The sequence below is a fragment of the Phoenix dactylifera genome, chromosome 16, assembly GCF_051530095.1.
Source record: "Phoenix dactylifera cultivar Ajwa chromosome 16, Ajwa_hap1_PhDact_Kaust_v1.1, whole genome shotgun sequence".
NCBI lineage: Eukaryota > Viridiplantae > Streptophyta > Magnoliopsida > Arecales > Arecaceae > Phoenix > Phoenix dactylifera.
In genome coordinates, this window is record NC_143205.1 from 2407588 (window position 1) to 2551766 (window position 144179).

General features: G+C 39.2%; 6 protein-coding genes and 1 non-coding gene across 16 annotated transcripts; 2 read left to right on the top strand and 5 right to left on the bottom strand.

Moving 5' to 3' along the window:
* Positions 1 to 19433: 19433 nt before the first annotated feature.
* Positions 19434 to 26985, bottom strand: LOC148699701 (uncharacterized). Its single transcript, XM_088712876.2, has 2 exons — positions 26947 to 26985; positions 19434 to 20308 (listed from the first exon to the last, which is right to left on the bottom strand). Exons 1-2 carry the CDS (start codon positions 26983 to 26985, stop codon positions 19448 to 19450), a joined length of 900 nt encoding a protein of 299 aa, XP_088569002.2. The 3' UTR covers positions 19434 to 19447.
* Positions 26986 to 29701: 2716 nt separating this feature from the next.
* Positions 29702 to 31525, top strand: LOC103716073 (protein STAY-GREEN 1, chloroplastic-like). Of its 2 annotated transcripts, none has more exons than XM_008803928.6 (4): positions 29702 to 30171; positions 30258 to 30431; positions 30530 to 30694; positions 30950 to 31525. In XM_008803928.6, exons 1-4 carry the CDS (start codon positions 30043 to 30045, stop codon positions 31277 to 31279), a joined length of 798 nt encoding a protein of 265 aa, XP_008802150.1. In that variant the 5' UTR covers positions 29702 to 30042; the 3' UTR covers positions 31280 to 31525. The 2 variants fall into 2 exon arrangements, with proteins under 2 accessions (XP_008802150.1, XP_008802149.1); XM_008803927.6 differs by having other exon boundaries at positions 29704 to 30171; positions 30530 to 30697.
* Positions 31526 to 33604: 2079 nt separating this feature from the next.
* Positions 33605 to 35055, bottom strand: LOC103716101 (plasma membrane ATPase 1). The gene is given in 1 exon segment (XM_017844948.3): positions 33605 to 35055. A coding segment is annotated over 1 exon segment (1410 nt). The 3' UTR covers positions 33605 to 33645.
* A 7245-nt stretch (positions 35056 to 42300) lies between these two features.
* LOC103710636 (calcineurin B subunit-like protein) lies at positions 42301 to 73023 on the top strand. 4 transcript variants are annotated; one of them, XR_015974058.2, is made up of 15 exons: positions 42301 to 43037; positions 46275 to 46455; positions 46617 to 46676; positions 49868 to 50031; positions 50112 to 50175; positions 54450 to 54515; positions 54845 to 54940; positions 59520 to 59570; positions 61369 to 61439; positions 63106 to 63172; positions 70365 to 70415; positions 71238 to 71555; positions 72061 to 72171; positions 72251 to 72295; positions 72476 to 73023. XR_015974058.2 is itself a non-coding variant. In XM_008796452.5 (14 exons), the coding sequence occupies exons 1-14, from the start codon at positions 42628 to 42630 to the stop codon at positions 72605 to 72607; spliced, it is 1569 nt and encodes a 522-aa protein (XP_008794674.2). In that variant the 5' UTR covers positions 42301 to 42627; the 3' UTR covers positions 72608 to 73023. The 4 variants fall into 4 exon arrangements, 2 of the variants coding, with proteins under 2 accessions (XP_008794674.2, XP_088568741.2); XR_005507100.3 differs by having other exon boundaries at positions 71396 to 71555; XM_008796452.5 differs by lacking the exon at positions 71238 to 71555.
* On the bottom strand, positions 72883 to 89655 carry LOC103710635 (FAM63A-like protein (DUF544)). Of its 4 annotated transcripts, none has more exons than XM_088712614.2 (13): positions 89328 to 89637; positions 89016 to 89134; positions 88813 to 88919; positions 88614 to 88701; positions 80543 to 81593; positions 80388 to 80442; positions 80207 to 80288; positions 79981 to 80061; positions 79667 to 79771; positions 79520 to 79569; positions 75186 to 75275; positions 73172 to 73218; positions 72883 to 73087 (listed from the first exon to the last, which is right to left on the bottom strand). In XM_088712614.2, the coding sequence occupies exons 1-12, from the start codon at positions 89458 to 89460 to the stop codon at positions 73215 to 73217; spliced, it is 1965 nt and encodes a 654-aa protein (XP_088568740.2). In that variant the 5' UTR covers positions 89461 to 89637; the 3' UTR covers positions 72883 to 73087; positions 73172 to 73214. The 4 variants fall into 4 exon arrangements, with proteins under 4 accessions (XP_088568740.2, XP_088568736.2, XP_008794673.2 ...); XM_088712610.2 differs by having other exon boundaries at positions 75186 to 75312; XM_008796451.6 differs by lacking the exon at positions 73172 to 73218 and having other exon boundaries at positions 72916 to 73087; positions 75186 to 75312; positions 89328 to 89655.
* A 19320-nt stretch (positions 89656 to 108975) lies between these two features.
* Positions 108976 to 123895, bottom strand: SAP18 (SIN3 associated polypeptide P18). 3 transcript variants are annotated; one of them, XM_008796454.6, is made up of 7 exons: positions 123673 to 123895; positions 121169 to 121282; positions 117972 to 118004; positions 112738 to 112848; positions 112562 to 112657; positions 109291 to 109365; positions 108976 to 109208 (listed from the first exon to the last, which is right to left on the bottom strand). In XM_008796454.6, exons 2-7 carry the CDS (start codon positions 121280 to 121282, stop codon positions 109176 to 109178), a joined length of 462 nt encoding a protein of 153 aa, XP_008794676.1. In that variant the 5' UTR covers positions 123673 to 123895; the 3' UTR covers positions 108976 to 109175. The 3 variants fall into 3 exon arrangements, with proteins under 3 accessions (XP_008794676.1, XP_026661851.1, XP_008794677.1); XM_026806050.4 differs by having other exon boundaries at positions 121169 to 121325; positions 123673 to 123869; XM_008796455.6 differs by having other exon boundaries at positions 121169 to 121289; positions 123673 to 123867.
* Positions 123896 to 125721: 1826 nt separating this feature from the next.
* Positions 125722 to 125793, bottom strand: TRNAC-GCA (transfer RNA cysteine (anticodon GCA)). The gene has a single exon. It is a non-coding gene; the product is annotated as a tRNA-Cys (tRNA).
* Positions 125794 to 144179: the final 18386 nt, after the last annotated feature.

Here is a 144179-nt window from a genome sequence, read left to right on the forward strand (position 1 = left end):
GGTAGTACACGCGGAGATTTTCAGAACTCCAGCTTCGTGAAATGGGAGTCCCATCGAGAGACTCCAGCTTGTAAGTTCCGGGCCGCCGGACGCGTGTGATTCGGTAAGGTCCCTTCCAGTTTGGAGCCAGTTTTCCTTGTTCGGTCGGTCGGGAGGCCTCGGCTCTTCTAAGGACGAGGTCCCCTGTTTTGAAGGATTTAACTTTGACTCTGGCGTTGTAGTACTGCGCTGTCTTTTGCTGGTACCTTGCCATGCGAACTTGGGCATCCTCCCTTGTCTCCTCGATTAGGTCCAGGTTGTTTCTGAGCTGTGAGGAGTTGGAGCTAGCATCATAGTGTTCTACCCTCGGAGAAGGGAGTCTGATCTCCAACGGGATGACAGCTTCCATTCCATATGTTAAATTGAAGGGAGTCTCGCCGGTGGGGACACGAAATGTGGTCCGGTAAGCCCACAGGACATTGTATAGGTCTTCGACCCACTGTCCTTTGGATTTGTCGAGCCTGGCTTTGAGTCCCTGCAAAATAGTACGATTTGTTACCTCGGCTTCTCCGTTTGTCTGAGGGTGCGCGACCGAGGTAAAGCGGTGGTCGATGCCAAGCTCGGAGCAGAATTCTCTAAAGCGGAGGTTGTCGAACTGGCGGCCGTTGTCCGATATGAAGATGCGGGGGAGCCCAAATCTGCAGATTATTGACTTTCAGACAAAATTCCGCATCTTCTGCTCGGTGATCCGGGCGAGTGGCTCGGCTTCCACCCACTTGGTAAAATAGTCGATGGAGACGACTAGGAATTTTCTTTGCCCGGTCGCCAGAGGGAATGGTCCCAGGATGTCGATTCCCCACTGGGCAAAAGGCCAAGGGGAGCTGATGGAGGTTAACGAAGCCGAGGGTCGGCGTTGGACATTGGCGTTTCTCTGGCATCGGTCGCATCTTCGGACGAGGTCCAAAGCATCCTTTTGGAGTGTCGGCCAGTAATACCCTTGGCGCAAAATCTTATGGGCCAATGCTCGTCCCCCCAGATGATTTCCACAAATTCCTTCATGGACCTCACGCATTGCATAATCAGCCTCTGTCGGACGGAGACATCTGAGGAGGAAAGAGGTGAAAGATCTTCGATAAAGCTTTCCCTCGTGCAATATGTACCAGGCGGCGGAACGCTTTACTCGGCGAGCCTCACGTTCATTGCTGGGGAGGACTTCGTTTTGCAAATAGCTGATGAGCTCGTCCATCCAGCTTGGCTCGAACTCAATGCAAAGGGCCTGCTCGAGCTCCTCCGTGCTGGATTTTTGGAGATACTCCAGTGCCGCCGTTCTGGGAAGCTCGCTCATGCGAGAGGACGCCAGCTTTGACAGCTGGTCGGCTCTAAGGTTCTCTGACCTGGCGACATGTTGGATGTGGAAAGAATTCAAGGTCGAGGTGAGGTCTCGTACCTTCCGAAGATACTCCTGCATTGTGGGGTCTCTGGCTTCGAAGTCACCCAGGATTTGGTTGACGACGAGCTGAGAATCGCTGAAGGCCCTCAGGTCCTTCACTCCTAGCTCTCTGGCTAGCTTGAGCCTGGCGATGAGTGCTTCGTATTCTGCCATGTTGTTGGAAGCAGAAAACTCGAGGCGTAAGGCTTGTTCGGCAACCACCCCATCTGGGCTGGTGAGGATGAGACCCGCTCCGCTACCCTCCGAGTTTGAAGAGCCATCGACGTGCAAAGTCCATGCCAAACTCGGGGTCTGCTCTATTGGCATAGGCTCAGGTTTGGGCTCGGCCTCGTCCGGTATGGTGCACTCGACTATAAAGTCGGCGAGTGCCTGCGCTTTGATCGCCGGTCTGGGTCGGTACTCGAGGTCAAATTCTCCGAGCTCGACGGCCCACCTGGTAATCCGGCCTGCGCGGTCTGATCTTTGCAGGATCTGCTTTACTGGCTGGTCGGTCAGCACGGCCATCGTGTGGGCTTGGAAATAAGGTCGGAGCCTCCGAGCTGAGATGACCAAGGCATAAACAGTCTTCTCCAGCTTGGAGTATCGGGTCTCAGCATCCCTCAAGACCCGGCTGGTGTAATATACTGGCTTTTGGAGCTTGCCCTCCTCCCGAACCAGGACCGAGCTCACTGCTACAGGGAAAACAGCTAAGTACAGGTAGAGGAGTTCACCCTGCCGGGGCTTTGTGAGCAGGGGAGGGGAAGCGAGAAGGTGCTTGAGCTCTTCAAAAGATTGCTGGCACTCGGCCGACCATAGGAAGTTCTTTGGCTTCTTAAGAGTCGCAAAAAATGGAAGGCAGCGCTCGGCCGATCGGGAGATGAATCTCCCGAGAGCTGCGACTCGGCCCGTAAGCCGTTGTACCTCCTTGACTGTCCTCAGAGGCGTCATCTCTTGGAGCGCTCGGATCTTTTCGGGATTGGCCTCGATTTCCCGCTGCGTAATGATGAAGCCAAGGAATTTGCCCGAGGTGACTCCGAACGCACATTTGGCTGGGTTGAGCTTCATTTGGTACCTTCAGAGTGTGGAGAATGCTTCATCAAGGTCAGTCACATGGTCTTGTGCCACCTTGCTTTTCACCAGCATGTCATCAACATAGACCTCCATGTTTCGGCCTATCTGGTCTTTGAAGATCCGGCTGACCAGCCTCTGATAAGTTGCTCCGGCATTCTTTAAGCCGAATGGCATTACTTTGTAGCAGTAGGTACCCCCGTCGGTGATGAAGGCCATCTTTTCTTCATCTTCTGGTGCCATACGGATCTGGTTGTATCCGGAGAAGGCGTCCATGAATGCCAACAGCTCATGCCCCGAAGTGGAGTCCACGAGCTGGTCGATGCTGGAGAGTGGGAAGCTGTCCTTTGGGCAGGCTTTATTCAAGTCGGTGTAGTCCACGCACATGCGCCATTTTCCGCTAGCCTTTTTGACGAGGACCACATTGGCGAGCCACTCTGGGTAGGATATCTCTCGAATGAAGCTAGCCTTAAGGAGTTTATCAACCTCCTCGGCTGCTGCTCGTTGTCGTTCAGGAGCGGTACCTCGCTTCTTTTGTCGCACAGGCTTGCAGGTTGGCTTTACTTGGAGCCGGTGGACCATGACCTCTGGATCTATCCCCGGCATATCCGCAGGCGACCATGCGAAGACATCCATGTTGTTCCGCAAGAAGTTGACGAGGCGATCCCTTTCGCGATCATTGAGGCCGGAGCCAACCTGCACGGTTAGCTCGAGAAGGTTTTCGTGTAAAGGAACTTGGATTAGTAGCTCACCGGGCTCTACCCGATTCTTCTGAGAGCCGACCCGTGCCTCCAGGGTTTTAGCTGAAGGCTAGTCTGTTGCTGGGATCGACACTTCGGCCGGTAGCTTCGCCTCATGGGTCGCCATGTAGCATCGTCTTGCTACCGCCTGGTCCCCATGAACTTCGCCAACTCCTTGGCTGGTGGGGAATCGCATGAGCAGGTGGCGAGTTGAGACCACGGCTCGAAGGGCGTTGAGACCTGGTCTTCCAAGGATGGCGTTATAAGCCGAGGGCAGGCGTATCACAAGGAAGGTCATTCTCACGGTACTTTCCCGGGGGGCGAGCCCGATCGTGACCAGGAGATCGACCTCGCCCTCTACTGGGACCGAATCCCCAGTAAATCCGACCAACAGAGCATTCATCCTCCGTAGTTGCTTTTCTGTCATCCCCATTTTACAATAGGCATCAAAATACAAAATGTTCGCCGAGCTTCCATTATCGATTAAGATGCGTTTTACATCGAATCTATTCACAACCATAGAGATGACCACAGCATTATCATGGGGAGTTTCGACTCCCTCCAAGTCATCATCTGAGAATGAGATGGCTTCCGAGACGCGTAGGCGCTTCGAAGAGGTCATCTCCCCTGAAGCTTCTCCGACCGAGGCTCCGCCTCGGATGGTGTTGATGGTGCCGGCGATGGGCCTGTTGGCGTTTGAATCTTCAGGTTGTGCAGCTCTCTCCGCCAGCCTCTTTTCTTCACGCCAGCCTCGCACAAATTGATCGAGCATCCCTCGGCGGATGAGCGCTTCGATCTCGTTCCGGAGCTGAAAACAGTCCTCCGTATCATGGCCATGATCCCGATGGAAACGGCAGTACTTTCGGGGATCACGCCGGGCTCCGGGATCTCGTCTTGGAGGCGGGGGCCGGAAATAATCCCGACCCTCAATCTCCATGAGGATTTCGGCCCGAGGAGCAGTAAGGGGAGTGTAGTTTTCATACCTCCCTTCGGGTGCACGAGCCCGTGGTGGAAACCTCGGGCGGAGTGGTGACCTCTGCTGAGGCGGTCCCCGTAATCGGGGTGGACTCTTCGGACAGGGCGGATTCTTGGCTCGGCGCGGGGACAGGCTTCTGGGCTGGCCACACTCCTCGCGGCGTCTTTTCTGTTTCTTGAAAGTCTGCTCGGCCCCGCTCCGCCTAACGGCCACGGCTTCCTCGGCCTTCGCGTACTTCTGCACCCGAACAAGCATTTCAGTGAGGTCCGCAGGAAAATTCTTCTCGATGGAGAAGAGGAACCTGTAAGACCGGGCTCCAGTCTTTAGTGCCGACATGGCAATTGACTGGTCAAGCTTCCGAACTTTCCATGTCGCGGCGGTAAACCGGTCCAAATATTCTTTGGGGGACTCTCCCTCCTTTTGTTTTATATCAAGGAGGGAGTCCGATGTCCGCCGCTGGGGCTGGCTGGCGGCAAAATTGCTATCGAGCTGTCTGCCGAGCTGTTCGAAGGAGGAGACAGTACTCGGCTTCAGCCCGGTAACCAAAGCCGGGCTGGTCCTCGGAGCGTTGCTGGAAAGGCTTTGCACAGCATGGCCTCCGAGGCTCCCTGTAGGGCCATTAAGGCCCGACAACTTTCCAGGTGGTCAAGGGGGTCGGTCCTGCCGTTGTAAGGCTCCACCTGGGGCATCTTGAACCGTGGCGGGACTGGCTCGTCTTCAATTTGCTGGGAGAAGGGGGACTTCGTGGTGAACTCGAAGTCACCGTCACGTCCCGATTTTCTTCCGTGGAGTGCCTGAATCTGGCGCTCCAGCTTCTCGACCTTCTTGTCGAGCTCATCATTCTGGGGGATCGCCGCAGCGGTCCGCTCCAGTGCAGGTTGCCCTGGAACTGACTCAGCCTCCGAGGGTTGTGGCCAGCCACCAGGGCCTCTAATTGGATGTTCTCTCCAGAGGGAGGCCTGAACTTGAGAGTCCTGACCTCGAAGGGGGAGTCCGCTTGTAGGAGGCACCGGCTGAACTGGGGCCGGAGGGAGCGGTGCCGTCGGGATGCCCCTGGGTTGCAAGCTTTGGACAGCGGTGGCCAAGGCCTGCACTTGTTGCACCAGGGCATCGAACTGCTCCGGCCGAACTTGAGTTGACTCGGCCGGAGGTGGCGAGTTCTGGACAGAGTGTCCAGGACTGGGTGGAGGACGTCAAGAGGCATTGGAAGCCCCCTTACTTCTCAGTTTCATGGCCGCAACTCGGACCCTTCCTCTAGCACCAACTGTTGCTGAAAATTGGACCCGGGGGCGACCGTGAGCCGAGAGGGGAGGAGCTCCGCTGCTGGAACAGTGGGTGACGGCGCGCCGGCTGGTGGCGTCCTTCTGGAAGATCCTGCAAGAAAGCCGGTGGCCGGGATCTCCGGCGCCGGCCCTCCGATGCTTAAGTTAGAGGGGGGCTAGTATATGAGTGGAATAAAAGAGGAGAATGTTTGTTCCTGTGTGTGTCCGTTTTTTCTTTTCCCCCCAGGTTTTCTTTTATAGAAGGATATTATGTTACCTGAGAGGTGACAGGGTAAATTGTCTTTTTTGTGATAATTGGGCACGATCATGCTCATTAATGGCGTTGTGGAGAATAAGACCGGATCAGACCGGAGTCAGCGAACTGTCATGGTTGATCGGACCTGTTGGAGTGGTTGAACCGCCGGCCGTGGTGGGCCTGGGGTTCGTAGATAGCAAGTGCATTGATTGCTGAGTGAACCAGTGATCAGAGAGAGCCATATGTTTTGATGGTCCAGTGATCCGGAGATCATCTTGAGCCGTGTTCATTTAATGGTTGAGTGCATCGGAGGTCCGCAGGGGTCACACGCATTAATGATAGGGCGTGCCGAAGGCCTGCGGAGGTCACGTGCCTTAATGGCTTGAGGACACTAACAGAGTACGGTGGAGTTGGGTATCTGGTTGTCAGATCCTCTAGAGGATTAGGCGAGAGTTGGATATTTGGGAAGGCATGGGCTCGGCACGGGTGCCGAGCCGAGCCAGTTGCTCAGCGGGGTGCCTTCAGCATGAGCGTTGTGAGGTCGGGCGCCATTCTGGTCGGCGCTCCCTGGCCGGGCGCCTCTCTGGTCGGCGCTCTCTGGTCGCGCGCCTTTCTGGTCGGCGCTCCCTGGTCGAGCGCCTTTCTGGTCGGCGCTCCCTGGTCGAGCGCCTTTCTGGCATGACTTGGGTTTTCCCCCCAACAGTCGGCGTCGACCAGCGCCCGACATGGACCGGCGGCCGGCAACGACTGGCGGCCGACAACATTAAAAGCAAAAATTAGGTTTTCCGGCCCCTTGAACTATGAAGCCAACGCATCCTGGTGGCCAGAACTCCAACCACATCTTCCAACCACCATGAGGATTCAAGGTAAGCCTCCGACGACAAGCAACGGCGATGGAGGCAGTTGGAATCAGAAGAAAACAAGGTCGGTTTTCGAAAATAGGAAAAGTAGAGCATCCCCTTTTTGCCCGAAATCTGGAGATCATCAGCCGACATCGAGGCTCCACATAATCTGAAAGAAAGAGAGGGTGGCTCAAGGCGGACTGGGTCTTTACCTAGTTCCTGGCGACGGTTGGCCATGGCAACGACATGGACACGGTCGACGGCCGCGAAAGAAATCAAAGAGGAATTCGATGACGGTTGGGTTCTCCGATGAAGTGGAAGAGGGATGAGGAGCTTGGCCGCGACCAGAATCCGAGCTTGGCCGTGACCGGAATCCGACTTGGAGGCGGATTCCGTCCGACCATCTTGGGAAGGAAGAAGACTCCTATCGGAAGTCTTCTTCTCTCCAGGCACATGCGTGTTATATGCCTTTTTTTTGGAGGGGGGCCAAAGTGACTGGCCGATCAAGTGGACCGGGTCCAATTTGCTGGGTTTTATATAGATTCATAACTTTTATCTAAAAAGATGTCAAAGAAAGATCAACTAATTGAAGAGGTATAAAGATAGGCATGTATAGAAAGGAAATTGGATAATTAGTCTTATTATTTATTATTATTCTGCTTAAATTTGTAAGATATGTTTCTTTTTGATTGTTGTTGATAAGAGAAGCCTAATAGAGGAAAAGTATCCAAAGAAATATACTGGATTTGTACTTACTACCAAAAGGTAGTATTCATTAGCTATGCAAAAATTAACTATTCTGTACAGTTTATGGATATGTTTTCTTTTTGTACATCCCAATTATATTGTCTGTAATCATATTCGTAAATAACTGCTATAATTAGCGCAGTCTCTTGATCCCCTTGTTCTGCCCCTCTAGAAAAATAATGTGGTTGCCCATTAACTCAATGTTTTCTTCTACATTTTCATGATTTACAGCAACTGTCTAATTGTCTAGCATAAAATAAATAAATATGTCAGCAATAGAATTTTCTTGATGTGATTACCCGGAAAATTTGTCTCATTCCATGTTTGCCACAACTTATAATTAAAATATAATGAAAACATGTAATGTAATATTCAAAGATTCTAAATATCATGGCGTCATCGGATTTGACGTTGTTCCAATACTATTTCTTTGCGTTGGACTTCCACTATATTTTTCGCAACCGTCATAGCTCAAAATTTAGCATCTATGCCCACAAATTTTTGTCATAAAGGTTTGCATTTTGAATTTAATATATAGACTTACTTCAAATCACAGATTTTCCGAAGAGAAGAATATCTTGAGTCAAGATATACAATTCGTAACCCAAATTTTACTATCACAAGATTGCAAAATAAGAGTCAATGGAACTCCATATGCTGATAAGGAAAAAATATTGGGAGCCGCTTGACATGCTTTTCACATGGATTTTCTGGTCTCTTCAAGAGTCACCCTAGGTGTTGCCCAAGATGACAACCCAAGAGGGGGGATGAATTGGGTTTGGATTAATTCTCGACCAATTAAAAACTATGATTAGTAATTAACTAAATCTGTTGCAAGTAAATTAGTTAAGTTACTAGATGAAGTGAATGAAGAGAGAGAGAGGACAGCAGCCAATACAAACACAAACCAGTTTATAGTGGTTCGGAGCTAATCCTTGCTCCTACGTCCACTCCCCAAGCTTCACTTGGGAGTTCACTATAATCTCTTGGATTACAGCCGGTTGTTTTACAAGTTCACAACCCAACTTGTTGTTTTCGCGAGATCACAACGAACTCGGGCGGTTTTCATAGGCTCACCGACTAGAACCACCCAATTGTTTTTCCAGGATCACAATCAAACCCTTACACCGTTGGTTTTAACTTCGGCTCACCAACTAACCTTACAACCCTTGATTCAATCTCCTGATTGAATCAAGTAAAAAAAAGTGTTTGGGATTTCACTTAGAAAGCTTCTAAACAAGCAGATGTGATAAACAATAAATGCAAAGTAAAGGTTAGAAGCCCTCAAACAGATTTTGGAATGGGAAGTTGGGGCTTCTCGATTTCTGGGTCTCCTCTGGAAAGTACTGGAGATTTGAGGACAGTAGGAGAGCCTTGAAAGCGAAGGAAGTGCTTGTCGGATGGAGTTGAATGCACCTCTTCCTTCTTTTGCTTGTATTTACTCTTGAGAACTTTTGATAGGTGGAAAATCCTTTTTACTTGAATGGAATAGCTCTCTTGATGTCTATTATTGTTTACTTTGGCTATTTAAATAGTCTCTTTTGAAAAATAGCCGTTAGACATGTTGGCAGCGACCTGCACCGGAACCCACTCACACCGGTACAGCCACCAACGTCGGACAAGTAAAGAGAGAAGCAAACGGATAAGCACTCTCTCGCTCCCTCGACACCGGACTCAAGGATCACCGCTTCGCTTCCACTACGAAGGGCAAAAGATTATCCCGTGGTATCAATAGGGTAAAACACTTGAGCACCGCAGCGGATTATCAAACCAAAGGAAGAAGAAATAGGAAGAAAATAGCAAAGTAAACACAAAGATGTAACGAGGTTCGGCTACAAGTAGCCTACGTCCTCCACCACTCCAAATCTCAATTAGGATGAACAGATTACAGAGATAGCACACACCCGAACGATCACACGCGATCGCTCTACAAGAGATTCACACAGAATCCCTTTGCACAAGAAGTAGGATCCCAATCCTCTTCTTCTCTATAACCCTAGCCGCACAAAAACAAGAGTCTCTCTCAAAATATCCTTGAATCTCACTACTCCTAGGGCTCTCATGAGTCCTATATATAGTCTCAAGACCTTCAGATGATCATAGCCGTCGAAACGCTACCAAAAAACACCAAAAGAAAATCGTCCGTACGATTTTCCGCGAGCCCGAGTCGACTCGGCTGTGGTTCGAGTCGACTCTGGCACGTCTGGACAAAACTGGCACGATCTAGGGTCGACTCGACTGTAGCTCGAGTCGACTCGACGATGCTTCGAGTCGACTCGACTGTAGCTCGAGTCGACTCTGACAGTCCAGACAGAAACATGGTTTTCTCGATCTTCTGGCCTTTCTCCTCCCGGGTCGACTCGACTGTTCCCGAGTCGACTCGACTGTTCCCGAGTCGACTCGACTATAGCTCGAGTCGACTCCGACAGTCCGCCAGACAGAATTATGCAGAATTGATTCTCCTTCAATTCTCTTGATCACCAATGGTCTCCACATACCCCAACAATCTCCCACTTGGAGACCTTGGGTATATCCTCTTGTTACTTGGCTCTCCTCTGTGCTCCCACTGAAACTGAATCATCCTAGTGAGATAGGTACGATGCCTCCTCAACGTCTTTAAGTATGAAGACCAGCAGAAGCTGAACAACTCCTCAGCTTCTCCACCGTGACGACCTTCGTCAACATATCTGCAGGATTCTAACTTGTATGAATCTTCTCCAACTTGACGAGTCCCTGCTCGAGCAATGACCTCACAAAGTGGTACCGTATGTCAATATGCTTCGTCCTTGAATGGAAAGCTGAATTCTTTGCCAGATGAATTGCACTTTGACTATCTGAATATAACATGCAATCCTTCTGCTCCTTCCCAAGCTCCTTCATCAAGCCCTGAAGCCATATTAGTTCTTTGCACGCCTCTGTGGCTGCCACATACTCCGACTCCGTAGTCGACAATGCAACAACTGGTTGCAACCTGGAAATCCAACTGACGGCTCTACTGCCCAAGGTGAACAAGTACCCTGTCGTGCTCCTCCTGCCGTCCAAGTCCCCTGCCATTTCTGAGTCCACAAAGCCCTGTAACCGGATCTCAGAACCTCCATAGCACAATGACATGTACTCCGTGCCTCTCAGATACCTCAGTATCCATTTGACCGCACGCCAATGCTCCAAGCCTGGGCAGCTCATAAAGCGACTCACAACTCCCACTGCTTGAGCAATGTCAGGTCTCGTACAGACCATAGCGTACATCAAGCTCCCCACCGCCGATGCATACGGGATTTTTGACATATTGAGCTCCTCCACCCGCGTCTTCGGACTTTGTCCTTTTGAAAGCTTTAAGTGGGCACCTAGTGGTGTGCCAACAGGTTTGGCACCCTCCATGCAGAATCTCTTGAGAACTCGGCTGATGTACTCCGCCTGAGATAGTCTGAGGATATGTTTAGACCTATCTCTGCTGATCCGCATCCCAAGGATCTGTTTCGCTGCTCCTAGATCCTTCATTGCAAATTTTCTTGACAGCTTCAGCTTCAATTTTGCAATCTCATGCATGCTAGCTCCTGCAACAAACATGTCATCAACATATAATAGCAAGATAATATAAGATGTACCGAAGTCCCGGAAGTAGCAACAGTGATCCTCCTGACATCTCCTGTATCCTATCTCAAGCATGTAACTATCGAACTTGAGATACCATTGCCTGGGTGCCTGTTTCAAACCATAGAGGCTTTTCTTCAATTTGCAAACCAAGTCACCCGTGCCAGCTGCAATGTATCCCTCCGGCTGCTGCATATATATCTCCTCATCGAGATCTCCGTGAAGAAAAGCTGTCTTCACATCAAGCTGCTCTAAGTGAAGATTCTCTACTGCCACCATGCTCAGCACCGCCCGAATAGAACTCATCTTGACTACAGGAGAAAAGATCTCCGTGAAGTCGATACCTGCTCTCTGCTGAAATTCTTTTACAACCAGCCTGGCCTTGTACCGTTTCTTCCCATTCTGCTCTTCCTTCAGCCTGTAAACCCATTTGTTTGACAGTGCTTTCTTCCCCTTGGGCAGATCCACCAAATCCCACGTTTGATTCTGCTCCAATGACTCCATCTCATCATCCATGGCCAACTCCCACTCCTTCCTGGTATCAACCTCCAATGCCTCCGTGAAGCATTCAGGTTCGCCATTATCTGTGAGCAGCAAATAACTAAGAGTCCTATCATACCTTTGAGGAGGCTTCCCATGAGTACTACGAGTGGACCTTCTTAGTTGTGGAGAGGGTGCCAATACTTTTGGTTCTTGCTCTGACTGAGTCTTCTGACCAGAATTTGTAGACTCCTCTTCAGGATCCACAAAACACGGCTCAATAGGTTTTGTTTCTGATTCAGTGCTCTGCTGCATTTTCTCATTAAATACCACATCATTACTACGAATGATCTTCCTGTGTTCGGGATCCCAAAACTGATACCCAAACTGTTGACCTCCGTATCCAACGAAAATGCACTTCTTTGATTTGGCGTCTAGTTTGCTTCTTTGATTGGAATCAACATGGACATAACTGGTACAATCGAATACTCGTAAGTGCGCCAAATCAATCTTCTTCGCTGTCCATGCTTCCTCAGGAATTCCAAATTCAAGTTTCTTTGATGGCCCTCTGTTGATCAAGTAGGCAGCAGTGTTAACTGCTTCCGCCCAAAACTGCTGTGGCAATCCAGCATGTATCCTCATACTCCTGGCACGCTCATTAATTGTTCTGTTCATCCTTTCAGCAACTCCATTTTGTTATGGTGTCCCTGGAACTATCCTCTGCCTGACGATCCCAGCCTCTGCACAGTAGTCCTCAAACTCCCTGCTACAATACTCACCACCGTTGTCTGATCTCAGGCATTTTAACCTCCTTCCTGTCTCGAGTTCTACCATTGCCTGCCATCTCCTAAAGACCCCAAATACATCTGACTTGTGCTTCAAGAAGAACACCCAAAGCTTCCTGGTAGCATCATCAATAAAAGTAACATAGTACTGAGATCCACCAATGGAAGAAACCGGTGCAGGCCCCCACACGTCCGTGTGCACGAGATCTAGCTTTTCTTGCTTCCGAGGTTTACCTTCTTTGTTGAATGAAACACGCTTCTGCCTTCCGAGAATACAATCCTCATAGAAGTCCACCTCAACACTCCTGAGACCCTGCAGCTTTCCCAACTGGTGCATCACCTCCAGTCCCTGATAACTCATGTGCCCAAGTCTGCAATGCCATAACTTGGCATCCACATCTGCTGCAGCAACTCCAATAGAGTTTTCCGTGCCGTTGGCGATATAAAGTGTCCCAACCTTCTTGCCACTAGCCACCATCAACGAACCTCTGGATATCTTCCACTGATCAACTGTGAAAATAGTCTTGTACCCCTGGCTCGCCAACTGTCCAACAGAAATCAGATTCCTCTGCAGTTGAGGCACGTGCCGTACGTCCTCAAGCTCAAGTGAAGATCCAGAAATCAACTTCACTTCCGCGCTTCCCCTTCCTTGTATGGTGCAAGGCTCTCCATCCCCTAAGTAGACTTTGTCGAAGTCTCCCTTCTCATATCCTCCAAGAAGCTTCCGTTGGGATGTAGCATGGAAAGATGCGCCCGAGTCTATCACCCAAGACTCGTCACCGGTAGATAAAGATAGAACGAGGGCATCCATGTCACCGTTTTCAGCAAGATTTGCCAGATCCTTGCTGACTCCTTCGGTGTGGTCGCCTTGCTTCCCTTTAGGAGATTTGCAGTCCCTCCTAAAGTGCCCCATCTTCCCGCAGTTCCAGCACTTCGCTCCCTTGTTCTGAGGTGCTCGAGACCTGCTGGATCTCGACTTCGAGTCGCTTCGAAATCGACCGTCCTTCTTTTGTCTTCCCCGGTTAGAGATGTTTAGTGCACTTCCAGACGACTCCGTAGCTCCAGAAGATTTTCTTCTTGCTTCTTCACTCAGAAGCACTCCCACAACGTCATCAAAGATCAACTTCCCCGTCGCCGAAGAGTTGCTCACCGCCATCACCAGGCCCTCCTAGCTATCAGGCAGTCCGGAGAGGATTAGCAATGCCCGAATCTCATCGTCAAAACTAATCTCCACTGACTCCAACTGGGCCGTGAGTCCATTGAACTCATTGAGGTATTCTGCTACGCTGCCGCCATTTTTCATACGAAGATTAAACAACCTCTTCATGAGAAATACCTTGTTTGATGCTGAGGGTTTCTCGTACATCCGCGACAATATTGCCATCAACTCCATCGTCATCTTCTCGTTTTTGATGTTGAATGCCACTTGGGATGCAAGTGACAATCTAATGGTGCCGAGCGTCTTCCGATCGAGGACCTTCCAGTCTTCATCGGACATCTTCTCTGGTTTCTTCGCTCTACCTCCAAGAGGTAAATAGAGATCCTTCTGGTATTACCTCTGGTAAAGATAATCCTCTATTTGCATCTTCCAAAATTCGAAGTTCGTGCCATTGAACTTCTCAATTCGCAACTTCCCTTCATCCGCCATTGTAGAATACCAATAGCTCTGATACCACTTGTTGGCGGCGACCTGCACCGGAACCCACTCACACCGGTACAACCACCAACGTCGGACAAGCAAAGAGAGAAGCAAACGGATAAGCACTCTCTCGCTCCCTCGACACCGGACTCAAGGATCACCGCTTCCCTTCCGCTACGAAGGGCAAAAGATTACCCCGTGGTATCAATAGGGTAAAACACTTGAGCACCGCAGCGGATTATCAAACCAAAGGAAGAAGAAATAGGAAGAAAATAGCAAAGCAAACACAAAGATGTAACGAGATTCGGCTACAAGTAGCCTACGTCCTCCACCGCTCCAAATCTCAATTAGGATGAACAGATTACAGAGATAGCACACACCCGAACGATCACACGCGATCGCTCTACAAGAGATTCACATAGAATCCCTTTGCACAAGAAGTAGGATCCCAATCCTCTTCTTCTTTATAACCCTAGCCGCACAAAAACAAGAGTCTCTCTCAAAATATCCTTGAATCTCACTACTCCTAGGGCTCTCATGAGTCCTATATATAGTCTCAAGACCTTCAGATGATCATAGCCGTCGAAATGCTACCAAAAAACACCAAAAAAAAATCGTCCGTACGATTTTCCGCGAGCCCGAGTCGACTCGGCTGTGGTTCGAGTCGACTCTGGCACGTCTGGACAAAACTGGCACGATCTAGGGTCGACTCGACTGTAGCTCGAGTCGACTCGACGATGCTTCGAGTCGACTCGACTGTAGCTCGAGTCGATTCTGACAGTCCAGACAGAAACATGGTTTTCTCGGTCTTCTGGCCTTTCTCCTCCCGGGTCGAGTCGACTGTTCCCGAGTCGACTCGACTGTTCCCGAGTCGACTCGACTGTAGCTCGAGTCGACTCCGACAGTCCGCCAGACAGAATTATGCAGAATTGATTCTCCTTCAATTCTCTTCATTACTAATGGTCTCCACATACCCCAACAAGATATTGATTTATGGCCGTTCTGCACAGTCTGCATCACCTGACAATGTATCCGTTGGGGTCGGAGTCGACTCGCTCGATCTGGAGTCGACTCGGCTATTGCTGGAGTCGACTCATGCTTTACTGGAGACGACTCGCCCACTATTCAGGATTTGAATTAAAGTATTGTCCCGACCCGGAGTCGACTCGGGCCAACCCTGGAGTCGACTCGCCAAGATCTGGAGATGACTCAACATTTTGGAGACGGCTCGTTCTCAGGATTCCAGAGATTTATTTTTCTGCATTTCTCTCTCGAGTCGACTCGGATCATCTTGGAGTTGACTCGGCTCTCAGAGACCGAAAAACTGATCCTCTGTCTTTCGAGTTGAACTGCCTCGGAGTCGACTTGCACTTTGTTGGGGTCGACTCGGCTGACTTGGGGTCGACTCTCGTATTGTCGGAGTCGACTCGTTCACAGGGTCACTATGTTTGGTTTTCTGCCTTTCAGTCTGCTTTCCTCTGAGAGTCGACTCTGGCATGTTTAGGAGTCGACTCACCAAACGTTGGAGTCCACTCGCATCCTTCTGGAGTCGACTCGGTAACAGGGTCTAGAAAACACTTCTCTATCTTTCTGTCTGTTATTCTCTGAAGTCGACTCGGAACCTTCGGGAGTTGACTCAGCAAGCATCGGAGTCGATTCAAAATCTTCGGAGTCGACTCGGTGACAGGATCTAAAATTCATCTTTCTGTCCTTCTGTCTGTTCTCAGTCGGAGTCGACTCGTAGTGTACCGAAACCTCTGAAACACTTAGAGTCGACTCGCAATCTTCTGGAGTCGACTCGAGCTTCAGACTTTGGCTTAATTGAGTTCAAAACTTAGCCAAATGACTTTGAACCAAAGCTCGATGCTCTTAAAGATAAATTCACATATATTTGCCTGAAACACTAGATTGAATTCATTAGTACAACATTAAATATATTCAAATATTTTGAGCTCATCAAAATCAAATAGGGGTATAATCAATCACTCCACAATCTCCCCCTTTTTGATGATGACAAAACATTGAGTATTTGTAAAGTGAATTGCTCAACCAACAGGTGATTTATTGTAAAGTTTTGAAATGAATTCAAATGTCTAGTCATTTAATTTATCCAAAATTGAAAGGTATGAAACAGTAAATCCTGAAATTAAAGCTTCCCCTTTCATTTGGAATTATATAAGCCTTCAAATCATGCAATCAATTGTTTGGCTTATATGTGACTAATGAATTTGCTTTCCTAAGATTTCAGATTCTCCCCCTCAACATGTGCATTCAATTTTGTTTAAGTTTTCGAGACTATTGAGCTTAAATTCTTACTTTCAGAGGAAAAATCTGATAATTTGTTCTTGAGTATGATTCAATTAATCTCTGAATATTCCTTGAATAGATTCTGGAGATTACTCCTTGAGGAGCCCCAATAGAGAGATAATGAGCCTCGAGGTATTGAATCCACTAAGAACAAATTATTTTTTGCTTTAAGGATTTTCTTTTTAGTGATTTCCTTTACATTTCAAATCATCATATTTTCTCTTCCTTTTTGTCATCATAGCAAAAAGGCACAAAACACAGAAAAAGATAAGAAGTCAATTTGCATAGTTTTGAAAGAAAATTTCTATTCATTGTATTAAAGTCAAATTGAGTACAAATGTAAATACATAACAGAAAAAGTCCTCAAGGGACTGTACATCATAAAATCAAAAAAAAATACACTAGGGTTTTTTAGTAGTGGAGGATGTGGCTCCCGTACTCAGTCTAGTATGTTTCATGACCAAGCTTATCCCCTCAGATACGTTCCCTAGTTGTTCGATGATCTCCGAGGTGGCCCTAGACTGTATCGCAGTGAGCTGGGTCACACTTTTCTGAGTAGCGTCAAGTTTGGATATTAAGGCATTTGCAAGCCTTTCCGTACCTTGACTTTGGCTACCCAGCTCTTTCCTGATGCTATTTCGCATATTCCTCGTGTCATCCTTTATATCACTAAGGCTCCAGTATTGACCTTGGACTAGACTCCTTATGTTGTACATTTCCTCCTTCAGGTCTGCTACCATCTTGGACACTGCTGCTATGGAGGGAACGACGTCAGTGGAGGGAGCACTCAGTGGACCTCGGAGCTCTCTCAATAAATCATCTCTCAGCTCCCTCACAATCTCCTGTCTTATCTCCCGGAACTGCTCAGTGCTGATCCGGACTTCTAAAGGTTGCTGAGGTGGTGGAGCTGTAGATGGTCCAGCTGAAGTAGATGGGAATGAAGGACCAGAAGTGGAAGGAAAGGTGGGAGGAGCTGTGTAGTGGTCCTGGTCATGGTCAGGACTAGGTGAGTGATGAGTGGTAGGGTCGGATGGTGTGGATGAAGATATTTTCCTAACCCAAACATTCTCGACTTTATGGAACCCCATTCTGTGGAGAGTCCCCTCACCTATGTGATCAGTGAACCTAAGGGAGCGTGTGGGTTCTTTTTTAGGGATAGGTACCTCTAACTCCCTAAAAATAAGTGTGAAAAGCATGCCATATGGGAGACTCAACCTAGGTTTATCTAGGGGTTCACAGATATATTTGTCGATGAGTTTGGGAAAGTTGATGGGAGTGTCTTGGAGAATGTGGAACATCAGTGCTAGGTCTCTCTCAGAGATGAAGTCAAACCTACCAGTTTTGGGGAAGAGAGTCCTAGAAATGATACTTAGGAGAAGCCGCATTTCAGCCGAAAGCTGATTTGCAAATACCTCCTCTATAGGGGATTGAGGTGGGCTCCCTAAGATGGTCGTAAGGGCCTCTGTCCTATCATGGAGATGAGTGGAAAAAATTCCCTCTCGGGAGAGATGGAGGATTCGAGCAATGAAGTCCTCTGAGATAAAAATAGGGACACCCGCTACGGTTCCCTGGATACCACCGCTACCTCGTGCGAGAATCCCATAAAATTTCCTAACTAACCCTGGGTAGGTAGGGAGGTCTAATGAATTGAAGAACTCTAAGCCCTGAGCCCTAAGGTGATGCCCTAAGGTGAACCCTTTCCGGGAGAGGAAGTCAAAGTTGACTTTCCTCCCGGTAGAGACTACCTTCCCGGCGCACGAACGCGAGGGAACCGGCCTAGGCAGGGAAGGAACCGGAGGTGGTGGCCTCACGGGTTCGTTTCGTGCCTTGGACCGTCGCTCGGCGCCGCTCGCGGAGAGAGGTCTCTTCCGGCTCGGGACAACGGCTTTTCTAGGCATTTTGACCTAAAAACCGAGGAATGGACAAGAAAAATGGAAGAAAACTCGAGGGAAAGGACCTAAAATGGGTCGGAGACGAGGTCGGAGACGACTCTAGGGTTTTGGAACAATGGCGGCCGAAAATAGAAGTGAAGAAAAAACATTTCGATTAGGGTTAAAATCAGATTTCCGACCTCGAGTCGACTCCAGTAAGACGCGAGTCGACTCGACCGCGAGTCGACTCCTGAAATGCGCGAGTCGACTCGAACTCTGGCACATAACCAAAAACTTAGTTAATTCCGTGCACTTGTGAGAGATAGGAAAATATTTAAGACTTAAGGACTGATTTGATGATCATAGACAAGAAATCCTATGTCCAACATAAGCTAATCATCAAAATCAATGAATTAGAGGGGAGTATCACAAGAATGGATCAATCACTCCTAACCCTCTTCTAAGAATATAAAATCGATCTTTACTTAAGGATTTTGTGAAGATATCAGCAAGTTGATCATCAGTGCAAACAAATTCAAGCATTACATAAAATTTGAGCACAACAACTTCCGGCAGCAACATATTCGGCTTCAGCCGTAGATAGTACAACCGAGTTTTGTTTCTTGCTAAACCATGAAATTAGGTTTTCTCCTAAAAATTGACAAGATCCGCTGGTGCTTTTTCTATCAAGTTTACAACCAGCGAAGTCTGAATCAGTGTACCCTATTAAGTTTATGCTTGATTCTTTAGAGTACCATAGACCTATGTTTTTTGTTCCTATGAGATATTTAAAAATTCTCTTAACTGCAATTAGGTGTGATTCCTTAGGATTAGATTGATATCTAGCACACATGCATACACTAAGCATGATATCAGGTCTACTTGATGTAAGATATAGTAAAGATCCTATCATACCTCTATACAGCTTTTGATCTACTGATTTACCTGATTCATCTTTGTCTAGTTTGCAAGATGAGCTTATGGAGGTGCCAATTGACTTGTTTCCATCCATATCAAACTTCTTTAGCATTTTCTTGATGTATTTAGCTTGATTGATGAAAATACCTTCTTTGGATTGTTTGATTTGAAGTCCAAGGAAGTAGTTCAATTCTCCCATCATGCTCATCTCAAATTCACTCTGCATTAATTCAGCAAACTCTTCGCAAAGGCGATTGTTACACTACAAGAAAAAGGAGCTTTGGTGACGCTTTTTGAGGCTTTTACCGACGCTTATAAGCGTGGGTAATTTTCTTCCCGACGCTTTTCAAAGCGTCACCAAAGCGTCGGCTATGTCGGAGTGGAAAAAAATTGCTGACGCGTTTGAAAAGCGTCGCTAAAGGTTATTTTTAGCGACGCTTTTAAGCGTTGCTAAAATTCCTCAAGCAGTTCAATTAGCGACGCTTTAAAGCGTCGACATAAATTTTTTTACAGAAAAAAAAATATAAAAATACCCAAGAAAACCGCCGCCGAAGCCATCACCGTGGCCGCCGTCGCCTCCTCATGATCCCCGCCATCTCCGCCTCTGCCGCTTCTGGATTGTCCGCCGCCGAAGCACTCTGCACACAGCCCTCGCAAATGCCCGGTGCGACATTGTTGTTCACAGCCACCACATCCCCCAGATCTCTCTCGATACACTCATCGTACTCCCTCGCCGCCGATGCAAAGTCCTTCGCCACCAAGAACCCCGGCGCCCGGTTCCTCCCCACCAAATTCTCGAACTCTACCCCCATTTCCTCACTCCTCAACCCCTCCACCTTCGCAAACGTAGCGTTGGCTCCATCGAGGTCCCCAATTTGGAGCTGGATGTAGGCCAGTCTCGAGAGGAGCACCGGATCGGAGGGCGATCGGAGCAGCAAATCGCAGATCAGCACCAGGGCGACGTCGAACTCGCGGTGGCAGAAGTGGTTGCAGATGAGAGAGCTCATCACCAGCACCTCCCTCCTCCGCCACCGATCGGCGGCGAAGGAGGAGTCTTTCTCCTCCGACGGCCATTGGTGGTCGCGGTTCTTGGAGCGGACGAAATCGAGGAGGAAATAGAGACGATCTAGGGTTTCGGGGCGATCACCGAGGGACTGGGGGAGGCTGGCGTAGAGGAGGCAGAGGGAGAATGGGAGCATGGAGCCCTGGCGGCCGGGGCAGAGATGGGGGTAGGACTCGAAGAGGAAGCGAGGGGAGCCGAAGGGGTCGGGGGAGGTGGGGAGGGGTTGGAGGGAGTCGAGCTCGGCGAGGGCGTCGGCAGGGCGGCGAAGCTTGAGGAGGGCAAGGGCGGAGAAGGTGAGGTAGACGAGGTGGTCATGGGGGCGAGAGAGGAGTGAGAGGGAGTGGGCGCGGGCGACCTTGTCGAGGGATCGGGAGAGGGGAGGGGATTTGTAGAGAGGAGGGGGGAGGGGGCGAGCGGCGGAGAGAGAAGGGGAGGGGGGCGGCTGGATGGGTTCGGGATCGAGAGGAATTTGCAGGGAGGAGGGGAGGAGGGGATAATGGCCTCCGACGACGCTTTCTAAAGCGTCGTTGGGAGGAAAAAAATAAAAAAAAAGGAATTTTTGCTTCCGCCGACGCTTAAAAGCGTCGGCCCAAGCTACCGATTGCGACGACGCTTATAAGCGTCGGCGGAAGCCAGACTTCCTAAAAAATTACCGACGCTTCTACTTAGCGTCGGCAGACAAAAGTCGGGAAAGATAGTTTTTCTTGTAGTGTTAGTAGCACCGAAAATAATATCATCTACATAAATCTGCACAACTAACATATTTTTGTTTTCCTTTTTCAAAAATAGAGTTGTATCAACATTTCCTCTAGAAAATTCATGGTCTAATAGAAATTTGCTAAGTCTTTCATACCATGCTCTAGGGGCTTGTTTTAGGCCATAAAGTGCTTTATTTAGTTTATAAACATGATTGGGGTATTGATGATTCTCAAAACCAAAAGGTTGTTCTACATAAACTTCCTCATTAATATACCTATTCAAGAAGGCACTTTTTACATCCATTTGGAATAATTTGAAATCTTTATTATATGCAAATGCTAGTAACAATCTAATTGCCTCAAGTCTAGCTACAGGAGCAAAAGTCTCATCAAAATCTATACCTTCTTCTTGATTATAGCCCTTTGCTACTAGTCTAGCCTTGTTCCTAACCACAACTCCATTTTCATCAAGTTTATTTTTGTATATCCATTTAGTTCCTATTATTGAGTATTCAGTGGGTCTTTCAACTAAGTTCCATACTTTATTTCTTATAAATTGGTTAAGTTTCTCTTGCATAGTATTTATCCAATTTACATCACTTTCAGCTTTTTCTATATTTTTAGGTTCTAAATGTGAAACAAATGCTAGATGATTATTTAAGTTCCTAAGAGAGGCTCTTGTTCTAACAGGTTGAGATGGATTATCTAAGATTAATTCTTTAGGATGATCGTGAGCATACCTCCAAGCCTTTGTAAGCCTATGTTCGGCAATTACATCCTGGCTTGTTGTAGTTTCTTCAACTTGCTTGGGTTCATCCTCTTGTAGAGTCATGTGATCCATCTTTTCTTCAATTATTCCTGCATCATCATCAAATACTACTCTCTTGTTGGAGGAAGCATCATTAGAATTATCAAAAACAACATGGATGGATTCTTCAATTACAAGGGTTCTTTTGTTGAAGACTCTATAAGCCTTACTTGATGTAGAATATCCCAAAAAGATACCTTCATCAGATTTGGAATCAAATTTACCCAAGTTATCTTTGCCATTATTATGAATGAAACACCTACATCCAAACACATGAAAGTAGTTTACTTTGGGCTTTCTATCTCTCCAAAGTTCGTAAGGTGTTTTCTTTATAATTGGTCTTAATAGAACTCTATTTAGTATATAACATGATGTGTTAATGGCTTCTCCCCAAAAATACTTTGGGAGGTTACTTTCACACAACATGGTTCTAGCCATTTTCTCTGGGATTCTATTCTTTGTTTCCACAACTCCATTTTGTTGTGGTATCCTAGGTGCAGAGAAATTATGAGTTATCCCCTTTTTACTACAGAATTCATCAAATAGATGATTTTCAAATTTCGTTCCATGATCACTACTAATAGCTATAACTGAAGCATTTCTTGAGTTAGTTACTTCCTTATGAAATTTCTTAAATACTGAAAATGCTTCATCTTTATGAGCTAAAAACATGATCCATGTGTATCTAAAAAAATCATCTACAATGACGAGGCCATACTTATTTCCACCAAGGCTTGTGGTTGTAGTTGGTCCAAAAAGATCCATGTGAAGTAGTTCAAGGGGTCTAGTAGTAGAGACACAATTTATGGATTTAAAGAAACTTCTAGATTGTTTGCCATATTGACATGCTTCACAAATTTTATTTTTCTCAAATTTTAGCTTTGGCAAACCAATCACAGAATCTCTTTTAACTAATTTTAATATTGTATCCATACTTGCATTACCTAATTTACGGTGCCATAACCAACTTGCATCATTGACTTTAGAATTACTAGCTACTAGGCAACGGGCTATTATTGGCGAGATCTTCAAGATCTACTACATAAACATTGCCACGTCTTATTCCTTTGAATACTAAGCTATTGTCAATTGAGTTGGTTATGATGGATAAAGATGGCTTAAACAGAACATCAAAACCTCTATCACATAATTGACTAACGCTAAGTAAGTTATACTTAAGACCATCTACAAACCGTACATTATCAACGAAGGTTGAAGGAGTGATTTGTATTTTACCTATACCAATGATGTGACCTTGGTTGTTGTCTCCAAAAGTCACCGCGCCTCCCTCTTTAGGTTCTAGGGTGAAGAATTGCTCCTTGTCACCCGTCATGTGTCTTGAGCAGCCACTATCCAAGTACCAACAGTGTTTGTTGATCTTGGCTGCAAGACACTCATACACAAGAAAATCATACAGTTTTAAGTACCCAAGTTTTCTTGGGTCCTTCAAGATTTGTAATGTTGGTTCCTTTTGGAATCCAAATCCTTTTAATCATTCTTTTAACTTCAGTTTTTTTGTAGTTACATACATTTGCTATATGTCTTACTTTACCACAACAAAAACAAGTTATATTTTTGGTTTTACTTTTTCCGATTTTTACAAAAAAGTTTTTAAGAAATTTTTGCTTGTTGTTAGGCTTATACCCTAAACCGGCTTTATTAAATACAGCTCTTTGATTATTAAGAATCATGTCTAGTTTTTCAGAACTAAAGCTAAACTTCTCAACTATAGGTTTATATTTTTCAAGTTCTTTTGTTAAGTTCAGTTTTTCTGTTTTTAGTAAATTTAGATCTTTTGTAAAGTTATCTTTCAGAGTTCGGTGACTGTTTTTAAGTTCTGAAACTTCTTTAGTTAGTCTTTCGTTATCTTTAATTAAAGTATTAGTTTTTTGAGTTAGCAATTGATTGCTTGTTTTAAGTTCTAAGTTTTCTTTGATGATAGAGTCCTTGTCCTTAATTAACTTATCGTACTTATGAGTGTAAGATTGATTAGTTAGTTTCAATTCTTTATTTTTAAGGTTTATTGTCTTATATTCATCCATTAGTTCATTAAAAGCATCATACAATTCATCAAAGGTAAAATCTAAATGTGTTTCAGATATTACCTTATTTTCGTTTGCCATAAAACAAAAATTTGCTTTTTCCTCTTGTTCCTCATCTGATGATGATGATGATTGATCGGAGTCTGTCAAAGTGGTGACAAGAGCTTTCTTCTTCTTGTATTTGCTGCCCTTCTTCAGCAAGGGATAGTCGATTCTGAAATGTTTCGGCTTCTTGCATTCATAGCAACCGATTCTCTTACTTTTTCTTTCCTTACCTTTGTCCTTGTTGTAGGAACTTGAGGAACCTCTCTTCTGATGAAAGGACTTCTTCCGGTTGATGAATCTTTTGAACTTTCGCACGAGAAGAGCCTCATCTTCATCTCCCTCATTGTCTTCTTCTTCACTGCTGCTACTGCAAGAGGGATCCTTGTTAGAAAAAGTAGACTTAAGGGCAATTACCTTTTTCTTGTGGGAGGACTCTTCTTCACTATGTTGCTTCATTGTGAGCTTATGTGTCATGAAAGATCCAAGAAGCTCCTCGAGTAACAGTTTGTTCAAGTCTTTAGCTTCTTGGATCGCCGTTACCTTGGCTTTCCATGACCTTGGTAAAGATCGAAGAATTTTCCTGACAAGGTCACTGTTAGTATAACTTTTGCCAAGGCTTTTTAAGCCGTTGACAATATCAATAAATCTAGTGAACATGCTAGTGATGGTTTCATTAGATTCCATTTTAAACAGTTCATACTTATGAACTAGCATGTTTATTTTAGATTCCTTGACTTGATTCATGCCCTCGTGGGTCACTTCAAGTCTATCCCATATCTCTTTTGCAGAATTGCAAGTAGAGATTCTATTGAATTCATTATGGTATAAGGCACAAAATAGTACATTCATTGCTTTAGGCTTGGATAAATATCCTTATCCTAGCCTTTCAATAGGTGTAGTTAGTTCCATTGAAGAATGGAGGCCTATTGGTGGATTGCCCCTCGCTAAGAGAAGATCCAAAAGGGGTTGTCATTTTGATCTTTTACTCTTTTAATATATGAGCTACAGCTCTGATACCACTTGTTGCCCAAGAAGACAACCCAAGAGGGGGGTGAATTGGGTTTGTATTAATTCTCGACCAATTAAAAACTATGATTAGTAATTAACTAAATCTATTGCAAGTAAATTAGTTAAGTTACTAGATGAAGTGAATGAAGAGAGAGAGAGAGGACAGCAGCCAATACAAACACAAACTAGTTTATAGTGGTTCGGAGCTAACCCTTGCTCCTACGTCCACTCCCCAAGCTTCACTTGGGAGTTCACTATAATCCCTTAGATTACAGCCGATTGTTTTACAAGTTCACAACCCAACTTGTTGTTTTCACGAGATCACAACGAACTCGGTCGGTTTTCACAGGCTTACCGACTAGAACCATTCGATTGTTTTTCCGGGATCACAATCAAACCCTTACACCGTTGGTTTTAACTTTGGCTCACCAACTAATCTTACAACCCTTAATTCAATCTCCTGATTGAATCAAGTAAGAAAAGTAGTGTTTGAGATTTCACTTAAAAAGCTTCTAAACAAGCAGATGTGATAAACAATAAATGCAAAGTAAAGGTTAGAAGCCCTCAAACAGATTTTGGAATGGAAAGTTGGGACTTTTCGATTTCTGAATCTCCTCTGAAAAGTACTGGAGATTTGAGGACAGTAGGAGAGCCTTGAAAGCGAAGAAAGTGCTTGTCGGATGGAGTTGAATGCACCTCTTCCTTCTTTTGCTTGTATTTACTCTTGAGAACTCTTGATAGGTGGAAAATCCTTTTTACTTGAATGGAATAGCTCTCTTGATGTCTACTACTGTTTACTCTGGCTATTTAAACAGTCTCTTTTGAAAAATAGCCGTTAGACATTGATTTGTGGCCGTTCTGCACAGTCTGCATCATCTGACAATGTATCCATTGGGGTCGGAGTCGACTCGCTCGATCTGGAGTCGACTCGGCTGTTGCTGAAGTCGACTCATGCTTTACTGGAGACGACTCATCCACTGTTTAGAATTTGAATTAAAGTACTGTTCCGACCCGAAGTCGACTCGGGCCAACCCTGGAGTCGACTCGCCAAGATCTGGAGATGACTCGTCATTTTGGAGACGGCTCGTTCTCAGGATTTCAGAGATCTATTTTTCTGCATTTCTCTCTCGAGTCGACTCGGATCATCTTGGAGTCGACTCGGCTCTTAGAGACCGAAAAACTGATCCTCTGTCTTTCGAGTTGAACTGCATCGGAGTCAACTCGCACTTTATTGGGGTCGACTCGGCTGACTTGGGGTCGACTCTCGTATTCTTGGAGTCGACTCGTTCACAGGGTCACTATGTTTGGTTTTCTGTCTTTCAGTCTGCTTTCCTCTGAGAGTCGACTCTGGCATGTTTAGGAGTCGACTCACCAAACGTTGGAGTCGATTCGCATCTTTCTAAAGTCGACTCGGTAACAGGATCTAAAAAACACTTCTCTGCTCGATGCTCTTAAAGATAAATTCACATATATTTGTCTGAAACACTAGATTGAATTCATTAGTACAACATTAAATATACTCAAATGCTTTGAGCTCATCAAAATCAAATAGGGGTATAATCAATCACTCCACACTAGGGTTCAACCCCTGAACCAAAAGTCGACCTGTAGGTCGATCCCTCTATTCTAGCAGACTATAATAGCTAGTTTTTTAGCACAAAAAAGGTACATGAAATAGATCCTTATCACTCTCCAATGGTATCCAACGGCTAGTATACACTCTCCAGCCTATTCTCTATAAGAAGACTTCCGAAAGGTGAAGAAACAAAAAAAAAATTAAGAGAGAAAGCATTCAAAGCACAAAAGTATTCATTGAGTGAGAAATATTCAATACAACTTCAACAACCACTTCAAGAGTATTCATTAAAGATTCTCAATTAAAGTGCACATCAAAAGGGTTTCTTTGGGCAATTCTAAAGAGCTTTAATTGGTTTTATTTTTGCTCATTAAGGAGATTTTATTATATTTATTGTATATTCAAAGTTTAATCATTGTATCACTTTGTATTTGTGGGGACAAGTTTCGATTGAGTTAAAACTTGGATCCATATCTTGAAATAGTGTATAAGGCTTGCTCGTGCCCAAAAAATGAGTGACTAGCTTGGAAAGAGTTAGGATTATTTTGTTGATGGTATCTGACATTGTAATTATTTGTGGAAAATTAGTGGATTGAAATTCTCAAGTAAGAAGCTTGGGGAGTAGATGTACGTGCTGGGTTTCGCACCGAACCACTATTAATATTTTGTATATGTGGTGTTTTGATTGTTTGTATTGTGTATTTCATTTATACTTTGTTTGCCATTTATTCTAGCCATTGCACATCACATATAGTTCGTAAATTTTAAAAAACCCAATTCATCATATTCTTAGGCTACATAACTGGGCAACAATACCACTCGAATTCTCATTTCAAATCTTTTCGAAAGTTCCATCAACGCCCAAGAAATTGCACCAAAATGATGACACTTTGAGAATCTCAGTCGATGCAAATATTGCTTCCAAAACTTCTTGCACGATCCCAAAAATATCCAAGTATAACTTCGGTCAGTTCAAAAGTGCTTCTTCACCCTAGCAGAAAATAATCTTAGGCTCGAAAGTAGGGGCAAGTGATATTGTGAATATTTACCTACTGACTTCAGGGTAAACTGAAGTTCCTAACCTTAGTATTATAAGTACTTAACTTTGGTGATAGCCAAAGTACCATTCTGGGATCAAGCAATAGGGAAACACTACGTATCTCATCAAAGACTATTTGACGACTATTGATGCCTATCCTGAATGTGGCTACGATCTTGGCAATAGTTACACCAACTCGATCATAATTGCACGATTAAAGCGGTTATTACCTCGTGCCTGATGTGGAAGCCTTTATTGTGCAATTATTGTACATCATGAAGAGCTATTGTTGGGCAGTTATTGCATGCCCCGTCAATTTCAGTAATAGACAGGACCCATCCTTTATATGGAGGGAACCAGAGGACTCTCAGGTAAGTTATTCTCACAACTCTACTCTCTCTAAAAACTCTCTTCTACTATTTCCATAGAATTCGACTAAGCTGAGCATCAGAGTCCCTCACCAAAAAAACTCCAACAAGAGGACTTGATTTTCAAGTTGGTTCAATATTCTGGAAGACCAATCAGCTGCATCACTAACATCTCCTTTATCCATCAACATAAGATGTTTTACCGCGGAGCATCGCCAACCTCACTTCCACCTTGGTTTTTTACAGACCTCGACCTATACTTCAAATTCTAATGGCAACAGTAATATGATAATAACATTCTCAAGTACATCTAGAGGAGTTGTTCTGTATTAGAACCAGAGCAATTCAGACCATAAGATTGGCAGCACATTTTTTTGAAATTTTTTGCGACATACCCTCCTAAATATTAGAATTTATGTAAATACCCTTCCAAAATCGATATTTGTATGTATATCCTCGTCAAACACTTATTTGATATGTATTTTTTTCTTTTTCTTTTTTTACGTATGCACCCATGCCATCTAACGTCGTTAAGAAGTTAGAGATTTAAAATTGAAATGACAAAAATACTATTAATGGGTAAACATACAAAAAAAATGTTTATAAGGGTATACATGCAAATAGCAATTTTGGAGAGTATTCATACAATTTCATATATTTATGAGGGTATACACACAAAAAAAAAATCTTTGAATATTTGCATAAATACTCTTTTGAATATTGAAATTTTCATGAATGCCCTTCAAATTGATATATAAATTGCATGAATTGAAAAAATAAAATTAGATTTTTTTATGTAAACCCTTCTAAATATGTGAAATTACATGATTACCCTCGCAAAGTATTATTTGTATATATATATATATATCCTTATAAATATTTTTTTTTGCATATCTATCCATTAAGAATATTTCAGTCATTTTTAATTTTAAACTACTAATTTTTTAACGGCGTTAGGTATGGATATATATGTAAGAAAAAAGAAAATAAAGGCTATATACATAAAACAAGTATTTTATGAAAGTATACATGTAAATATCAATTTTGAAAGGGTATTCATGCAAATTTTAATATTTAGAAAGATATGTATGAAAAAAGAAGAAGATTATTTAGAAAGATTTTATGAAAAAATCTGTGAATATTTGCATAAATACTCTTTTAAATATTGAAATTTTCATGAACGCCCTTCAAATTGATATAGAAATTGCATGAATTGAAAAAATAAAATTAGATTTTTTTATGTAAACCCTTCTAAATATGTGAAATTGCATGATTACCCTCGCAAAGTATTATTTACATATATATATATATCCTTATAAATGTTTTTTTTACATATCTATCAATTAAGGATATTTTAGTCATTTTTAATTTTAAACTACTAATTTTTTAACGGCGTTAGGTATGGGTATATATGTAAGAAAAAAGAAAATAAAGGCTATATACGTAAAACAAGTATTTTATGAAAGTATACATGTAAATATCAATTTTGAAAGGGTATTCATGCAAATTTTAATATTTAGAAAGATATGTGTGAAAAAAGAAGAAGATTATTTAGAAAGATTTTATGAAAAAATCTGTGAATATTTGCATAAATACTCTTTTAAATATTGAAATTTTCATGAATGCTCTTCAAATTGATATAGAAATTGCATGAATTGAAAAAATAAAATTAGATTTTTTTATGTAAACCCTTGTAAATATGTGAAATTGCATGATTACCCTCGCAAAGTATTATTTGCACATATATATATATATCCTTATAAATGTTTTTTTTACATATCTATCCATTAAGGATATTTCAGTCATTTTTAATTTTAAACTACTAATTTTTTAACGGCGTTAGGTATGGGTATATATGTAAGAAAAAAGAAAATAAAGGCTATATACGTAAAACAAGTATTTTATGAAAGTATACATGTAAATATCAATTTTGAAAGGGTATTCATGCAAATTTTAATATTTAGAAAGATATGTATGAAAAAAAGAAGAAGATTACTTTGTATATTTGCATTCAGAACCTCAAATCTCTTAGTTTTACTTTACGTGCTGGTTTTAACTCTCCAGGTTGCACCAAGACAAGGCCTCTTCGTCTTTTAGCTGAAAAAATGAAGACAGCGTGGAAGTTTTGCTTCAAAGCTAGAACAAAAAAGCAGCCGCCAAGTCTCGCGCGATCACCATTCCCACACGCATACTCCCACCGAGATGCCCGGAGCTGTCGTCTCCCCGTAAGCAACGAAGAAAGCAAAGGCTCTAGATCTCTCCCGCAGTTCCCATATATTTCGTCTACATCCTATAGCCTCAGCCCTCGGCACACGCGATAGTATCCCAGACAGAAACCTACTCCCATCAAATCTGTGGAAAATTAGAGAGAGCCTTGACTCTGTCCAACTTCTCTCCTAGCCTTGGAATCTCCAATTTCCACGCTATTTTTCTCTTCCTTCCTATTCTTCTTATAGTTTTCTTTGTGCTCTATTCCCAGTTTCCCCATTTTGAAGGCCATACAGGATGGGGTGCAGCACTACTCTGTTCCTGGTTCCTACCCAATTAAAGCAACACCCTTCTTCCTTGGATCTCAAGAGAACCCCCTTCCTCCTCCTTGGGAAGCGGCCTAGACGAAAACGAGCCATCGTTCCGGTGAGCTAGCTTTTCGAATTCCTCTCGTCTCCTCTTTCTACATAACTAACTCGAGGAGTTGATATGATTTGATTTGATTCTAATAGGCGGCGAGGTTATTTGGGCCGGCGATCTTCGAGGCGTCCAAGTTGAAGGTATCGTTCCTCGGAGTCGATGAGGAGAAGCACCCCGGGAAGCTCCCCCGGACCTACACCCTCACCCACAGCGACATCACCGCCAAGCTCACCCTCGCCATCTCCAACACCATCAACCGCGCCCAGGTTTTATTGCAACCACCACCCTTCTCCTCAACTCATAGAATCCAAAGAAAAAGAAAGAGACTTGTACTTACTCGGTTATTTGCATAATCCAACAACAGCTCAAGGGCTGGTACAACCGGCTTCAGAGGGATGAGGTGGTGGCAGAGTGGAAGAAGGTCCAGGGCAAGATGTCCCTCCACGTCCACTGCCATATCAGCGGCGGCCACTTCCTCCTCGACCTCATCGCCAACCTCCGTCACTACATCTTCTGCAAGGAACTCCCAGTAGTGCGTCCTCATTCAATTTGTTAGAATCATTGATTGATGGATTATACCAAATTTAGCCAGCTTTATCAAATTTTATCTCAATTGTTTTATAATTGATTGTGCCAAGCTTAATTGGTTTAATCCTATATAAATGCTACTTCTAAAAATACAATTCTCTTTGCCCTTTTTTTATTTTTATTTTTTTAACATCCTTGGACTATGTCCTTTCTCTTTCGGATTCTGTTGTTATTTGATGTGCGTTTTAATTTGTAGGTGTTGGAGGCGTTTGTTCATGGAGATAGGAATCTGCTCAACAATTACCCGGAACTGGAGGAGGCTCTGGTGTGGGTCTATTTCCACTCTAACCTGCCGGAGTTCAACCGGGTGGAGTGCTGGGGGCCGCTTCGTGACGCGGCTTCGGGGGGGCGGGGGGAGCCCGGGGAGTCGCCGCTGCCGCCGCCGCCGCCGGGGTCGTCGTGGGAGTGGCCGCAGCGGTGCCCGGTGGACTGCGACTGCTGCTTCCCGACCCGAAGCTTGATCCCCTGGCCGCATGACTTCGACTTCCACGAGAAGTACCGGGAATCCGCCGGGCAACCGCAGTAGCAGCGAGGTGATGAAATGCTCCAGCAATCTAAACTCTGGTGATCGAGTAGCCTTGGGTTAAAAAGGGGGAAAGAAAAGCAGAGTCCATTGCTGATTCTTTAAAATATTGAATTCTGCTCCATAAACCATGGTGTATACATTCGCATAAAATTGTGCTGTAAAAAGAACCGATTGTGTAAATAGTTGAAGGAAATCCTGTAGCTTAGAATTACTCAATCCAATTGGATCTCCTGCGTGATATGACAAGAGCTGTCCATGCAGGAAGATAAGATGGCACTCGCACAGCTACTAAATTGCCCGGGCCCAGACGAACGGTGCGCCTATGGAGGTTTTGAAGCGTAGTGAGATGAGAGTTTCGTGTTAATTTGAATGGTAGGAAGGTGAACTAATGTTTCCATTCACATGCGTTTTCTGGATGCTCTTGAGATTGTCTGTCCGCTTGCCATAAAGAAAGAAAGAAAGGAGAAATTCTCTAAGCTACAAATGAACAGAACAATGTTGCATAATGCTGAAATGGTAGCAGAAATAGGAGAAGATTTTGTCCATATTTATTTGTGTGGACTCAAGAAATTATTAGATAGGACGGTTGTACAAACTAGGAATATAGACTACCTAATAATAGCTTGCAACATCATCCAGTGGGAATAAAAAACTTTAGCAACTTTTAAACCCATCTCCCATTAGCCATGGTTAGATTCTCAGATGCCAATGCCTTATCGTTGAAAATAGTAATTCGTCGCAAAATATTATTTTGTAATGAAATAAATTTGTTGCTAACACATATATAATTCGTGATAAAATATTTTGTCACTAAAATTGAGCAAACAACATTGCCTAAACATCTATTTTATCTCAAAAAGTTAGCTTTGAGGGTCGCGTGCATTATTTTTTTTTGCTAGGAAAGTAATTTTTTTCATGACAAAAAATTTGTTATTTTGGCATTAACGATTTACTGCCATGATTTATTTTGAGGCTCAAATTTGACTTTGCCATGATAACTTTTGGCCCTTGATTATTTTTGGGGCACCTTTGCTTCATTTAATGACAAGGGTTTATTTCTTCATTAAACAAAGTGTGCTATAGACTTGCTTCGATGTAGTTGATGTTTGTGAGATGCTAAACTTGTGGCCACTCTTGTTAGCCCTAAAAATTGGTCTCTTACAATCAACAAGTGCTTCATTATCTACTGCCACCGCATAAAGTAGTATTGTTGAAGCTATTCATTATCTCGCCTTCATCGGGCATGATATTTCTTTTACTATTAATTAGGTTTATCGATAGATCACCGTATTACTGGAGCTTTTCAATACCTCATTTTCACCAAACTTGATTGCATTCACCATTAATTAGATTTCATAAATTTATGCTCCACGAAAAGATCATTTATAAGCTATTAAGAGAAATTTACATTACTGTTGAAATTAACATTACTTTTGGCATTTTGCATCCCATCTATGCCAACACCAAAAAACTCGGGGTTGCAGAAAACTTAGTTGACTGGTGGAGAAAGGCATTTAATCTTCCATAGTAATGAGGTTGGTGTGCATGGGCATGCCATTGACATCTAATCAATTAGAAAGATAATGAGGAGGATTGAATGAAGGATAGAGAGTAGCATGAATCTAGATGGTTTAACCTTCAAGAACTTTTACCACCATTTGAAGGTGGATAAGGGAGTATAGCACTGAGCGCGCTGGATTATAATAAAAAGTTAAGTTACGCGTGCTCCTAGGATAAAAACTAGATTAAAGATAAAAGATAAAATTTATTGGATTGATTATCAAATAATTCTGATACAGAGTGCAAATCCAATATTTATACTTGATGCGGGGAAGCGTGGAAGTTGGATTCACAAGCCCGGCTGAATTTAAGGAATAGAAACTCAGATCATGGGCTAAGCTTTGAATCCCAAAAGTGGTTGTTTGCTGGCTCGAAATAGAGCAGAAATAGTGGTGAAGATGATCAATCCTCCTGCAAGGAACCTGGTTCAAAAGATTCGAAAAACAAGGGATTCAAATGCTCCATGAAACAGAGCTTTTATTCCTTTCTTAATGGCGGCTGAAAACATCAAAATAAGAAGAAGAAGAGCACGACTCTTCTAGCAATCCTTTTATAGGATTATAGGCTCATCCTAAAGCTAAACAATGGGACTCAACACAAAGCAAATCCTAAATCAACAAGGACTCTTAATCCCAACTAAATTCAGAACCAAAACAAGACTAAACTTAACAACTAAACAAAGACTCTAAACTGGCTTGATTAAACCAAAATTCAGAAGCAAACTAATCTGATTCGACTCTTTTGGAGCGTGGGATTGATCTCTCCTTGAGTGAGATTGATCCAAACACCCCCACGAAGAAGAGGAATCAAATCTTCATAACTGCAATGTCCTCCCTCGATTCCTCTGTTCCACAGCTCTGTTCCGTGGAAGAAATCTGTCCTGCATTAGTCCCCTCCACTTGAAGATAACTCGCCCTCGAGTTAATGTTTGGATACAACGGCTTCTCAGTTTTTGAGGCTCTAGCAGCCATTAGAATTACAGTGTCTAAGGTTACACCTTTTGCAAAAACCTCAATAAAGTTGTTGTCCACTGTTAGCTTGTTCAGAGTAAGAGTTCCTCTTTCGTCACAGCAAAGCACATCCACATTGGCCATTTCTTCAATTGCAGTCCTTCTCTTTGTAATGGCTCCCTGGCCCCTGCTGAGCCAGGCATGAGAGCCAATAGCCATCGTCACAGCCAGAACTGTGGGCATGGCTATGAGGTTCCCTCCAATAAGCAGAACCAAGAGATTATCAATTTCAGGGAGATAGGCCCTGTCTTGGATTGGATGCATAACAATAATCTTGATACACATTCCCCTTGCAGTCAAGACCTTTTGGAAGTGACCAACTTGGTTCGTCGAGTCCACAAGATGGGCAACCTTGCCAAAGAAAGTTTAAACACCCATAGCAATAACGACAACCTCGATCTCACCTTGCTTGCATATGGAACCAGAGTATACACCATCACCTGAACCTTTGGCAACAGATAGCGATTCTTCAGTATGGGCAGACTGATCAATTTTCAGTAGATCTCCATCAAGGAGACGGGCATCCGCAGGGATGATATCCCCATGCTTGATGCTAATAATGTCCTCTAGGACAAGAATAGCCGGTTCCTCCTCTTTCCACCTGCCACCCCTGAGCATCTTGGCTTTTGGCGCGAGGCTAGCCATGAGGGTGGCTGCTGCGTTGCCGGTATTGTTCTCTTCAATGACACAGATGTTCAAAATCTGGTTCATCACACTAAAGTCTTTCGATACTTGTTGTGGGGTAGGGGTGTCCTCTCCTTTGTCGACCAACACCACGATCTCGTTAGTCTCCTTGAGATCTTCCACAAACTGCTCTTCTGGGACCATGAGGAAAGATTTTTCCTCCACTTTAGAAGCTTTGGGAGTAGGTCTTTCATTTATCGGCACTAGAAGAATTTTCTTACCGTGCCATCGAAATAGGTAAGTGTTATCTCGACCCCTATATGTCACGTCTGTGTCATATTGCCACGGATGTCCGAGTAGCATATGACATGCATTCATGTCGACCACATCGCACACTACCTCGTCCTTGTAGTACCGCCCAATGGACAATGGCACCCTACAAACCTTATCCACTCTTATTTCTGCACCTTTCTTGATCCGCCCGATCTTGTAAGGCGACAGGTGTTTGTCCGTCTTCAACTTCATGGCGTGGACCAGTGCTGAAGAGACAATATTCTCGCTGCTGCCACCATCGATGATCATGTGGCACACCATATTATTGATTGTACAATGGGTCTTGAAGATGCTATGGCATTGCGATATCTCCTCTCTTCTTGGACAGAATAATATATGCTGAACTACAAAGGTAGCTGGAGTCCCATGATCATGTGTCGTCACCATAATGTTGTCATCCTCGGACTACTCCTCATCTTCTTGCCCTTCATCCTTGTGGATTTTTCCTTCTTCTTCAGCTGTCTCATTCATATAGACTGATCGCCACTTTGGACACTCATTAGATCGATGCCGAACCTCCTGACACCTATAACATTTGACGGGCATAGACTTTTCGTAGGAGTTGCTGCTACCTTTCGGTGCCTCCAGCTATTTGCTAAAATTTTGAGCACTTCTGGTCGTGGATGTTGGTGGCGGTTGGCCCAAAGTGGCCACCACATCAATGGCCTTCTGCTTTACCATGGTGGAGTGTGAAGATGCCCGAATCGTGGGCTGAAACTGGCTCAATTTCCGTGCCGCATGTCCCTCGAGTTTTATGGCCAAACTTGTGGCTTCAGATAGGCTCCACACCGGATGTAGATCCACCTAATCTCGGATAGTTGGCTTCAATCCTCCGATGTACCTTGCCACCTCCTAATTTTCCATCTCCGTCAGATTGTTACGGGCGTTGAGATGGTTGAATTCATAGGTGTACTCGGTCACCGTCCGAGGACCCTGTCAGTAATTTTGATACTGGTTATATAGCGTTTGCTCGTAGTCGGACAAGAAAAATTGACCATGCAGATGCTGCTTCATCTTGCGCCAAGTGATGACCTGCATCTTTCTTGCCGCATACGATTGTGTTGTAATTACTCCTACCATGCAGATGCTCCACCTTTTAATTTGTATGCAACAAGCTTCATCTTCTCCTGATCTGGGATCTCCATGTAATCGAAGAACTTTTTGACCTCAGCCATCCAATCCAGAAAACCTTCGATGTGTAGATTGCCATTGAAAGTAGGAAGATCTAGCTTCAAACGATAATCGGAGGTGACACGGTTCCGTTCAATCCTTTTGGATCTATAACCTGCGGAATTTGTGTTGTGCCTTTGTTGCAGCCCGTTGAACTCGCCGAAGGCCAATCCTTTATCTTCTTCGTCGGACGACTCCGGGTAGACATGCTGCCTACGCCGATGGGGAAGGTCACACGCCGGCACTGGTGGACCATGAGGAAAGTTCTCGTTGGCCTGCACTCGATTCTGGTTGGGTTCCATTGTATTTTTGATCTGCAACTCGTTGAGCATCTACAAGATGTTCCGCACCGTGCTTTCAAGGTCGTGAACCGTTGCCCAAAGGGCTGGCATCCCATGATCACTGTCAATGGGATGGACGCTACCGACGCTGTCGTTCGCTATCGAAGCAGGAGAGACCCACTCTAATACCAAATGATGCGGAAAAGCATGGAAGTTGGACTCACAAGCCCGGCTGAATTTAAGGAATAGAAACTTAGATCATGGGCTAAGCTTTGAATCCCAAAAGTGGCTGTTTGCTGGCTCAAAACAGAGCAGAAACAATAGTGAAGATGATCAATCTTCCTGCAATGAACCTGGTTCAAAGGATTTGAAAAACAGGAGATTCAAATGCTCCAAGAAACAGAGCTTTCATTTCTTTCTTAATGGCGGCTGAAAACATCAAAATAACAAGAAGAAGAGCACAGCTCTTCTAGCAATCCTTTTATAGGATTACAGACTCACCCTAAACCTAAACAATGGGACGTAACACAAAGCAAATTCTAAATCAACAAAGACTCTTAATCCCAACTAAATTCAGAACCAAAATATGACTGAATTCAGCAAAACAAAAACTCTAAACCAGCTTGATTAAACTAAAATTCAAAAGCAAACTAATCTGATTCGACTCTCCTGGAGTGTGGGATTGATCTCTCCTTGAGTGAGATAGATACAAACACACCCACGGAGAAGAGGAATAAAGTCTTCATAATTGCAATGTCCTCGCTCGATTCTCATGTTCCACGATTTTGTTTCATGGAAGGAATTTGTCCTACATCAATACTAAAATAAGATAACTGCCCATTATAATTGTTGCCTACATCTACTTCCACTCCTAGCAGTTGCAGTAACTAACACCAGTTGTCTCCCACTACTCCACATCCTAACTTGATACCACCTGTCAAGCCGATTGGCTCTATACTACCTATCATGCATACTCTATCAATTGAACCTGTATCTCTATTCGGCCTGCTCCTATCAGCATAATGTCATTCCACATATTCAACCTCTAGTGGGATTTTTTTGATTTGGCCTCTCCCAAAATATCTTTGATCCGGCTCCTATATAGCGCCCATCCAGTCTCAACTCTTGGAATGCCCATTGTATTTGTTCCCACTTCACCATATTCCTAATCTAGACATGTGTCCCCGATATGTCAATTGAGCAAGGATGTGATGTAAAGGCACATTATGTTGTAGTCATCAATCTTATTAGGGATCTTCTGATAGAAGTACAAAATATTTAAATTCTAACTAGGCTAATTATTCAAACACTTGTTATTCCACAATGAGGTACTGTATTTTTCTTGGCTCCAATTTAATTTTGTGAAGATTATGTTACGCCGAAAGCTATTGGCTCCAAAATTTATTGCGTGATTTATATAATTTCATGTCTCCACCTATTCTGCTCTCTATGACAACACTAGTGCTACTTTATTGCAAATATGGTGCATTATGCGCGACTAAGCATATGGAAATTTATATCTACTTTGTTTGTGAATATGTTACCTCGGGTATTCTTGTGGTTAGGTATGTTTCTTGCTTGGAATAGCTGGCAAACATGTTCAGTAAAGAGCTCATTTCTGCTCAATTTCATGATATATGTTCAAATTTGTGCATGCTTTTCAACCCAGCTTAGATTTTGGGATGCTAACAATATGTATGTAATATATAGTTTCATATATAGGATATTTTTGTATTTTTTCATATTATGACCTATCTTTATATGTAATGCAACAAACTTCGCCCAACTTAAATGAGATTGCATAAGTCTCCATGTCTTCAAGATTATCCATCAAGGAGTTCTTGAGCCTTATAGATTAGCCCTTTAGACTATTGGCTTGTTTAGATTTGGAACTTGAATAATTAGATTTTAGATTGGGGAGCTACACGGTGAACACCAATTTAGTAGGTATTCACAGTGTATTCCAAATCTTAGAAGTACATGTATTGTATAAACTAGGGTAGTGCTGGGATACTTACATTCTCTGGGTGTATTCTTGGTCTTACCTTATGATGTAGGCTAAACATGCTTAACTCTATGGTTTCTTAACCTTGGACCTTCATACATCACACTCTATTAACAAATGTCTCAATAGATTAAAATAAAAGGTCCGAAACCTTAGGAAGGAAGTAGTCATGGATGCATTGAAAGTATGACCATGGGTCTAGGCCTCTAGTCAATCTGTGGACCTAACTAAGACTTGAGTAATGAAGTACACAAGATTACACTTGACTCACAAATGTTTAATAAATTTTCTAAACTTGGGCAATGATAGATCATGTCATAGTGCTAGAAATAGTTCTATGCATATCTTTCTGAAAGATGCATTTATCTTGATCAACACAGATTGAATTTAGATTTTACATCGAACATTGAGTAAGATTCTCAATCCACCTGAATCATTTTAGTCGAGGCTTGGATGAGAAGGTTATAAGCAAAATATTGAACTAGTGTTAGCATAGTTCGGGAGCAGAAGTCATATAGCAAGGATAGTACCATTAGATATTGGATGACAACTATTATGCCGTATGAGTCATTCTAACAGTGGCAAACCCAACTATCAAATCCAGATTGAGTCCCATAAGCCTTAAAGTTATCATAGTTCGAGTCTAGGTCAAAGAAGAAGGTATCTGAAGGTGTTTAATGCACCACTATATCAAATTGGATGACTGTAAATGCGCAGTTAGATCTATTTTACTTCTAGAAATGCCTTTATGGTGATGTTACTTAATCTAGTGCTCTAAGAACTTAGTTTTCTTGTTCTTTTCAAAACTATGAGAGTGCCCATTTATCTTTACCATTGTAAAGAACTTCAATACACTTCGGAATCTGACGAGGCAAACCAACCAATGAAAGTTTGCCCCCCAGCTGCAAGCTGACCAGTCAAAGCTTGCCATGTGGCTAACCCAAAAGGCATGCGAAGAGTTCTCCGCATTTCAAACTTTACCTTCATCTGGAAGCAACTCGACCGTGATCTCTAATTATTTTCTAACAAATGCGATACTCATTGGCTCAAACTAACATATAGCCCCAAACTATTCAGTGGCGCGCTTCAACCCTCACCTATTTACTACACTCCTGAGGGCCATCTATGTAAGTTCTCTTTTGACTCTCTTATGCTACCTCTGTCCCTCTCTAAGAGCTATGTTTGACCTAGGCATCAGAAGGTCCCCTATCGGACATGCTCCGGTAGGTGGACTTCTTTATTTTTGCTATTTTAGGTTGGAAATAGTGTTGGAGACCAGTCAAAGCTATTTCTCTACTATCCAATGCCAACTCATGGGTGCTCAGCATCGGGTCATCATTGATCGAGCACAGTGGCCACCAAACCATTGTCACGAAGGCATGCAGTGACCCCATCTAATCTCTCTACTCCGGATGGCAGACGAGCTGAGATATCTAGCGACCTTATTAACTTGGCACTTGGGTCAGGCCAGTTTCCAGCAGCAATAGATTGGTGCTAAAGGAAGGATCCTAATTCCATCTTTGGAAGTTTGATCAATCAAGCTGGCGACACATAGCTATGAGTCAAGAAGAAGATAGGTAGGGATTGCAACCGTTTAGCATGATGCAGCCTTGGAGTTTGATAGCTCTTTACAGAGCCCTCAGAGCCCCCCTTCGCAAGCGCCATAGCCTGACTTGTTGGTTACTGCTTAGCAATTCTGTTTACTCATGCAGCAAGTTCACACATTGACCATCACCATCCATAACCTATAATAGATGGATGCTAACCACCACCATCAGCAGCAACAGCAATCGCAGCTGTAACAGTCGCTGCAGCAAACTCGTGCATAGAGAGATCAGGAGGACCCGATGTAGCCAAGTTGTCATTCTCGTCCTTAGAGTCTATTATAGTCTCAACACAGTCATTATTCTCACTCACGGGGCACAGGGCAAGAAAGGAGAAGCCTATCCCTGAGCTCGCAATCTTGGAAGGGATCGATGCCAGGATTTTCGTCCCACCACCAATCAGAGAGATCTCTAGGAGAGAGGTTGACCTTAAGTTCAAGAAAATGGATCGCTACCTCAAGGCTCTGAGAGGCTGCAATGCCGAGCTCGAGGATGGTGTTGACTTCACAGCTGACTCTCCATTTTTGGTGAAGATCATGGAGGAACCCCTTCCTCCCCATTTCAAGATGGTCCAGCTGGAGACCTACGATGGGACGACTGACCCTCTAGACCATCTGGAGAGCTTCAGGGCCCTCATGATGCTCCAGGAGGCAATTGATGTAGTAATTTATCCAACTTTCCAGCCACTCTCCAAAAAATAACCCCAAACTACTGAGCTGCGGACATCATCTCTTGCTTATATATTACATTCCTTGAGGACTTCTAGGTAAGTTCTCTTTTGACTTTTTTATGCTACTTGTCTGCCCCTCCCAGGCCTCCTCTTATTTCTTGAGAGATGTGTTTGGCTTAAATATTGAAGGGTCCCCCCGTTAGACATGCTCCGGTGTATGGACTTCTATGTTTTACTATTTTAGATCGAAGCCAGCATTGGAGCACTTGTTGAAGCCATACCTCCACCATCCAATACCAACTTATGGGTGCTTGGCGTCGAGATCATTGCTGATCGAGTGCAGCAATCATCGAACTATCACGTGGAGGCATGCAACAACCCATCCATCTCTCTGATCCGGATGGCAGACGAGCCGAGATCTCCAGCAACCCCTTTAACTTAGCCCCTAGGTCGGGCCGGTTTCTAGTGGCAACAAACCTCAAATCCTATAAATGCCTCCTATGTACCCCCTGTTTTGGCACATTAATAAAGTTTGCTTTCTTTTGAGTGCATATTAACTCATGTTTGTTCTTAAGTTTTTTTGCATGTTGGATTTTGTGTAAGCCTTGATGGATTTTGGGGAATGACGAGAAGGCTAGATGGTTGAGTCCATGTTTGTAACATGCTATGATGGCATCAGTTGGTGGATTTCTTGGCAATGACGAAGCTCCCTTGGTAATGAGGTGGTAAGCTATAGTAATCTTTAGGGATATTTGTTCATTTAGCTTCCTTAGACCTTAGTTTCTAGAATTATTTTGCTTTCTTAATTCTAGGTTTAGCTTAAATTCTGCCTAATATTTTAAGATTAGTTAGTTTAGCCTTTTTGACGTTCATTTTTTTATATTTTTCTATTTTTATACCTTTTAAGAAATAGATGGTGATAACACACCCTTGATCCAATTACTTGCTGCCCCTAAAGATTTCCAAGGTTGTTATTCTTTTTGTTTGATGAAGGCAGCTGTATCAATTCTAAAAGTTGATAAAGTGGTAGATAACTTTTAATTTAAGGAAACAATAAGATTTAGGTTAAACTATCAATCATCAAGGTTGCTTTTTACCTAGGCAAGTAGAATGGTTATAATTTCATCAGAAAGAGGAAGAAAGAGAGGCATGAGGTCTAGGCGAACAAGTTTAAAAAGATTGTAAGAATTAAAAGGCAGAGGAGATTAGGATGGGGAATATGTATATAGACTTAAGATTTGTGAGCTAATTACTTTTTTTGTTTATAGAGTTTTAGTATATATATGTGGTCATGATATGGATTTCCTGTGCTTACAAAATTGAAGCCGAAATGCTACTTGAATTTGGATCACAACGGCCGAAGATTTGGTAATGTGAGTTCTCTAATTTAGATCAGATATTATTACCTTGAACTTAAAAAGGCATTTTTATGTCAAAAGTTGTGTTTAGAAGATAAAATATCCAAATTCACATGCAAGGAGCACATAAATGATATAGCTTGATTTGAAGATTATCCCCCCCTTCTTTTTCTTTTTTTTCTTCTTTAGAACAATATCCTTGATTTGAAGATTATGTTGGACCAATTTATTTGGGTGTGATCTATAGAAACCTAGTCCCTTCTCATTGTAGCATGCGGAAGAGGAAAAAACCTTCATAAATTTTAGTTTTTTTATTCAGAAATGGGATTTGGACAGGCTATCAGAAGGTGAGGGCTGGCGGGCCAACGGGCACAATTCCAAAAAAACAGGAGACTCAGATTAGGTCAATCCACTCGATTCTATCTTTGGTAAGTGTGAAAGAGAAACCATTGAACGATGACACGTTTTCGGAGCTTTCCATCCCCCCCGGCGCAAATCGTAGACGCCCACATGATCGGCATCATCATCGTCGTCGACGTCTTATTCGCATCCCGAGAAACACGACGATTGAAAGACACCAAATATGTATATATACCAAAAAAGAAAAAACCCAAATAAACCACTGTTACTATTTATTCTGTCCGAACTTTCCTCATCTCTTCTCTCCGTCTCTGATCGTCCTCATCTCGCCATCTCTTCTTTATCTCCCCCGAAATTCGCTCCTTGAGCTTCAATGGCGAACTCCAACGGCGACCTCCGCACCCCTCTCCTCCCCGGCGGTGGACGCGATTCCGATGTCATCCTCGACATCGACTGCGAGCGCCGCCCCGCCGGACCGCCGGAGAACCCCTTCGAGTTTCTGGGCGCGCCCCCGCTGGCCCTGCCCCGGCCGATCCCCGTCGATCCCTTCCGCAACCACACGCCGTCTATTGCCGGGGGCTATGAGTGGTTCAAGGTGGTCCTTTGCTTGCCCGTCGCCCTCGCGCGGCTGGTGCTCTTCGGGCTCGCCCTTGCGGTGGGATTCCTGGCAACCAAGCTGGCGCTGCAGGGGTGGAAGGACAAACAGAGCCCGATGCCCCGGTGGCGGAGCCGGATCATGTGGGTCACCAGGATCTCCGCTCGTTGCATCCTCTTCACCTTCGGGTAATTGAAACCCCTTTTCTCTTTGTCTCCATCTTCCTTTGTCTTTCTCTTTATCGTTCGTTGATGGTGGTGTTGTTCTGATCATACTTATAATGTAGATCATCTGTTTGAAATTTGGTTTGGTTTAGATCTCTGATAGCTATGATGAAGGATGTGAATTTGTGAGAATGATGTGGACACAAGGGGAATTATGGAATAATATGAGTTAGAAAAGATAATGGAAGCAGATGAGGGTGGTGGAGTTTGACCGCCCTAATAGATTGCATATGGCTTATTGGTTCTGGTTATGCTAATGTTGGTATAAGTTTATTAGTTTATTTTTGAGTGCTACAGCTTTGATAATTTAGCCATGCTTGGATTGACAAGCACAATTAGCTTGGAAAAAGACTGATTTCGTTTCAGTAAAAGTAATCTGATAGGAGAAAACTCTGACACTATAAATCCAATGATTTCACCAGTAGAAAAATACTTCAATATTTTGTAATTATCTTAGCTTCCTTTACATTTTCCTTATATTTTTTTACCAAAACCCTGAAACTTTGACTAGAATTCTACTAAAACTTATTAAACTACCAAAATCGCTTAAACTACTAAAATCGCTTAAACTACCAAAATCGCTGAAATTGTAGAGACCGAAACTTGGTTGACCTCACCAAAACCAAATTTTTACACCTTTGCCACACCAGTCTCAACCAATACTTGTGCAGCATATTAAATTCTAATAAGCCCATTCCATGAAGCATGATTGGATTTGATTCCAGGTCCTTTGAAAAAGATTATGTACAAGACTGTGTTAAGATGTAGGTCAATTCTTTCTACCTTGATTAAATGCAATAATTTGCTCTTTATAATTGATTTACTTAGGGGAAATAAAATCAAAGTTGATGAATTGTTTAAAGCTATACATAGGGGAAATAAATCAAATTAAAACTAGTACTTAAGTTTTGGACCTTTTTCTTTGCTAGGAGAAATGCTTTGAATATGAGGACATAGAAGCTTGTTAGCTTCCATATTTCTATGCCTAAGTAAAACATGTGCTATATTGTTGTGTTGTATATATGCATGCATGCAAACGCATATACACAGATGTGTATGTATATTCATGTTTGTTCATAGGTATAAATATATTCACATATGTACATGCTTTGTAGCACGTGCTATGGAAGTGAGAGCACATACATTGAAATCCTAAAAGTATAGATGGTTATGATTTGTTTACTATTTTTCTTCCAAACTCCTTATCTTTTAAAGTTTTAAAACTCTAAAATTATTAAGGGATAAAGATTAAGTTTATTGAGATTTCCGAAAAATGAAGATTTCTAAGATAGAGAGAAATTAGGACTGTAAAAGCCAAAACAGAAAAGGGGAGGAATATGATGAGATACACTGGTTGATTTTTGTCTTACATATTTAGAGCAATACCTTACATCCTTAGTTGCATCTGTTTGCAGAATAAATTTTGTGGAAATAAGGAAAAGTTATTTGGGTACCGTAGAGGGGATACATGCTTGTTGGCATTCGGTTGGATGAATAAGTGGGAAGGGATGAGGGTAGGGATTGAAGTGCATTTAGTATGCATTGGATTTCGTGATGATTTAGATTTTATCACAAGGATAGAATTGCTCTCCTACTTTTTTTTTGGTATTTGGAGAGTGAATGGGGGCAAAAGAGTAATTGGAGGCGTAATATGGTAATTAGGAGGAATAAGTTTCTTCTCAGTTCTGTGCAATGAGCCTATCAGATCTCCACCATCGAATGAGCTTATGATGTAAGTCGGAGGGATATCTCCTAGGACATCATGACAAGGGAATAAGCCTGCTTTGTCGGTGCCAAAATGTTGTTTGGTGGAATAAGTGGGGCAAGTGGGAGGATATCCCCCAACTTATTCCCCAAGCAAACACTACCTTAGTCAAGGTTTCATGCTTTGGAGTCAGTTTCACGTGTTTTGACTACAAAAGTTCTTATCTTTGCATAATAGATACATGTAGTTTTGTGTGTATATACATGCATATACATGTGTGTATATAGTGTATACAATAGCAAATCAACACATGAAATGCATGTTAAGAAAAAGACAAGACTTACCAAAAGAAATAGATATATATTCATGAAATACAGAATAGGAATACAAATAAAAGCTGAAACAAAAATAAAATAAAAATAATATGGAATAAAATATAAAACATCAACACAATGTGAAGCAAACAAAAAATATCAAAAATTTACAATCCAAGGTCTTGCCTCACATCGATCTTGGCTGAGGTCCTAGTTCTCAATTCAAAAAATCAATACCACTATACTTGCAGTGCTCCATGCTAGATGCCATGATTCCTAATTGTCACTTCCTATCAATGGTCCTTATATATATATTAACAAATTAGGTGGTCAATTTATGTCCACGATTGTTGTCATCTAACTTATTTGTCAGGGATACAAAGAGAAGGCTAGTTTGTTTGGAAAGAACTCATACAAGAGAAAAGCTGGTACGGAGAAATTGACTATTTATGAAATAAAGGCGGGGATGGGTTTGTTTCTAGATGAGAATATTTTTTGGAGTAACATTAGGGGTTCTTGTCTTATGCACATGAAAATTCTACCACATGGCAAGGGGATTAGTGTAACTGTAGGATTTGGTGCCGAACTAGTAGGATTTGGACTGGTACATGGGGGTGGTTGTTTAATAAGTTGCCAATCCAGCATCAATTGGCCTGAGGAACTTTTCATGTTTACATAATAGGCACCCCAAAGCAAATTCATTTTTTGGAGAGCTTAGAGACACTCTAGAATTGACTCAAGGGCGTTTTGATTAGAAAAGTTGATAAACAAAATCCTGTGAAAACATACAGATACAGGCACACTTTTAAAATATTAAATCAAGATGGGTTAGATTCCAAATTTTATGGTTTATGCTATATTTGTGCTCACTAGCTATCTATTACTATTCATTTTTTGTTAGCTTTTCATATTCTTATTTTGAGAGGTCTTTCATTATTTTTAACGAGGAAGCATTTGGAGCCAAATGCTCTCAAAAGCATCCCACCCTAACTGTATACACACACAGACATATATATATATATGCTAATGTAGATATGTATGTATATATATGTATGATTCGGTGCATTAAGTTTTAACTCTAGCGTTTACTAAAAATCATTTGATTATGGTAATTATTTCACTTTCCTTTCAACATAATTAATATTTTTTTGTATTTCCTTTTTTTTTTCTTTGTTGTGTCAGGTATCACTGGATTAAGAGAATAGGAAGGCCTGCATCGCGTGAGGTTGCACCGATAGTTGTTGCTAATCATATCTCATACATAGAGCCCATATTCTTTTTCTATGAACTATTTCCAACTATTGTTGCTTCCGAGTCACATGATGCCTTGCCTTTTGTTGGAACTATTATTAGAGCCATGCAGGTACATCTATGCTTTACTTGGCTAAATATGTTACTCGTCAAATATCTAGGTATCTAGTGTTAAATTTATATATACTTTAGTTTCCATGCATTGGCATTCTTGCGAAATCAAGTTATTAAAGGGTTGCCATTTCATTGAGTTTTATGTTATATGTTGTATAGGTTATTTATGTTGATAGGTTCTCAGCACCATCGAGAAAGCATGCTGTTAGTGAAATAAAGGTAAAAGGTTTCTAAGTTATGATATCTATATTTTGATCTAATTTCCACTTTTCTTGACATTGTTATTTTATTCAGTTGTATTATAAATCAAGAAAATTATACTGATGACCTTATCATTTGTCTTTGTTTTTCTATTATCTTGGTAAATTTTGTGTTCTCTTTTGATCAATTTGACCACTTTACTAGATAAGTCATGTTTCATTTATTTTTCGGGATATGTTCTTCTAAGCCTAAGCTTATTCTTGGTATTCTGTATTCTTTTCTTCTTTTAGTTGTAAAAGTTATATTACTCTATTGCTAGAATAAAGAGAATGAACATGGAATAGAATTTTATTGGCAAGGTTAATGGTAATCATTTTGTAGCCTATTAAGGTTGCATTTGGACATTCTAAATTCAAAATCATGATCTTATTCTATTTCTTTATTCAAAATTTTGAGATGTTGAAAGACAAGTTTTTTTCTAATCACATGATTTGAAAGATTTTGGAAAAAAATCATTGTACTAACACTTGTATTGAACCATAATTTGTAATTTCGAAAAACACAATGATTACGAAATATTATGATTCCTATGAGATATCCAAACACATTTGAGTGGTGGTATTCAAATGCTATGGGATTGTATTATGGTGATTTATTATTTCATGAATATTGGTCCTGAACATTTCAAAACATTTGGATATCGCTATAATGCGTATCCAACAAAATTAATGAGCTCATGGGAATAAAAAAGGGAAGGAAAATTATATCCACAATAATATTGTGGAGTTTAAGTTGATGATGAGATGTTGATCTAGCCTTCATCTTTTCCTAATTCATCACATCCAAGGTTTGCTGCGCTGGTACCAGAGCCCATACCAATCGGCCGGTGGCACATTTCTTATGCCCCCGTGCTGTTCCGTGCTGAGCCCGTACCAACACAGTAGAGAGAGCGAGGGAGAGGCAGAATGAGAGAGAGGAAAAGAGAGAGAGGGAGAGGAAGAGAGAGGGAAGAGGGGCTCCAGAGACCGCCAGAGTGCCCCGAGGGCTGGAGAAGGGGCTCCGCTCTCTAGACCTCTATTTATTCAAAATAGGAGTCTGTCAGGGCCTCTTTTTTTATTTTAAAAATTTTAAGTAAAATCAAAAGAAATGGGAGTCCGAAGGGCGAAGTCCATCCTTTGGCCCTTTGCGGCCCTTCGACAGCCTCCGGCAGCCCTCCATCTCTCTCCCTTTCTCTTCCTCCCCTCCTTTCTTTTTTTCTCTTTTTCCTTCTCCCTCTCCCCCTCCTGCCAATTTTTCATTTTGAATGTCGGGACCGTCTCTGCTCGTCGCCGGCACGGCTTGGTATGCCCCGAACCGGGTAGATCGGGATGGTTCCGTATTCCTTGATCGCATCATTTTGGAATGGTAATATAATGTTTTCTTTAGGTAGTTGAGATTCATATGTAATTCGGGCTTCATAATTAAGGATATGATTCGCCATATGCCCTTAAACCCTCTCAGTCCTAGTGAAGGGCAACATTTTTCCCAATACGTCTAAACTCGTCAAGCTAATGAGGGCCAAATCCTGTTTTTGAATTATCGTACAACCACCTAGAAATGTTATCAACATGCTAGATAGCTACTTTGACCAAATGATAATGGAGACTGGTTGATCACTAGATCCTATTTATTACATAGGATTCTATCAAAACTTTAATATGATTTGTTCATCTTTACATGAAAGATGAAGGAAGATTTTGATGAACGATGACTACAAAACACAATATTTATGGGTTTAGGTGTTGTTGAGCTTTTTGCATATGAAAAATGAGGTGAACATAGACCATCTGGGAGAACATATGCCCAACAGATTGTAGCCAAATAAAAGAAAGAAATTAATTCCCTTTGATGTCATTAAATGTCATTTCCAACTTTTGTTAAGGAGAAAATCCTTTTAGAACCAGGTTACCTCGTCAATTGTAACACCTACATTTTGAGGCTTGTGACCAATGGCAAATCCAAAAGGGGGCCAGCAAGGGCCGCAACCCCTAGGAAATTTAAAACTCCTTACACATAGACTTGGCCATGGGTTAGGCTGGGCTCCAGCCAGGCTTTGCTCAAAAGTCAACACAATTTACTTAGGTTTGGGCTTGGCCCAGCCCAGTCTGACCCGGCTAGGCTTTTAGGTCCTACCTTCTAGGCACAAGCTCAGCCCTTACTTGGGCTTTGGGCTTCGGGTCGGGCCTCAAGCTTCATGAATTTTTTAAATTTGAAAAAAATACCAGAAATACTTAAAAATAATTTTAAAATGTTAAATATGAACAAAATTAAATATTGCCAACTACCTCCAATATGTCTATCAAAAAATTAAGTACAAATACATCAAACATAAAGAAATAAAAGGAAAACAAAAATTTTTGGATTGGGCCACCTTACATTTTTTTGTTATATCTAGCAAATGTTATAGAAAAAATTTGCAACGATTTCTTTTAGTCTTTGATGACTTGTTTTGGATGAACATATTTTTTTAGCTTATGAATATGGGGGAAGTAAATTTGCATTTCTAGACCATCTTTAGGTTAGACTTTATTTCATGCCATCTTGAATAGCTGACGAGAAACAAAAAATGGAAGATTGGCATGCCTATGTTTTGGTTCTAACTAGTGTTCCTGTACTTGGTGTGCATACTTGTATAGCAAAGTTGAAATGTGACTATATGACGATCAGTTGATGTCATTGCTTTGTTTTATTCTGTGAATATTTAGTTATGTGAGTTACACAAGTATATCTTGTTACTTTAATTTTTGATCAATTGTGTTGTCCTCTTTCTTCCCTTTGCAGCTTAGATTTGTTAGTGTTAGTCATAACTAGGGTATAGTTGTAGTGTCAACAGTCCAAAATTTGCCGTACCGTCAGTACCGTACCATACTGGACATACCATACCATACTAGTATCGAACCGATATGCTATTCCATGCCGTACCGATACTTAGCATGCCGAGCTGTACCATTTCGATATTGTAGTAGGATGGTACTGGTACGGGGTCTGGTACTGAGACGGCGAACCTCGGTCAACACTATGTGAAATGCTATTTTTCAATTATTTCAATTGGGAGAGAGCAAAACTTGCTTTTCTAACTAAGTGTATAGAACAAGACTTCTTTTAATAAAATGTCTCCCTGTATATTAGCTATTTGATACAGAAACATGTTTTCTAGGACTTGAATTCAGAGAAAGGCTTCATGCAATGGTTTTCCACATGTTTTACTGTTTCCTGAGGGAACCACTACAAATGGGAGGTCTCTTATTTCATTTCAACTTGGTGCATTCATTCATGGCTTCCCACTTCAACCTGTGGTTGTGCGTTTTCCCCATGTACATTTTGACCAGTCATGGTAAGTGTTTTTTTTTTTACATGAGATATGTTTCTTATTGATGCCTTCTGTCATAATACATTTGATGGCATCTAATTCAGGGGGAATATTTCGTTGATGAAGCTCTTCTTCAGAATGTTCACTCAGTTTCACAATTTCATGGAGGTGCCTCTACAATTACTTTAAAGTTTAAATCCACTTTTTTTAGGTTTGGGTGAAAATGCCTACTTTATCTTAAAAAACTCATATATTTTATTATACCCAAAAATTGTCATGACACAAAGGCCTAGTAAGAAAATCTTAGATCTTAATATCCAAAATTTCTTCATCTGATATGATACTAATTAGCTCAGAATGCTTCAATACTCATACATGCTTTACTCTTTTCAAATCTTAAACTCCATGTTCTATTTATTTACAATATGAATGACTACTATATAGAATATACATTTATCAATGGTTGTAATTGAAGTAATGCTAATGCACTGTTAGGATGTCATATTAGCTTAAAATACACAATAACCAAATGCATACATATACCCACCTTTTTTTTATTATAGGAGACCATGTAGAGGTTTAACATATGTTTTAGTTAACGATGGAACTCCTAATTGGGTTAGAAAGAAGTTTAAATTATCAAATTGTTTCAGCATGTAATGGCATGCATCATGTGCTGTGCCAGCCCCTGGTCCGCACCAATGAAACTTAAATTCTTGATCACAGGTAGAATCATGACTGCGGAGAAAAGGGCTTTCTACTGCCATTGTAGTAGTCACAAAATTAAGGTAGAAGCAAATGTCTAGGTCTTCAGGTTTACTGGTATCCAAGGATTTCTTGCTAACTTTTAAATCTTTAGTTTACTTTCTTCAGGTTAGAAGCAATCTTGCCGTCTGAATGGCACAAGAAGGGAGAAAAAGAAGCTATCACAATATTCAAAGCAACAAAATAGTCAACTTAGGCTTCAGTCTATGCATAACCCTATTGATAGCACCGGATGCACAAATTTACTGGAAAGAATTACTTTAAGCTACTAATTTTCATGTCAAACCAGGCCCAACTCAAAGGCTTGCCCTAGTAGCAATGATGCTAAATTCTCTTGAAGATTCTCAAACGTCAATCACTCTTAGGATTTTCAAAACATTGCGGCGTATCATGTTTTCATAATACATACTAGTTGAGAGGCCATGGCCTACTATTATTTCATGTATAGGACTATCTCACCGAGTCTTGAAGTATTGCATTACCATGATCCATGCAACATGTGGTTCTCTTAACAGTTTTAGATATCTATGATCATCTTCTATAACTCACATTGAAGGCTTTGGAAACTTATAGTTTGTGATTGTCCTCATTTAATCTTTACCAATTGATTTGATTGTTATATTCTCCCCAAACTAAACTTTGACAATTTGATCATTGGTAATTTCCAAATAAATTGAAGCTTGATTCAAGGTTTCTTCACATTTTTGAGAGAAAGTTAATCCCAAACAGTAATTTGATCTTCTTTGCGAAGCCTATGAGGTCTTGTGTGGATGTGTGTTTAGTCCTACATTGGTTGTGTGCTAAGAAGATCTTGGGCCCTTATATAGGGCTAAGAAATCTAAAATAATACCTTGTGGCTAGCTTTTTTGGGGGAGGTCCCGAGTCATTTCAAGTGGTATCATAGTAGACCCAACCCATGGCCCAATGTAGACCAGGGGACATTGCAGTGGGACTCTTTTGTGCTGATCACGGGCTGATCGTAGTGTTTGTGATCAAATTTGATTAGATTTGGACCCTTATTATGGCAAAGATACTAGGGCTTAAGCATGGGAGTATATATAGGCCTGTGTAGGCATGCGTTTAATCCCATATTGGTTTTGTACTGGGGAGATTTTGGATACTTATACAGGGACAAGGGGGCCAAGGAACCCAAATAACGCCTTTAAGATACCCTTCTTGGGTGAGGTCCCAGGTTGTCATAAAGTTTTTTTTGTTTGATTTATACTTGAGAGCACTATTTGTATATCATTCTTTGTTATAGTAGCTTCAAAACCTGGTACTTTAAAGGTTGGGTGAAGGTTTTGCAACCCCACTATGTGTTTTGTGGTTTGGCACCTGTTGGTGTCTGATTTTCTTGACATGATCACAACTGTTCATATTTGATTTGACCTGGATTATCTCTAATTTTTCTAGAAAGTGAAACAAATACCCTTATCTTTTCTATTTTTTCTCAAATGCTTGAAATGGACAGGTTCTTTAAGGGCATGTGTAGGTGCCACATGCGTAAAAGCTGTACAGAAATTTTATTGTACAGCAAAAAGCATAGAACATTCTGTGAGACAAATTCTTAGGCTTTAAAAAGAGCAAACAAGCAATGCTTCAGCAGTCTCAGACTATTTAGTTTGTTTCATTAGGAATGCTGAGATCAAAACTATTGGTTAAGTGTTTTTTGTTTAGGGTAGTTTTAGGTGATTTTAACTTGTTTTCTAAACTTTTCAGCTTCAGTTGATACCCTTGTGTGTCGAACAAAATGGACAATCTAAAATGTTTTATTTGGGAGAAAAATGAAATCATGGCCTTAAATGTCTTAATGTGAACATCAAGCAGATCAAAATGCTGCTCGGGTAAGTGGTAAAACAGAAAGGATGGGTTTACGAATGAGTATTTTAAATGTGTGGGTTACCATTGTTTGAGACAAAGGTGGAGATTGGATAACTAACTGAGATGATATGGAAATGTGCAATGAAGATCCAATGAAGCTCTCATGGGGAGAGTGCCTTATTTGTATATATGTGTATGTTTGTATGTTGTTTATATGTTTAGTCTAGGATGCATTCCATTGCATTTTGCCCAGAATGCTTCCTAGTGGAAATGAATGATGCAGCTCTCAGAATGAAAATCAGCAATGTTGGTCATGATCTATTGTGTATAAAATGCCTAGACTAAACCTAGAGACTAAAAATCAATTTTCTTAGAGGTTTCTTGCCTATGCATCAAGCAAGCACAAAATGAACGCCAGCAACATAGCTATTAAACTAAGGTATGTTACATCCTATATAATTTGCATATCTAATGTTGATCTTGATCTAAATATTTCAGAACATTATACTAATCAAATTTTAGCTGATCTGGATGCTTCTAGATTATGATCAAATGATGATATGTACCATTAGAATGATTCAATTTTCATTGGTTTGATGCATGGCAAAAGATCTCAAAACTGCATGTTTTTTTTGTTTCTGTGCATTTTATACAACATAGATCATGTTCAATAATGTCGATTTTCATTTTGAAATGTTAATCATTGATTTCCACTACGAAACATTCGGAGCCAAATGCACTCAAGTGCATCCATTTATATACACATACACACATACATATTGCTTTGCTTGAACTTGGGTTATACTGAAGGGTCACGATATATGATAGAGACATAAAATGGTATGGGGTTCGAGTTTGTGAAAATATGAAGAAATCATGTTGCGATGACGCTTGTTGGTTATGATTGTGGTTTTGACATAACCAACATTAATTGTATATTTACGAAATCAAAATCTTTGGTAGATAAATGTTTGCACATTTGTTTGGAAGTTAAGGTGAAAATGCTAAATAAGTTCCTGAGCTAGATACAATCATCATTGTCTACAGATGTTTGCAAGGGCAGGGAATTAATAATACGTAGCATTTTCTACAAATAACACAACCTTCCTGCTTAGAAATAGATGTATTGGATGTGTTAGTTAAACTTGAAGCTAAGAACAGAGAGAACTTCATCCCCTAGTAGCCCTAATTGACACACATGTTGGGTAACTGAGGCAGGGGAGCTCTGTGGCCTATATTTCTGTGTCATGAAAAAGGTTACAAGAAAATTATTCTGTTCCAGATTAATTTAGAAAAGGGTAAACAAATGGTTAATATTTGCTGGTGTAAGTTGTCCCCTGTGTTAAATATGCATTAAAAATAGTATTCTGTGGTTATGATTTGATTATGCGTATTGATTCTTCTTGGTTCCATGGTTAGGTTTTTACTATCTAGAATTCTAGATGGTTTGATGCCAAATTATGATCAGCTTGGCTGTTATTCTGCTATCAGTGCTGCTCTGTCAGATTATTAATGTGTTTTATCTAGAAACTCTTCCTTCTAAAGTTGAAACTTTTCAGCGCTTCACATATAGGTGCTTCTATTCCTGCGATTTTAAATTTTAATTCAGCCACTACTCTGTAACTACCATTTGATATATATGAAAGAGCAATTGTAAATGCAATTGTCCTGAAAATAGTTTAATGTTATACACATCTAGATGCACACTTATATGTGAATATAGTCAACTATGTCATTCCAAATAAGTCTACATGTTGTCATGAATAGAGTTTAACGCTTTCAGATTCTTAAACTCAAGTGAGATGCTTAATTGGAAACTTTTGGTAGTTAAGAAATCTATTTCTCTGATTTGACAGGTGGAATACCTCCCCATCATTGCCCCACTTGAGAAACAACAAAATGCTGTTCATTTTGCTGAGCGGGTGAGTAGGTGTAGTGAACATTTGCTACTTTTGTTTTTTAATCGACTGGAAGTGTCGTGTTTTAAAACTTTTTGAATGCTAGGCTCTGACACAAAAATGATTACATATGTTAACCGATCTTTAGTTGGGAGAGTTCTCAATGTGTCATTTGATAAATAAACTGCCTTATGAGATCACTTCATTGTTGTGAGTCAATATTGCATAAGGCGTCACTATGGATAATTATTTCTCTGTTTATGGAGCTATGCTGTTTAGATAATGGTAATCAGCTTGACAAGCTGAAAGGAAAAGCTGACATACATCTTTGCGGTCATTATTTAAATTTGCAGACTGGCTATGCTATGGCGAGCGCACTTAATGTTGTACAAACATCTCATTCTTATGGTGATCTAATGCTTATGACAAAGGCATTGGAGCTAGCAAAGGTGAAAAACATTTGCTTATCTTGCAAGATAACTTCCAATTCGTTACTTCTATATCTTTATTCCGTACAAATTGTGGTTACTTTTAGGTTACCCTATAGTGTAAATATTTTTTTTTGTTGCTAAATTGAATTAATTTGGATTATAACATCAATAAAATTCTAAACGAGAGGCTGTTGTTATGTTAGTAACACACCATTTATTTCAATTGTTTGATATAGAGAATCCAGTTAGCTTTTTCTCTAGTTATCATCCAGTTGCTGCTTGTTTTGTGAATTGTGGCCTGTCATTTTATGCAGATATTAAAAGGTATTCATCAGTTACTCCTTCAATCACTGGATCTGTCATGCAATGCAGTGAACATGGTTTACACATTAAAAAAATATCAAAATAAAGAGCTATTATGACCTAAGGGTTCTGAGAAAAGTATGCTGTCTCAATACTAGGCTCTGTACCAGAGCCATCCTATTATTATATCGGTACGTTGAGTATGGAGGCTGGTTCGGCGTAACGAGTGTCAATACGCCTCCGTAGCGTGTATTGGTACCGAACCGGTATAGTACGTTATGCCTTGTACTGCTTGGTTCGGTAAAGTATGGCATATCTGAATTCTGGGAAATCCAAATGCATTGTGAACTTGCTTTTATTTAGTTTTTCATAATTCCTATCTTACAGCTGATTCAGAGCTAGTCAGTAACTTGTGCAGCAATTTTTGATCAATGTATAATACCATATTATCAATTCACATTAGCTTTACTAGTATGTTAAGGATCTCTAGTTGACTGCAAAGATGTTAAATGGTCTGTATTTACATAACTTCTTGACAGGGGCAAACCAATTTTTGTTTTGACTGGAGGACCACGGTTAACTGATTGATAAATCCTTGCTCCAGTCTTGAGAAGTCAGGTCTGAGTTTCAAAGAAGTTTTGAGTCAGGTTGTCTGCAACATCTCCGTTCAACTTTTAAACAACCATATTTCATGTGCCAGAAAAGGAACATTTTTTTATTATTAAAAAAGGAACATGGTTAAGAGGTGAAAATGGAACAAATTTTATACTTTTATTTATGTATACATTCTTTTAGTAGCATACCTAGGCCGAACTAAAACTAACCATGGATGCAATGTGCATGTGGTGGAAGAAGCAAATGTAGAGTACCGTTTCATGATTTAAAACTTGCAAATAAGGTGTCGTTTGGCGTCACTTTCATTTTTATTATTTTTAAAAATAAAAAAATATTTTAATTTTATTTCTGATTTTTTAAAAATATAAATATGTTGGTATAGTCAATTATTTTTAGAAACATAAATATGATGATGGTGGCCAAGGCAGTGGTGGTGGTGGAGATTGTAGATGTACTAGATGATGGTGGTGGTGTGATATAGACCATCATGTCAACGGCGGTGTGGCAGAGGTGGTGGGGGTGGCAGTAGTTATGGCAATGGTTGTGGTGGTGGTAGTAATGGTGATAGTGGAGATGACAGCAGCGGTTGCAATGGCGGTGATGGAAATGACAGTGGTGATGGTGGCTTCATTGGTGGTGGTGGACTATGGCAACGGTGGTGGTGGAAATCTTGATGGCGATGGTGGTGGTGACGGTGATGGTGGAGGTGGTGTCAGTTGTGGTGGTAAAAGAGTAGTTTCTTGTTTTTGAAAAAAGTGAAATTGAGAATTTTTTACTTTTATTTTTTTATTTTTTATAAATAATAAAATAATTTTTGAAAAATAAACAATAAAAGAAAAAAAATACCAAACATGTTTTTTGCTTTGGTTTTTGTCATTTTGTTTTCAAAAAATAAAAAAAGTGATGCCAAACTGGCTTGTGTGGTTTCCTATAAATGCCTCGAGGCATTTTTTGCTTGATACTTGCGAAAATGCGGGTGTTCTTATATCCTTCATGAAGTGACAACCACAATTCCTGACCAGGTTTTAGATTACCTGAGGGTGATTATCACAAATCTCAAAATGGGCATGCTTGGATGATTGAAAGATAGAGATAAGAATATTATTGCAGTGCAAAATGTAATGATTGTTCTTGTGAGAATGATGAATGACAAGTCACTTCCCAACAAAAAAGATTGACTTTTATGTGCTTTCCGGAAACTTTTGATCACTTAAATAAAACACATGTTGCTTATTAGGTAGGTATTTCAAACTTAGTTATAAATATTACTATTTTTCTGATTGTTTGTCACTAGAGTCTTGCACATGGGATGCAACTATACCTTAATTGCACTTTTATTAAAATACAGATAGATGAGAAAACTTTCTATTTTAAATTTAATATATATTTTTAATATCATTTATTCAAATGTTTAAGATGAGTCTTAATAAGAAAACGTTTAGATATATAACAGTTCTTAAAAAAAGAAACTTAGGAAAGTTGAAAAACTTTTTTCAATACAATTTTAACCTTTCTAAAAGCTTGAGCAAGAGACTATCTATGGAAAGATACCAGAGAAATAAGAAAATATATGTTCCATGCAATGTCCGCTGAACTGATACCGGGACTTGAACCAATCGGCGAACAGTTTGGTATCATGTGTACCGTACTGACACACGGTACATCTGGGTGATTGGTACCATACTGACACATGATATATCTGGGTGTGCCGGTTCACCGTACCGACACATGGTACATCTAGGCATGCCGGTTCCGAATTGGCACACCCATTTTTTTAAAAAACTTTTTATGTTTGATTTATTGGTAATCAATTTTTTTACACTTTTTCAATGATTTTAAGTATAATTTGATGTTTCTTAATATTTTTATGATCCCGGTATAACCTAAATGATGCATCTTATTTTTTTAAAGTGATACAAAATATAAAATGATTAGTGAGATGTTGCATACTAGAATAAGCAAATGTTGGCAGTATATGTATATCATACTAAACCATGCCAACACTTGGCACGTATCTTCATGAAAAGACAGGTTTGTCAAAATGATCACTATTGACATTCTAAGATGCACTGTTTGATTAAATCATTTTAAGCAAAATTGTCTTATATACTAGAATATAGCAAAAGTTTAATCAAGTGAATGTAGTTTTAAACTAATTTGCAGTAGTTTATAAGCATAATTTTTCCTAAATATCTATTTGGCTGTCTTAGTAAGTATATTACATGGTTTCAAGTAATTTGTCAGGAAAAATATTATAAAATTGTTTTGACGCATCAGCAATATGATTAAGCTCAAAATTTTTATAGAAATTATAAGAAATATGGAACCTTGCCTACAAGGTTACAACACGCTGTAGATGTTGTCCATGTTGTTGGTATTGTGAGATTCTTATATACTTCTAGTAATGCAAGAAATAGCGTTGAGTTAATTTCTAATCTTTGTTCTAGTGTAGAACATGATTTTTTCTTTCATCATCATGTTCCTTATCTGTATATCACTTCTTCAATTTGAAAAGAAAGGAAGAAAATAAAAGCCATAAAAAGGTGAAAAGAGAATATTTTCAAACTGTCTTAAATGGAAATAATAATGTTCAGCATGGGTTGGCATGATACAGACCCAAGCCAATACACTATATATTGTTTGTATTGATGCATATTATTTTAATCCATGCTTGTTTATAGGCTGGCACTACTAAATACAAAGGTAGAATACCTCTAGATTGGACTGATGGCTTGCTGGCATGGTATATTTCATCAACATGATCCAGTAGAAATGGAAATTATAAGACTTATTCGTAAGCTGCACCAGTATTTGATGTTTTCGACCAAAAACCATGTGGACATTGTGGTTGTGATGATTTGAACTGCAATCTACGCAGCATTTGCCCATTTTCTCACCCAGCAAATTCTATTTTATTCTCTACAATTACAATATATCATCAACCAAATTTTTGATTAGTGTGAACTTACATGTGGTTATGGTGGAAGGCCACCCAAGCGTATATGTCATTACTATCACCTCAAACACTGCTCACATATTTCTTCTCCCTCATACATGGATTTTATATAAGCATTCAGTCACATCTTTCTTTTTGGGTCTAGCATATCTCTATCCTATAGCTGAAGAAAGTTTTGCATTAATACATATCTAATATGCATGCAATTCTCTGTGAACCATCGGACTACTTTGGGCCCTTTGAAAAGTCCATTATGATGGTAACATAATTCTCAAGTCCATGCATGTCCGTTTTAATATATATTTTGTGTTGTGCAACCAGCATCTTTGCCAAGTGGTCTTCTTCCCAAGGGCACTTGGTTGTTGCACATAAACACTAGGAAAATTTTTGATTTATAGGTTTCATATCCTTCATAACTTGACCAATAAAGAAGAAATTATAACCTTTTTAAGACATTTGACATATATCTCCATACAAATGAGAATCTAATCATGATTTTGGCAAAGGTGTTTTTCATAAAACCTTTGAGGAACTTGAATATCTATATAAACCCTGCACTAGTAATTTTAATTTCAAATTTCTAAGGACTCCATCATATTATTCAAGATCAATGCTATTAATTAATCATGCTCCAGTCATTTTGAGCTTGATCAAATTGATAATTATAGATGCTATTTATTTGTTATCACTCTTTCCTTAATTTTTCTTGATCTTCCTGTGCAGGACAAATGCTCAACATCAAATTATATGGTAGAAATGGCATGGGTCGAGAGCGTGAGTGTTCAATCCCCGAAATTGATATCTATATGCTTCCATGTCATCAAGATTTAAGTGCCGATGCTAGTAGGAGTCCAGGCCACTAGCTGGCATGTGCTTTGCCATTTCCTAACAGCACACTTGTTGCACTAAGTGAAATAAGAGATTGGAAACTTAATATTTTTTTAAAATTAGAATATTTGAAAAAATAAATAGCTGTAAAATGTCAACTTGTGTGAAGCCTTGAAACTAGCTTAGTAAAGTATGTGCCTAGTGCCATAACTGGCTTGGCATTATACATGTAGGGCAGCAAAGATACCATGCTAAGCCACTTTTAGATGGCACTTGAAACCTTTCACATCATTTATTCATAATAAGTATCACCCTAGTCTAAATATTTTGTGGAATTATATATGGGATCATTTACCTTATAGAAAGCTATTTATTTTGACTATTGTCCTAATGACATCACCCAATTATGGTCCCAATAATTCAGGGTCTTGGGAGGGGCAAACTGGGGATAGATCTAAGCTTCGGTATTTTTTTTTGCACCCTGCACCTGTCAACACAAGCCCTTTTCCATCCCACCAGGCAATGGCCCCTGTTCTGACCTATTTACCTAATACTAAGAAAACTTTTGGTTATCAATTTTATTTTATATTTTTAGCTAGAGTATGGATTCGAATCATCACAGAGTGGATAACAAAGTTTTCATTGGACCCAATCACTATTCAGCTGGACTTCATGATCTGCGCCGGAAATGTTAGTGGTTCTGATAATTGGTGCACTGAAACACAAATCATACTCCACCAAGGAGCTTGATGTGTTTCATTTATCAATGCTGAATCTTAACTTTTCTTTCCATTTCCCAATGGAGCTAACCATATTCTTAAAATTGAATTGACTAATGCAGAAGCCTTGACTGACTTCTGAAAGATGTGTAAAAGAAACAGCTAACTATTTCCCCAGCTTCCCTCTAGCAGAAATGCAGACATGCGGCAAAGATCTTACCTAGAAACATTACTTTATCAATTAACAAACAAGCCTCAGGAGTCAGGATGACTTAAATCCTCTGGTGGAAGTTGACCATGGCATTTTTCTCTATGCTGTGTTAACACAATATTGATATTTATTTTCCACACCACAAATTCACATCATAGCTATCTGTAATTATTAGAGCACTGAAGACCTCATAGCTTAGGCTCATACATGCATTGAAGAATTTAAAGCTTCATGCTTTCTTTTGGACTTAATAGTATTTCTTTTGTTTATAGGATCTTTAATCAAGATGTAATTCTTACGTTATTGGTGATACAAAACTAGACGATACATGATACCCTAAGCAACAAGCCATTATCCCATCAATTTGGTCTTGCATGTACAAAGTACGAACTCTTCTAATTCACTTATTTTAAGGGTACAATGTATCTTGCTATGATCCTTAGATGCATAGTTGCAATCTCTAGAATCTAGATATTCTTTTATTCTCTGTTGACTCTTCCACAAAAACTAGTTATCAAGTGGATAAGTGTCCCTAGTTGTTCCTATGCACAATTATGTAGAGTGCTGGCACACATTGAGATGAAGGATATGTGACATTACCATGATACTTTCGAGAATATTTTCCCGTCCATGAACACTGAATTATCTAGATATGATCCCTTGGCTTAGAACTCAAGAGGGCGAGGGTATGACGCATTCTTTCTATTGATATGGTTGTACATTGAAAATTTGAAATAACATGGGATTAGGATTGTTCTTTTATGCTTACAGCCACTACTACATGAAATATGAATTTATATTTGTTCTTATGCAGTCATTCAGCATAAGCACATCAGAAGCCATGGAATTGTTAGATCGGTTTTTCTCCATGCACCCAGATTCCAAGTAAGTTCCATCATATCTCAGGTTAAAATCATGATTTCAGAAACTAATTTCCTTTGTGGTTTTAATGTTTGATAGCATCACCAGAATAGGACGAAACCAAGGGCTTTATTACTAGAATTTGTTACCATGTATCCTTTGTAAGGTCTTTTGAGCATGTGTTAAATCTGTAAAAGATTCTTTATCTTTGAGCATATAATCTTAAAACTATGTATATGTATTGTAGATCTCGTAAAGCATAAACCACCTGTCTAGTGTCTACATATCGTGCACTGATTACAAGTCTTTCATCCATGTCTATCTTTTTGCACATGTACAAGTAGAAATTTGCATGAGTAAAATGTAATGAGAACTGATTTTGAATATAAGGAGTTATATATTTGTGTCCTCAAAAAAGTAAAATCCTTTTTTGAAAAAAAAAAAACCTCTTGACCTGAAGCCTTGATATAAGTAAATTGATGTGAGAGAAGTTCTTGACCAGATGTTAGAGCAGCTCGAATATGCCTATATCCATCTATGATGTGGTAGAAAACTAAACTTCTATAGTGCTCAAATATATACCATACTGCAACTTTATATTCTTAATATATCTACATATTTATCTACATACCACAGAATAAGACCCTGCAGTAATACGCCAAACTTCTTTCTGTGAGTCAATGTATAGAATGAATTGTAATCCATTTAAAATGACTTAAAAGATCAAAAAACTATATAAGAGGACAAACAATATTATAATAGGAAAAATACAAATTCATTTGAAATTTACTCATTGTGCATTTTTGAAAAATAAATTTTGTTTTATATTTGAAAGGTGAAATCAGAATTGTATCCTTTGAGTTAAAAATTTGATTAATACATGCTTAAGTTAAACATTAATCAAATACATGTACCTTGACCTTCTACTATTTGATTTTAGTTGTAGCCTCAAGAAAATTTCACATGCATGTTTTAGGCATAATGTGATTGATGCATGCCATTAGGACTCGACGGAAATTCTTTTAGGTAACAATAAACCCTGCAGTCATGTACGGTCTAAAATCTTGAGAATAAATAAGGTCAAAGCAAACATGATGAGTGAAAGGTAAATTAAGAATATTATAAGTGGGCTGCATGTTAAAACCAGATAGAATAAGGTGAGCTACAAAGCAGGACAAAAATTGCACTAGTTGAGGATGAAACAAAGGAAAATTGTCTATGATGTCAGGGCATCTGCAATAGAAAAAAAAAAGGCTATTGTGTGTTTGCGTGCATGCAAGCGCGTGTGTGCTTCATGCAATTCAAGCTCAAGACTCAATTGCTCCTCCATGTTACAGTTATGAAGCCAAGATATTGCCCTTCAGGTTGGGGCCTGGGGAGCAACATATGCTTGATATAGTCATTTTATAATTCGTGAAGATGCTAAAAGAACTTTGACTATGAGGGAATGACTTGGATCCATTGGATGCACTTGATTTCTGCTTATATATTTACATTTTCTGTCAGTGGATGCTTATTTTAAATCCTTTTGAGTTTTAACTGGCATATATATAATGATGTTAATTATGGATTTAGCTTCAGCTTGGTGACTTTAATAATTATATGAGTCACTGTTATTGGTTCCTGTTTTCCATTTAAGCTATAAGAAAAATGAAGATTTTGTCATATTTTTATGATTTCATTGTGGCAGCGGACGTGTTGAAATTCATGGTTTTTTATCTGCTTTTGGGTTGGGGCTTTGTCCTCTTTTTGAGAAGGTTAGACATACTTCTTATGTTCTTTTTGACCTTGTAAATTTTCTTTATTTGTTTAAAATGCATGTGTTTCTACTGTTGCTGAATTCCCTTTCTGAGGATTTTAGCTCTCTCCCCCCCTCCCCTCTCCCCTAGGCTTCTTTATGAGTTTATAATGTTTGGTTGATCCTTCTGCTTCTTAGTACACTGAAATTGATTCCTAATCATTGTACTTTTCTGTATTAAATCAGTTTAGACTTTAGAACCTAATGCTACATCTATATTTTTTTGTTCCATCCTTATGCTTGACAATCTTTACCAAAGCTCTCTATGCAAATAATCTCTTGCCTGTTTATCATTAATTAGATTATGCTGCTAGCAATCTTGTATGTCCTGCTCATTGCCAGTAAAAGTTCATGACAATAGGTATTAAATGTTGTGGTTCAATTTACTTTTCCAGGAATAACAACTGTAAGAGACTCGCCCTGATCAATAGATAATAGTTACTATAACATAATGTGCTCTAGCATGCTTGTCAGAATTTTATCTTGCTATTTACACTAGAGAAGGTTTATACACTTTACAATCACGCAAAAGGTTTAATTGCGTATAATAGGAAAGCCAAGGGCGTAGTACATGAAATAAATAGAGTGCTGAAGGACAGATGTCTTATGTTGGCCATCAGTTAAAGTCACATAACAATCTGGCAGACTTTTAAGCTTTGTAGAAAATCAGCATGTAAAAAAAGGGACAGGTCAATATTTGAAAAGTGCTTTCAGACAGGTTTTTTTGTTAGGATATGAGAGGCCAGCAGCAAGCACTAAAGGTTAGGGAGGAAGCCCTTCCTTTTTGTCAAAGGGAGGTGTAGAATTATTTGCATCTACCTGCATAGTGGTTGAGAGTCCATCTGAAGTTTGGATTAGATGAATTTTAAATTTTAATTCACTAGCTCGTCTCTTGGATCTAGATACCATTCTGGATCAGGATCTAAACCATAGTGTAAAATATATGATCTCGTCATGAAGTTCCAGTACTAGAACTGCCTGAAGAACATTAGGTTGGCTTGGGGTATGCCAAAGTTAGGTTATCTAAAAATAAAAGGTCTGCGCATGCTAGGACCCAACATCTCCAAGGGCTTTGAGTGTGCCAAACAGAGCAAGGTGCTCATTTACGAAGTACTGATGCTTCTCAAAATAATAGTATCCATATCTACCTTAAAACAATAAAACATCAAGAAAAATAACTATTTAAGTTTCAGTGTTATAACTGGTATAGACATTTATTATCATAACTCATAATCATCATTCAGCAATCAACGCTAATTAAGTTATTCAACAACAAACATATACATGTTGATATTGTTTAGGTATCATATCTCTGTGTCTTTTATAAGATAAAATCAAATATCAATGGCCAAGAAATGTTTTAAAAAATAAGAAAAAGCAATATTCAAACTTCGGTTTCTGATTTGGCCCCTTGGGTCGAGTTTGGTTACACCAATTTCAGCAGTTCCCATGGTTTTGGTAGTTTTGCTTCGAGTTTTAGAGCTGCAGTTTGAAACAATCACAAAGTTTCAAAAGAAAAGAAAAATTAAGAGAAAATTAAAAGAAACTATGGGAAGTTATTTTACATCATTTTGTTTTATTTGAGTTATCCAGGATCACAATTTATATTGTTTGGTTAATATGAGCGCAGCCTTGCATACAATTTATCTGTTTATTGATTTCACCATTCAAAAGTGAGTGCCTCAAAATATTAAAATATAAGTGGAAGAAGGGAGAAATATTTAGAATTTTTACCTCATTTTCAAATATGTCAAAGAGAATACAAGAACAATGTTAGCTAGAGGTTTCTTGATAAGGATTTGGAATTTCACCCATTCTTGAATATAGCATTGACAGAACCTTGCTAGCTTGGAGCATGGTTGATGAGTGTAAGAACCAAGGTAATGTTGTTGCTTTCTTTAGATCTAGTTATGAAACAGTTTCATCCACAATTATACTCTGTTACGATGTCAAACTATGACCATTCTCTTACTGGATACTACAAGTACTTAATCATAAAAGCTACATCAAGTCATCAACCTTTTAGTCAAATATATCAATATTCGGGCTGTTTTAGGGACTGATGCCTCAAACTTAGGACAGAAACATCCATTATCTCCTCAAGAGACAGAGAATAACATACTCATTATTGTATTAGGTCAGCAAGATAGATTAGAAGTTGTCTGAAGCTTATTATATGCAAAGATTTTTTTTTTTTGAACACATCTTTTTAAAGTCTATTCATAATCAGATTAGCAGTTTAGAGACTAGAGAGGCTTTATTAGCAATCCTACCACAATAAAAAAAGAGAGCAGTTTCAGTATGTTTCAGCAAAACTGGTTGGAACGAGTTGAAGCTAAAACCAGCCGAAAATTCCGGTCAGTTTCAAATTGGTGTCAGCCGAAATTGAGCCATTTCACCAAAAACTTAAAACATTGTCAAAAAGGAGGTGATTAAATATCCTAGAGTACGTTTAAAAATCATCGCCATAATTATCACTCAAGGTCTCATCACTTTATCAACCCCAAATTGATAATCCTCATTCTTCTCATATGTGTCCTTTAAGTTATAACCTCCTCTAGTCTGGTCGTGAACTTGAATCAGTGGGTCTTTTCTTTGATTTTGCTTAAGATCTAGTCTATGGTCATCAACTTCCATGTAACTTCTTCAACCAACTTCGAAGTTTGAGCCTTAATAAAAGAATTTTTGGTTAAAATAGTAATCTTCCACATGCAAAATTGTTGAAGTTGATAGTCCCATCTTCCAATTGATGATTATAAAGATTTCTTCGTATTTCCCTTCATTCTTATATATGATTATTGGTGACCTTTTTAGCTTTCCAGGCTTCTATCTGTGGCCTCCTATAAGTACTCCCACAGCTGGTTTCTTTGCATTATTAATGAGTTGAAGAACCAAAATAAGAGGGCCCATCACCTTAAGAATATATACAATGTGGCTCCAAAAAAAGTTTTCAATATGATTCTGTGTCCTTTGCATCCCTTGCATCTACTCCTCAACCGCTTGTAGAAGGTGAACATGCTTCATAAGTTGTTTTTTGTTTGTGAATGCATTTGAATGTGTGGACTAACATTGCAAATGAATAATATCCACCATTGTCAACTCTATTTTCCTCATAATTTTACAACCCCAGAATATTGATAGATAAAGCCAGTTGGGTAATTACTGTCTTCAAGGCCCTCTTAATTTGAAAACCTTCCCAAAGTTTTCCAACATGACATCAATGATATGTGCTTTATATTAAGTCTAATAAAATGCACTTCTCCAACATAAAGGAAAGCAATGTTACGTGCTATTATTGATGGTATAAAGGATTTAAGTGCTAATGTCAGTAGGCATGCTGGCAAATTCATGCGCTTTGCCAACGAACCCTTACCATGTCCAGATTAAAAAATTTAAAGGAGATTTAATACCTCTTGTTTAGTTAAAAATATTGAAAATATAATTAATCAGTGCAATGCCAACTCATGTTGAAGGCCTGTTCAAGCCAGCATAATGCATGTCAGCCAACATGGACTGGCATAGACTGGCATTTGGAACTTGAATGTAACTATGCTACAAAATTGTTAAAATGGAAACTATTACAAAAATTATTATCCAGCCAATATATAGTTATCTTCATTATCATTTACCTTTAGAACATCAACATTTCCCTAGTACATTCCACCATTTTGTTGAGTAATTCGAGCAACTCCACAATTTTCTTTTACAAGATGCACCATTGGTTGACACATAAGTATGTTTCGTGCATGTAGCTCTTAGACAAATTTATTTATGTTCTATTCTTTTTATTTATGTGCTCATCAAACAAAGGTGAATCTTGATTTGCAAGGGCATCCATGTCGCTTTCATGGAGTCCTCCATATAAGATCTCTATTTTTGAGGAGTTGGACACTTTGTCCATGATAACTTGGTGTTTTCACGTTTGAGCACTATTGTCCAATAGCTTCAACCATACATTCAAATCTGTGTAAATGAGCACAACTAAATATTATTTATGCCCACTGAAATACCAACAGATGGATTGGCACATTGATGCCTGCTGAAAGGGGAGAAAAACAGCCAATAAATTGCTACATTTTATCTCCTCCTTTGGCACATGTCATTCACAGTAGTTCACTTCAACTTCCCAGCCTTGCAAAATTGAACTACTTCTGGATCGGACACTTGCAGGCATTCAAAGTTAGGTTGCTTCTTCAAATTCGGTTTCTGAGTGGCTGAACTTTCCATTGTCATCCCTAATAGATCTGTAGATTATGGTAATATATAGAAAACATAGATTGGAGATGCAATCTATAGTTCAGATCAAAGGACGTTCAATTCAAACGAACAAATGGTACAAAGCAGAGGATAGCAGAGAAAATGCATAAACTGATAAAATTATTGATTAAAAATCCAATTGTGAAAGTAATTTAAAATAAAAATAACAGAAATGGAACTAGATAGTACTAATTAAAGCAAACGACAATTTTTATAAGCATAATAAAGTGAAAACATAAATGAAAGCAGAATTTGAAGTTTCAAACCATACAAATATTAACAATAAATGAATTTAAAATATTATAGTTTTGTAGGTAAAACGACAGAATTTAGTATACCTGTTGGGTGGCATTGATCTAAACATAATAGACTAAAAACGGAATTTAAAAATAACAAAATAGAAATACAAGAATTTTGTAATCAGTGAAAAAAAGTAGTAGAAGAGAAAGGAAACCTGAATCAGAGAGAGAAAAAAGGGAAACAAAACATAATACAGAAAACTAGACAAAAAACAATGCAAAGAGATAATTTATTTTGTAAAACAGAAAACAAACAGCAGAGAAATGAAAAAAAAACGAAAATAGACAACAAATCAGGAAATAAAACAGAAATTGAAAAATAGAAAACCAGTAAGTGGAAAATAGAAATAAGAAAATAAAGAAACTAGGAAATGAACGTGTGTATGAGTGTGTGCATTGGTGCGTGCATGTGTGTGTGTGAGAGAGAGAGAGCAGGTGAAAAATAAGGGGAGGGTGAGGAGGTGGGGATGGATAGACAAGTGGATCTACTTCTTTGGCCTTTCACTGTACTCTTTTTTTGTCCTTGTTCTCTCTATGTAAACCTATTTGCCATCACAGCATATTCACTTCTTCCACTTATGATGCATCTTCCCAACCTAATGGTGTCAGCTTTAGAATAGACGTTGTGCAGTTGCTTTGGGACATCATGGAGTTGAAGTTAAACAAAGAGAGGTGGAGGTTCCAACATTTAAATGATGATGGCATAGCCTCTCACAAGCATTTTTTGAGTATCATTTAATCCTTTATTTATAAATAGAACCAAGCCAAACAAGACTTGCACATGACACATTGACTTTGGTGATGCCAAACATCCCTCCCAAATAAATAATATAATATAATATAATATAATATAATATAATATTATTAAAAATCTTGATGAAGAGCTTGAGAGGGGGCTGGTTGATGAGATTGTCGATGATTTGATGCCAGAATGAGAAATGTTGGCTATGCTATTGGAATGGATTGTGACATTGGCGGCACATAGTATATATTAGAGGCAAAGATGGAAAAGCAGGGACAGAGATAGATGTTTTGTTGATTTGCAATGCAATTTTCTGTGCATTTTGCTTTAATATTCTCATTGAATTTCTAAGATACTAGACAAATAGACCACTGGGGAGTTAAGTCACAGTGAACCAGACAGTCTCCATGCCTCCCACCTTTTCCTTACCTCACAATTGTGATCCCCAACTTTGTCATCCTCACTCCTATTACCATCAACTACCATAACATCCTTGTACCTCTGGCCACTGGCCATCCAATCTTCTGTCTCCACCATCATGTTTTTGACCACCACAATAACACCCACATCATCAATCATGATGACATCCTTAATGCCTAAAACTAGTCGCCTTGGTGTTGGTCAAACGTATCTCATGTAAACCTCCCCCACTCACAACCCTCATTCAACATTGCTTTCTTGCTCTTCCAAACCCATCCCCATTGCCGACTCTTTTCACCAGCCCAACTTTTACTGTCCACCCCTTTCCCATTCGCTGCTGAAGCCCAACTCAAACCCATTCTGCCCCTGGTCCTTTAGTCCCCACCATCCCCAAGCACTGTCAAAGCTGACATGATGCATGCAAGTCTTGTTTCACATTTTGCAACTACAGTTTCTGTAGATTAAATCTTATCAGGATATTATACTAAACAATTGTATTTTAAAATTTTTATTACAATTATCATTGGCAATTAAGAGTTTAATGGTTGAAACACTTGCTTGATCTACTATTTAGCATACTATGTTAATGCTTAGGATATGACACCTAGCAAAATAATGTAGCCTAGAGAAGTGGATTATATTATAACATTATAGAAAGAATACATGAAAAATAGAACATCCTTTCGTTTATTAGCATTCCGCTCTTAAGTTGTGCCCCAGAATGTTGACGGGAAGGGGTATTGCAAATGCCAATTTGAATTAAGGTCCCATGGATCCAGATCATGATGAGATAAGAATGCATCTTCATGGCCAATCAGACATTGTATGTGTGTGTACTATATAACTATTTGCATGTTATTCTATTGGCACTTGCAGTGCACATAGTCCAAAAGGTAAAAGGAATAAATTCCAGTAAGTACAAAACATAATTTTTTATACCTAGGTGAAAGAATGAGATTAGGAAAGTGGTTGTGAGTGCTAAGACTCGTCGTACTAAATTGGCTGGAGAGGTGGGGAGAGCAATTGCAGTTAAGATAGTTTGGAGAGGGGATTAGGATGAGCAGCGGTTACATAGTTTTGTTTTTTTTTTTTTTTTGGGGGGGGGGGGGGGGGGGGAGAGAGAGAGAGAGAGAGAGAGAGATTCCACCTAGGCCAGCTCATCTGTAAACTTGAATGGCAGACCCAAAGACCTCAACTCATGCTATTTGCTATAGCATAGATTCTACAAGAATCATAATGTTATTAATCATTTCAGGTGCAGAACAATTCTTGGCATTATATGATCTATATATTTCTGCTATAAAAATTTAGTTAATTAGTTTGTATAAATTTACATGCATACCTTAATATATTTCTTCTCTATCAATCGTTCTACTATTGTCTGCTTCTGCACAAGTCTGGTTTAAAGCCAAAGTTTTTTTTTCTCTTTTCAGATATTTGGCTATTTTGATGTGGAAAAGGAGGGAGCTATTACATTTCGTCAGGTAATATTGTTAATTTTCTTCATAGTTGTATTCTGTAGGTGTCTAGAAGTTTCTTAAAAAGTTGTGGGAAGCTGCAAGTTTAAACCACATAATGAGTTAATTTTGGGTTGCTTCTGATATGTTCCTTATATATTATAAATTGCCCTTTGATGGATTTACTCATGAAATAGTTTCCATAATATGTACTGGTAACTTCAACATATATTTCATTTTTCTTGTCATCATATTTAACATGGTAAAATAACTTTTTTATATGGAAGAGAACAGAAGATTTACGTCGTCAAATGTTTCTGTTATCCATTCAATTCAAGTTAACAAGCTATTAGTAAGCTCAATGTATAATTCATTTCCTCGTGATCATATTAAACATGGTAAAAGCGTAACTGTACAGAAGAAACAAAAGATTTACATTGTCTAACCTTTCATTCATCTTTCAAATAAAATCCAAGCATGTCAAAAGATTTCGCTCCCTATCATAATCCCTTCCAATTAAATACATATAGAGGAAAAGTTAAATCTTCCAATAGCAGTTGTCAAACTTCTCATATATTCAATTCATGTTTTGAACAGTTATCGTACTTCATAATGATGTTGGCTTTGACGGGCAAGCATCATAACATTTAAAATTTTAAGTTAGAAAATTAATTATTTGACTAAACTTTAGTCAAGCGCTGGCTCTTTCTGCTGGTTCTGGTGAGAACTGTTGCGCCAGATGTGGATTTTTCTGCTGCCATGCTGCCATCAAAATTGTTGCAGTTGTTATCTACCCTACGAGTTTTATTCTGTTGCCAGTGTTAAAATATTTGAAGGTTATTTGTTAAGGTCTGAAGATATAAAGTACAGAGGAAGTAGGAGCAGTACTGCGGGAGCATTAAAGTTGATTGATGGCCTGAAGAAGCGGATGATGATAAGGAGGTTGTAGGAAATCTCTTTAGTTCATATGGTTGGCTGACTATATTTTTTTGTTGTGGAGAATCTAGGCATCTGGAGGTTTTCCACACCATTGACAACCATTGCTCTTACGGGCTGCTCACCACTTCCTACCCAAGGGGCAGAACTCCTGCAGAACCCGATCGATATAAGCGTCCTTGAAGAAAATATGGAAAAAAATGTCAACCAGGATCCTAGGATTACATAACGGTCTCTGACACAAGCAATTTCCAATTGTGTTTATGGATTTACGTTTAATGCCAAAGTAGATATCCAAAAGTTACTTTTTAATGGAAGGTGTCTATGATTACTACAATGATTTTAGAAATGCTTATCAATTAATATAAGCAGGGATAGGTCATTTGCATCAAACTCTTGTAGTCAACCTATTGCTAGTTTGCCCACACAAATTTGAGTACTGATTTTTATCTGTTGCATCTCTTGCTTTCTGTTACTTCAGTAACTGAAACTGAGATGGTCTTAGTATACAGTAAATATAGGAGAACTTGGTTTTCAGCTATTTTGGCTTTAGAATATGATTATTTGGTTCCTTTTTAACTAAAATCTTTCTATTTGTAGTACTGCATTTGTCAGGTCACATATAGTTAAACATCTGTATCTTCTAATTTACCTTTTACTGGTAGGTCTTTCTTATTTAGTTAGTAGCTTAAAATCTGGTAAATGACTGCAATACTGTATATGGCATAACTTGCAGTTCTTGATCGGATCAGCACAAATCAGGAAGCAGCCATTATTTTGGAGAGCCTGTGAAACAGCTTTTAATAACTGCAGAGAGATGAATACAGCTCAAATTTCTGAAAGAAGGGTAACAAGCTCTATTCCGGTAGCAACCTTTTAGATTGAACGTTTATAATCTCACTAATCCAGCTGCCTCTTTGATGTAGCTCGGAGACATCATTCAATCAATTTTACCCAGCACAAGTGAAAACGTGAGCATACCTTACTCGGAGAACTAATATAACAGTGCCAACAAATATTCCTGGCTATCACTGCATTTATATCTAAATCTGCATGAAACTAGCTAATGCCTTTGGAGAAACTAGTCTTTGGTTTCACCTAAATGCCTTTTTTACCCCTTAGTGGTTACTGATTTTTTTTTTTCTTTGCAGTTGGAACATCTATTCCATATACTTGACGTTGACAACGATGGCCTTGTCAGTAGAGATGATTTCATGACGTGCCTCAAGAAGAACCCACTACTGATAGCCATTGTTGCTGCTTGCATGAAGCATGAGAGTTGATGGTCTGATGGAGTTGTAACCATGATTATTTATCAGAACTTGCATGGTGCGTTTATCAAAGAGATGACCATGGAACCCCCTCCTGGAATCTCTCCGGTAGCTGACCATTCAAGTCAGTTTTTTTGTTACATTGAATGGTTATAGCTTCCAATTTGAAGAGCTGTAAAGTTGAGCTGTGGAGCGAAAAGATGCTGCATGCATTGTGGTTGTCTTACAGTGTTGCATGCCGAACAGGCGTATGCAAAGGTCGAGAATTCACCTAATTTTGAGAAAGATTTTCGTGTAAAATGCATTATAGATTTGGACCCTTATTAGAAACATTTCCATGATGTCTTATTTACACTAGAACTGAACTTGAAGTTTGTAATACATTTCACTGGTGTACACAATCATTTACAACGTATGTGTTTCTCACATCACAACGCACTTATCCTTGGCTTTTGATTCACTCTTTTGTGAAGCACTGGAGTTCCTGGGTGCCTGTTAAGATACAAAGAAAAACACTTATTTTTCTATATGAACAACATTGTCTCCATGATATGATTCAAAATGTTATGTAAAAACCATTCATCTTCCGGATCCAGAACATCATTTGGACATGGAGTTTTTAACTGCAAAGTAGAATGATAGATCAAAACCCAACTCGGAACAGAGTTGGTAAAGAGGTCATAAAAACTCAAGCTAGTTGACTTCCAATCATCCATAATCATTATTTGATTGACTAGTGTTCAACTATTATTATCTGATCATTATTAATATTTCCAACATACTTTATATGAATGTTCACATAATCGAAAATAAGGGATCTAAAAATAAATGCAATCTCTAACCATGATCTTTATTCTTCCTAATCAAAAAACTCAAAAGAGTGTTAAATTGTCAATATAAGATAAAACCGGAATATAACACTTCTGCAAAGCTAAGCCACATCACTTTTACATGGATATCTGAGTGCACGACAAGGAATACTTTAGTGGAAATCTTATGAAAAAGGATTTTCTACGTGAATATAATAAAAAAAAATTGATGGTCCTATATGAAGCATGACTAAATGTTCAAGGAGACCCATGCACCATAGACTTGCAAAATCTATTGATCCATCAAAAAGTAATGATGTCCAGCCGATGAACCAGGTTTTTGCCAGTCTGATTTAACTCAGCTGAGTTGTGACTCAGATCAGCAAATTCTGACACAGTGGGTGGAACTCCAATATAATAATCAAAAAAGAATAACACTCTTCTGTATACTCGTACTGATGCAACTTACCATCATGAAAAACCAAATGCAAAAAAAATGCCTAGATGGCTAATCTACTTAAATTGACTGCTTTTGCCCACACGGCAGTTTGTCATCATTATAAGATGAGGCAAAAAAGGAAAAAAAAAAGAGTTCAGATATTAGAGGGGATATAATAAATTTTGCATTTTAAGACTTGATTCCTTGATTCAGAAGGGATCTTGCCAAAAAGATAAATGTAAAAGGACTCATGCTATTATCTACCAGTCCCCATTATTTTCTTTTCAAAGAAAATATAGTCAAGAGTGGAACAATGCTTAAAAACTCGCTAATGCATTAACTAATTCAAAATTTAACTACTCAGATATGAAATTAGTCTAGCAGACGATCCAAGCCATACTAAGTTCTCAATAGGTTCTTGGCTAATTTGACACAATCTAGGTGATTCTTGACTTAAATTGCAAGCATATGCACCATGATTACACATAGATGTCTCATGATGTCAGACTAATGTTTGGTATCATCTATAATAGGACAAAAGGTGTTACAATTTAGATAACAAAAAAATATATATTAAATTTAACTCTGAGTATATAGCTTTTGATAATATAAAAAATTATATGATATTATATAAAACTCAAAAGTGACTGGCCCAAATATCATCATTTGGCATCTCCTAGTATAACAATCACACCAAGTACTATTTCCCACTTCAACAACACAGACTACGAGACACCAACCATGAACATCAGCTACTTCCTTATTATGTTAGACTCTATCATAGTGAGGCAACTTTTTTAAAGAACCGTTAACCTTAGAAGGTCTGATTTGAAAATTATGATGTGAATTTTCACTTAAACTAGGCAAACTGTATGAAAAAAAGGAGAAATTTGAACAAACCTCGTCACATCATCAATATATAAAATCAAACATGCTCAAACACACCATTGGGGTTGCCGAAGACTAGTCCAATCTAAAGTAAATTAAGTTTAAAATGCATATTTCAGGGGAAAAAGAACAGTTCCTACTAAAGGTTAAGAGATCTGATCTCTCATTAGGGCTTGGAAGATGATGGAACATGAAAGAATTATGCTTCAAATCATTTCTCACTTAATTGTTCAAAATGTGGTCACAACTTGTACTCAAAGATATATAACCTCCCAAAATGATGCCTCAAGACATCCAAAAGAATCACAACTAGGCCTAGCAAGTTCAAAATCAAACAGAACAAATCTCATCAACACAAACTACCAAAAAAGAGCACATATGTAATTTGCAAATGAATTTTTGATATTTCAATTGAAAGCATAAAACACCAGATGATGTGAGAGAAGGCATGTACCTGAGGACCTGTGACAAGCCTTGGACGAACAGTAACAGGTGGCTGTTGTGGATGCTGTTGTTGCTGGCATGGAGGCTGTTGTTCAAACTCCTGTTGTTGAAGCGCAATCGCCAGTTGCAGGTCAGAACTGCCCGATAATAATCACAGGAGGATTATAAAAAAGAAAGGCAAAAAGCTAATATCAAGATCATTCTGTTTAAGTTGAGAGAGAGAGAGAGAGAGATCACAGGTAGTAGCAGGGAGTAGCATTAAGACCAAAGAAACCAACCATTGATATAGAAAATATGCCATTGGCAAAACAACAATCAATATATACATGTTAACCCGTAACAGTCAGAAGGCACATGGTATATGTGCGGCATGCATCTATCACAAAGTCTGAATCCAAGGTAGATTATGCCTCAATCTGTTCTAAGGCGGTGGAGCCTACCATGGAATGGTTTAAAGTTTGCGGCCTTGGCAGTATTTGATAATAGAAGGTTGGTTTGCTTGGCCCCAAGAACACCAGGTGCATTGGATCTAGGAAGTTGACCACTATTGTATCCATAGCCCAACTATGATTGTCACTAATGAGGTTTACAGTAATATGCATGAGACATATTTGATAGGTTTGCAGATGGCGGTGAAATTTTCCAGACACCCTTTATATTTATTATCATGTACCTAAAGACGAGGGTTCACTTTGTAATTTTACAAGTGTACAGGTCATCATTAGCCCTTTACTTGACCTTTAACAAGCATTAATTGGTTAACTACCAAAACATCTACACAAGAATAAATACTAGGGGTGCCCCAGTAACTTTGCAGACAAACTTCTCCAGCAGATCTATATAACAAATTTACAAAGATATCCTATAGGGAACGCAATTTTCATATCCCATCTCATGTTTCTGTTCATAACATTCCAGTTTTTCTCCGAGTATGCTAAAAACAACATAAACAGGATTTACAAATACTTGCTCCCGCTTGCAGAACATACTGAAGAATTTTAGTCCAAAGCAACTCAATGAGGAACATGGCTTGCAATGAAGCTGGGTTTGATGGGGCTAACAATAATGGTTGTGGCGATGCATATGATAATGGATTTCATGATGATTATGTTAGTGATGGTTGCACTCCATTTTTTGATCTTGAGTTTGGATTTAGTATCAAAATGGGGAACCGAGAGCAGCAAGATTATGGAATGTCAATACTGAACTACATAACAGGAGCAGAATCTAACTACAGTTGTAGTGGCCAAGGTAAATGCTTTGGTTCCTATAGCAAAGATAGGTCCAGAATATTTTGAACACAATCAAAGGATATAAAATCGTTAATTATTACCCATCTTCAAGAATGGACATGTTTTGAATAATAGCCCTTAAGGAGATCTAAGCACTGAAGGCACACCTAGCAATGAGCATGACAAATGTATCAAGGTTCCATAATCTTGCAGTGGAGAGGATTCATAGGGTTTCTAGGTTTTCTTAGGTCTTATGTCCATAAATGCAGTACATCAGATTTCTAGGTTTTCTTAGTTCTTATGTCCATAAATGCAGTACATTAGATTTGAACCAAAAGAATTCGAATAGATTGTATGGAGATAGATTCAATGTTTTTAGGCCGCTAGCTGTTTGGGGAAGCTGACAGCAATGGATAACTGGATGCATAAGGAACAACCAAAAGAATGAAATACAGCTTCGAATCAAATTTCGTTTCAGATCTGTCTCATTTCTAATGCAGAAAACATCTAGAAGATGAAAATCAACAGATATGGTAAGGAAAGAGGGGGAAGCAAGGAGGGAAAAGACCGCTTGTATTAACATATCTGACCATTTCAGATCTTGAAAATAACAAACTGTAGAGGGATGAATAAAAGAAAATTATAAGACAGAGACAAGGGAAAATAAGGAATTTCTTTCCAAAGTCAAATCAAGCATTTAATTCTATATATTAGAATTAAAATATATATAACTGCAATAGAACATTAGTTAGAAATTTCACATAGGCTGAGCTCATAAATTATTATGCAAGTGAATCAACTAAAATGACCAGACTTTGAACCCTCTAAGTGTAAGTTTGAAAAATTCAGTGAATATAAAAAATAAAATCTAAATTACTACTCAATAATAAAATTGGTGCTATTGTAGATTTTCCACAGCTTGATGTGCTTGTACATTAAAACCCTTATATCAGGAATAAGTTGTTCTCAAATTTTGATGAACCATTGCGGACTATCATATGGTACCATATTTAACAACCCAAGTATAAGGAACCGTAGAGTAGTGCGACCATAAACAAGTCCATACAAGTTTAATGTATATGGGACAGGCTGCCATGAACCATTCTGGATCTGTATAATGAACTATATTTTGTTTTAAAAAATAGCAGTTTAGATAAAAATCACAGTACTATCTAAAAAATAGTTGTTTAAATTAATTACAACTTATCAAAGAGTTTTGGGCAAGGACTTCGAAGTACCCAAATTATTCCCCAAAATTACTATGTTCAACTTCATGAAAAATGTACCCAAAAGAGAACAATTTCAATATGTTCTTAATTAGGTTTGGATCTACATATTTAAAGAAAAAGAAGGCACCAAAAGTTTTTAAAGTTTTCTCTAGTAAAATTAACATTAAAATTAAATACATAGAAAATTAAGTAAGAGAGTTGAAAACTAATTTCCAATAATTTTTTTTGTATAGTAATGATAAAGGCACTCAAACTAGCACAAATAATAATTAAATTTCATAAAATAGAACTTATAAATAATAGAAAATTTTATATTTAGAATAAGAAAAATTAGGCTAAACTTAAAGTTATATAACAATATAAGTGTATGTGCAAACTTTGAACTTCTTATCTACAAATTAAATTTAAAAATAATAGATGTTAATAATGAATTTAAAATATGTTTATTTCTAATGAATTTAAAGTATGTTTATTATAATCATAGACTAGGAATTCGAAGGTGGCAATGGGTATCAACTTCCCATGCAGCCCATTCCATATTTGGTAACTCATTCGGACATGGAAATATTGATCTAGTGGATACTGGATTCTCATAAAGAAGGGGTAAAAGCATGGTCTGCCAAACCAGGCCGAACCGCCCAATTCACCCCATACTATACCGAACTAGCACGGAACCGGCATGATTCGGCTAGTATTTACAGAAAATGGCATGAACCACTCTGAATCGGGCAATTTGGAGTAGAAACCCCCCCCCCCCCCCCTCCCTCCTCCTCTTCCAATAATAGAGAGGCCTGAGAAGGCTCATTTTCCTTTTCAAACCCCCCCACCCCTATTTCGCCAAAAAATTGGTGATTTCAACGATTAAAGGAGGATCCAACCTAAAACATGGTAAGATAGCTCTCCCCTCAAAAACAAGCATCATTCAAGAAATTACTCCAAAATGTCAAGAAGCATCATTTGGGGTGTACTAGGGTAATAAAACATCAAGAAACATCAAAAGACTTAAAATCATTCAAAAAATAAAAAATAATTATTTTTTATTAAATCTTTAAAAAATTTAAAAAAATAAAAAATGGTGTGCTGGTTTCAGTGTACCGTGTCGATATGGTACCGAACTAGTATGAATTGGTAGTACGAATCCTGATACTAGTTCAGCTAACCTTAGGAAAAACCACCATATCAAAGGAGGAGCTTGGGTATCGTTTTCACATTACAGGGTATTGTTTCAAACCCAATAATTATGATGATATCATATAAAACAGAAAGCATGGTGTCCACAGATTCAATAATAATGAGATATTATATGCTACAGAACTATGCATATTGTCAATTTAGCAAAAATAAAGCTAATGATGCCCCAGTTACAAGACTAAATAGTAAAGAAGAAATTATGGCAGTACATCAAATTTAAAACCAAAAAATTAAAAAAACAAATCTCCTATGATGACAAGGCATCTGCATGGGGTGGTCAAACGAAAGGGGAACTTAAGTGCCTCAAATTGTGAGCAAGGATCAAAGTTGCTTGCTTTGTTTATGAGTTTAGCCTTTACTAGCATTTCAACAAACTGATCCCAGATAAATGTTACATGGTCAACCATAATAGATATGGTTTTCTATAAATTAGTTTCGGACATAAACTAGTTTTTATGAGAGCTTAAATTTCAGTGATACAAAGCATACAACAGGAAAATACAGCCTTTCATGATTACTCCTATAAGATATAGTGATACACCACAGAATTTGATAATTTGATAAACACAATAATAAACTAATGGAGTCAACATGCTATATATATAGAATGCTCTTCAAATTTGTATCTTACTTGACTATGTGACACAAATACACTATATTCAAAAGTAAATTAGTTAGTATAACAGACATACTTTATAGTTGAACTTGATGGAGATGAACTTTCAAGAGAAGCTAAATAATCCTGCATAAAAAAAATTTATCAATTCCATTTTGTTCATTGATTGTAAAACTAAAAAGAAAACTAAATCGATCTTAATTTGTAGTAGGAAAATACATACAGCAGTACTGGTCATGGCATTCTGTTCATTCCATGAGTCATTGACTTGATTTTCGGCCTTAAATTCCATGAAGTTACCGGTCATAAAAACAGTATCTCCATTTACCTTTTGTGAACATTTCAAGAGAACAAATCAAGAACATGCTTCTTCTTACAGAACATTACAATTTAAATTAAAAGAAAATTTAAAACAATAACTACCAAGGCGACAATTGTAAATAAACCAAAGTTAGTCTTCTGACTTCTCATTGAAAAAGAAAATGCATACTAAATTCATGGGCCCAGATACCCAAATACCAAAAATATATAGCATACCTCATTTAACTTTTCCCACACCAAATCAGGTTGGTTAATATAACCTTGATCAGTAGCCAAGAGATAGAGTTCACCATTGAACTACAAAAAAAAAATATCAAAATTGTAAGGTTTGACTAGACAAGTTGAACTACTAAATACCCATCCTGTTCACTATATCACTAAAACAAAGAGAACTCTTACAAGTAAAAGCAAGAAATAAAGAATTATAAGTGCTTGATTGTACCTTAAACATAGAGCTGAAATGATTATTACGGAAAAACACACAAAGTTCTCTTTCTTTAAGCCCCTCTTGCAAGCAAAATAGGCTGTGAAACAAGAGACAACTTTACAAGAATATAACTTTTCTTCATACATTAATATCTTAGTAACAAAAGCAACTGGACCAGATAGTAATGAGCATGTACCCGTAGATGGTCAATTGGCTTGCATTATTTTCCAAAAAGTTTTTTATCAGTTGCCCTGGAAACAAATGATTGCAACAGTATCAAATCAGATGCAAGAGTTATTTAGATATAGTAAAAAGGGTCAGAAAATAAAAATCTACAAAAGACTCCTTTACATTGGTGCCGAGTGACCTCATCGTTCAAATGTTTAGGACTGTTATCCTCCTCTGTTTTGTCAGCCTGCTCAGCAAGAATTGCCTCACCTTCATAGACTGGCTCTTGGTTTTCATGTGTCATAAGTACAGATTCAAGAATGCGTTCTTCTCCTTCATATATGGGCTCACTCCCTTCAAAGCTTGAACTGACAGCCTCAGAAACATCAGAAAGCTCTTCTCTTCCATTTGAGGAAAGGAAATCAGAACAATGGGCAATTGGATCAGAAAAAACTGCAGAGTTGCAATCAATCAGATTATCAGTGGGCTTATCATGTCTCGCAGATTGATCCTCTCCTGAAGCAATCATCAGGTCTTTGTTAGTGCAGCACCAGTCAGAACCATCTTCTTCAGTAGATAGCAGAGGTGGATCCACTTTCTGCATTAACATATCAGTCCTTACAGTCTCCTTTGAGTCACTGGATATTAAAAGTTTCGTGGATCCTTCAGAGATTGACTGACCAGTGTTATATCCAGAACCAGCCCTGGTTGACCCATCCTCTGCTGTGACATCATCCTTCCAGTCACTGGATGAATTGGATACTTGTGGTGCAAACGAGTCTGACTGATACAACTTTTCAGATTCAGCTCCATTTTGTACCCCCAAAGAATCAGCATGAGTTCCCAATCCAGAACACTGATGTGTGCTTTCCTCTAGTTTAGGAGATGGATTACTCCAATCAGCAACAGGAGACATGGAAACGTTAACTGGAGTGGACATTTCAGATCTAGAGAGGTTCAAGGCTCTCATCAGCTCTTCTTCTTCTTCCATGTCACCTTTCCCTCTTCTTTGGTCAACAGAGGTTGAGACTGGATGATCGTCAAATGATCTACCTCTTGAAAGGCATGGCGACGGAACTCCTAATGTCGCAGTTGTTGCAGCAGCAAAATCAATGGAGTCTTCTTCTTGCACGCTCTTATTTTCACCCTCAGATTTCCTTGCTTCGAAGGCAACAAGCTCACCAACAAGTGTATTGTAAGACTTGGACCCAATTGCCGCTGCAGTATCAGTATCCTGGATAACAGCAAATATCTGTCAATATAATTCCATCAATCACGGTACACCAATATCGAACCAGTACAGGGTATGTGGGGCATATTGAGTATCGATACGCTGAACCGACCCCCGTACCGGGCTTACTGACATTGTACCAAGATGCAAACCTTGATATTAATGCTATTAAGGGAAAGAACAGTAACTCAGCTTAACCAAAATTTTCCCTTAAAACTAATGTCCAATCCAACGTAATTGCCATTGTACATCAATGACCTCTCTGTAATTACTCTTGACAGATCAGGTACAGAAAAATAAGGCAAAGCTGCAAGCAAATAATGCAAGTAGCATGCAAGCAGGCAATGTACAAAAATGAAAGCCACTGATAAAAATTGTTGCTGGCAAGAAAGATTCTTGGATTATGGTAAAAAAAATCATTCAGTTTGAAGCAAAACTTAAATGAAAAAAGCATGAGATGCTTATATGAACAAAATAGTTGCTCATAAATCTCAAGGAGACAGAGAAAAACATGCTAACTTCATTCAAATGCCTCAAGCAAGTACAAATGAGTGAATAGGTGGCAAAAATACAAGTGCATTAGAGACTTGTTTGATCCAATGTATCTCTGAAAAGCAGCAACACTGGTTAATGAACTACTGTTCCACTGAGAGTGTTTTTTATATGCAGTATATAAATTCAAGTGTTTGTTTAAGGTTGGGACGCTGGTGACCAAAGTTAATATCAACTAAAATCAAGTCTAGCTAGCCAAGTTTCATCTTGATTGCCTTAGCTTTTTGATTGGCTGGATAAGATTGCGTTGTTTCTTGTCGTAGCATATTAAGCTAACTTAGATTAGGTCGCATGTGGTTTGGTTGGACCAAGTATTGAGTATAGATAGGTCAAGCTATGGCTTGCCTGCATCCCTTCTTTCACCTCCTAGAACCTGACATCATTCCCCATAGGCAGGAGTCAACTTGATGAAGCAGATCAATTTTTGAAGTCCAGTTAATTACATAAACCCTCAATTGCACTAACAGAAAAGCTCCAATTTGAGCAACCTAATTAGAACAGAACAAACAAGGAAAAATGAAGTCTACAAGCACAAAATAGGATAGTCGGAGGCAGCTCTGTGATATCAAGAGAAGAAAATCATGAGGTCAGCTCACAAGGTTAAGTGGAAGATGATATTAATAAAAGACAAAAATATGATAAAAGAAAACCAATCTTGAGCAAGATATGCAGATGGATTTAAGGACATGGATTTAATGATAAAATCCACCAATATGCATCTTGACCACCACTGTCGAGATGGTCTGTGGTGGCCTGCTTGGAAACTTAGAACAAGTTGAGCATAAAATAAAAGTAAGAAATTGCTGGATCAAGAGACAGGAAACACAAAGCATGTTTCATGCTTTTGAGATGAGATGTGAATGACAAAATGCACACATCTTCAACGTGAAACTTAGGGGACCATAACCCAAAAAGACTGTGATAGCAAAACCTTAAGACAAATAAAAAAGAAGATGAAGAATGAACCAATGAAATGTCAAGCCCATAGGAACCATTGAGGTTAGGCAACAAGATCAAATAGCCATTGAATAATATAGGATCACAAGAGAAAATTTCGTTATTATGGAATGAACAATGATGGGATTATGGATGCAGATGAGAGTGGATAGTCAAATAATTCAAGATAACAAGGAAAAAAAAAAGAGATACATGAAAAATACAATAGAGTGCATTTGCAATTATGCAGTTATATATGCATGCACACGTACATATAGACACATGAACACATAGATAGAGGTATATCTTTGCTTACGAATAACATATTACACAAGCACATGCAAACCGAGCACACACTAGCACATAGAAGCATTTATGGAGAAGAGGGAGAAGGAACAACAGAAAGTCACCTACTAATTCTACCAATGCATTTGCAATTATGTATTACACAAAAGCTTGCTCACACCAGGCATGCAGAGGCACACATATAAGCATACATGGAGAGACAGCCAAATATGTAACCCTACCAGTAGATATGAAGCCTCAAGCCTATAAATGCAAAAAAAATCCAGCAGAATCACACCATTGATCATGATATTAATATAAAAAGGTTTAGAAACAAAAATTCATGTGCATTAGAGGTAACAATAGTGTTAGTGTAACAAATGTAAGAGCTCATAGCCCAGGTTAATGATGGGCAAATTCAATCCAAGAGAACTGATTTTGGGACTTCAAAGTATTTGTAATGATGGAGTAAGTTTAAATATTACCTACGGCCCAAATCTTGCACTTGTGTGAGCTTAATTTGGCTAACTGCTAATGTCTGCGCAGCCAAAGCCTAATGAATAAGCATTCCTATCTATATATTTATAAACACACATACGCACAGAGAGAGAAAGATAAAGAGAAGGATTCTGAAGATCTAAAAGAAAAATTAGAAGGGTTAATTAATAATAGAGATTGAGTTAGAAAAAGCAAAAGAAACTTAAACAGATTTTTGTGCAATCTTGTGATGAATATTAGTTCAAAGAATAAGTGATAGTAAAATGTTAGCACTATGAATTGGAGTACAGTTTTTGTTAAGAAAAATAAACTCTTTAAAAGATCTTCAAAAAGAAATAAACAATAGCTCAATAGATTATAACCTTAGCAAGAAATTACATGAGTTAGAACCAATGTTTTGAAATGTAGTAAATATTGCCTCATATGCGTACACTATCCCTTGACCATACCTCATTACCTATATGCAGTACAATATGTCGTCATATCGCATCAGGACCAAAAAGGTAGTCCACTTAGCATCATCGCATTGCCAGCTATGTGGCCGACTTGGTATCGCACGATTACATATGCGAGCCCTCTTAGGGGCTATTTAGTGCCCTATAGTTGAAGTTGCATTGCAACTCAAGTCGCATTGCAGCTTAAGTTGCAATATTTGACTTACACGGAAGCTCATTTTTTATATTTGGAAGAGAGTTTAGGGAATGAAAGGGTTTCTTTAATGGACATTCCATCGAACACCTTGTGAGCACATTCCAGGTCGAAGCACTTGATGTAGATAGAGATAAAGAGTGTTCTGGACAAAGATGTTAAAGTTGAAGTTGCTGGTGGGAAGGGCCTAAGTGTGGACCTAGGCACCTAGTGGAGGGAGCAGGTGGTGGTGCGGTCCTTGAGGAGGGCAAAGAAGGTGAAGGAGAGAGGCAAGGTAGAGGGGTCGAGGCAGTGCATGGCGGCATAGAATAGAATGCTTATCATTATTGCTTTTATGTTGCTATTATCCATCCATTAAAATTTTTTATCATTATTTCTTTTATATTGTACTCCATATATTATATTTATTTTTAAATAGTTACAAAATGCTAACTTCATATACACCCATATGTGCCTCGAACATATTGCATATGCTCTATACAGTCTCTTGTCTAACCTTATTTTGCAAACTCTTTTCAAAACACTAGTTGGACTACAAAATTGATATTAAATGTCTGTAAAAAGATTTACTGATTCAAAATTGAAGATAAGTTATTTAAATTGGAGATCCATGCTCTTGATTTATAATCTATAAAAAAAATGAGCCTATAAACTAGAATTCACATGTTTTGATGGTCTCTTACTAATATATCAAGTGGGCGCAAATTTAATAAGCTCTAGTAGTGAAGGTAGGATGTTTTGCTATGATATAAGCATTAAAATCTATTGAACTCTAATATATACATGTTTTAGGATACATGAATTGTGATAAATGCAGTGGGATTTTAAATAATATGTCATATCATGCATTTTAGCAGACTAAAACAATTGTTATCAACAAGTTTTCACCTTCTTGATACATAGGTAAGAGACTACTGAAATTTATAAATTTTTCTAGGCATCTTCAAAACATGATCAACAATGTGGAACTCCAATTCATATGCCCCTTTATCAATTTTATAATATTAATTTTTTTACCAAGGATGTAGCATTCAGGGTATAGTCTAACCAATACATATATATATATATATATATATATATATATATATATATATATATATATGTATGTATGTATGTATGTATGTATGTATGTATGTATGTATGTATGTATGAATGAATGTATATAGTAAGCTTGGATGCTTCTGACGGCACTTGGCTCCAAATGCTTTCTTATCAAAAACAATGTACCTCTCAAAACTAGAAATCAGCACTGTTAATCAAGATATGTGACATTTAAATAGGCTAGAATCAAAAAATCATGTCTTTTACCTATGCGTCCAATGAAAACAAAATTAACCATTTCAATGATAAGATATCATGTTTTAGTTTGATCTATAGTTTAGAAATATGCAAAGTAGCTGAAATTTGTCTTTCCTATGTTTTAAAATATTTAAATCAAGATCAATGGTTTAGGATTGCAAATTATATAATTTATACGACATTTTTTTTACTGGCTATATTACTACAGTCCATTTTTTGTCAGGTTAATGCATAGGCAAGACACCTCCAAAGTCCAAAAGAAAAAAAAAAATAGTTCCCTAGGATTTTATACATCTCATATCATGATCAATAGTGTTGATTTTATTTTGAGAGGTTCCTCATTTATTTTGACTAGGAAACATTTGGAGCCAAATGTTTTCAGAAGCATCTCTCTCTCTCTCCCTCTCTCTCTCTCTCTCTCTCTCTCTCTCTCTCTCTCTCTAATATATATATATATATATATATATATATATATATAGGCTGAATTTGGTCTATATTATTCTCAACACTAATGTGGACAGAGGATATATCTTGGACTTTAGTTAAGCATCATTAACTACATAGGTTGAACCCTTTTGATGGGAACAATTTTACCATGCCCAGATCTATGCTGCTCTTAGTAGAAGAAAACTTCTATCTAGAGCATAAATCAGGTTTGAAACCTCTCAAAAAGCTCACTCTTGCACCTGCTTTTTAAGCACATCCTACTATAATTTTCTTCGAGAGGTCACTTCACCACACCCACCTACAATCGACTTGAGCAACCAATCACAATCTGGTCAACTCCAATCTTGATACCAAAATCCACTCATAGGGTGGGTGAGTACACTCTAGGCAAATCTCTCAGTCACTACACTTAATTTCAGCATGTTTTTAAGTTGAAACCCACTTGCATATTAAAATTATTTTGAGAAGTGGACAGATAACAATCTGCAGGCTGCAAACGATCCTTGAAGGTTGACAGTTAACTGCACTCAAGCATGTCCTAAGTATATGCACAACTATGAACAAAGCTTTTAGCAATTTAGAAACAAAATTGCACCTATGATGCAAATCTTAACTGAAAATTGTCCGACAGAGCATATGGTTAATGTAAGTTATCATCTTAAAATCATATGGTTATACGCGTGTTTAAGGAATAGCAAAAATGGAAAAAGAAGCTTTGGATCATGACAATTATTTATCAATGAAAACTTGATAAATATATGTAAAGTTGTAAAATAAATTAGGAAGAGGATGGACACATATGGAGGTAATATCTGGACAAAAGGAACTTGGAAATATTGCCAAATACACCATCCAACCAACACAGGCATGAACATCCTATTCGCATACTTCTCATCTCATAAATCCTTGTAACCTAATGGAAAAACCATAGAAGCTTATCTGATGTGCATGGCAACTCAAGTTATATGCCACAGTAGTCTGTAATTTGGCAGCCTATGTACGGCATATATTTAAAGTAATTATATTTAACTAGCCAAATAAGTACAGCACAAGAAGACTAATGTGTACAAAAAAAATTAAGTGTCATGACAATAATGTGATTGAAATTTTCCACTATTAATTATATTCAGATAGCTCATACAGTCAAATTATGCAAGTTAATTTTGTTCATGAGTCTCAAAACGTCGCATCATGATTTGTGTTCCCAAGCAATACAATTATTATTAAAGAGAAATTTCACTATATTATCATCAAGATGTACAATAAGAAGTTTGGGTTGTTGACCATTCTTCAAAAGTATCAAAATTCCTATATGGTTATCAATGATTTCCAATATACAATAGAAGCATTTCAAGTACCCATTTTTTAAATAACTTAAAAAGTGAATGAAAAGATAAGCAATATATTTATTGTCCTAAATGGATGTATCTTCATAATTCCTGCTACAGCATGCACCCTTAATTAGAAATTAGCATTTATCTTCTTGTATATTGAACTATCTTATGGTAGTAATTTGCAAGAGAAGAACTATATTCTCATTCAATAAGAAAGATAATTGTTCCCCATTCACAAGTTAACCAAATCTTTTACCCCCAAGGAGAAACTCCCAACTATTTATGGGGCATGGCATCAGCATGATAACAATTTAAAAAGTAGGATAATTACAATACGAAGATTACATTTACTATGATTATTTAAATCATCTAACACAAAATGAAGAGTGGTTATTAAAGGGAAATGAAAGGTACGTTATGTTGGTGTTGACTTTTAATCATTTTAATCCACTAAATTTGGCATTGGATAGGATTAGCTGTCTATCTTAAATGTGAGGACCACTCCAATACTGCACCTAAAAATACTATCAACCTGTATTCAGCATATCTTTCATCTGAACATTAAGAAGATGAATGTTTAATATGTCATTGGCAAGTTAAGACATTCCAATGAAGAGAAGAAAATATAATAGAAAGGATAACAAATTCATCCTGAAATCCTGAGAGTACAATGAGACGAGACTAATTAAACATCTTTTAATCAGATTTCAATCACAACACAGAAAAATTGACCTCACATTATTGAGATAATGATCATGCTAAGAAAAATGTACATATTCCACATTCTACTAAGATCACTCGATCATAAGTTGACCTATAGAAGTCATTAATATTGTGACCATCATTAACTAGGAATAAATGGCATATTTCTATTAAACTAGGATGTCAAACATGAAGAATGATGCCTGAAAAAAAGAACACAGGCTTCTTTAAAATATAGGTCAAACAACCCAGAGAGATGATTACATTGAAAATAAGACAAGCTTAAAAAGCCAAAGTAAATCCAAGTGTTACAGAATAGTACCTGAGGATCAACTATCCACCCATGGTACAAACCAATATCAAGGAGATCAAATATGGCACATTCCCGTGTGAACTCAAAATCATTTATCCTACGTAATTGAGCAAAAATATCGGGTTCAATAAAAAATTTATTAAAAAAAAAAGATAGCAGCTTTGTAAGGTGAAAATGACAATGGTTAAGAGCTGTAATTGATGCTCACTTCCTGAAATGCACATTAACATCAATTCCAGTAGCAAGACGAGGCAGCAGGTCAATGGCATCTGCTATGTTCTGTTGCTGGTTGCTAACATACACATCATCCTTGTCCTGCATGCAGAAAAAAGAAAGAATTAGTGCACAAAAGCGCAAATTTGAATGGCAGCCCACATCCCATCCATCTCCAATCAATCCACGGATGGTAACCTGAACGTTGCTGTTGGAATCAATCAGCTTTTCTGCCACAAGAGAAAGCAGCTTCTGCAGCGAGACCTCCGACGCATCCAAACTCAGATTAAGGTTATTCCTTAGCAGCAGGACATTACCTAAAGAACATAAATTCAAGAAAATCATCACCAGACAACCAAACTACCTCCAAATTAGGTCAATCTAAATCAATTTTTTCCATCAAAATCGCTCGGAAGAGAGACAGAAAACATCAAACGGAGCAAGAAAGACAGCCGCATTTCTGCATCCAAGAAAATAAATGCGATAGAGGGGAAGAAAGAAAGGGCTCACAGATGGCCAGCAGAGGGCAGGGACCGTTGTCGTTCTGGAGGATGATGGGGGTGGAGCGGCCGAGGAACTGGATGACCTTCGTCTTGTAGACGACCTCCGCCTCCGCCTCCTTCCTCCGGTCTTCCGTCGCCATGATCGACCTCCAATCCCTCCGATCAGAGCGAGAGAGAGGAGAGAAGAGAGAAAATTAGATCGAGATAAGGGAGAGGAGGTGGGATTGACAGCAAAAAAACCCAAACCCTTCTCGCCTTTTTCGGGGCTTTTCTCGGTTTTCTCTCCGCAACCGCGCGGACGAAGGGATATTTGGTTTTCTCCTTGGTTCCATTCCGCGGAATATAACACGTGGGATGAGATCTCGAACGTCGGATGATAACGGATCCGACGGCATCCGCAGAGATCCGGTCTCATCCGGCCGTTAAAACTCGTCAAACGATTGTCCTGTTTTTTTTAGCTTTTTATTTTGTTAGAAGGCGTGGCGGTGTCGGAGAGGAGAAATATTATAGTATATTTTCAAATAAAAAAATCGGAGATGAGATTGGGAGCGGCAATCGGATTGGATTGGATTCTGTCAAAAATTGCCAACTCAAATCTGATCAATTTATTAAATAACTCAAAAATCTTGATCTAAATGGAATCTCTTTATTACCGGAATTAAATAAATTAAATAGATCGGATTAAATAGAATAAAAATAGATTAAATAAGTCTTACATAGATTACAAGGATTATAACTCGACTTAATTATTAAATAAAATAAATTAGACCGAACAAAGATTTAAATCTAAATTTAATCTATTTAATAAATAGCTCTAGATGGATTGATCGATTTGTGACCCAAACTTATTTATGTTCAACTCAAATCTACTTAAAATAGATCATTTGTACATCGAATTGATAGATTAGATCATAAATTGCTACCCTTAGATGAGATATTTATAGAAATCTCCCCTCGGCCGGCTCGCTTTTTTCCCTGACCTGACTGCCACGAGATAACTCCTCTGGGATAAGGTAAAAAATAACAAAAAAAATAATAGAGAAGAAAGAGAAAACAGACACGTTGTGGATTAGAGAAAGTATACTAAACTTTGGTACTTACACTCCAAAGTCATCTATTGCTAGCCAAACATGCTGGTTTGGATGCTAAATAAGAGGATTCGATTTTCTATTTATGTTGCATTGCTGGGTTTAACAGATCAAGGCTCATCATGGGCCAAAAGGTCAAAAATACATATCCAGGTGCACTAAATACATATGCACTAGGCTCATTATTCGATTAAATATTTGGAAAGATACACAATATACTAAACGATAGGGTAACAACTTTGATTTGGAGAAACTTATATGATGGAGCCATCACAATCAAATCTTTGTATTCCTTGAAGCTTTTTTTTTTTTTTTTTTTTTTTGCTAAAACGGGTGCTTCATACAGACCGTGTGTGAATACACCCAATAAAATCAAAATACAATATCTCACGGAGTGCCAATGGCAGCTCCCCCTCCCCTGACCAAAAGGCGTAACCCGAATGGTGGGCCGCATAGGCGGCCACCCAATCAGCCGCCCCATTGGCCTTCCGAAATACATGCTTGGCCTGGATGGCCCCCCCATCTCTCATCATCCTGACTATGTCGCGGATCAAGGGGTGGTCTGAGCTCTCACCCCTCAACCCCTTCTGAATCCATCCAATAACGGTAGCTGAGTCGCCCTCCAGAATAATCGAGCTGGTCCGCATCATCGCCTGTGCATGTCGAAGCCCCGTCCAGGCAGCGCGCAGCTCTGCTCCCGGGACTGATGTAGCGAACAAGTGGCAGCCGCCTGCGGCCACAACCCTAGACTGCGGGTCCCGTATGACAAAACCTGCACCACCACGCGAGCCGCCATCCAACACAGACCCATCAAAGTTGACCTTGAGGAAGCTCGGGGGTGGGGGCTCCCAGGTGAAAAACACCATCTGAGGAGCTGCCGGAGCAAGGGGGGAACCCCAGGTGTCCCGAGCTGTCAAAGGTCTAACTAAGGAAGGGATATGGCTGATCTCCGTGGCCTGTGCTCGAGCAAACTCTGCTGCAAACCTCGATGACACCCTGCGCTGGCCGAGAGTACGAGCATTCCTTGCCAGCCAGATCTGAAGGGCCGTGCAAGTCGCTCTGATGCCCTCCTCATGAGTCTGCGGACTAGCTAGCCACTGCCGCGTCATACTAAGGAATTGTATCCGCGCACATCGAGCCCCCTGCGGGATCCCTGTCCACTGCCATGTCGACATCGCCCAAGTACACTGAAAGAGCACATGGTCCACTGTCTCCTCAGCTCCGCACGTCCCGCACTCCGCAGGGATCCCCCAGCCATGCCTGCTCAACACTGCTCTCGTCGGAAGGCGGTCCCAGAACACCTTCCACAAAAAGAGAGCTGCCCTCGGGTGGAGGCCGGACCTCCAGATCCAAGCGCAATCTGACCCTGGCTCGTGCTCTGGCTGAATGGCACGGGATAGGTCTCCCAGTCTAACACCGGCCCGGCTCGAAGTGCCCCATACTCTGACATCCGGCCCCCCACAACCTGGAAGCGGGAGGGACCGAATCCTCACAGCCAGGTGTACCCCGAAGAACAGCCGTAACCTGGCCTCATCCCACTCTGCCCCTCCTGGTGCTAGGAGATCGCACACCCGTAGCCCCTCCACTGCCTCTGCATCTACCATGGTCGGCCAGCGACTCAGGGGAAGGGTGTCCACCCACGAGTCACTGGTCACATCAATACTCCGGCCATCGCCGATCAACCACCTGGTGTGTGCTGCAACTGATGGCAAATACCTCCCGATCTCGCGCCACATGAAGGAGACTCGTCGACCGGTCCGTGCTGCTGATGAAGCCCCCCGACCATATCTAGCTGCCATCACCTGACTCCAGAAGCTGTGTGGCGCTAACATAAACTGGGCCGCGTGCCGGGCAATGAGTGCCTCACGCCTCTGAACGAGGGACTGCACCCCTAGACCACCCTCGCTAGTAGGAAGGCAAACCTGCTCCCAAGCTACCAAATGCACTCCATGGCCTCCACTATATGACCCCCACAGAAAGCTCCGAAGAAGGCGTTCGATCCTCAACAGAATCGTCTTCGGAACTACTGTGTTGGCCATAAGGTACACCGGAATAGATCCCAGCACTGCTCTGACCAATGTCACTCTCCCCATCATGGATAGGGAGGATGCCCTCCATCCCTCCAGCCTGCTCTGGACCCGCTGCACCAAGCCCAAGCACTCGGCCACCCGTAGCCTCCGACCCGTGATAGGGACGCCAAGGTAGGTCAGTGTCCCCTCCTGCTCTGGTACCTGCAGTATCCCTCTGATCTCCTGTTTGACTCCGCTTTCTGTGCTGGGGCTGAAGAAGATAGCAGACTTGAGGAAGTTTACTCTTTGACCTGATGCCACGCAATAGTCTGCCACCACCCTGCGTAGGACCCGTGCCTCTGGAGTCCGTGCCCTAGCCAAGAGAAGACAGTCATCAGCAAAGAGTAAATGGGAGATAGGGCGGGCCCCCGGTGCTGGCACATAGGCCTCCAGCTCCCGGCTGGCACACGCTCCCTGCAAAGCACGGGATAAAATATCAACACAGGTGATAAACAAATAAGGGGATAAGGGACATCCCTGTCGTAATCCCCTCGTGGACTCGAAGAAAATCGATGGAGTGCCGTTGACCAAGATAGAAAACTTTGGCCCCCGGACACACCCCATAATCCATCCAATCCACTGCCTGGGGAAGCCGTGCTCCTCCAGTTCCTTGAAGCTTATTTGGTCACAACAATATCGATAAAAAAAATGGAGAAAGGAAAGAAACGATTTTTGTATTAGAAAGAAAAAGAATTCCAAAGTTCAAAAATAAGTTTTCCATATTTTATAACTTTTATTGAATAAATACTAAAATATAGATATTGTAAGAATAATAAGTTTTCTAAATGCTCTCGTTATAAGAAAACAATGAATGATGAAATTAACACTTGTCTATGAAAATATTCAAAAAAATTACCAATAACCAATTGTTTATGAATGTTCTCAAAAGAGTATAAGACTATTTACAATTGATATTATCATTAAAAATTGAATTGTAGAGAACTTGAGGTGCATGGCACATAAGTATTATTAGTATTCTTTAGAAAGCAACCTTGAAGCAATTTTTTTTTGGATTCAAGAGTGGTATGAAATTGGATTATGATAATTACACTCCATATTTACTTATTACAATCTTGGTCCAGTATTCATGGAATCCATGGCTAGCATGTGAACATGCTTGACGTCTAGATTGAAGATCATTGATGATGATAAGCAAATTTTAGCTAGCAGAATTGTATCCTACTCTAATATTATCTCACTTGTAGTAGGAAATAAAAAGTCATTCTTCTACAATGGTGAAATTAATTGATTGCCTCAAAAAAGCAACTTGAAGCCGCAATATTAAGGTTTTAGCTGCATAAGGCTTCAAATCTATCCCTTGGAGCAATACTTGATTAGACACAAGTTATAAAAGTGTAGACAACAAGTAGGATTGTAGGTGGGTTGGGTCAACCCATGACCTGCCCTAATCTTGGCCTTATTAGACCTGACCTTATTTATGTTGGAAGGCCCATGGGTTCAGTTGGATTCAAAAATTAAATCCGTTCTAAACTTGAAGTTAGATTTGGGTCTTGTCTGTTTCAACGCAACCTAACCTAACTTGGTCTGTGTATTATCTGAATCTAATTTGGGGCCATACAAAATAGGCTTGATCCAACTCGAACCTTATCTTGTCTAACCCTAAAATCTGAATCAAATAAACCTCTTATTCTTTACTATAAATATCTTTTCTGATTCATTGAATGAACTCTCATTTAAACTAGTTGCTCTTTTCTCATCCCAACAGCTGCATCTATGATGTATTTCACTTACTTACATATATTTAAATATTCATATTTCATTGTTTGTTTTGGTAGATTCTCATTCATAATACCCTCAAGTATATGAATATATATTTTAAAGATAATAATTTGTAATCTTAAGAATGATCAATTACTTGGATGTAATTATAAGTTTTTGGATGAAAATTCAAGTTTAAGTTAGCTCTTTTAGTTTTATTTAATTTTTTAGTATTTTAATTTAACTATTTATTTTTATTTTTTAGCTATAAAAAAAATAACTACATGCTTGATTTGAATTGCAAACCAAACCTACCTCGGTTTGGGCCCAAATCTGAACAATTCAGGTGGATATAGGTTATACTTGACTTGGATCAGACCTGAGTGGCTTGTGGGTAAGGATATGCCAAGGTTGGATAGGATCAATTTAAGGGTAAAATTGAAACCAAACCGATTTAAATTAGTTTCCTAAAATTAAAACCGACACCAAACCAATCGTTTATAAAAAGTGAATGAAATTGAATTGAAAAATTCATTTTGGTTTTAGTTTGGTTTATTGGGTTGCAGAAAACTAATTTTAGGTCTGTCGTATTAGGTTGAGAAGATATAGGAATTACTAACTTGAAACCTCTCTTTATTGTATTTCTCACTAGAAAGGCATTAGAATAGGAAGTCAATCCATCAATTAGAAAATAGAAAAAAAAACTAAAAAAATAGAGAGGAAAGAAAGTGGTAAGGACCCGATAAGGAGGTTTCTAGTGCCGAGCTTTATGAGGGATTAGTGAGGCTTGAAAGAGATGAGACACACAATGAGGCATGAGGGCTTGAAAGAGATAAGATATGCCATGAGGTACGAGAGAGACATCTCCCCTACGTCATGGCCGCTCCAACTATCGAGAAATGACATTGTTGGCCTGTCATCTTTGAATTAGCGGAATGAGGGGGCTCCAATGGTTGTGACAATACAAACACATGAAAGGAGAAGAAGAGATGGTGAGAGAGAGGTTGATGGGCGGTTGTTCGAGTGGAGAGGAGAACTGCAAAAAAGAATATGGGTTAGGGTTGAACCACTAAAGGGACAATACAAACACATAGGCATATATATACATATACATATACATATACATATATATATATATACATACATATACATATATATATATATATATATATATATATATATGTGTATGTATGTATGTATGCATACGTATGTATGTATGTATGTATGTATTATATTAGTTTTTCGTTTTGGGTTGGTTTTCTAAAAATCTGAACCAAAACCAAATGGAATATTTTAGTTTGAAATTTTTTAAAATTAAAATTAAACTGATTATAGAAAAATGATTTAAATTTAACCAAAGTGGCTAGTTTGGTTTGCATTTATGGTTTGGTTAGTGTTTTGCACACCTCTACCATTGGGTCTAAAATCATTCTCATGGACCTAACTCAACCTATTCGACTTGACCTAATCAACTCGTGGATTGGGATCGGGTTTAAAATCATGATATAAGATTGGGTTTGACTTGGGTCAAGCATGCCTGATCTAACCAACTAGGTCGGTTCATGGGATGGGAGGCCTGTACAGCCAACTCAAGCATGAAGCCTTTTGGTTGAGCTTGGGCTAAGATTTTAGGCTCAGCAGGCCAGGCCAAGCTTAGAAAATAAGCTTGTTTATTAAATAGGCCGAGTTAGGGATTAAAATCGGCCTCGAGCCAACTTGGCCTAGTTATTTTAAATCCTAGGCTTTTATGACTAAAGCTTAGGTTTTGTTAATACATAAACTTAATGGTAGAAGATCCGTAATCTTAGAGTATATAATTTTAGTTATTGAGTATTAAAATTGCTTTAAAATTCTTAGTTATTTATATTTAAGAAGCCCAAGGCTTGGCCCAAAACTTGAAGCATGAGTGAGGGCATGGCTTGGGCCTGAAAAGTAGGCATGAATTTCGAGCTTGAGTCTAAGTAAATTGTGTTGATTTTTGGGCAAAGCTTCATCCAACCTCTTTTGAACGTTTTTAAAATCTATTTCTGGTGTTTTGATGTGTAATAAGAACAAAAACAAGTAAAGGAGAAGAAGTAAGAAACTAAAAAATCAACACAAAATAATAAGCCCAAACAATAGTGAATCCAAACTATATATGTAATCTTTCAATTTTCAAGTCAGATTTTCTATTAGAGAAGCTAGATCAATGTGATCAACTTTAGAGGAGGCCATGACAATGGTTCGGGATGTAAGGCAAGAAAAAGTTGGAAAACTAAAAGAAAAAGATGGGTAAGGATGACTAATGGACCTCGAGCTTAAATAAATATTGAGAGTACTACCTGGGAGGGCCTAAAGGTGAGGCACCTTTTCTAATCCTAGGCATGGAGGCATAGTCTTATACTCCTTATGTAGAAAGGGCTTAAGCCATGTATAGGTGCGTGGTGGCTTGCCGGAGTTCTAGAAAACGAAAGTTTAGTCCTCCCCAGTCGTGCACATCCTAAAATACTATAATTAGGCTTTAGATAGCACAAAGACATTTTAAGAGATTAGATCAAGGGTCTTGAATCCTAAATAGTCACTTACATTTCCAGGAAAAAAAATAAAAATCTATGCATTAAGCTAAAATAGGCAAGAAAAAAGAAACACAAGTAATTATATCATTTAGGAGAAAGAAATTTCATTCATTTCAAGTCAATTACATGTTATTGCTTAAGATCATAAGACCAAAGTAAAGAAAACGCAAGTTGAAAAGGAAATGGAGCTTCTTTAATGGTTGATCGGCACAATTCAACTTGCTTCCTTCTATTTGGAGAAGATCCTAGAGAGATTTTCCTAGCTTGGACTTTTTTTTGCTTTAAGCCTTCCTAGATCTTAGGTAGGGGTTGCTCTTTAGGTTTGGAAGATCTTAATCTTAGAAAATTAAGGTAGAAGAAAGAAGAGGGGAAGCTAAAGGAAAGTGAAACCTAAGCTTGAGTTAAGAGGAGGGATCAAAGAACTAGAAGAGACTAAGCAAAGAGTCAAAGAATATGAGAGTGGTCTGATTCTCTCCTCAAAGAGGGTATTTAGAGCTGAAGGAGGGAAGAATGAATTGTGGCATTTGAAATTTTTTAAATTGGAGAGGGGTAAAGATGATGCCAGGTGGTAATCAATTATTGGCTTAAGAAGAGAGCTATAGATCAAGGCTTTGTTCAGTAAATCGGATCCTCTTCTAGATTTAATAGCTAGATGTTTTTCTTTCTTTGAACTTTAAAAAGAAAAATTAATTATTGCACAAAAATATCATATTTGTTTGATATTCTCCCTATTTTGTTTATTGTTTTATAATTTTTGGAAGGATTTTTAGGTTTTTTTGGTGATTTTTGCTAGTAGGAGTAGAAATGTCTAAAAAATGTGAAATTTTAGCTGGACACTAAAGCTGTGGGGGAGGCCACTTTTCAATTTTCAATCTAATATGATTTTGTTTGATCTAGTTTCAAAAATTATTAAATTTATACTCGAAAGTGGGGCTAATCAATTTGCATATGCGGAAAATTGATCAAATTAGGTTTGGATAAGTCTAATTAGACACTAAGATCATTTATTTAGATGGAGGTGTAATAGTTTGGGAATCAGATCATGTTAGTTGACGGACTCTTTAGGGATTTCGTCAAACCCTGCTCTTTTTGAAGATTTTGAATTTAAGGAGACTTTGATTACTTCTTTTATAATAAAAAATTTGATAGAATACATGGTGAATCCATACGATCAATTTGATCTCCTTTATATGGACTACCTTTAGAGTAACATTATCCAATATTTGGACGTAATACTATGGTTGCAATTAATTATTATAGAGTTAATTTTTGAGACTTGACAATCTATTTTGCTAGACAACCTACCGCATACTTCTTAATTACATGTTTTAAAATTAGCCATGAGGATGTTATAATATTTGAACCAAGAGGGCAATTAGGAGCAAGAGATGTATCCAAATCTTTGGATTGTAAAATTTTTAAAGATTATCTAAGTTGGAATGAGAAATGTAGAAGACATGGAGATATCACTAATGTAGAAGGTACTAATGATTGGGTTATTGATGTTGCATCACAATTTACAAGTATATTATCAAGAACAAAAATTATAAGAATACTTGTTACCTCCAAAGCAAAATATGCCCACTTATAACGACCATTCATCCCTTAAGGTGAGATTAGTATTTTATTATGGAAGATAAAAAAGTAAAGAGAAAAATGCTTTTTTGTATTATAAAACTTTTGGGGTACAAGAAAGCGAGTCAATGAAGTTCAAGATGTAGCATTTTAGTTAATAATGTGGAAAAATTGTGTAAAATCAGAAAATTGCATAGACAGAGCTTAATGCCATCCGCCTTTGAGTGTCACGTGATTGCATGTGACTTGTAAATATGCTAACGTGTCAAATTAAAAAGTAAATAACTTTTAAAATAGGATAATTTTAAATGATCATTTAACATTGCCCTAAAGTCCTCCATCTCTCACATTCTATTAGTACTAAAGCTTCCTCTCCAATGTTGATTTCAGTCTCATCTACCAAGCATGCTACTTGCTCGACAAAATCCTCCGCCCACCTGGCCCTTCTGGAAAATTGCCATCAATATGAAGAAAGGGACGATCGTGATATTTGTGGTTGAGGATTTTTCCAAATCAAAGGGGCGGCTACAACAATATCAAAGCTAAGAGACAATATTAAAAAATAAGATTTATGATTTGAGATATTAGGGTTTCTACATGGGTGGATTTAAATTTTATATATGGCATAAGTATCTGATTCATTCAATGTTGATATATTGAAATTTGTACTCAGTCAGTTGCTTAAGTATTGCATTTTCAATTTAAATAGGTCATTGTACAATTGTTCAACGAACCCCTTATATCTAGTTTAGGGTCCTACAGTGGATGTTAATGTGCTAAAAATGTGATTATATAATGGTTAAGTGAAACTCTTATGTCTAGTCTGGGGTCCTGCATTGGATGTTGATATGCTTAAAATGTCGTTATATAATGGTTTAGTGGACCTCTTATGTCTAATCTAGGATCCAACGTTCGATGTTGGTATGTTAAATAGGTCATTATCTAATGGTTTGATGGACCCGTTTGATTTAAGGATTCCTGAATTATTTTATATGAATGGCATTTGTGTTTACATGAATTTTTCATCCTTTGCAGAATAAATGGAGTTGTTATAGTTATTATACATCATGGTAGCTCATTTGTCAACCATCCATCATTCGATTATGTTGGTGGATCAGTGATAAGCTAAATAAGTTAGACAATCATTGATAAGTTAAATAAGTTAAACGAGTTGGTTTACACTAATGTGGCAAATGTGCATTGTATAAAGAAGGCACTTCCAATATAGCTTAGAGTTTTATATGATGACCAACAAGTTTTTGAGACATTTAGTGAAGTCAACCATAGGGGTACAATGCATCTTTGTACTGAACATCAGATGGACATGCTTGAAGTCATAGATATGACTCAATGTGCAAGTCTATCTAGGATGGGTGAGAATGTGGGTGCTAGTTATAATACTGATCATACTAATAATGCTGATAATAATGTTGATAATCCTGATAATAATATGGACAGTGATGTCGATAATGATCTGATAGGTGCTAATGATAATACTAATAATGCTAAATCTGACAGTGATTTAGTGGATATGGATGTGAAACATGCATATCCAAACTTTTAATAGTGATTTTAAGTTAAACATGCACATATACAAACACTTAGGTCTTTTTAATCAATTCTTAAAGGATATGGTAGAAGGAAACATGCCTGAATCTAATTATTTTGATTCTAATGGTGATTGTTATGGTGTTAGAAGAAGTTATTGAAAGTTTGAAGAGTTTAATATTTGGACATATTTGAAGGATCTAAAATTTTCAAATGGAATGAAGTTTGATAATCATAAAGAGTATAAAGATGTTGTAAGGACATATGTGGTATTGAAAGGATATATTTAACATTAGGTTGAAAAAGAATTCCAGTTCTTATATTGTTGTTGTATGTGTTGGTGGGTGCCGATGGAAAATATTTGCTTCATGGATGAGTATAAAAAAGTCGGAAGCTAGATGCTTGCTGAGAGCTCCACAAGAACTCTCGCATATACCACTTTTGATGTAGGCCATGACCAATAGGACTGGGGATTCGGTTGTGCATAGTCAGGGTAAGCTCGTGGAAGCAAAAGAGTTTGCCATATTTGGTTGCAGAACCGATTAGGGTTCAAACTACAAAGGAATCCAACTAGGACCTAAACAAGCCCTCAATGCACCTCGGATAGGAATTGGAATTTTCTGATGTTACAAAATAGTAATATAAAATATTTTAAGTTTTAAAATAAATTGTGACCCTAAGAAAATAAAAATAATTCTAGTAGATGGCTAATCTAGAAGTAGAAAGCAATTTTTTTATAAAAAAAAAACAAAAAAACTAAATTAGGATAACTAGCTGGAGTTTTATCAACTATAATCTTGATCCAACCACAGTCGTTCCAATCTTCTCTCAAACTTCCCACATATCCACTAATGTTGTAACAGCTTCTAATAGGTTCGTTCATAGTTGTATAAAGGCTACCATAGAATATAGAGGAGCAGAGTAATGACTAGTTCGCTTATAGGGGCGATTGCGCCAAAAATCGTGCACGACGGAGATGGAAAAGAAAGCAACTTTGGCAAGATGGCTGTGGCAGATGCCATGGGCAAGGGATAGGCGCAGCCGGCATGCGGTGAGAAACCGATGGCTCAGGCGAAGCCCGGGGTCTGGGCGACCCATTGGCCTCAGTCTCAGAGGTAGAAAAGCTTCGGCAAATGTTCTTGGTCATCCTAGAGCTACCGGAAGAACCAATAGAGGCATCACGGTGGGAGTGGGATGGCCTAGTGGTGGTGGTCCATAGCCTCGGTCGCCTGGTGCTGGCAGACTGTATCCAAGGACGTAGCGGCTCGAGGGAAGATGGAAGCAGAGGTGGTGGTGGTGCCTCTCGTCGACGATCACATCGGGATCGGGCCCTCACTGGCGGGCCGTTGGTGGTGGGGGGCCGTTGGTGCCCGACTTCGTGTCGGGGTTGGGCGCCATAAAGACGATAGTGGTGTGGTTCCGGCTCCCCCAACTGCTGATGGAGCACTGATCTAGTGAGACCATCCTTCAGATAGCTGCGATGGCTGGTCAGTCGCTCGCTATCGACAGAGTAACGGAGTAGCAGTGGGTGATGGGTTTCACCTGGGTGAAGGTGGACATCAACGCCGCCACATCGCTGCTCCCTGGTGTTTAGATCAAGAAAAAGACGAGGGTGTTGTGGCAACCCTTCGTCTACGAAAATATCTTGGAGGATGGGCACCTGGAGGCAGTGTGTCGATTTCCAGCTCCAACATAGGCGGAGGAGGGGCGAGGTTGACAGAGGCCCACCCCTCCCATGGTGGTGGAGACAGGGGGTGACCTCGGTGGGCTGAAGTCCAGTTCGGGGGAGGAGATCCGAAGGCCGTTCTTCGGCCTCTGATGGCAATGTGGATTAGGCCGTCGCGAGCAGTGAGGGGACCGCCGTAGCCGGGGAAGACGACCGAGTCTATGCCTGAGTCGTCGTTGTCTTGGCCGCAATCATCGGTGGGCCAGCCGAGTTCACTCGAGTCTCCGTCGGACTCAGACGGCTGGCAGAAGCCGACGAAGGTGGCTCGTCGGCGGTCGCCACCAAAGGAGCTCTCAGTCGGGGAGGGTGGTGACTCCGGGTCCAACTTTGGGTCGTTGCGAGAAAGGAGCCAAGTTGGCACTGGCTTTGACCCACTTACAGGCCTGGTCGACTTGGTGAAGGAGCTGGGGACAACTGGGCCGACCTAGAGATCCAAATGGTTGACGCGGTCAGGCCAGTCCAACAAGAGGCCCAGAAGCCCAACATCAAGCCTAGGCTGGGCCAGGCTGCAGGATGGTGGCCCGAGAGTGTGGGTCGGGCCTCTCTAAAGAAAAGCTCGGGCGCGGCCAGTGTGCCCGAGGCGACCGGCCCCAATGCCCAAGGTTGGCCTGCTAAGAGCCTCCAAGAGGGCCTACCCGGGGTTGACCTAGGAGTGTCGCCCATGTCCAGCAAAGCGAGACCCGACCGAGGCTCGAGAGAGGTGGAGCTGCTAGATCCGCCCACAGCAAATGCGGGTCTAGGCAGGACCCTAGCGTCGGCTTCCCCAATCCCTCCCAGGCTGTGCCGGAGAGCAGCCTAGTGGAGGGGCCAGACGTGGGAGGGTTCGTGTTGCCCGGAAGCAGGGTTGCAGTGGCCCAGGTGAGCCGGGTGACTCAGGGGCAGCGGTGCAAGCGGCGGGTTGTGGCTGTGGTGGCTGCCGGCAGGGAGGCTATGAGCAGGGCGATGGTGGTCATGGGTCACCCCACTGTTGTGCAATGGGGGAAGGCTGCAGTGATGAGGGTGGTATCGAGCGTGAGCGAAGAAAGTGAGCAGCGAGTTGGGCCGGCCCACGATGGATTGGAGGACCCTGAGGCTCTAGGGGTTACAATCAGGGCCCATTCATCAAGGTAGTGCACCATGAATATTCTAACATAGAATTGTAGGGGGGCAGCCAAGCCTTCCTTCATGTTTTCATTTAGGAGACTGACCTAGGTGAATGACCAGAAAATTTGCTTCATATGTGAGACACGATTGTCTGGAGACGGTCTCCGTCGAGTGCAGCATCGCTTGGCAGCTGATTGGGAGTCCTTTACAATGGAGTTCCAAGGATTGGCTGGAGGCATCTTGGTGTTGTGGAAGCAGGGAGTAGCCACTATGGATGTTTTCCGCAACTGCTTACAACAGGTTGTAATGGTTATTTTAGAACCTAATGAAGCTCCATGGGTCTTATGTGGTGTGTATGCTAGTACTGACTATAGAGTAAGGAGAGTTTTCTAGAATAAGATCACTTACATGGTTTTCCAGGGCATTCTGATAGGAGTGGTGGATGACTTCAACTGTATCCAGGGGCCCAATGAGAAAAGGGGTGGCAGGGCTTACACCTACTCAATGGACAAAGGGAGTTTCGGGACTTCTTGTCGAGGAATAGATTAGTGGATCTCGATTTCTTGGGGCCGAGATTCATCTGGTGCAACAACCAGTCCGATAGATCCAGGGTGTGGGAGTGGATTGATAGGATCGTCGCGTCTCTGTGCCGGGTCCTCCTTTTCCCTACCTACCAGGTTTGTCACTTACCCCAGATAGCTTCGGATCACTATCCTCTATTGATTTCTACAGCTTCTCGCTCCAGTCACTACAACCCATTCTGTTTTGAGAAAGTGTGCCAGTCTTGGGACATTGTTCAAGAGGCGTAAGGGTGCCGGTACGAGGCAATGCTATACAGAAGGTGTCGCGCAAGTTGGAGCTAACCAAGCGATGACTCCATCGATGGACTTAGGAGGTAGTGGGCAATATCTTTAGAAGATTGGAGGAGGTGGAGGCCACGATTGCTGATCTTTAGGGGAGAGAGGATAGGGGTGGAGAGCTCTCGGAGGCTGACATGGTGGTCCTTCGGCAACAGCTAGATACACATCACTCTCTGTTGTGGTAGTAGGAGACCTTCTGAAGACAGAAATTTAGAATTCAGTGAGTGAAGGAGGAAGATCGGAATACCAGATTCTTCCACCGGACGACTATTATCAGAAGACAGAGGAATACGATCCACTCCTTAAGAGTCGGGGCAGGGTAGCAGGTGGAGGAGGAGAGTGTAGTCAGACAAGCCCTAGTCGATTTCTTCAGATCCAGATGGACAGAGGACTGTGGATTAGAGTTAGCCGGCCAAGTCCCGAGGCTAGAAGTCAGTGTTGGAGTGGCAAAGAATGCAGTCTTGATTCAACCAATAGTAGATACGAAGGTGAGGGAGGTTATCTAGGCCTTGGCGAAGGATAAGGCCTCTAGACCAGACGAGATTTCTTCATTTTTATTTCGAAGGTACTGATGCATTATTCGAAGGGCAATGGTGGAGGGAATCCGGCTATTCTTCAGCAGGGCAGTGATGGTAGATGACTGGAAGGCCACCGACATTATCCTGATACCGAAGTGTCATAATGCAGCAAAAGCTTAGCCACTTTAGGCCCATTAGCCTGTGTACCCACTCTACAGAAAATCATGGCGAAGATTATGGTAGGTAGGATGAAGCCTCTATTGCTGAATATTATCTGCCAAGAGCAAGAGGCTTTTTTGAGGGGTATTTCTGATAATATTATACTGGCCCAAGAGATGATGTGGGACCTACGCTGGGCCCGAAGAAGTAGAGTCGGATGGCAGTCAAGATGGACATAGAAAGAGCTTATGATAGGATTTGGTGGAGTTTCCTCAGGCGAGCTATGGAGAGCTTTGGCTTCCATGAGATCTAGATAGATTGGGTTCAAGGTTGTGTGCAGGGGCCGAGCTTCTCCATCCTGATCAACGGTTCACCGTCACCGTTCTTTCAGTCCACCATTGGGCTTTGGCAGGGTTGTCCCTTATCCCCGTACTTATTCATTATTTGTTCTGATGTGCTTTCATGTGCCTTGCGGATAGCTTGTCGAAATCGGAAGCTGGAGGCATATGTTTTAGCTCCTGGTGCCCGACCAATCTCTCACCTCTTGTTTGTAGATGATTGCCTCCTACTAGCCGGGGCGACAATGAGGGATGTGCCGGCCCTTAAAGGTATACTGGCGGATTACTGCGAGGCTTTAGGGCAGAGAGTGAACTTTCATAAATTGACCATCTGCTTCAGCTCGAGCACGGAGTTGAGGGCGAGGTGGGAGATCAAGGGGATCCTGGAGATGTGAGAGCAGGAGGGGCCGTGGAGCTACCTAGGGGTACCTATCACGAGGAGGAGGCTACAAGTGTCTAAGTGTTCAGGGCTGGTACAACTAGTCCATGATAGGCTGGAGGGCTAGAGGGCGTCATCTCTATCTATGATGGGTAGGTTGATGCTAGTCAGGTCAGTTTTGTGTTCCATGCCAATCTATCTTATGTCCAACATCGTTGTTCCTAAGGCAGTACTGATGAGGGTCGAGCAGCTCCTTCGGAACTTTCTCTGTGGTTCGCACGGAGGTGGCTATGGGGTGCACTTGTTGGCTTGGAAGCGGGTTTGCACGCCGATCCACGAGAGAGGATTGCAGTACAATCCCTCCTAGGGAGGCAAGAGACGCTCATTGCTCGTCATGCAGTGAGATTTATTCTTGAGCCGCAGAGTTTCTAGAGTCAGGTCATGGCAACTAGATTCGGTCGAGTGCCTTAGCAAATACCAGATGGCTGATTGGCGATGGGCACAGCTTGGATGTCATGGAGGACTCGTGGCTGGATTCTCTTCCTTTGAGACTCTGTTCGACCATGGTCAGCATTGAGGCTGTGGAGGGACTCCGGATCTGCAATCTTCTTAGCCTAGAGGGGGCGAAGTGGGATGTCGATAGGATTGGTCAGTTATTTGGCAAGCACCTTGTAGAGTGTGTTCGATCGCTCCCAATTTCGGGATGTGCTGGCCTGGATGTGAGGATTTGGAGCATATCTTGTAGAGCTAATGTCAAGGTGGGAGATGTCTTCCGCGCCCTTCAGCCAGAGTATAGGCCTGGGATGGATTGTGCTTGGATCTGGAGCTTCAAACTCCATCCGAGGGCAGCATTATTTCTGTAGAAGGTGACCTAGGAGTGCCTGTCGACGAGAATGGTGCTAAGCAGAAGAGGATTGGGCATTCAACCCCAGTGTCTGGATTGCTGGGTGGATGAGAGGGTAGATCATGTCGTGTTCCAGTGTGTGTGGGCTAGGGCGGTCTGGAGGCTCGTCGAGATCCCACAGGATGTATGGAACGGGATGGGGCTTTTCCTACATGCAATTTGGCGGTGGTCCGGCGCCCCCCAAATGCACCAGATGGCTGTTGGAGAGACCTGCATAGCTTACCAGATCTAGCTGGCAAGGAACCCTCGTACTTTTGGTGAGAGGAGTCCATCCCCGAGATTCGTCGTAGAGCACGCTCGAGCATAGGCAATAGAAAGCACTCATGCAAGCTTAACACATAGGCCTTTAATCACTCGGGATACCTGGGGGCCCCATGCTGCTTAGGGAGTGCCTCCTATGGAGTTTTTTACCTAGGAGCCCCACCTTCAAGTTTCCTCAAGGTCAACTTCAATGGATCCGTGCTGGACGACGACATGAGAGGTGCTGCTAGGTTTGTCATTAGGTGCTGCCAGCTTGATTATATTGGAAGGTGACTCGGCCAATGTGATCAGCTGGATCTAGTGTGGCTCGAGTGGCGGTGGAGAGGAACACCCCCTACTTCGGGAAATTTGGGCTATGGTAAGTGGCGGTGTGGCCTTTCAAGCTAGATATGTATTCAGAGAGGCTAACAGCGCTGTGGACTGGTGGCTTCTTATGTGGCTTGTTACTCCGGGGTACCCTGTGGGCTAAAGAGAGAGAGTTGCCTAAAGCACTCTAAGATTTGTTGTTGTCTGACTTTATTAGGTGTATCCATACTCGAACTGTCTGAAATGCCCGCTTTACACATACACACACAAAAAAAGGCTACCATAGAATCGTACAATATGGGACAGTGTCATATTGTTATAGAGAATTTTTAAAGAGAGTTTCAAAATTTATGTTATTTAGATTGTCCATTTTTTTTAATCACTTGATATATAGACTAGAGGTCTCTAAATTATATATTTTTTTGGCGTGTAAGCAGTTTCAAAATAGTAGATCATATCCAACTGCTTGGTCTAAGTGGACTCAGATAAAATAGTTGAAAAGTTCGGTTTATATGCTTCGTGGTCGTACTTAACCCGAGAACCAAGTATCTTAAAAGCTGAAATGGATTGAAAATAAATTCCATAATTAGATGCAAAGTTTTATTGGGCTAAGTTAAACGGATACCCAAATTCAAAAATCCAACCCAATCATTATCATATATGGATGTCTTTGTTTATATTTTAACATTTTTCTTGTTATTTCCTTGTGCCAATTGAACAGTAATTTTCATTTTTCTTTCCTTTTCAAGATATCCTCAAATTCCTTATGCTTCCTATCGAGGTGAAAGTACTGATGGCTATACTAGTGAAAGAATTAGTGAGACAAACAAGGAAGTAAATCAATGATTTCTGCTCCTCATCTCGTCATCGATCTATGCTTATAGCCATGTTGTTTTACATCACATTCTAGCTAAGGTAAAGTCAATTTAGATAAAAAAATTATCCACCTATTTTTCGAGTCTACTATTGGGTATTGGTTACAGGGATGTGAATTGGATTTGGGTCTGAATTTATTATAATTTAGCTTTGGGTTGGATACAGCTAAAACTAATCCAACAGTGACATTCAAACCAACCTAAACCCAGCCCCTAGACTAGCAGCTCTAGATGGTACTTATAGCTGCCATCTTCAAATTCTGATCTGATGTTTGGTTGTTTCCCTGTATTCTATCTCTTTCCTCCTCCTAGCAAGTAGCTACAATTGCAAGGATGGTGATCCTTGCAATTGGATTTCATTTAGTAAAAATCCTTGCAATTGGATTTTTATTTTTTGAAATCACTTGGATTTCATTTAGTAAATGAAATAATAGAGCAGGTCAACCATGGTATGGTCGCTAATAAAGGACTCTTCTATGTCACACTTACAGCATGTCGACAAGCCATCGAGTTCTTATTGTCCAATGCAGTGTCCACACAGACGAGCTCATCTCAAACTGCACTGGAATAGTTCTTTGGTTGCCGTGGAAGGGAAAGGAATGCGGAGCTTTTTCAGCAGGATATAATGGAACCTATGCAACAAGTTTATAGAGCACAATCGCTTGCTCCAAAATTCTAATGCCCATCAAAATAGCAAACTTGAGAGGTGCCAGCATCTGGGACTGCAGGATTCCTCTGCATTGAATCACTGTCACTTGGAAGCCCTCACAACCAGATTCTCTTAAGATCAATTTTGATGGATCCATGCTGCGCATGGATCGACGAAAGCTTCACAAGTTCATAAGCCAGTAAAGATCGTTTTGGAAGGTGATTTCACCACTGCTGCAACCTGGATTAATGGGATTGAAATATAAAATTCAACAGAACATATGGTATGAAATAAACATACAACATCATTTACTAATTTTATGGTCGCGAGTAACACAGCACCTGAGGAGGCTGGCAAAGCCTAGTAGCTCTTATTTTCATACTCGAGAATGCCTTGGAATTATAATATCAGAGACTTGAAATTTGGCTCTGATATTATAATTGATGACTGCTGCAGTCTAACATATTGCACAGAAGCAATCAAGTATGTTTAACTTCCATCTGTTGAACAAGCCTGAAAGAACTGTCCTATAATTGGAAATGAATAATTTCCCGCACTTACAAAGTCATCGACAATATCTGCATGGAATTTACAGAACATATGACCATATTAGTCAACTACAACCTTCAAAACCATCATGTCAGGCCATGCAAGAGCATTTTTAGGCTTTGATTAACCTGCGGCCACAACTTTGTACCCGTGTTCGACCAACTTCAAGAAGGCTTGCTTTCATTCTTTCAAGATGAGCAAGGTCGCTGTTCAGTAATGTTATACTATACCCGCGTTTTTCAATATGTTATAGCCATCGGCATGATTAGATTGCATGGTCACTTGCAGATTACGTTCATGTGAAACAAATCATGAGCAATAATGCCACCCACATGTTTTGAGGGTTGATGTTGGGTATGTATCCACTTAACATTCTTGTTGCAATTTGAGCTCTTTTTTTCTCACTCAAGAGCAGCTCCTTTGTTTATATATATATAATTTGACCCCCTTCCCCATTCAACAGAAGTTGAAGTTAAACACATGGTAACACAAGATTACTTAAAAAGCCAAACACTTGTAAAATACTTCTAAGTTTAAAAACAAATTTAACATGCTAGATTAATCAGTCTGGTGTGCTCGTTCAGACTAATAACATATATGGTCCTTGCCAGCAATTCATACAAAACAGTTGTCATCTGGAACAAACCATGCCTTACCATCAGCAGATATTTCCACTCTTTGATTATGCCCATCTCTAGAGGATCGCAACACTCAAGTAGTCTCCAATCTTAAAAAAGAAAAAGTGAAATAATCAGAGAAACATCTAAATTTACTCAGAGTGGCATTACAATTTTCAATCTGATACCTACCTGAAAGCTCAGTTCTGCTAGTGTCTTCACATCATCCATTCGTCTCCCATTTCCATATGAATAGGTCATCCCCACCTTCAAAATGAGAAAAAAAAAGGAGAAAAACGAAAGCTTTATAAGCAATGATACCATGTGCATGCATGCAAGGTTCATTTTTAGTTATGAAAAGGGTATATTTCTGATTGATACAGGATTTTTCTCTAGCATGATAGTAATGCAACAGAAAACAGGACCATGGAACAAATGAAGAGGCAGATTAGGTTTACATGTCAACCTCCTTAATCCATGTGGACAATATTGTCTGACTTTGATTAGATAAAAATTAAGCCAATGTTAATGCCAAGACAAGATGAAAAAAGTGGAGGGTTCATTAGTTCGACAGCTAATTATATAACTATAACCATCTAGCCTTTTCTCAACTATTTAAAGTCAGTTTTATGAATCCTCCTTCACCACCTTTGATGTTGTTCCAAGTTTCTCCATATTTTTCCACACAACCTTAATACCTTAGGTCTTCTCCTTTTCTTACCACCTTTAACACAAACCAAAGTACCCTCGCTTGTTGTAGACTCCCCAGATCTATGTAGTACATGTCTATACTATCTCAATTAATTTTCCATCACTTTGGTCCTTAATTTGTGCAACTCCGATAGCACCTCTAATATATTCATGTTTTATTTATCATTTCTTGTTTTACCATGCAACCATCCTACATTCACATTTCTGCTACATTCAGCTTGGTTTTATGTCCCTTTTTTAGTATCCGGCACTCTGAACCATACAATGTGGCAGGCCATACTGTTGTTCTATAAAATTTTTCTTTGAGCCTCCAAGATACATGCCTATCACATAATATTCCAGATGCAATTGACAGCCAATTGTGAAATGGCAAAAAAGTATATTAAAGACCAACAGGGTATAGCAATGAACACAAATTTAACATTATTAAGCTTAAAATAGTCAATCGGGTTTTTACCATTTCACAATATGTTTTCAACAGCCAATTGTAAAAACATAAAAAACCAATTGACTAGTTTGAGCTTAGTAATGTAAAATTTGTGTTCTTTCTCCTAGAAAAAAAGTTAAATCTGCGTTTATTGCTGTAGACCCTTGGGTTCCATTGGTTGCAGCAATCAACAGCTTAGCTAGCATTTTTGCAAGTTTGTATTTTTCCTCCAGATTTTGTAATTGTTTATTTTGAAGGCATACTCACCAAAGCCAATATGTTGCATTACATGTTTAATGATTTTCACAATATTGCATGCAACATAAATAAAGTCTCCATCAATTCCAAAGCATTAAAGTCATGTGAGTCGCAACTCCTGCATGACAAGCTTGAGCTGGCCATGACCACTACTGCCAGATGTTGTATACAACGAGACAAGGATTGATTCTAGTTACTGAGACCAACAATAATGTAATGAGGGCTATAGTGACTTATAATTCCCTTTTGCATGCCTCTATCTTTATTTATGTTTTATGTGATTATTTTTCTTTTTGCAATGCAAAAATATTTTGATCAAAATTGACTTGATGTTAACATGTGTGCCAGATTTGTTGATATAGTTTATTTTTCTTTGGTAGGTTTATTGAAAGAAACATGCTTGTCTAAAAGTTTCGATATTTGAAACTTGTTCACATACTAAGCCTTGGTTTAGATAGGAAAAATAGAATTTTCGAAGATATTTTTCCTGTGTGATACTTTCAGATAGCCATTGACACAATGAATGCCACTTCTAGGAATAATAGAATGCAGCTGAAGATATCATGCCAGTCTCGGATGGAATGGTGTGGTGTGCCAGGCCATTTACCTTGCCTAGAATACCAAATTTCATTAATAGAACAAAAAAGAAATTGGGGAAATAGATTGGCAGTAATGAATGGAATGGATGAGGCCAATTGCCACTCGTCCATTCCAAAAGTGCTCTAGAATGAGATCAAAATAAACTAGTATTTAGCAGGCCAATTGCCACTTGTCCATACCAAAAGTGGTCTAGAATGAGATCAAAATAAACTAGTATTAGCAGACATGATGCAGATGCTTTGTGGGTAACACATTGGCTTTGGTGATCAAAGTTCCTTTTCTTTTGGCACAAAAAGAAACACCAAATAGAACCTCACACCCAGATAATCTGGAATGCTCCATGAGATCAAAATAAACTAGTATTTAGAAGTCCTGATGCATGCACTTTGTGTGTGAAGTGGAAGAGGAAAGAAAAACAGAGCATAAATTTTGTGATATTGAAAGAGAGAGGGAGAGAGAGAGAGAGAGGAGTGCAGCGGCTCATAAAAAGGAAGGAGAACAAATCTTAAAGAAAAAAAATGTAGTCTTTCTCATAAAGGGTATTTTTGTAAATGTGTGAAAAATGGAATCAAATGAGGGCAGAATCCTTACACCAACGAGCTTCCACTAACCACTATAATTGTAGAAATAATAACATAATGAGTACTAAACTTTAAGGGTCTCATTTTCTCCTTTAAACAAACATTTCATATACTGATCTAGTAAATGGATCAACAATTTCTTCTACAGCACTATATCCAAACAACAGGAAAAAAGTACTATAATTAGAATAAGAAAGAGGTAGCTTTAGGTGGCAAAAAAAAGGATGAAAAAGAGGGATCAACCGTGTAGATGTACAATATATGAATTTGATGGTGGAAATTATAGCTCCTGCATTTTTCATTTGCAATAAGCAAGTTAAAGTTGGCAAACAAGATCTGAATATGAACAATTATGAAGGATTAGATACTTAATAAATCTGGTACACTGATTGGTTCTTTGTTTGGCATTTGATGATAAATCAATTGCAAGTGGAAATATTTGGATTTATCAGCAGTGGTGGGGGCGAGGTGCCCCAGGTTTCATGCTGTTCCATTTGCACTGTGCAGCCGCCATTGTTGGGACACAGAAGATGCCACATGTTAGTGTCCGCAAAGAATCCACACTCATTTCCTTTAGATAGATGGTATACAGATACAAGTGGAATGAAACCAGCAACATCATTATAAAGTAACTAGAATCAAATTATACATTTTGTGTTTTAGTAGAGTTGGTCACATCGAAGGACTATCTATCCTAGGTTCCTATCAAAATTTCATAACTTAAATTATGTTAACTAAAATAACGGACTACAGTCTTACTGCCCAAGTTCCAAAGCAAAACACACAAAGGAATTTCACCTATTACTCCATATGCATTTGTACAAAAGTTGTTTATCCTCTAAAAAGAGAAGGTATAAATGAATGTTTCATCTTAATTAGCTCTTACCGGCCTCACAACAAAACGACCATTCTTGTCAGGATATACAAATGCAAATGAGAGCTTTGAATCTCTTTTCCTTGCTGCAGGAACAACCTCTTTGACCTATAAAATGATAGCAATGACAATAAGCATGTTATTGACAAAGCTTAGCTACCAGAAAAGGGTTTCTAAGAATTCATTACGAGGTCAGTGAGTTCGCGCAGCGATGCATCCTTCCATGTATATATCTGAACCTCATCTTTTGGCTCCTTTCCTCTCACAGCAAAGTCTTCATTGGGATGATGGCCACCAATCTGTAAAGACAAAAAAAATTATGACTTCCACGCATGGGCCATAATAATATTGCTAAGACAAGTTACGCAATCATGAGAGTGAAACAAGATGCTGATACGTCAGGTATATGAGTATCTATATAAGGAGAAAGAGAAAAAGGTGGTCAAATAATGACAAACCATTAACAAAATAATTGACGAAGTATATCATCCTACAAGTGACAAATCTACAACAGAAGCACCTTGACTGGCCGAGTTAAAACAACAGTTTTGGTATATGTAGGCTGGTGAAATCCAGAAGCAATTTCAGATAATGCGATTAAGATGTTGTACAAATACTTTCCACTGTATTGAAACAGGGTGCAATGATGTATTACTGGAAACATTCTTTATCAGGTATAGGCCAATGACCTAATGAGACTATTGCTTGTGCATGTCCCATCACTGTCACCCAATTGAGGTCATACTGGCAAAATGAGCAATTGAAAACATCAGGAATACATAGCCAAGCATTGTGGAGGAGTATTATTAAGATGAATAACTCTTTATGATCTCTTATTTTGCAGCCCTTCAACTTTGTAAGAATTGTATGAGAGTTATGATGATATAGATGTTTAATTTGGAAAAAGAGAATATGTGAAGAATTAACAGTACAGATCACACTAGATGCACTAGAAATAAGCATGATTTTGTTAATGAAAGGTAATGAACTTAAAACAAGAGGAAAAGGATGTCTGAAGGAAATTTCCAGGCAACATATTTAGAATTTGGAAGATCATGCCAGATTTTGAAACATCGTGTATCATACATATTGATCAAGTTAGGGCTTCAAGAAAAAATAAGATATTAAATCATATCAGCTGATGTTTTGCACGTCAACAAATTAAAATATGCAAATTCTCAATAAATACTTTATGTAGTCTTATTGACTTCTTAATGATGAACAAGCATGTTCTACAGCAATATAACGAATCCATTTCCAGTATTATTCAGAACATAAATACTAGTCCAAACATATAATTCCAAACCACAGTCTGATAGAAAAGATGTAATCCTAAGAAGTTTTCGCTCTAAACATAACTATTGCACCATTCTGAATCGCTATGCATTTCTGTCTATTGTAGCATAATCCAAGATACCTAGGTTTCATGATGATGAGGCATTGCACCATTCACATCAGACAACAAAATACAGTATAACGTGATTCTTGAAGTACCATTGATGTTGGATTGCATTGACTATGAATACCATAGAACTGTTAATTTAGGATACTTAGTGAGCAATAACATGATAATGGTATTAACTGATTAGACAAAAAAATCATGTTCGTATGATTTACTAACTTTGTAATGAAAACTTCGAATTATCTTCAATGAGTTTCTTGTACTAAGAACTCAAACCATGTCAAGTTTCCTTCAGGTAAACAGTGCAGATGACATTTTTTCCTTGAATAATAGACCAAGCAAACAAGACATTCTGATTTCCAGTAGATGTGGTCCTTCACTGGGATGGGTACCATACAAATGGACTACCATAAACACAACCAGCAAGCCTTCTCCTATCTATTTTGGATTATGAATGCTCAACTGCCAATCATTTCTATTTAGGGCAAGCTCTGGTATTCTACAATTATAGTACACATGGACTGCAAAAATATCATCCTACCACTTAAAACCAACAGATAATGCAACAATATATGGCAAAAGGATTTCTTTTAGTGTGGAAAGGAGAACCACATTCAGAGACCTATATTGCATTTGAATTGCCTCTCTGCCACGCGTGGGATCTGTGAGATTCCTACAAACAGCACATTTCAACAAAACATATCTTTAACTGTATGTCCTTGCTTGTAGTTGCACCACATTTTAACATATTTCATGTTAAGTGCCTAGTTGATAATGCCAGTTCAATTAAAAAACTTTAATCAAAAAAAAGTACCAAGTCTCTAGGTAGTTGGCTGCAAATGTCAACCTATCCTACTTTGTTAGATCAAATGGTACTGTTAAATTGGTAGATGAAACGGTATTCCTAACAATTATATGGTAGCCTACACTTAATCATGCCCTTAAACACCACTAAAGCTCAACTAGCAATTGGTTCCATGAAAAAAGCAAAAGAGCAAATTTACACCATAAAACAAAAGCATAATAAATTTTTGTCCAGAAGCGATCGCGGCCTTTGGATTTTGTTAGTCAATTTAGACCATATATAGCTCTTGAATCTTATTAAGTTAATATTGACTGTACAAGTATTCTCCCAATACCATCAACCCTACAAATATTCTCCAGTTTAATAGGGATTGTAATTACAACCTCCAATGCTGGATCAACAAGTCCATAAATGGTAATACATCTCATGCATTGGTTTAAGATTAGATTTGAGAAAAACTTTTAGTCAAGAAAGAATCATGGCCCTTAAATTCTGCTTGGATCATTTCAGCTCTTTAAACAAAACCACAATTTCCTATTTACTTCAAATTCTTAACTCTCTCATCTCAAGCTATAGTATTTTTACACAGATTTTCATGCACTCTTTTTAATTTACTATGTAGTATAATATTGGATTACCATTGGCTTTGTTCCACTTCGACCTTATATCTTTCCTCAAAAAGCTCTTACAGCTAATCCAGATTCCCCAGAATGGTGAAAATGAAAAAGAGGCACAGAATCCAGAAAGCATGAAGAGGCATGTATATATTTTTTATTTATTTTTTATTTTTATCTTTTGTTTGTCACTTGTGTATTGATTTGAATATATCACTGCTGTTGTTCCATTGATAGCTTGAACTCTGAACCTTCTCTCATTATCTTCAATCTTTTTAGATATTTCTTAGTAGGAACCTGTTTATTTATGCAATGTTATCTTTTTCCTCTTCCTTACATTACTTGGAAAGTGTTTGAACTGACGGAACTAAGAGTTTCTCTAAAACCTAATTAATTAACTATTAACCCTAAGAATTAATTATTAACCTATTACCAGATTAACCCAATCATCAGTATCACCTCATGAACTAATAATATTGAAAAGATAGATTTAAAAACTATTGCCCCTCAATCTCTAAGAAACTTTTTAACTCTTTTTCTCATGCATGAAAAGAGTTCTTGAGCAGCAATAGTTCAACATTAAAGTGGCTCATATTACCAACAGGATTTCTAGGAGTTCAGTTACTAAGAACTGGCAGCTTAATTACTCTTCGTTGTAAGAGCACTGCTACATGGCTCAAATAGTTGCCAAAATAGTTTCCAATCCAACATGGAATGGGAAATTAGCATGATTCAGAGAGCTTCCGTTTGACTTTGAGGGAGTTAGGTCATTCATGAGCGCCATGTCAAGAAACACATTGAATTGGGAGCTAGTCTGGTAACTGGCTAGCCATATAGCTTTCTCCTTGTCGTAATTCCTCCCTACATAACCATTCCTAATAACAATTTTTTAAATTAATGTTCAACCGGAACAGCATGAGTAATTCCCATTAATAATTCTTCAAATAAACCAAAAAAACATGAATATTTATTTAGACACCACGTCAGTCAAAAGTATGATATTGATATAAAAATATTGAGGCACATTATTGGGACCACAAGGTGCTACACCTTGCATCAAATAGTGACATCACAAATTTGCACATTGTTGGGTTGTGCCAGAAAGATTACCGTATATAAATAGATTACTAACATATTTCAAATCTATATCAAGGAGGCATCTTATAACTGTTTTTATTATCAATTATACACATTTCCAGCAACAAATAGGAAAATAAAGAACAGTTTCAATTAAATAATATTTTGAGGTGGATTTGGGGGTTTTTAAATCATTTCTCTAATCATCATCTCAAAGATTTTGCACTGTCACTATGAAAATGTTTTTTTTCCTTCATCCACATACATTTGCACATAAAGTGTAAGTAGTAAATAAATCAATATCTAAATAAATAAAAAGCTTAATTGCAAAGCCCATTCTGTATATCAACAAAATAAGGACCTAGTTTTATTCAGATACAATTTATAGGAAAAACAATAGACTAACAATAACTACTAAACCTATGCAACATGGAAAATATTAACTTATCTATAACTGGTCCAAAGATTTTTTCTCATGTCACCAAAAAAAAGGTACAAATATGATATGTCATACACTTGGTATATTCATACCCTTAATTTTCAACAAATTAGCAAGTGATATTCCTTTCTGAGGATATCAACAGTTGGTAACTGCATTATATTCCAAAGAAACTCTAATTGACATAAAAGACAGAAGAAAGATAAATGCACATAAAGTTGAAATTCAGGTCATAAAACTTTACAAACCTCAATTCAACAAAATAGCAAGTGATATTCCTTTCTGAGGATATCAACAGTTGATAACTGCATTATATTCCAAAGAAACTCTAATTGACATAAAAGACAGAAGAAAGAGAAATGCACATAAAGTTGAAATTCAGGTCATAAAACTTTACAAACCTCAATCTCGATCTATATTACCATGAAAGCAAATGAAAACTGCCAAATTTTTTGGTTGCCATTATGCAATTAGATCTGGGCATATCTGAATCCATTGCAGTACATAACAGCTGAAGAAAATGAATTGGTAAGGAAGGCTCAAATAAGGAAGAAGAGGATGTCTCAGAGGTAGGGAAAAAAGAAGAAAAGGTAAAACAAGAGGGAAGATAAATTGAGGTGGATGAGGGAAGAAGGGAAGAAGCACCTTGCAGTCCTGACCTTCTTCTTTATTTCAGTAAGGCCTTCATAACATCATGACTCAGTTACATTGGTTGCTAAAGAATAAATACCCATTAAGGAGGGCCTACCCAAGTCAGCTAATTCATTTAACTAAATCTGGAGCATAAACTAACAAAAATGGTATAAATTGGAGACCAAGTGAGGGGTGACAAGCTTTTTTTTTGACTCTGCTCTGACGGAGACTGACAAGAACTTGTTTTCTGTAGGGTTAGTTGTGCTGGTCCTTGGCTTTGAATGCTGTTCCACTAGTATCTTAGAGATCCAGCAATAAAGAATATTCGAACAATATGAAAAATAGAAACATGACAGAAAACCTAAAAGCATAATGAATTCCAGCAGAAGAGAATATTTGAACAATTGCTAAAAAATTATCAACGCAGATATGGTGGTCAAACTTGTGCTTACCTTAGTGAAAACTCGAAGCAAAAGTGGGCAAGTCTGCAATTCAAGAGCAAAATATGTCATTATAATTTGTGCACTTAAAGTGGAAATGACTTGGATGATGATGACATAAAATTGAATTGATCATAATAAAGAGCAGGCTGCAGATATAACATATTGGAAAGAAATAATAAAATGAGCTTCAACCACTACAAAACTGAAGTAATAATATTAAGATTAGATTATTTAAAAGAAGATGGTATGTTTAGTTAAGATCCAGTCTGAACATGCACTCTCCTTGAACCAAACAAGAACCGGCGACTATTTCGGCAAAAAAAAAAACAATAAAGAACCTTCAGAATCTTTCCTGCTAATATAGAAGCATCTGATTGACTGTGAGATGAAGCCTTGTTAATTTACAGAATTAACAGACAACCTTTTCATATGTATTGTTGATGTAGAATTCATGAAAATAGAGGGGCAGGTCATACTTAAACCAATTGCTAAATTTCCTCAAATAAAGAACATGCATTCCTCATGACTTTGATGTGGACAAATAAGTAAAATCTCATAAAGAAATAAACTTTAGACCAAGTTTTCAATGAATATGATTAAAAAAATTACTAAATTGCAAATGTTTCAAAAAGAAAGTCATGCAAAGGCGGTATGTGAATGCAAGCAATCATCCCTGAGGAAGAAAAGCAAAAGCAATGCAAACCATGGAAAAGAAGGAAAAATTGAAAGGGAGAAAAGAAAGAAAAAACATAAGATACATCAACATACGCCTCCCATACCGCTTACCGATTCGGTACCGGTATGGTATGGTATGGTGCGCCCGATATGCACTGATACCAACCGGTACGACATACCATGGCCCTCCAGCATATGGAGTTGAATATTACACTAATGAACAGAAAAATGATTCAATAATGGTAAAAATAATCATGCTGATTTGAAGTTGATATAATAATTCAAACAGAAAAAGGGTTTGATTCTGACATGTCCACTCAGATCTAATGTCACCTCCATTGAACATTAAAGCCTAGATGAAGGGACCCCATCTGATGTAGAAGATGAGACGACCAGACTGATTAAACAGGGATGACTGACGGCACATATAATAATGCTCAGAACTGAGCCATTGAATGATTAATTAAGCAACTTAATTTGTTGTTTTCCACTTCATTAGGATAAAAAAAGCAGTTCAATTCCCACATTAGTCTACTCAGATGTCACATTACTTGCATTGAACAGCAAATATTAGATGGAGGAAAGCACGCAATCTTGTGGAGAAGATGAGACCCCAGAGGTTGACAAAGCAGAGGCAACTGACAGCTGTACACTCTGCTCAAAATGGAATCATGCATTATACATTGCACGCCAGCAAATGAGACATAACAATGGTCCTAATTATTGGATGCTTTGTACTTTCTTCAGAGGCTGACTTTAATATCTCATATTTTGTAAACTTCAGCCTGTTTGCCATGTTAGCAATATCAAGAAGCACGTCATTTAGATGATTTGAGAATGGATCAGTCAATAGGTGATGTATTCTAGACCCAAGAAGCTAAGTTTTTGCATGTGTTGATCAAGGATCTATAGTCGGAAGCAGTTTCGTGGAAAACAAGTAATGATATGTCAGCTACCAAGCAGATCTGTTGAACGCACCATAATAAAAAGACGTAGTCATGTCAAATAACCCTGATCAACAAGGGCGTGGTTCAAAAGTATCACATGGTCAAGTCAAATACATGAACTCCACTTCTGTTGTCGGAAATCTTATCCATGAGATCAGGTATAGATTCATGATTTTAAACAGTATAATAAGTCAATCAGACAAGCATAGCTATATCTATACCCATAAATAAAAGCAGTGCTTTGGCCCTAACAGGCTAACATGAAAAAACCCTCTCTCTTCTCTCCCCTGCTTTCGGAGTCACTTATTTGGTTATTCCCAAATGGTGAACAAGTTAGTCCAGATTGTAGTTACTTCTTTATTCACAGCTTTTGCTGGTTCTCCCTGGTCCCAATAGCTATTCCACCTTGTTTTTTATTTTCTCCACTCCTAAGCCATCATGCGACAGAGATGCCCACCCACCAATTACAGCTAATGGTTTACACTGTTTGAAATGTGGCATGCAGCACGCTATGAGGCTTTCCCTTTACCAACGCTTAAAATAAAAGAAATGATTCCGTAACAAACATATGCTTAGAATAACAACAATTAAGAAATCACTTTAGAAATAATATATATCATATATATTTATAGAATCAGAATTTATATATCAACAAACAATCATCTTATCACAACGGCATGCCACATAATGGAATGATGGTGAATTTCTTATAATTTCAGTGTCACCTAAGTAAAATAGTATTTGTCAAAATCTCTATATGAATTTAGGAATTCTAAAACAAAGTGATAATGCTAGATAACATTGTTAATCAACCACCATTATCTTCTATTTTCTTATAATAGCTAACTATTATTTTATTTCCAGAGAAGCAATACTTAATGGTGTGTCAATGCATAAGGCTCCCACCATGGCAAGGTCAGAGGAGGGCAAGGTTGTTTTGACGTTTCAAATGCATGACACCCAAGTCATAATAGAGCAATCTTACAGTTGCACTAAGGCCTACCCTCAAAATCTATAACAATACTAGATCAGATAAATAGATAGCCATTATTTCTTATAATATTTTTTTTTAGATCATGATTTTCAAATGGTTGTCTTATTTCAATTGGTCTTTCCCAATTAGAAGAACGGGCTTTCAATAATAATAATCTTTCTTAATTACATACATGGATGTCACCTACTTGCCGTCAGGTCAAAGACAATACCAGCAGCTAGGCATAACTTGGTTCCACTATATGCTTTAAAATTCATGATGAAAGTCTTTTTCAATTTAAATGCACCAATTGCAAAATTGTAGCCACTATATAGCTATAATTACATTAATAAACATACTAGGGTATTTCCAGCTTAGATTAAGCTGCATAGTTTTCTATAGGAGCAACCAAATAGCCCCAAAAAGTTTCCTCTTGGTGTCTTCGGCAAGCAAAGGATAGACAGCTGTTTCCTCCCTTCCTCTCACCTCTGCTTAAAGAATATGTGCTTGCAGTGCTGCTTTTTTAACCACCAGCTTGCCTATTGGAAAGCAATGGATTGGGAATGCAAAGGAGAATTTAACAAAGAGAAGCATATAAAGTAAGGACATACCTTCTCACGGTCAACAGGCTCAAAACGAGGGCGAGCAGGTGGGGGAGGGCCCCTGGGCTGAGCAGGTGGCACAGGTCTCGCTTGCCTATTCTGAACCTCAGCCACTCCAGCCATCTTTCACCTCAAATAGTTATTATAAACGGGCAGTTTAATGCTCCTTGAAGTTATAGGAAAGCATAAACACCAATATAAGAAAACTCAATTCAAAAACATAGGACAGGCTGCTGATTAAGGAGCCTATCATGTCTCTAGGAACTAGACATATTGATTGCAGGTTACCTATCATAACTCCAACCATAACAAACCATAACATAACTCCAAATAGTTGGTCTCACCCAAAATATATGCATACATGTCTCTAGGAGCTAGACATACTGATTGCAGGTTACCTATCATAGATGCAAGGGAATAAATCATCAACGGAATACTTTTAGGGTTAAGGAACTCCAACCTTAAAACTTGTATGAACCAGATCTTCAGCAAGATCACAAAAAGTGCTAGCTCTGGTGGGTCAATAAACCTCTTCCACTGATAAACTTATAACCATATGATTTACATTAGCTCAATTGTCCTTAAATCTTATTTTCTAGAAGGCAGTCATAATGTGTATATACCCATACACTCTTTTAAGACTAAAAAGGTAAAAAACACCCGACACACATGGGCTAGTGGGAAAGATTTGTCTCATGGAGACTACTAGCTCATCTTTCAGTATTAACCTACCTAGGACACCCTCAGAGCGCCCAGTTTGATTTATTCTTCTGAGAAATTTCCAATCTATGACCGGCTTAAAATCTGAATTTATAGAACTCAGTTACTGATGTCATCACTTCAGGCGAAACCATGCTTTTTCAAAATAAACTTGGAACCAGATTGTCATGTGTTCACATATCACCGTGAGGTAAACAACCTAGACACCAATTTATGATGATTTAAAACATGCGCCAGCTCAGATATAGGGCAGCTCATTCCAAAGGTGAATACAGTGATTGTAGGTAAGGTGTGAACCGGGCCACACAGGCTGCACCATATTGCATGGATAAGGTAACAATACAGGTAAGACGCTGGAGTCTTGATCGCTGGGCCAGTACCAGGAGATGTTCCATGTCAATGCGATACCATATTAACTCAAATCTTGGTGACATGAAATTAACAATGGACTTTATGGATAAATCTCATTGGAAGGCCAACTTGGTAACCGATAAGAAGAGAGATGAAAATCAAGAATCTGATCGAAATGATTAGAAAGCTTAATGCCACTAGCAAGATTAAGCTACACAAGAAACCAAGTCTTAGTCAAGTTTAAAATTCTATGAAATTAGAGATAATCACATAGGAACCAAGCATTTATAAATGAACATAGGTCAAGAGTTGGTTATAGGAAAGAGAGCTCAATTTCAACAATGGGTAAGTTAACACAAGCAATGGGAAACAGGTTGGTTGTGAATTCCATGGTACAACAAAGGCTAAGGGATTTCCATGCTAGAATAGCTTGAATTTGTGGACATGCTGGAATGTGAAGAGTGGTATAGAGCAGATTAACTGATATATTGCCTTGCCTGCGTAAACTTCGCATTTAAGTTGACGGAGTTACATTGCAATGGGAACACTGGGTGTCAACGAGGCCCAAACAATGGGAACATCTTAACATTTTAGAAAATTTTAGAAACCCACTACTCGAGACCCAAAAATTTTAGCATTCGGTGCCCTCTCCTCAAGATCACTCTTCCCATTCTGGCATAGCCTCAAGCACAAGCTCTTCCAGCAATGGGAACATCTTAACCACTATAGTGCCATGCAACTCATGACCAACCAGTTTCACTGCATGCATATTTCTGATGTGAAGAACCTTGAGGAATGGCAATCCACAAAGTTTTTCAATCCAAAAAGTGAATGGTTTCCAAATACGAGAGTGATTGTGTCTCTAGCAACCTTGAAGATACAACACCACCATAACCACGGTGTCCTATCAAATACGAACTTGCAAGGAAGAAATAAATGGAAAAAGAACAGAAAGTAAAAGAAAAAGAATAGGAGAGGATGGCCCGCGTCGTCCCCAAATCCCTCCAAATCCCCAATCCATCACTCCCTTCCACCCTGAAATCCTCCCCGCGTACCACCAGAAGAAGAAAACCCCTCCCCCTCGCCCCTCAGGCGCTCACCGACGATCCCAAGCCCGAGCAAGTCTCCTCCTCCGCCGCCACCCCGGCCAAACCCCGGCATCCGCCACGGCCGACCCCACCTTCGAGAACCGGCTGGCTCGGGTCCAGCTCAAGTGCCGGAGCGGCACTGGGAAGAAGGCGGAGCAGCGGCGAGCCAGGAAGTCCGGCGACGGCGGTGCCGCTCAAGGAGGTGGGGGTGGCAACGGGGCTGAAGGTGGAGGTGGGGTTCAGCCCCTACAGCGAGCAGCTTAACGGGAGGCTGGCTGGGCTGGGCCGATCACGGTGATGACACCGAAGTCGGCCATTAGAGAACGAAGATGAAAGAGAGGGGAAGAGAGACACCTCAATGGAACCGCAGTCGGCCGACGATAGGAGGACGGACTTCGCGTTGCTTGGACCGGCGACCAGCGACCGGCGATGAGGGACGAGCTTCGGGTATCGGAAGGCGGTGGAGATGGAGAGACGAGAAATCAAGAACCCTACCCAAGCCGATAGCCGAAGATTTTGATGAGGGATCGGGTCTCTTCCTGAGAAGAAGAGCCCATCGAACCCAGCGGCCGGAATTTCGACAGTACCAAATGGGTCCCTGCATCAGTTGGAATCCGGGCTCGGTTCTCAGGCTAAGTCGGGGGCACGGTTTTCAGGCCGGCCCGAACCGGGCCACATAACTATCCAAGCCCAGCTTCAATGGTATTCGAAATTTGGACCCTAACTTTAGGTCCGGACCCAATTTTAGTTCCAAACCCAATCCAAAATTACTCCGGTCATAGCCTAACCCACGGTCTGGCTTGATGGCCCTCAGGCCGGACCAAGCCCACTTCCAACCCTGTGGGGATCCTGGTTGTGGTTGTTTTGCATCCGTAAGGTCACCGGAGAGACGACCACCATCATATTTGGAATATCTCATTTAGTGGATTGGAGAAGCTTGGGACAACGTGCACCTCCTGGCCAACTTCAGAAAAAATGCACGCATTAAAAAATGTTGGTTATGAGTTCCATGGTGCTATGGTCACTTTATTCTCCGATATTTGAGATGGTTCAATTACAAATCATAGAGCTTAATATTTTTGAGCAGCTACAATGTATTCGTAATCCCCTCTCTCTCTCCTTTTCCTATGGTTGGCTCCTTAGTTGGCTCAATTAGTTGACGGAAGAGAAAGTATCCAATGATCAAAGTTGCAGTGTTCTGAAAAAGAAAATAAAATAAAAATTCTCATCAATTGTAAAAAAAATAAAAAATAAAAAGAAAAATAGTTTTATAAGTAATAATCGTTAAATAATTAAAAATAAAAAAAATATATAATTTTTAATTTTTGTTGGAATATTAAGAATAAAAAGATTAAGAAGGGTCCAAAATAATGAAAAGAAATTCGATCACTTTTCCAACTTTGATCTTTCAATTTTGTAATAATTGTAACAAGAAACATGTACAGCTTTTTATGCATAAATTCTAGCAAGGAAAAAAAAGAATATAGGTATTTTTCGAATTTCGTTTTATTTTATTTTCTTTTTTACAGCAATGCAACTTTGATCATTTAATTTTCCAATACTTATAATAGAAAATGAATATTTTTTACAACAATATAAAGATGGAAAAAGAAATAAATGTATAAGTATTTCTAGAATTCCTTTTCATTCTTTTTGATTTTTTGGAACAGTATGACTTTGACCTTTTAATTTTTCCATCATTGTAAAAGGAAGTTTATGTACATAGAGCTATTTAGAGCTTTCAGTTTTTGGTATAGGTATTTTAAAATTATATATATATATATATATATATATATATATATATATATATATATATATATATATATATATATATATATATCCATTTTGTGGAATATTAGGAACAAAAAATTAATAACAGTTTTCATTTTTCGGCATAGCTTTTCAGTAATAATTGTTAAACAATTAAAAATAATAAAAATATATAGTTTTTCATTTTTGTTGGAATATTAAGAATAAAATGATTAATAAGGGTCCAAATTAATGGAAAGAAATTCCATCACTTTTCCAACTTTGATCATTCAATTTTGCAATAATTGTAACAAAAACCATGTATAGCTTTTTTTTGCATAAATTCTAGCAAGGAAAAAAATAAATATAGGTATCTTGTGAATTTTTTATTTTTATTTTCTTTTTTACAGCAATGTAACTTTGATGATTCAATTTATCCAATATTTATAACAGAAAATGAATATTTCTTACAACAATATAAAGATGAAAAGGAAATTAATATATAAGTATTTTTAGAATTTCTCTTTATCCCTTTTGATTTTTTGGAACAGTGTGACTTTGATCTTTCAATTTTTCCATCCTTGTAAAAAGAAGTTTATGCACAAGGAGTTATTTAGATCTTTCACGTGGAATATTAGAAACAAAAAGTTAATAAGGGCCCAACCGGGTTCGAACCGGTGACCTCTTGATCTGCAGTCAAATGCTCTACCACTGAGCTATGGACCCTTGACGTTGCTTAAAATAAAGTCATTTATATATGCATGTCTACTTTTGGACCCTTTTCTCTTTTCCTTTTGGTCCATTTGTCCAACGAGAAGCTAGCCAACGGCAGAGAATCCTTTGCCATTTCTACCAACAGACTACCATATCATTACAAATTTAATGCAAGCAAGAGTCACTAAGCCTAAAGTCTGCCACCAGGAACCAATTTTATAGAACCTGAGTGCCAAATTTGGAACAGGAGGCCTTGATTTTTGGAATGAAATTAGCTTTCACTTGGTTATTTTTTTGATCTCGTAATTTTGCTAGGGACACTATTTAATGTAAGGTTGAGATGAAATCATCTTGAGGGTTTAGTTGATGCAGTGAGGGAACAAAGGAAGCTAAACAAGATGAAAAATTCTAAAATTAATATACATTTATTTCTTTTTTCCTTATTGTGATAAGAAAAACTATACATAAAAGTGATGGAATTTCTTTCCATTGATTTCTAGTCATGGAAAACAATCATCATAACAAGTGAATTCAACAACCTTAGTAATATTGTGCTATTGACAAAATTGTTGAGCTATAAAAGCTTTAGATAGATCTAAGTTAAATTTCTTCACAAGTTGTCAAGTAGCATTCCTTACCAACAAAAAAGTTAGTTGTTAAATAGCACTATGGATCCTCTTTTACAGACCAACATAATTTCACGTGTTGCATTCACTTTTCATTTAAGTTGTTCAACTCCTGTGAACAACAACGGTCATATGAAATAATATCTTACTAATTATTCTTTCTGAATTTCATAAAAACCTATCAAACAAAGGATCTTAGTTCTGCTATAAATCCCTCAAGTGATTATTATAGAAATATATGAAGATGTCTAGTTCTGAATCTTCAAATCTTTAGAAGATTCTCTATGAATATGATTCTTCAAAGTCCAGAAGGCCATAAATTGAAAACTCAAAACAAGGCTTTCATATTTGTAGTGTGCAAGCGGTATTTTCATCAATCTAGATGTGCCGTCAGGCTTATCCAAGTCAAATTCAATCAATGTCTCAAAAAGTCAAATTTAACCATCTTTCAGTCAACTCTACAACTCTAAAACTAGGTTATGCACCTTAATGGTAATCAACTATTTTCTTTTTTGCTCAAACTGAGCTCTTAATATGTATACTTTCTATTGCGATCTTCAATACACTAATGCTAATTATTTTTATAAATTTTATAGTTTTTATATCTTTGTCAACAAAAAACATGCATGTTAGAGCTAGAAAAAGACTTCTTCTAGGCACATCTGTTTTCACTATTTTTGTTTTAAAAAATTATCAGATTCTAAGTTTTATACCTAGTAATCTTGTAATGCAAAGAAAATTTAAAGAAAAGTCTTTAAATTCTTGTTCTTGATGCTTTATGATCTTTGGTTTCTATATATCAACTTAATGGAATGGTTCTAATCATGCTATGCATATAATTGCTCACCTCATAAAATCTTAATTTTACATATAGAGCATTTTACATATGCTAATCTACTCAATTTGCATCTCCATAGATGATGAAGTTATTGTGGAATAAAAAAGAATATCTATATCTTATTATTGTAGAATTCTTGAAGTTTTTTTTAATTTGTTGGTCATTTATAATAAAAAATAATTAATTGTTAAGCATATTTATATTAATATACTAGTCCAAATATGATTGATACCTCCTTATTAGACTTGATATAATTTTCCTATTAGCCACATTGATAGTCTATATTTTTTTTGTACATATTACATATTGTTGTAACTATTGTTGCCCAAAGAGACAACCTAAGAGGGAGGGTGAATTGGATTTGGATTAATTCTCGACCAATTAAAAAACTTGATTATTTAATAATTAAATCTAATGCAAGCAAGTTAATTAAGCTTCTTGATGAGGAGATTGGAAGAGACAAATAGCCAATGCAAACATAAGGAGATTTTATAGTGGTTCGGAGCCAACCCTTGCTCCTACGTCCACTCCCCAAGCTTCACTTGGGAGTTCACTATAATCCATTGGATTACAGCCGATTGTTTTACAAGTTCACAACCCAACTTGTTGTTTTCGCGAGATCACAACGAACTCGGTCGGTTTTCACAGGCTCACCGACTAGAACCATCCGATTGTTTTCCTGGGATCACAATCAAACCCTTACATCGTTGGTTTTAACTTCGGCTCACCAACTAACCTTACAACTCTTGATTCAATCCCCTAATTAAATCAAGTAAGAAAAGTAGTGTTTGGGATTTCACAGAGAAAGCTTTTAAACAAGCAGATGTGAAAACAATAAATGCAAAGTAAAGGTTAGAAGCCCTCAAACAGTTTTTGGAATGGGAAGTTGTGACTTCTTGATTTCTGGATCTCCTCTGGAAAGTACTAAAGATTTGAGGACAGTAGGAGAGCCTTGAAAGTGAAGGAAGTGCTTGTCGGATGGAGTTGAATGCACCTCTTCCTTCTTTTGCTTGTATTTACTCTTGAGAACTCTTGGTAGGTGGAAATTTCTTTTTACTTGAATGGAATAGCTCTTTTATTATCTACTACTGTTTACTCTGGCTATTTAAACAGTCTCTTTTGAAAAATAGCTGTTAGACATTGATTTGTGGCCGTTCTGCATAGTCTGCATCTCCTGACAATGTATCCGTTGGGGTCGGAGTCGACTCGCTCGATCTGGAGTCGACTCGGCTGTTGCTGGAGTCGACTCATGCTTTACTAGAGACGACTCGCCCACTGTTCAGGATTTGAATTAAAGTGACGTCCCAACCTGGAGTCGACTCGGTTCAACCCCGGAGTCGACTCGCCAAGATCTGGAGATGACTCGGCATTTTGGAGATGGCTCGTTCTTAGGATTCCAGAGATTTATTTTTCTGCATTTCTCTCTCGAGTCGACTCGGATCCTCTTGGAGTCGACTCGGCTCTCAGAGCCCAAAAAATCGATCCTCTGTCTGTTGATCTGAGCTGTCTCGAAGTTGACTCGCACTTTGCTGGAGTCGACTCGGCTGACTTGGGGTGGACTCCTGAATTCTCGGAGTCGACTCGTTCACAGGGTCACTGAGTTTGGTTTTCTGCCTTTCAGTCCGCTTTCCTCTGAGAGTCGACTCTGGCATGTTTAGAAGTCGACTCGCCAAATGTTGGAGTCGACTCGCATCCTTCTAGAGTCAACTCGGTAACAGGATCTAGAAAACACTTCTCTGTCTTTCTGTCTGTTACTTTTTGGAGTCGACTCGGAACCGTCGGGAGTCGACTCAGCAAGCATCGGAGTCGACTCGAAGCCCTCTGGAGTCGACTCGGTGACAGGGTCTGAAGTTCATCTTTCTGTCATTCTGTCTGTTCTCAGTTGGAGTCGACTCGTAGTATACCGGAGTCGACTCGATCTTGTGCCAGAACCTCTGAAACACTTAGAGTCGACTCGCAATCTTCCGGAGTCGACTCGAGCTTCAGACTTTGGGAGTTCAATACTTAGCCAAAATACTTTGAACTATGGCTCGATGCTTTTAAAGATAAATGTTGACCTCCTAATAGATTTTGATGAATACAAAACACTAGAGTAAAATTCCATTATATCTTAACAATTTAATTGAGGAATTCATGTGTCTTATTAAGAATATTGTTAAGAAATGTCTAGGCAAGTTTCCATAATTTTTATGAATTTATTGAAGAATATTTTGAGTTAAAGAAAACAGATCAGGGACAGCCGAGACGTCTCCGGATAGTTTCAGAGACGTCTCTGGCACAAACAGGAAGAACCGGCACACTTGGAGACGTCCCCGACACCTGCCGAGTCGTCCCCGCGTTAGCGGAGTCGACTCTCTCAGTAGCGGAGTCGACTCTCTCAGTGGCGGCAGAAAGGCAGTTTTCAAGAGATATGCGCGAGACGTCCCCACAGTAAGCCGAGTCGTCCCCGCAAGTAAAAAGGAGACTTCCCGAGTCGTCCCTAAGATAGCGGAGACGGCTCTCTCAGGGTTTTCCAGAGAATGGTTTTTTGGGTGATAAGGAAGCGGAGTCGACCCTGAGACAGCGGAGTCGTCCCCATGCATAAAGTGCAGACAACCCGAGACGTCCCCTGAAGGAGCGGAGTCGACTCTCTCAGGAAATACCAGAGGACATGTTCTTCGGAGATAAAGAAGCGGAGTCGTCCCCAGATCTGCGGAGTCGTCCCCATTCAAAAAGTGCAAACAAGCCGAGACGTCCCCTGAAAGTGCCGAGTCAACCCCAGACAACGGAAAAAGTAAAATCTTGTAGCCGAGACGTCTCCCGTTGAAGCGGAGACGTCCCCGGAGTGACTGGGACGCGACTGACAGCTTTTCAGGTTTGGTTTGAATTTCAAATCCTTCTTTCTTTGTCTCTAACGGCTATATTTGCTTTTTGGGCTATAAAAGGGACCTCTTAAGTGCTTCTCAACAACTCTTCACCAACCCAAAGCTAGATCATTCAAGAGAGAAGTAAGAAAGAAAAGTTCAAGGAAGTGAGTGCATTCAAGTGAAGAAATCAAGTGTTTTCAAGCTTCCCAAGTGATTTCAAGCTCAATCACTCTCGTGCGCTTGGGATTCAAAGCTCACACTCAATCCTACGCGCTCCACATCGGAAGAATCAATATCTCCCACGCTTCCAACGGCAAAAGGATTCTTCCGGGTTCTATTGTTCATAATTGCAATATTTGCTTTTTAGAGCTTTTCCTTTCTTTTGTAAACTCTTTCGTTGTGGTGCTTGTTCCAGTCAAGGGACTTGGAACAAGGGAAAGGCGTCCCAAGCCTAAGTGAAATTGGGGGTTTTAGGGTTTGTTGTGAGCCCGGTGTAAAACAACGAGTTGGGTAGTAAACTCGCAAAACTACCGTACTGTAATCGTGGATTATAGTGGAAATTCCCAAAGGTGATTTGAGGAGTGGATGTAGGAGCAGTGGAAGCTCCGAACCACTATAAAACCTTGTGTTTGCGATTGACCTTTCTCATTCCTCCTTCTTTACTTTAGTGCATATATTCGTGTGTTTTATTTTTAATTAGTCAAAAGTTTTTAAAACACCCAATTCACCCCCCTCTTGGGTGACCATCTCTGGGCAACAAGAAATTTACATATATTCGCCTGAAACACTAGATTGAATTCATTAGTACAACATTAAATATACTCAAATGCTTTGAGCTCATCAAAATCAAATAGGGGTATAATCAATCACTCCACAATCTCCTCCTTTTTGATGATGACAAAATATTGAGTATTTGCAAAGTGAATTGCTCAACCAAGAGGTGATTTATAGTAAAGTTTTGAAATGAATTCAATTGTCTAATCATTTAATTTATCCAAAATTAAAAGGTATGAATCAGTAAATCCTGAAATTAAAGCTCCTCCTTTTATTTGGAATTATATAAGCCTTCATATCATGCAATCAATTGTTTGGCTTATATGTGTTTAATGAATTTGCTTTCTTGAGATTTCAAATTCTCTCCCTCAACATGTGCATTCAATTTTGTTTAAGTTTTCTGAATTTTCTTTTGTTTAGTGATTCCCTTTACATCATATTTTCTCCCCCTTTTTGTCATCATAGCAAAACAAAAAGGCACATAACACAGAAAAAGATAACAAGTCAAATTGCACAGTTTTTGAAATGAAATTTCTATTCATTGTATTGAAGTCAAGATTGAGTACAAAAGTGAATACAAATCAGAAAAGTTCTCAACGGACTGTACATCATAAAGTCAAAAATACACTAGGGTCTTTTAGTAGTGGAGGATGTGGCTCCCGTACTCAGTCTAGCATGTTTCATGACCAAGCTTATCCCCTCAGATACATTCCCTAGCTGTGCGATGATCTCAGAGGTGGCCCTAGATTGTATCTCAGTTAGCTGGGTCACACTCTCCTGAATAGTGTCCAGCTTGAAGATTAAGGCATTTGCAAGCCTTTCCGCACCTTGACTCTGGCTTGCCTGCTCTTCTCTGATGCTGTCTCGCATCTTCCTCGTGTCATCCTTTATGTCGCTAAGGCTCCAGTATTGACCTTGGACTAGGCTCCTTATGTTGTACATTTCCTCCTTAAGGTCCACTATCATCTTGGACACCGCTGCTAAGGAGGGAACGACGTCAGTGGAGGGAGCACTTAGTGGACCTCGAAGCTCTCTCAATATATCATCTCTCAGCTCCCTCACTATCTCCTGTCTCATCTCCCGAAGCTGCTTAGTGCTGATCCGGACTTCTAGAGGTTGCTGAGGTGGTGGAGCTGTAGATGGTCCAGCTGAAGTAGATGGGAATGAAGGACCAGAAGTGGAAGAAAAAGTAGGAGGAGCTGTGTAGCGGTCCTGGTCATGGTCAGGACTAGGTGAATGGTGAGTAGTAGGGTCAGATGGTGTGGATGAAGATGTTCTCCTAACCCAGACTCCCTCCACCTTGTGGAAACCAATTCGGTGGAGAGTCCCCTCACCCATGTGGTCAGTGTGTCTGAGGGAGCGAAAGGGTTCTCCCTCTGGGATGGAGACTTCTAACTCCCTAAAGATGAGTGTGAAAAGCATGCCATACGGGAGACTCAACCTATGTTTGTCTAGGGGTTCACAGATATATCTATAAATGAGTTTGGGGAAGTTCAGGGGGATGTCCTGTAGAATGTGGAACATCAATCCTAGGTCTCTCTCAGAAATGAAGTCAAACCTCCCAGTCTTAGGAAAGAGAGTCCTAGAGATGATACTTAGGAGGAGTCGCATTTCAGCTGAAAGCTGATTTGCAAACACCTCCTCTATGGGAGATTGAGGTAGGCTCCCTAAGATGGCCGTAACGGCCTCAGTCCTATCGGATGGATGTGTGGGAGCAATCCCCTCTCGGGAGAGATGGAGGACTCGAGCAATGAAGTCCTCCAAAATGAAAATAGGGACTCCTGCTACAGTCCCTTGGATACCACCGCCACCCCGTGTGACGGTCCCGTAAAATTTCCTAACTAACCCTGGGTATGTAGGGAGGTCAAGGGAACAAAAGAACTCTAAGCCCTGAGCCCTAAGACGATGCCCTAGGGTGAATCCTTCCCAGGAGAGGAAGTCAAAGTTGACTTTCCTCCCGGTAGAGACAACCCTCCCGGCGTACGGACGTGAGGGAACCGGCCTAGGCGGGGAAGGAACCGGAGGTGGTGGCCTCACAGGTTCGTTCCATGCCTTGGACCGTCGCTCGGCGCCGCTCGCGGTGAGAGGTCTCTTTCGGCTCGGGACAACGGCTTTCCTAGGCTTTTTGACCTAAAAACTGAGGGAAGGACAAGAAAAATGAGAGAAAACACGAGAGAGAAGGCCAAAACTAGGTCGGGGACGAGGTAGGAGACGACTCTAGGGCTTTTGAACAGTGGCGGCTGAAAATAGAAGTGAAGAGAAAAGCATTCTGCTTAGGGTTAAAAGTCGGATTTTCGACCTCGAGTCGACTCCGGTAAGTCGCGAGTCGACTCGACCTCGAGTCGACTCCTAAATATGCGCGAGTCGACTCGTCCACGAGCCAACTCTAAAATCTATTCGAGTCGACTCGAACTCTGGCACATAACCAACAAACTCAGTTAATTCCGTGCCAAAGGAGAGAGATATAGAAATCTTTAGAACTTAAGGAATGATTTGATGACCATAGACGAGAAATCCTATATCCAATATAAGCTAATCATCAAAATCAATGAATTATAGGGGAGTATCACAAGAATGGATCAATCACTCCTAACCCTCTTCTAAGAATACAAAATCGATCTTCACTCAAGGGTTTTGTGAAGATGTCAGCAAGTTGATCATCAGTGCAAACAAATTCAAGCATCACATCACCATTTAACACATGATCTCTTATGAAATGATGTCTTATCTCAATATGTTTAGTTCTTGAGTGTTGAATTGGATTTTTAGTTAGATTTATGGCACTTGTATTATCACAATTTATGGGAATCTTATTTTGTTTAATGCCATAATCTTCAAGTTGTTGCTTGATCCATAAAATTTGAGCACAACAACTCCCGGTAGCAACATATTTGGCTTCAACCGTAGATAGTGCAACCGAGTTTTGTTTCTTGCTAAACTATGAAATTAGGTTTTCTCCTAAAAATTGACAAGACCCGCTGGTGCTTTTTCTATCAAGTTTACAACCAGCGAAGTCTGAATCAGTGTACCCTATTAAGTTTATGCTTGATTCTTTAGAGTACCAAAGACCTATATTTTTTGTTCCTATGAGATATTTAAAAATTCTCTTAACTGCAATTAAGTGTGATTCCTTAGGATTAGATTGATATCTAACACACATGCATACACTAAACATGATATCAGGTCTACTTGCTGTAAGATATAATAAAGATCCTATCATACCTCTATACAGCTTTTGATCTACTGATTTACCTGATTCATCTTTGTCTAGTTTGCATGATGAGCTCATGGGAGTGCCAATTGACTTGTTTCCATCCATATCAAACTTCTTTAGCATTTCCTTGATGTATTTAGCTTGATTGATGAAAATTCCTTTCTTGGATTGTTTGATTTGAAGTCCGAGTAAGTTGTTCAATTCTCCCATCATGCTCATCTCAAATTCACTCTGCATTAATTCAGCAAACTCTTCGCAAAGGCAATTGTTAGTAGCACCGAAAATAATATCATCTACATAAATCTGTACTACTAACAAATTTTTGTTTTTCTTTTTCAAAAATAGAGTTGTATCAACATTTTCTCTAGAAAATTTATGGTCTAATAGAAATTTGCTAAGTCTTTCATACCATGCTCTAGAGGCTTGTTTTAGACCATAATGTGCTTTATTTAGTTTATAACCATGATTGGGGTATTGATGATTCTCAAAACTAGGAGGTTGTTCTACATAAACCTCCTCATTAATATACCCATTCAAGAAGGCACTTTTTACATCCATTTGGAATAATTTGAAATCTTTATTACAAGCAAATGCTAGTAACAATCTAATTGCCTCAAGTCTAGCTACAGGAGCAAAAGTCTCATCAAAGTCCATACATTCTTCTTGATTATAGCCCTTTGCTACTAGTCTAGCCTTGTTCCTAATCACAACTCCATTTTCATCAAGTTTATTTTTGTATATCCATTTAGTTCCTATTATTGAGTATTTAGTGGGTCTTTCAACTAAGTTCCATACTTTATTTTCTGTAAATTGGTTAAGTTCCTCTTGCATAGCATTTATTCAATTTACATCACTTTCAGCTTCTTCAATGTTTTTAGGTTCTAAATGTGAAACAAATGCAAGATGATTATTTAAGTTTCTAAGAGAGGCTCCAGTCCTAAAAAGTTGAGATGGATCATCTAAAATTAATTCTTTAGGGTGACCATGAGCATACCTCCAAGCCTTTGTAAGCCCATGTTCGGCAATTACATCTTGGCTTGTTGTAGTTTCTTCAACTTGCTTGGGTTCATCCTCTTGTAGAGTCATGTGATCCATCTTTTCTTCAATTATTCCTGCATCATCATCAAATACTACTCTCTTGCTGGAGAAAGCATCATTAGACTCATCAAAAACAACATGGATGGATTCTTCAATTACAAGGGTTTTTTGTTGAAGACTCTATATGCCTTACTTGATGTAGAATATCCCAAAAAGATACCTTCATCAGATTTGGAATCAAATTTACCTAAGTTATCTTTGCCATTATTATGAATGAAACACCTACATCCAAACATATGAAAGTAGTTTACTTTGGACTTTCTATCTCTCCAAAGTTCGTAAGGTGTTTATTTTATAATTAGTCTTAATAGAACTCTATTAAATATATGACATGATGTGTTAATGGCTTCTCACCAAAAAATACTTTGGGAAGTTACTTTCACACAACATGGTTCTAGCCATTTTCTTTAGGGTTCTATTCTTTCTTTCCACAACTCCAATTTGTTGTGGTGTCCTAGGTGTAGAGAAATTATGAGTTATTCCCTTTTTACTACAGAATTCATCAAATAGATGATTTTCAAATTCCGTTCCATGATCACTCCTAATAGCTATAACTGAAGCATTTCTTGAGTTAGTTACTTTCTTATAAAATTTTTTAAATACTAAAATGCTTCATCTTTATGAGCTAAAAATATGACCCATGTGTATCTAGAAAAATCATCTACAATGACAAGGTCATACTTATTTCCACCAAGGCTTGTGGTTCTAATTGGTCCAAAAAGATCCATGTGAAGTAGTTCAAGGGGTCTAGTAGTAGAGACACAATTTATGGATTTAAAGGAACTTCTACATTGTTTGCCATATTGACATGCTTCACAAATTTTATTTTTCTCAAATTTTTGCTTTGGCAAACCAATCATAGAATCTCTTTTAACTAATTTTGATATTGTATATATACTTGCATGACCTAATTTACGGTGCCATAACCAACTTGCATCATTGACTTTAGAATCACTAGCTACTAAGCAATGGTTATTTTTGGCGAGATCTTCAAGATCTACTACATAAACATTGCCACGTCTTATTCCTTTGAATACTAAGCTATTGTCAATTGAGTTGGTTATAATGCATAATGATGGCTTAAACAGAACATCAAAACCTTTATCACATAATTGACTAACGCTAAGTAAGTTATGCTTAAGACCATCTACAAACCGTACATTATCAACGAAGGTTAAAGGGATGATTTGTATTTTACCTATACCAATGATGTGACCTTGGTTGTTGTCTCCAAAAGTCACCGCACCTACCTCTTTAGGCTCTAGGGTGAAGAATTGCTCCTTGTCATCCGTCATGTGTCTTGAGCAGCCACTATCCAAGTACCAACAGTGTTTATTGACCTTGGCTGCAAGACACTCCTACACAAGAAAATCATACAGTTTTAGGTATCCAAGTTTTCTTGGGTCCTTCAAGGTTAGTAATGTTGGTTCCTTTTGGAACCCAATTCTTTTTAATCATTCTTTTAACTTCAGTTTTTTGTGGTTACATACATTTGCTATATGTCCTACTTTACCACAGCAAAAACAAGTTACATTTTTTGTTTTACTTTTTTCGGCTTTTACAAAAAAGTTTTTAAAAAATTTTTGCTTGTTGTTAGGCTTATACTCTAAACCGGCTTTATTAAATACAGCTCTTTGACTATTAAGAATCATTTCTAGTTTTTCAGAACTAAAGATAAATTTTTCAACTATAGGTTTATATTTTTCAAGTTCTTTTGTTAAGTTCAGTTTTTCTGTTTTTAGTAAATTTAGATCTTTTGTAAAGTTATCTTTTAGAGTTTGGTTACTGTTTTTAATTTCTGAAACTTTCTTAGTTAGTCTTTCGTTATCTTTAATTAAAGTATTAGTTTTTTGAGTTAGCAATTAGTTGCTTGTTTTAAGTTCTAAGTTTTCTTTGATGATAGAGTCCTTGTCCTTACTTAATTTATCGTACTTATGAGTGTAAGATTGATTAGTTAGTTTCAATTCTTTATTTTTAAAGTTTATTGTCTTATATTCATCCATTAGTTCATTAAAAGCATCATACAATTCATCAAAGGTAAAATCTAAATATGTTTCAGATATTACCTCATTTTCGTTCGCCATAAAACAAAAATTTGCTTTTTCCTCTTCTTCCTCATCTGATGATGATGATGATTGATCGGAGTCGGTCAAAGTGGAGACAAGAACTTTCTTCTCCTTGTATTTGCTGCCCTTCTTCAGCAAGGGATAGTCGATTCTGAAATATTCTGGCTTCTTGCATTCATAGTATCCGATTCCCTCACTTTCCCTTTTCTTACCTTTATCCTTGTTGTAGGAACTTGAGGAACCTCTCTTCTGATGAAAGGACTTCTTCTGGTTGATGAATCTTCTAAACTTTCACATGAGAAGAGCCTCATCTTCATCTCTCTCATTGTCTTCTTCTTCACTGCTGCTACTGCAAGAGGGATCCTTGTTAGAAGAAGTAGACTTAAGGACAATTACCTTTTTCTTGTGGGAGGACTCTTCTTTACTGTGTTGCTTCATTGTGAGCTCATGTGTCATCAAAGATCCAAGAAGCTCCTCGAGTGGCAGCTTGTTTAAGTCTTTAGCTTCTTGGATCGCCGTTACCTTGGCTTCCCATGACCTTGATAAAGATTGAAGAATTTTCCTGACAAGGTCACTTTTAGTATAACTTTTGCCAAGGCTTTTTAAGCCGTTGACAATATCAGTAAATCTAGTGAACATGCAAGTGATGGTTTCATTAGATTTCATTTTAAATAGTTCATACTTATGAACTAGCATGTTTATTTTAGATTTTTTGACTTAATTCGTGCCCTCATGGGTCACTTCAGGTCTATCCCATATTTCTTTTGCAGAATTGCAAGTAGAGATTCTATTGAAATCATTATAGTCTAAGGCACAAAAAAGTACATTTATTGCTTTGGCATTTAGTTGTGCCTTCCTTCTATCACTATCATCCCAATCTTTTTCAAGCTTGGGTATAGTAATGTTATCTACATAGATAGAAGGAATATATGGTCCATTAACTATGATGCTCCAAACATCATAGTCTTGAGCTTGGATAAATATCCTCATTCTAGCCTTCCAATAGGTGTAGTTAGTTCCATTGAAGAATGGAGGCTTATTGGTGGATTGCCCCTCACTAAGAGAAGATCCAAAAGGGGTTGTCATTTTGATCTTTTACTCTTTTAATATAAGAGTTCCGACTCTGATACCACTTGTTGCCCAAAGAGACAACCCAAGAGGGGGGGTGAATTGGGTTTGGATTAATTCTTTACCAATTAAAAAACTTGATTAGTAAATAATTAAATCTAATGCAAGCAAGTTAATTAAGCTTCTTGATGAGGAGATTGGAAGAGACAAATAGCCAATGCAAACACAAGGAGATTTTATAGTGGTTCGGAGCCAACCCTTGCTCCTACGTCCACTCCCCAAGCTTCACTTAGGAGTTCACTATAATCCCTTGGATTACAGCCGGTTGTTTTACAAGTTCACAACCCAACTTGTTGTTTTCGCGAGATCACAACGAACTCGGTCGGTTTTCACAGGCTCACCGACTAGAACCATCCGATTGTTTTCTTGGGATCACAATCAAACCCTTACACCGTTGGTTTTAACTTCGGCTCACTAACTAACCTTACAACCCTTGATTCAATTTCCTGATTAAATCAAGTAAGAAAAGTAGTGTTTGGGATTTCACAGAGAAAGCTTTTAAACAAGCAGATGTGAAAACAATAAATGCAAAGTAAAGGTTAGAATCCCTCAAACAGTTTTTGAAATGGGAAGTAGTGACTTCTCGATTTTTGGATCTTCTCTGGAAAGTACTGAAGATTTGAGGACAGTAGAAGAGCCTTGAAAGTGAAGGAAGTGCTTGTCGGATGGAGTTGAATGCACCTCTTCCTTCTTTTGCTTGTATTTACTCTTGAGAACTCTTGGTAGGTGGAAATTTCTTTTTACTTGAATGGAATAGCTCTCTTATTGTCTACTACTGTTTACTCTGGCTATTTAAATAGTCTCTTTTGTAAAATAGCCGTTAGACATTGATTTGTGGCCGTTCTGCACAGTCTGCATCTCCTGACAATATATCCGTTGGGGTCAGAGTCGACTCGCTCGATCTGGAGTCGACTCGGCTGTTGCTGGAGTCGACTCATGCTTTACTGGAGACGACTCGCCCACTATTCAGGATTTGAATTAAAGTGACGTCCCAACCTGGAGTCGACTCGGTTCAACCTCGGAGTCGACTCGCCAAGATCTGGAGATGACTCGGCATTTTGGAGACGGCTCGTTCTTAGGATTCCAGAGATCTATTTTTCTATATTTCTCTCTCGAGTCGACTCGGATCCTCTTGGAGTCGACTCGGCTCTCAGAGCCCGAAAAATCGATCCTCTGCATGTTGATCTGAGCTGTCTCAGAGTCGACTTGCACTTTGCTGGAGTCGACTTGGCTGACTTGGGGTCGACTCCCGAATTCTCGGAGTCGACTCGTTCACAGGGTCACTGAGTTTGATTTTCTGCCTTTCAGTCTGCTTTCCTCTGAGAGTCGACTCTGGCATGTTTAGGAGTCGACTCGCCAAATGTTGGAGTCGACTCGCATCCTTCTAGAGTCAACTCGGTAACAGGATCTAGAAAACACTTCTCTGTCTTTCTGTCTGTTACTTCTTGGAGTCGACTCGGAACCGTCGGGAGTCGACTCGGCAAGCATCGGAGTCGACTCGAAGCCCTCTGGAGTCGACTCGGTGACAGGGTCTGAAGTTCATCTTTCTGTCATTCTGTCTGTTCTCAGTTGGAGTCGACTCGTAGTGTACCGGAGTCGACTCGATCTTGTGCCAAAACCTCTGAAACACTTAGAGTCGACTCGCAATCTTCCGGAGTCGACTCGAGCTTCAGACTTTGGATCAATTGAGTTCAACACTTAGCCAAAATTCTTTGAACTATGGCTCGATGCTTTTAAAGATAAATTTACATATATTCGCCTGAAACACTAGATTGAATTCATTAGTACAACATTAAATATACTCAAATGCTTTGAGCTCATTAAAATCAAATAGGGGTATAATCAATCACTCCACAACTATATATATATATATACACACACATTTCATAGGCTGGGGCTACATGATCGACGACAGTCTCTTCTTTTCGCTCTTCTAAGTTGGAGAAGTTCCCTTCCCTCCTCAGCCCATGGCCTTTTTTGCTCCACAGTTATGCCTCCTCTTCTTTTCACTATTCATGGAGGCATGAGGCATTGGTCACCTCTGCTGCTATGACTATTGCAGATACAGTCTTCTCTTCATCATCATGCTGTTCATGTGATCTCTAACACGTGGTTTAAAGATCACAATACCAATCATCTACACTTAACCTTAGGTTCCTCCATGTTCTTCTGTTATTTAAAGATCTGTGATACTTGACATGGTTTAAAGATCTGTAACATGTGCTCTTCATGTGGTATTCCGTTGCACAAGACCATCTTCTACTATGGTCTTCACCTATATCTCATGGTTTCCACCACCTTTTGACCTTCGCATAGCCTTCATTTGGTCTTCATGGGGGTCACCTTGCAGCCTTCACAAGGTGTGGGACATGTCACTTTTCTCAACTGTTGATTCTTCAACATGTTTGTTGATCCATCCGCAGGCGATTCACACGGCTTTTCTCACCTGCAATTCCTCCATCCCGAATTCGGATTCAAATTTGGATCCAATAAGGCTCGCATACTCAAACCTAATCTATTTAGATTTAGTCAGCCTAATTCATCAGCCAGTCCTATCAGCCCGCCATATCATCAATCACCTCAATATCTCATTTGCCAGCATGGGTTGCCATATCAACATCTGTTGTTGACTGGTTTAGTTGCATTTCCCACATCAGTCTAGTTTCTTTGACTATCCAGCTCAGCCTTTTTTTTTACTTGGTTTTGTATCAGTTTTGATTAGTTTCTACATTTTTCAGGCGTGCTCTTTCTATATTTGGCCTCTATTTGCTCTAGCTCTATATCTATGGTTGTTTTTTTGCATCTACTTTATTTATTTTCATGGGTTAATCATCACACACTTGCAACTATGGATAAGTTTGATGTTTTTTGGCCTATTCCTACTATTTTGAATGGATCCAACTACATTTCTTGGGTTCACGAGATATCTAATTTTGTAAATGGCCACAACTTTGGCGGTTTTACCATCAGCCTATTCAAAAATCATATAAGGATGAAGAAGAATTTTAGGATTGATGACTAGGATAGTAAAAATCACCAGATCATTACATGGTTCAAGAAAACTTCGGTCCCTTCTATTTATCTTTAGCTTGGTCGATTTCGAATAGCTAAGAAGGTTTGGAATTTCTTGGCTTAATGGTATTTCACCTTAGATATTGATCATTCGTATCAACTATTGTTTGAGCTACATCATATGAATCAAGAACCTAGGCAGTCTATCCATAAAATTCTTTTTTAGGTGCATGGTATGTGAGATCGGTTAACTCTGAGTCTCAGTGGGATCATGATAGTGATGATGAGAAATTAGCTTCCTATAGAAATCATATGCGCTTGATGCAGTTTCTAATGGCTCTTTAAGATGAGTTTGAACCAGTAAGAGCATCACTCTACATTGTGATACCTTGCCATCTCTTGCTTCTTCTATTTTTCAACTTATTTTTGAAGAAATAAGGCTTGGCTTACTAAAATTTTAGGGACTGAGACTATTCTTGCCATAACTTTTAAGTCTCTATAGATCAGATAGTCTGTAAGTATTGTCATAAGCCTAATAACTGCATAGTCAATTATTCAAAAAAAGGATATAAAATCCATTAGAAGATTGGCCACTACCTTGATGATTGTCCACAAAATCTAAATAAGTCTAAATCTAGTTGATCTTGAGGTTCTCAATCCAAATCCAGCAATCAGTTATGACTTGCTTCTCATTCTGCTGCTACTGTTGCTAAAGTTTTTTATACCGATAACTCTTCTTCCATACCTCTCACCTCAGTTAGTAACTCTTCTTTCTTACATACTAAAGATTTAATCAAATATGCTCTATCTAAATTTGGTACTTCCACTTTGAATGCTTTTTTCGTTGCTTCAGATAATTTCTAGTATTTTAATTTTGCATATTACAATCACATGTCTTCAAATTCTGCTTTTTTAATCAAAAACTTCTAATCCTCTTACACCATCTATTCATGTTGTGGATGATTTTGTTATGCATGCTAGCCATATAGGTCATGTTTCTACCTCTTCATTATCTCTACCTAACACTTATTTCATTCCTAAACTTACTTTAGATATTATTTTTGTCGGTCAACTATGTGAACTTGGTCTTGATGTCCCTTTCTCTAGTAATAGTTGTTGTGTGTAGGATTATCAGATGAGGCAGGTTTTTGGAACTTGCTATAAGATTGGACATATACTTGAGCTCATTAGTCTCCGCATTTCATCTTAGGTCTCTCCTCGACTTCCTTCTCAGTCAACTGCCTCTACCTCATTTAGTTCATCTTTGAGCCCTTGGCACTCTCATTGGGTCATATTTCTTTAAATAAATTGCATACTTTAGTCTCTAATGGTTTGTTAGAATTTGTTAATAATGAAAATTTTGATTGTCCACTTGCTAAACAAACTGCTTTATCCTTCAATAATAGTGATTCTATCTCTTTTGCACCATTTGTTTGGTTTATTCTAATGTCTAGGGATCTTCACCCCATACTACTATGGGAGGGTCAAAATATTTTGCAACATGTGTTGATGATTACTCACATTTTACACATTTATATCTCATGCATCATAGATCTAAGTTATCTAAAATTTACTATGAATTTGTCAAATGGTTAAAACTTAGTTTTCTTGTCATATTAAGGTATTTTATTCAGATAATGCCATTGAGTACAAGAAAACAGAATTTCTTAACTTTCTTCGTTAGCAATGCACCATTCCTCAATATTCTTTGTCCAAGAATATCCCAACAGAATGGGCGTGCTAAATGTATACATAGGCATATCTTGGAGATTGTTCATGTCTTGCTCATATCCTTTTCTTATCCTGAATGCTTTTGGGTGGAAGCAGCTCTTTTTGCTATTTCCATGATTAACCACCTTCTCTCATTTGTCCTTAATAATCAATCTCCATATGAAATGTTTTGTTCTTCTTCAACCCCATGAACATGTTAAACTAGAACCTCATTCATGATTGTGTTGTTTCCTTAGGCATGGAATTGAAGACAAAGTGTGCAAATGTTGGGATCCCATTTTTTAAGCGACTTCGTATCTCTCGCCATGTTTTTTTTTGGGAACATAAAATATTATCCACCATATCACAGTTCCATACTCCTAAATCTCATCTTCGGGTTTTTACTAATCCTTTTGTTGAGCTATTTTCAAAAGATTCTGCTGATGATCCTCCTAATGAGATCATTCATGCTGCTCCACAATATTTTTTCCTCCTCTATCAAGTATTCTCCACCATCTTCTTCTCCTCTATCACTTCGATGCTCTACTCGGGTAAGTGAACCATCTGTTTATCTTCATGATTATCATTATTTTTCCACTTTGATTTCTTTACATGAGCCTCAATTCTATCATGAGGCTAGTACTAATCCTATCCGACAGCAAGCAATGGCTGAAGAATTGCAGGCCTTAGACAAAACTCATATATGGAATCTAGTTGATACCCCTCTCGGTAAGATTGCTATTGGTTACAGATGGGTTTATAAAATAAAAACACGGTCAGATGGGTCTATGGAGCAGTATAAAGCCCATCTTATGGCAAAAAACTTTGCACAGAAATATGGTATTGAATATGAAGACACTTTTGCACCAGTCACTCATTTAACTTATGTTTGGAGCTTGCTAGCAATAACAGCTACATTGAAATGGGGATTGTATCGAATGAAAACTGCTTTTCTAAAGGGTAAATCTTTCTGAAAAGGTATGTATATAGCCGCCTCCTTGTTTTGATCATCCTCTAAACAATGTTTGTTGACTTTAGAGAGTTTTGTATGGTCTCAAGCAAGCTCTACGAGCATGATTTGCTTAG

Excerpts from the sequence above, each read along its gene's own strand:
- LOC103710635 (XM_088712610.2), bottom strand. The coding sequence starts at position 89,460 with ATGGCGACGGAAGACCGGAGGAAGGAGGCGGAGGCGGAGGTCGTCTAC. Across the intron at positions 80,062-80,206 it reads ATTTCAGCTCTATGTTTAAG|TTCAATGGTGAACTCTATCT; the intron begins GTACAATCAAGC and ends TTTTTTTTGTAG. Across the intron at positions 73,088-73,171 it reads CTGGATCCGGAAGATGAATG|GCACCCAGGAACTCCAGTGC; the intron begins GTTTTTACATAA and ends GTATCTTAACAG.
- SAP18 (XM_008796454.6), bottom strand. The coding sequence starts at position 121,282 with ATGGCTGGAGTGGCTGAGGTTCAGAATAGGCAAGCGAGACCTGTGCCA. Across the intron at positions 112,658-112,737 it reads TGCGCGAACTCACTGACCTC|GTCAAAGAGGTTGTTCCTGC; the intron begins GTAATGAATTCT and ends ATCATTTTATAG. Across the intron at positions 109,366-112,561 it reads GTCGTTTTGTTGTGAGGCCG|GTGGGGATGACCTATTCATA; the intron begins GTAAGAGCTAAT and ends CTCATTTTGAAG.
- LOC103716073 (XM_008803927.6), top strand. The coding sequence starts at position 30,043 with ATGGGGTGCAGCACTACTCTGTTCCTGGTTCCTACCCAATTAAAGCAA. Across the intron at positions 30,172-30,257 it reads GAAAACGAGCCATCGTTCCG|GCGGCGAGGTTATTTGGGCC; the intron begins GTGAGCTAGCTT and ends TGATTCTAATAG. Across the intron at positions 30,698-30,949 it reads TCTGCAAGGAACTCCCAGTA|GTGTTGGAGGCGTTTGTTCA; the intron begins GTGCGTCCTCAT and ends TTTAATTTGTAG.
- LOC148699701 (XM_088712876.2), bottom strand. The coding sequence starts at position 26,985 with ATGGAACTTTCGAAAAGATTTGAAATGAGAATTCGAGTG. Across the intron at positions 20,309-26,946 it reads TTGAAATGAGAATTCGAGTG|GTCGCCCGCGCCCACTCCCT; the intron begins GTATTGTTGCCC and ends TCCCTCGACAAG.
- LOC103710636 (XM_008796452.5), top strand. The coding sequence starts at position 42,628 with ATGGCGAACTCCAACGGCGACCTCCGCACCCCTCTCCTCCCCGGCGGT. Across the intron at positions 54,516-54,844 it reads CTGTTCATTTTGCTGAGCGG|ACTGGCTATGCTATGGCGAG; the intron begins GTGAGTAGGTGT and ends TTAAATTTGCAG. Across the intron at positions 54,941-59,519 it reads AGGCATTGGAGCTAGCAAAG|GACAAATGCTCAACATCAAA; the intron begins GTGAAAAACATT and ends CTTCCTGTGCAG.